The sequence below is a fragment of the Bradysia coprophila genome, unplaced genomic scaffold, assembly GCF_014529535.1.
Source record: "Bradysia coprophila strain Holo2 unplaced genomic scaffold, BU_Bcop_v1 contig_248, whole genome shotgun sequence".
Classification (NCBI taxonomy): Eukaryota; Metazoa; Arthropoda; class Insecta; order Diptera; family Sciaridae; genus Bradysia; species Bradysia coprophila.
The window spans coordinates 173,436-317,614 of record NW_023503509.1 but is presented as its reverse complement, the minus strand read 5'-3'; the positions used below and the strand labels follow the sequence as shown (position 1 = coordinate 317,614).

Below are 144,179 nucleotides of genomic sequence, written 5' to 3'. Positions count from 1 at the left end.
ACTTTTTGCATTAATATGCAGCTCAAAATATCATTTCTCATCAGGCCATGGCGTAGAGCACTATACCAATTTGCTCTCGATCAAGTCTAGCGAATGAAATTTCAACTCATCACCAAACTTGCTAACTCGTGGCTAGTCTGTGGTAAAGATCCAAATTCTAGACTAACATTTCCTTGCTAATACCAAATAAATAACGGTGTAAAGGGTAAAGGCAAAGCATGTATTGAAATGGGTTTTTATCGCATTACACACACAAGAAGATTTTCCAAAATACTTCACAAATTGTCGAGACGAAAGTTCAATAATAATTGGAGTATAGCAATAAAATCTATTACATCACTTGTTTAAACAATTTTCTGATGCAATCTTGTACTTCATTTTATCATACTTTTTGCTGCATAAAAGAACATACGACAGAGATAATCATGGTCATCATTATCGATAACAGATGAGTAACCGTTTTTATGATAATTTAATTCTGATGGCAATCTTAAACATTAAAAACTTCTTAGTTCTTACCATCAGTATCGTTCAGATATATTAGGTTCTTTAAACCATTCAATGTCTCAGATGACGCCTTTCTTCGTAATTAATTCTATTTTGATCGGGTCCGAAATATTCTATAAGCAAATTTAATGCTAATGCGAAAACCGATTTGAATAATTCTGAAAAGCTTGACGTCTAATTTGAAATAGAACAAAAATGTCGTTTTTGCTATTTTTTACAGAACTAACCGGTGTGATATGCGATGCATACAATCTAAATAATATGCAAATTAGAAAAGAGAAGAAAAAAAAATCGTAAAAATTTTTACTTGTCGAAACAACTCTTCACACGATGCAAAATTTATGACCGCTTTGAACTTGACTTTGGATAGCCTTTTTGTAAACAGCGATTGATGTCATGCCATAATAGATTGAAACACATGGAAAATGCCAGAGAGACTCATGGAGCGAAAAGAAATAGAATAAAATGGATTTTGATTTGAAACATTTTCTTGATTTATTTTTTTAATTTGGAATATTTGGATCAAGATCAACTGTGATCAAAACTTCAGGTCAGATGGTCTGATTTCGCAAATTTTTTAGGTAATTTGCCAGATAAGGTTTGGCTGATTATTTTATTCGAGTTTCAGGTCAAAACAGGCTCAAGTGAAAGCAGTTTCTGCTCAAAACAGGTTCAGCTAAAAACAGGTTCATGTCAAGACAGGGTCACGTCGAAACAGGTTCACGTCAAAACAGGTTCACGTCAAAACAGGTTCAAGGCAAAACAGCTTCAGATGAAGACAGGTTCAAATTTAAACTGGTTAAAGTCAAAACAGGTTTAGGTCAAAACAGGTTCAAGTCAAACCAGGTTCATATATTTTCAGAACAGATAATTTAACCCGACATGTTGCAAGAAAATAAAAAATAATTTTCGTATGAAGCGTTAAACCTATACCGTTCTGAGGGATGCATATTTCATGAATTACCAATAAAATCTTTTTCGAAATAGAAACTTCGTTGACAAAATAGGCTAAAAAATGAAAAAGAGAACCACTATGATTAACGATTTAAAAGATGAGAACTAAATGTTGCAAAGCTTTTTAAATTGTGCGATAACTTAACAACATTTCTCATAAAGGACAAGCAAAACTTTTCAAATAATTTATTCTTGAGTTATATTATACCCTGATCGATACCATATATCGTTTTCTCCGATAATTTATGTATGCAAATATATTTGCAACACCAGACAGCACATTTTGTGCCGTATCTAATTCGTTTTGCATGTCCTTATTTTACTAATGTGATTTTGCATATTGCGTATTTATACATTGGAGAAATAACGAAAAATTTAATTTGGTGGGAAAATAGATAATAATATCGGTAACACCTCAATTATTCATTTGTTAACCTTATTGGTCAAAACAAGAAATTTATTTTATGCATTAAAGGCAATATTTTATAATCGTAGTTGAGAGAGCATATTATAATACTTACCTCAAGTCTTTTTATATTTTGAGAAAAAAGATTGTTACCATAGAAATATATCCGTTACATGAATGTGAGTTATTGAAATATTAATATGAGTTTCTTTAACCATTTACAAAACCGCGTCGACGAAACACACGGAATATTTTCGTGATCCGTTTAATATAATTTTCATCGGCCGGACCATAATGAGTAATATGAGTGAAGAAAGTTAGGGAGACCGTAAATGAATGGTGTTGAGTTAAATGCGTGGTGTATCGATTACAATTTTGAGGAAAATTTGCAACATTTTTCTGGGAATGTTTTCCACTGTTCGTATTGACTACAACGAAGTTTTGGTAGGGCTACGGACTACAGATTAATTTGAAAAACGAATTACTGTTTTGGATCGGTTTTGGCAGGCTAATTGAAGAAAAAAAAAACAGGAGCTAAAATCGCTAAAAAGTTGAATTTTGTATACATATTTTCGCTCGGTACAGTGTCGTGATTGTATTTTGCAATCGTATTTTCGTTTGATTTTAATCAGAAAATGCGTGAATTTTGTCAATTTCCGTCTTATGTGAGCTATGATGGTTACTTCTATAAATAACGGTTGCATTATTCTATGTCGGTTCGTTAAGTGTTGCCATTTAGAATGATATGCCTGTTATCTCTTAGAAATTGTTCAGCTTTTACCAACCAAAAGAATCTGCTACTTAGTGAATCTTAGAATCTGCTACTTCACTTGTTCAAAGTATCTTCAAATGTTTTAAAAGCAAAATCTTGTACTTCACTGGCGCCTCTTAGGAAACAATCTGTCTATACCAGTCGAAAACATCATTACAATCATTAAATCTGCTACTTCACCGGTTCGAAATATCTTCAAGAATTTTGAGGAAATTTTAGAATTTAAAGGAATTTTCAATAAGCACAAAAGATTGATTTCGGTTGTCTGTTTTTCAATAGAAACTCTCTAGGTCATTAACCAGTGATCCTTAAATCTAGTACTTCTATTGTTTAAACTACCTACTTTTTAGTAGCTGATTGACAAACTTTTACAATTATTTTTGGATTTTCATCGGTTCATCAATAGAGTTCAATGAGTGGCGGTCGTTTGTTATAACAGATGACTAGTTGACTGGGAAGGCTATGATAAGAAGACAGTTTATTTGTCGATAACAGCAAGGTCGATATGAGTGAGGTCATTGACTTTTTAGGTTTGCATTTCTTTTCTCCTATCTTAAGATCGATTTAATTGTAACATCTTAATGAACTGGAACCGATAGTTCGGATGTACCTAACACCTATCACTGCATATTTATACAAGAAGAAAAAAAACTCAAACAATACCGTTCCCCAACGTGAAACATGCACAACATATACTCCGTAGAGCACAGTAACTTTGTCTTCATCATGAGCATAATTCTAGGAAAAACATGAAATTTTTGTAATTCCATTTAAATATTAAAACAGTGCTTGCAACACCTATTCCACATATTTCAACAGTACATTTTTCGCTACACCTATACGACGACGTAGAAGCGCATTTAATATTTGTTTACATTAGTGATTATAATAATGTCGAACTGAAACTGTGCGCGCTTCGGGCAAATACTGATCTAAAAGATTCTATTTTGCACTGGCTGCAAAAATACTTTCGGTATTAAATACATATATAAGTGTACATATGACCCTGATCTAAATCGTGATCGTATTCCACGACACCTCGTTTGAAAAAGCAGTTCTTTTTTTTCGTCATACAATATTGTATTGTATAACGTGAAATTCACAGAAAATCACACAAAAGGGCGGACTATTGGCAATCGGATCCGTTAATCTCTCATTGCTGAACTCTTTTCACCTACATTCCAAATAAAATTTCATAAAATTCAATTTTTCATCAAAATTGAATACTTTTCTCGTTCACTGTTCTATCTGGTGTTATAAATGCTGGCACATCAGTTGTTTTATGCCTTCAATTCAATAATAATGTTGGGAAGTTATGTTGCACCGCTAGAAAATTTTTGGAAGTTTTTTCTCAAAAATTTCATGTTTTTGATTTAAAATATTTCCTCAGCTTTCTGACTTCAAGATCACTGACAACAAGTAAAAATTTTAGATCAGCCTGTAGTTTCTTGTTTGGAACAAATCGAAGCTATTCAGAGAATTTTGTGTTTCCTTAGTTTCTTCAATCCTTAACAAAGTTCAAAGAAGAGTACAATTTTTGGCTGGAAGTAAATTTTTTTTATGAAGTTATACTAAAAGACATCACTCTTCTTATTTATAATTTTGAACTACATTTAACATACAAGCATGGATTTTAAAAGGGCAGTACGTTTTCGAAATCTAATTTTTTTTGTAGTCAATTCTTTGAGTCTTTCTTGAGGGGATGGACATTTCTTTAAGTTTTCAAAAATGAAAGGGCGTTGTTGCAATAGTGAAGTGGGCATCAAATGGCCATCCTGACTACTGATGTTATGTTCAAGAGAAATCAAATAAAAATTGAAATTGTCTCTATCATTATTACTGAAAAAATTTCGCTCGTACCGCTCGCGTTGTCACAACTAACTAATACTTTACACAATCTAGCTTTAGTAATCACAATCAAAAATAGTATAATAAATTACGACAATCGTTTTAACATCTACTTCTGCACAATAAACGTAAAGCTTTTTATAAAGTTTCAATCTAAGGGCTTGAGCCCGCCCTGAAAATCGTGTCTAGCTACGGCCCTGGAAAGTGTTGACAACTCAAATACTATGACTTATACTACATCGTCCGCAAGAAATCGACTCTCCAATAGTTGCCGGTAAAATCTGGTGGTCATGTTCACTAGTATTCACTTGTCCATTACTCAGTATTCCAAAGAAAGTTAAAGATTTCCTCAGCTAACTCTGTTTTATGGTATTATTGTTTCATATTCGGCCAAGATATTCTTCGAATTCCTCTTTCACCCTGATCGAATGGCCAACATATTGACGTGATTAACATGATTACCATGATGACAAATCAGTGATTAACCAGCATTTTATCAGGGGAATCGTCTCAAAACTACAATAAATCGTGAAATATGGTGGTTGATCATGGTTAATCACTGATTAACTGTGCGTATTCACCAAAATCATGTTGGTGATTAACTGATTAACTGATTAACCATGTTAATCACAAAAGAGATGTATTTCCCTCGCATGAGGTCATTGCAAAGAATCCTTTTACCGAATACGAAATAGTGCATTTGTGAACCTTTCTATAATTTCCTTAATTTTCTTTTGATTTTCCGACATTTCTGGGTTAGCAACCCTTTTACAAGTCTTTTTCGCGCGCAACTCTTTCAAGTACTTCAATTGTTTAAAGTATCGATGAGTGCTCGATACACAATCTTCTACTTCGTTTGTTTTACCATTAAAACATAGAACCACAATCACAGATGAAGCCGGTTCTAAAACTTCTAAATCGTTTCTAGGATTCCCCCGATTTCCCGTCACATATGCTAAGTTCTGATCCCGCCTAAGCCCGTTAGTAGCTGACACTTTCATAATGTTATCGACAATAACATGGTAAAATAATCAATCAGCCAAGGTTTGAATAACTTCTTTAGGATTAGGGATGTTCATACCAATGTAGTGAAAGATTTAAGACTTGAAACAAAATAAGTAGTAGTTTTAGTGATTATATCGCGAAGCACGCTTGCATCCGTTGTATAAACAATACTATCTCTAGCGAACAGACTCTTTAAAAAATCGAATTAGGGTGTAAAATAGGTTTGAGAAACTCTGCTTCTTCATAAGGCTTAAAGTGAACAGACTCACGAATCGTAAACAAGTAGCATAGTTCCGCAATCGTCTTTACCACCTAAATAAATGTAGTTTGTTTGCTAGAGAGAGTATTGGCATACACAATAAAATGATACATTTAAACATGAACCCACGACAAAACGAATATGGGTTTGTGAAACACATTTGTTCCTCCTTCAACATTGAACCTAACAGCAAAAAAATTTGTTAAAATTCTGATAATAAATTAATTGAAGTCATAAAGCTTTAATTTACACACAAGATTCTCTGCATCTCTCAAGACGGCAGGCAGGAAATCGGATAGTTGACATGATCTTTTGTACCTTTTCTCGTATAATAAGCTTGAAAATGTTCTGTTTCAAAAAAAAATATACGTGAGAGCATAACAGAAATATATAAATCTCGTGCAGATCTGGTCACGAAAATCGAAGCCCCCCATTAGGTATTTGATAAAATATTTCAAGTGTAACATTTTCAGCATCGATTTAAGCAGAGCAAAATGGTGCGACATCGAAAGGTGTTGAACAATCTTGATAATAAAAAAGAGTTTGCTGGTTTATTATACTCAACCAGTAGACTTTGAATGTGTCGTTGAGGTTTTTCTGTTTTGTTTGTTTTCTGTTTCCTTCAATTTTTTTTTTTCGTTCCTTTCGACATTTGGTGTGTTTGTCGTTTTGTATTAATTTACTCCGAGCAAGCCAGCGAAAAACATGAAGCGGTACAACTTACTGTAATTGTATTAATGCGATAATCATGATGGAAACGGATGACTTTAACAGACATTAAAAGGTTCGTCTAGTACCAGTGCACAAACATTTATTACAACTTTTATCGCATTAAGATTTGAGATTAGTTGTAAATTATTGATGGTAATTGTCATTTGTTATGTTAGCGTCGTTCAGTAAATAAAAGAAGAAAGAAAGAAAAAAAAGGTCGACGCTAGTCCATAAGACTGTACTACACCGGTAGATGTGGCTCTATGTTTTTGCTATTCAACGCTGGCAAATAATTCATCTTATAATTATTTCCATTGTGCATAATATTTAAATTCAGAAACGATTTGTTGTTTGCGCCGACTAAATATGAAGACTTAAAACAAGACTTTTCGTCTTTTATTTTTAAAACGTAGCGCCATATAATTCACCTAACTAATTCGAATAATCCGAGTTAAGGCAGTCAGTAGTGAAGTCATGAAATTGCCATTAAGAAGATAATAAATTCTAGCAATAACAATTAGACCTTTTAAACCTTTTGCCCATATAATCGGAGTATAGAACTCTGCATTATGCAATTCCGGAGAGGCATATAAAAGACACAAAATTAACTCAATTGTTTTTTAGCACGAAACAGAAGTCCTATGTGCCAGGTAATCATTACCATTAACATATGCGCACGTTACAGAAATATACATTTATTTCGTTCAATTTACATGTCGAAGAAATGAGCATGCATACATTCGGACGGGAAGATATGCAACATACCGTTTATGCAAATGTGCGTCATAGAGCTCGTTTTCACATTAAAATTTTCGCTTAATTTAATCGTTTCTGCAGGTACAATGTGCTATGTTCATTTTGGTGGAAAAAAACGCATCCTTTTTCTCACATAAATTTTTTCCCACTCCTTTCATCCGGTGACATCTCTAAGTTGTCCAATCCAAATATGCCTTGGCTTCAGATTTAGTTTTAGTATGCTTTGAGACGAAAGGTTCTGTTTAATCTAGTTTGCTGTAAATGGCATTCTGAATCAGTCGTTCATCACTGAATAAATACGTCTTTTTATTACTCGGAAATTCGGAAAACCTAAAACCAGTCAAACCAAGAACATCAAGATAAGAAAATGTGGGAGCGGCTAGACTAATCATCTGTTATCGACAACGACATCAACAGTAAATGGCCAGTTCTCCATTATATTGCAAAATGTATGTTAAAACAAATGAAGTAAAAGATTTGGATGTGAGCACAATGTAGTATTTAAAACAAATGAAGTAACAGATTTACTCACAATTAGATTCTCGAAGTTTCCATCAAAATGTGTTCACAGTAGCCTCTCCACCAGAATTCATTTTCAAAAATGTACGACCGCAATAACGACCACGAATGTGTTAGCCTAAATAGATTTGGTTGTAGCAGTTCGACCAGCTCTGAGAAGACTGAGCACGAGAGGGATTACGACATCAGTTCTCTTTTCTCTATTCAATCAAAACTCTACGATTCACTATATCATTGAAAGATGTCGCTGCAACAAAACCAATGTCATCAGAAAAATAATTAATTTTTTGCTCGACGGATTTTAGTCAAATAAAATGCCATCGTGTATAACACGATCTCAGGACTCCGCAACAGTACTCAGTTTTGCAATCGGCCCTACATCGGCTTGGGGATAAGGGTTTAAAAAAGTTTATGAAAATTTCGTTAAACTGCTCCCACAGCCGGTCAAACGACTACAACCAAAACTAATTTTTATTTCAAGCTAACACATCGAAAAGGATTCTGATGAAAAGATATCATCGAGAATGAGATACGAGACACGCAAATGTAGACTAAAGTTTTAGCTAAGTATCGATGCCTCTTAAACTATTTTTTTTGTGGAAAATAGAAAATCGATCTTCCTACATCTTCTACTAACAAGCGCTGCAGTCAGAGACAGGGAAATTCCAGCATGAATTTGCTTCAGCTGATTCAAATTCACACATATAATCAAAAAGATGTAATTCATCCATGAACGGCAGAGTAAAATAAACCAGGCAGTAGCGCTTGATTTGACTAAAGACCTCAATTATCCAGTAGCCTTAGATTTTGTGAATAAAATTAATTCAATTTATGTCAGTGTTCATTTGAGTTCATTTTCATTAGGTAGGTCCTTATTTGACGTTTCAAAAATGGACAGCTTCTGCCTGCTTTATTTTACCGTTACCCATGACTATTTTTGTTATCTCCATATCCCCATCTCGTTAGAGAAGATCTCCATTCTCCTTTGCATTACATTTTTCAGAAGCCCTTTCTTAATCAGTTTTTGTCTTTTATTACTTCAAGGTCAACGAAACTGATCAGTGATTATCGAGACAAAAAGTTGTCCCATTCGGCCTTCGGCAGCACAGCAAATTAGTTTGTCATCTAATTTATGGTACAAATGAATGCTGTTGTTGAAACCAGTAAGTATAACATGTTCATGCAAGTTATCTCCTTTTTTTTCTTTTAATTTTGTATTTTTGTATTCATGCGATCCATAATATAAACCCAATAATCAACGTTTGTCAGTGAACATAAAATATTTTCATTTGCCTTGCATTTCGCTCCGTATAACACCGCCGAACGAACGCAAACAAAATTGCAATATAATTTCCATCGTAATGCGCGTGACCAATTCAGATGTCCACCATAAATCTAAATTCAGCAATAATTAGATTGTGTGTTTACACAAAAGTGTCTTTTTTCGTTTCAGCAAAAATATCAGCGCAAAAATAATTGCGTGACGTCTCTTTAAAGTGAAATTATTCAAACCTAATGTGGACAGCATTATGTCGGTTTTGCAAAGACTCTTAATTTGAATTATATTTTAATGCCTGCTCTAAACAACAACTTATCGACTTTAAATTATTTTACATTTCGCATAACAAGTTGAGAATTTTATTTATTTATAAAATGAAATAAATAAAATCCAATAAATATATCGCTAAATAAAATGCGTTTTCGTACACAATTAGTGTTGGTGTCTTTGCTACGCAAGTCAGTGGCTGGAAGAATAGATTTAAATATTGTGAATTTATCTTTCAATTAATTCGAATGACATTCAGACGCCTTTTAGAATATTTGGTGATCCGGGGTTTTACAGTGGAATTGATTTCACCAAATTTCCTTTAACGCCCAGCTTTTTCTGATCAATTAGGGACCATTCATAAATTAAGTTGCGCTTTTTCAGTGCTGTCATTAAAATTAAATCTCAAATAACTCGAGAAATACGCGGCCTGCGAAGTTAAGAGCAATGTATACCTTGCAAAATTGTAGCCTATATTTAGGCAGAAAAATATTAGTTTTTTTTATACTTTCTCTGAACTAAAATCTGTTTTTTTAAGGCAAAACCATTAAAGCAAGCAAAAAGGAAAAATTGGTTTGTGGGTGATAAGTTGGAGAACCCTGTGCAGATTGTGTAAATTTATGTAATCTGCACAGGTTTCTCCAAGTGGGTTAAGTTTTGACTCACCAATTTTTCCTTTTCAAAAAAAGATTTTAGTTTAGAGAAATCATCAAAAAACGAATACTTTTTCCGACTAAACTAGGGTTGCCATTTTTGAAAATTCGAAAAGAGGACATTTTGTACGAAAAAAGAGGACAAAAAGAGGACTTATTTTAATTCAAAAAAGAGAACGAAAAGAGGACAAATATAGAGTCTTAGCTCTTTTATTATTTTATGTGGACCAATAGATATTTAAATAATTATTGAGAAAAGTTAAAATTAAAATTTCATTTGGTTTGAGGCGAATCCGAGGTTTCAGTACCTACCATTTGTAAACATGACCTCTTTTTCCTTTTTTTTATAAAAACCTTCATATTCTTCCTTATTTTCCAGAAAAGTGATTCTTTTACTTTTTTGCTAACTTTACTTGGAGTTCTTGAACTGTAAGCTACAAACATGCACTTATCTCAGAAGAAATTCATAAGTTTTTTTCGATTCTCCATTTTTGTTTCGCAGTAAAAATCTAAAAAATAAGAAACGTGTTTCTTAATAATTTACAAATCTAGGCCTGTTCTAGGCACATTTTCTGAAATCTGACTGTTTCTGACCAATGTAGGAAAATTTTCTAAAACCTTTCCGTTTCTCACGAATTTCCTACAATCTGCCTATTTCACACCAATATAGTTGCATTTTTAAATTGCTGCTAGAATATGACTCGATTTCAACTTAATTTCGTTTTTTTAATACTCCTGGTTTACTCCTTATTTTATGCATATAAAAACATAAAAATTCCCAATCATAATGCTAAAGCTTCCTTAATTCCTAAATATGGAGTCGAATTTTTGACTGCGAGGACTAGTCAACTATATCATTCGAATGTTGTAGAAACTATGTAGCTTTAGAAATAGCTGCGCAGCGAAATTTTTTCCGTAAAATTTGACCACATCTGTTAAGTTTTGCTAAAATTTAACAATATTTTAGAAAAAAGAGGACAAAAGAGGACGTTGTGTGAAAAAAGTGATGTTCTTAGAATCTTTACAAAAAAGAAGAATTAGACGAAAAAAGAGGACATGTCCTCTAAAAAGAGGACGAATGGCAACCTTACTAAACGTAGGCTACAAATTTGCAAAGGGTCCATTGCTCTTAAAACTTTGTTCTATGCTCCCAATATATCCCCCCCGTGTTTGAATAGATCATAGTCCTAACTTCCCAGAACGTGTATTTCTCTCGTTATTTAAGATTTAAAGAAATTTAAAAAGTCAGCCGCCGCCGGTCGAAATTGTAAATTGTTCAATATTTTGGAAATTCTATATCACCAATCAATAACGTCAGCAAGCGAAGCATATAGCTTTTGGCTCACATTTTACTGTCAGATTTTTCAACTTTCTTCTTTATTGATCATGGAAAAGTATGAAACTAGTGCAGATTTCGAAAAATCTGGCAAAATAAGTTTGAGTTTCGGCTGGTATGTAGCTGATTGGAAAATCGAGACTTTTTCGGATACTTTATGTACGTTTTGAATTTTGAGAACTTGAAATTAGTGGAACATTGGTGGTTTTTTTATATAAAGTTGAATAGAAAGTCTATTTTTTCGTTTGAATGTCCAATTTTTCTGGTAACAGCTATTTGCAATTTGAGTTACAGCAAGATGAATTAAAAAATGGTTTCTGAGGTATTAGTTTCACTGAGAATGTCTTGGACCGCTTTTTGTCAAAACAAGAGATTGAATATTTAGCAAAGGTCTTCAAATGAAATATTATAAATCTAGAGTGAAGCGAAAAAACTTTTCCGAAAAGTAATACCAATTCGCCATATAGCGCCGATTTTTGCGCCGAAATGCGCCGCCGCCGCCGGTTTAAAATTGTATTACGCCGAAGCGAGCCGCCGAAAAAAAAAATCAGTCGATTCACGCCGCCGCCGATACTCTGAAAAATGTTTACAGCCGCCGCCGAACAAAAGTTGACCAGCGCACACCCCTAGCACATTACCGCCCAGAAGTCGATGCAACTGGTAGTATCATCAAAATTTGATTAGGTCTCATGTAGAATTAGAATTCACTTTATTTCTCAGCGGCGGTTAAGAGCGCTCACCCCTTGTAAAAAATTTTAACCTACATTTGTGCTCAAAAATATTCTGTTTTTGATGATTTCTCTGAACCAAGATCTTTTTTGAAAAAGTAAAACCATTAAAGCATGCAAAAATGTGTTACGTTTAAAGAAAAAATTGGTTTGTGGTTGATAACTTATTTATTATAAATTACACATTTTGCAATGTTTTCTCCCAGTAGGTAAAGTTTCGAATCACAAACCAAATTTTCCCTTAGAAGTAACACATTTTTGCATGCTTTAATGGTTTTACTTTTTCAAAAAAAGATCTTGGTTCGCAGAAATCATCAAAAAACGAATATTTTTGCGCACAAATGTAGGCTAAAAATTTGCCAAGGGTTGAGCGCTCTTAAGCATCGACAGATGGCTGACATTTTTGTATGACAAGTATATCTGTTGGCATCTGTTTTCGATGTAGATGACCGAAATAACAGCTAGCTCCGACAAATATAAACTTAAATAGCAAAATTTATGTTCAAACAAATGAAGTAAAAGATTTTATCACGAATTTTCAGGTCAACTTAGATCAAATGAAGTAGTAGATTCAATACAATATGTTCACTGGTGAGATTCTTGTAGTCTGTAAAGGATTAAATTCTATCGAATGAATAAAGGAGCATCCGTGAATCTTCGATTCATCAAATGGGAAATACACAAATTTTTACGTATACCAAAATATGCAAAATACGGACGGTTTCGATACGAAAAATTGAGATTTGTACACTCAATTTGCCACCTTTTAATTCATAGTAGGAACAGTTGTTTCTGGCGGTGTTTTCTACCTAATAAGAGTATTACCTTTAGTCCATCCATGCAACATGTCTATTCAAATGACGCAGATATTGGGAGTTTGATTTTGATTCAACGAGTTCGGTATAGCGATTATGGTCCATATTTTTACACTGTGATCATAAATGAGTTGGAAATATCGAGAGAGCGAAAAACATCACTATAAGAAAACATCAAATTCATCGATTCTTCGATTTCACATCGAAAAATCGTTCAACAAAAATCGACAAGAAACCCCATGAATAACCTTTTTGCTATGCAATTTAAAAGTAAAAATTCTCAAGACCCATAACGTAAGCATACAAAAATAATCCACAAAATTATTAATTTTCCCCATATTACAATCGAAATAAGCTCACGATTCCACCGTATTACCAGACTGTGATGATGATCTTAAATAATACAAAGTAAAAAAAAGAGCAGAGGCTTGAAACGATAATATCGGTGGAACAATCATTTAGCTTAATTTGTTTTTTTGATTTAAAAGTAATTTAAATGCGATCATGTTCTCGCGCAGTTTCCACTTTTAACAAATGAACCGAAATTTCGTAGCAAGTATGATTAATGACTAAGCTTTGAATTACGGTTGTTAGTGTTCTGAGCATATATTGGATTGATGAGTGAGTTCGTGAAATTGATCATATCGTAGTGAGGTGCAGGCATATTATTGTTATTATATGATGGGCACCGAAATTCGGTGTATTCGTTAAAAAATAATTAATTTTAATTTTAATCCTTTAAGGTCAGACATGATTCATGGTCAGCGGTTTACTCGAGTGAATTTTACACTTTTTTTTCTCGGTCGTTTAGTCAATCAGTAGTTTTGGTTGGAACTTGGAAGTTGTACGAATACACAATTATTAATTACACTTTACACAGGAACTTATATTCAATCAAACACCACATCGACAACATGGGCATTAACAATGTAAATTAATTAATTTCTGAATTAAAATGGAATGAGGTAAGATGTACGGATCGTTCAGCCGTTCATTTCACTTACATGATTTTGATCAATGGTGAACATTCATTTTATCTTCAAATTAATCGTTTCTGAATGTTAAATTAGATTTGATAAATAAATTTTGTTGGCTAATTACCGCTGGCCGTTAAAATGTAATTTTTGTGCAATTTCGATATTTGCAAACTTTTGTTTCGTTGCAGCCTTCGGGAGTTGCACGAGAAATCGGAAATCTTGAGGTTCTGTGCCACAAAAAATATTGAATTGAATTAGGTTACTCTTTCATCGGAAATCGCATATGTAAATGACGATGTAATGATTAGATCTTTTACTTCGTTTGTTGAATGTATCACTTGGTACGAAATCTTTTACTTTATTAGTTTCATCAAAGATTCTGTTATATACGAGTGTAATAACCAAAGCCTATCGTTTAATTTTTTTCTTCAATGTCGATAACAGATGGTTCTATTACGTTTAGGTACTCTTCTGCTAGTAAAAGCCATGTGTTCCGGTCGCGACAACCTTTACAAATTGTGTGGAATGCATGTTCGTTTTTTAGCTATTTCCCTTCAATACAAAACAGTAGGTTCGTCCTATTTTTTATGTAATTGCACAGTTGTTTATGAGATCTGTGTCTGTAGTCCAGGTTCTCATGCCCTAAAAACCGTTCTACGCGCTCGTGGATTTCGTATACATTTGTCTAAGTTACGAAACTATTTTTTTTTGGGTTCTTGAGCGTGCACAATTTCATAAGAAACCGGACAGTGTGCCGACCTCAATTTGACCAAGGAAAAATTTAACCCCGAAAAAATGCGTCACAAGTGACTCATGATTCGTTTCTTCACTCTGTATTTTCCTCAACATTGAACGCATTTTCTTGTATCTTTGGCCAAATATTTGAGCTCGGACGCAGAATGCGCGCCTCTAGCAATAGCAGTTATTTTTTAAGTAAATATACACGGACTTGAGTCACCTTCACCCGTTTCCATTACTGCATTTTGTATGTCGAATACAAGGACTATTTTCTCAAACGGAAGGTGTAACCAGTAACCAGCTGAGATGTCACACTACAAGATATTGCGAAATTTCACGAATTATTTTTCCTGCGGCAGAGGATTAGTAGGTTACATTATATGCGCGAAATGTTTAAGACGAATGTTGAAGATCCTTTGGCCGAACGTCATGTCAAACGAAGATTTGTGGTCCATAACCGGTGTTGAGAACATGGCATTAATGATCAGGAGAAGAAAGTGGAATTGGATCGGACACACTCTACGAAGACCCAGTGAAGACATAGCGAAAACTACGCTACATTGAAATCCACAGGGAAACAGAAAGAGGGGTCGTCCAAAGATTACGTGGAAAAGGACAATCATCGAAGAAGTCAAGGACCAAGGAAAGATTTGAAGTAAAGTGAAAGCTTTGGTGCTGAACCGTCTGCGATGGAGGCAATTTGTTGGTGCCTTATGCTCCCCCACGGTGTAGGATAAGATGATGATGATATGCGCGAAAGTACTTTATTACAGGTAATAATTTTGTGATAAGGCCCGTCATTGGGAAATGACAGGACAGTTTCCCGAAAATGTATGGAAAATTTTATCACAAAAATTCACCGAAAAAATTCAAAGAAACTCACCTCTTATGCTTTCCATTGTATTCGGGCATAGTCTCTTTAGGTCGCCAAGGTTTATTTGAACACGAAAACACTTTTTACTCGATGAAAAACAAAAAGTTTTTTTTTTGTTTTGTCGCGACAAAAACACAGGAAATATTTCGACACAACTGTGACACTCCGCTATTACAAGTACTAGAATGAATGTTTGCTGTGTTCACTTCGGCTGTAAAATGTTTTCATTCAAAAAAGTGTCGGACATATTATAAAAATCATCAAACAGTTGACAAAAGGTAGCGTATACATTTAATAATGCTCATCGACCATTTTTTAAAGCTTTTAGAAAGCTCAGCGGACATTCTTTCAACGATGGGAGAGCATTTATTAAAAATTTAGCCTCTCGTAAGACTGCACTAAGCGTAAATAAATGTTCGTTCCTCTTTAGTAAGCTAAGAAGACTTCGCAAAGTCTAATTATGCCACCTCTTTGAATGAAAATATCGGCTGAGTTCTAATAATTCTCCGCTGAGCTCTTTTGATTCTTCGCTGAGCTTTAACAAACCTCCGCTGAGCTCTAATAATTCTCCGCTTGGCTTCAGAAAGTGTCCGTTAGGCCTAAGCAAGTTGCAGGAAGGCTTAATGGAGCAAATCGGACACTCAGCGGAGATCTGCCAAAACTAAGTGGAGTCTTATTAAATCATAGCAACAATTAATACGTATCCGTTGATGCTTATTGATTGTTCGCTTAGCTTCATTGCCATACTACAACGTGCTAAGGTCTGACGGACTCTTACTGAAGCCTAGCGGAGAATTATTAGAGCTCATTAGAGGTTTGTCAAAGCTCAGCGGAGAGTTATTAGAGCTCAGCGGAGGTTTGTTAAAGCTCAGCGGAGAATTATTCGACCTCGGCCGATATTTTTATTCAAAGAGTTGGCATAATTAGACTCAGCGAAGTCTTGTTATCTTACTAAAGAAGTGGGAGAGGTTACAATTTTAATAAATGTCTACCATCGATGAAGTGTCGGACACTTTTTTGAATGAAAATATTTTACAGCCGAAGTGAACACAGCAAACATTCATTCTAGTACTTATAATAGCGGAGTGTCACAGTTGTGTTAAAATATTTCCTGTGTTTTTGTCGCGACAAAACAAAAAAAAACTTTTTGTTTTTGCATCGAGTAAAAAGGGTTTAGTATTCAAATATGCCTTGGCGACCTAAAGAGACTATGTCCGAATACAATGGAAAGCATAAGAGGTGAGTTTCTTTAAATTTTTTCGGTGAATTTTTGTGATAAAATTTTCCATACATTTTCGGGAAACTGTCCTATCATTTCCCAATGACGGGCCATAAGAACAATGTTTAGAACTCGAGTACCCGGACTAATTCAGGACGTCATGATGTTCGCGCTCTCTTTTGTTTTAATATTTTTGAGAGAGTTATGTGTATTGTACGTACTCTAGTTTCATAAACTTTAAGATCATTCAATCAAACGCAACCGCACCGATAACAAGTGCATTCATATAAGACATTTTATTGTATCTAATTACGATCGAATAAATTTAATTTTTGTTAAATGTTAAATCCGCGTTTTATTTCGTAAATCTAATAAATACAGTCCGCGATACAAAAACGCAATCGAATCAAACAAACTCACTAGTGTGTTTTTGAGCAACATCCGAGCCGAAAGACAGGTATCCAACTACACCTGTCTAAAAACATTAGAAAATTGTTCAAAACACATGAGTGAGTTTGCTAGTATCACAAAGCTGTTTCCGAAGTAATGAAGTACGCAGCAGCATCCAATCTACCATACAACGCATAAAAACCGCAGAGAGGCGAATTTTCGAGAGAAAGTATATGAAATGTTCTCTAAGGTTTTTATGCGTTGTACGGTAGCCCAGGCAAAAGTTATTTCGAAATAGAAAAATGAAAAAAGAAAAGAAAATAGTCCACGTTTAACGGATGATTTTCGCAGAGAGCACATTACTGTGTAATGGTCAACTTTCGCATGGGGTAGGTAGTAAAGATACTAAGATTTTACTGAATGCCCTAGAGTCATCTTAGTTAGGTACACTTCTGTAAAACGTGTTTTTTTGTTGAGTATTTAGGGAGGTGGGCGGTCTGAATTGCTTATTGTAAAAACTCCTAGATTCAAGGATTTGCGCTTTTCACAAAAATTTCAGCATTTCTTTCAATTCGTAACCTCGTCAGAACATCTAAAAATTAAAAAGCAAAAATCAACGAGACAGAACCACAAATCATGTTGCAGAATATTTGAACGATAAGAGCTATATTAAGCTTTCTTTTTCGCATTATAACATCGAAATCATTATCAAGTCGTTACACAGCACTTCTGGCTAAAAAAAATAATGAATTTTTGACAGAAAAATCATAAATTTGTCTGAATATTTTCATTAAATGCCGAGATTTTTGTGCGTAATTTATGTCTTTCGAATGAGAGAAATTAATAATTAAAACGTTATTTATGCGCATTGCGAGAACAAGTTTATTTCTTCATTATTTTAAGGAAGATACGCGACACATGAGTATAATGTTTTCATCAAGCGGTGTAAAACGGTAATAACCACTGTCAGATTTACTGTGTTTATGAGCCAAAAAAAATGGTTTTCTCTTCTCTCACAGTCAACAACGCGTACTAAGTGAATCAATAAGTTGGTCTGTTTTGATGTTACTTTTAAGAATAAATTACAAGGCGGTGTGCATGCACGACGTTTATTTACTTTACTCAATTGCATGTCCGGATTCACATCAATGGTGAATACTGATTCAATTGTAAACAATGAATATTTGAGGTAAAGAGGACCAGCGTTCTGGTTATACGTATGATTCAAGTCAAACTGATAAGAAGATCGTACATACCATCTTCCACAGCTCATCTACAAAAATGTTAATTCACGGAAAGTTTTCCAATCTAACGCCATTTGGTGAAAGTGTCGCTTCACCAAATGTCTGCGGCAGTTAACGCTAACAAATTTAAATCTAAATCATTTGGATGTCGATGTGCCTACAAATGTTAAATATTTACATCAAAGAAACGTATAATGCTAAATCCACGAGAGAGATGAGAAAAGAAAAAAAAGTTGAATAAAATGCGGTGTAGCCATGCCCGTATCTAGAATGCAGCTTTATTCAGGTGCGATGTATTTTGTTCTTACCACGCATTGTTGCAAATATACATTTTTTGTTTGTCGTTTTACGAACGATAACCATCTATTTCTCAACACCTCTTATATCACGTTTGCAAGCATTTACATACGTTCAGCTAGTTTCGTTATCACCGCATCTCATGCAAATTTTCTATTTAGTTTATTTATTATCAGATTGCGCAAATTGTCTTTTTGCTCTCCATGTTATATCTGCAAATACCGAAACGTTCTTTTTTCGCTCTAAAGGCTTGAATGAACATGTATTTTGTATTAAAAATTGGAAGCAACTTTACTGGACGTATATGCAACACAATATTTATCGAGCTTGTTGCAGTTGGAATCGTTTGGAATCCGATACATAACATAATTTGTAGCCCTCGCGAAAATCAGAAGCAAAAACATTTTTTGTTGTTGTTGTAGAAATGAAACAGAGGAACGGTGTGGATGACTGTTATTCAATGTAAATTGATACATTCATTATTATGACGACTGACGGTTGTTCGTCACTGTACGAAACCTCTTTCAAAAAAGGAATCCAGTGAGAATTTCTATGGTCAGGTGTTGTATTCCCCAATGAACCTTTTTTCTGCGAAGGTAAATTTAATGGTAAGACTAAAAGAAATGTTAGCACTATGTGCTTCGCTAATCATTCAAGAGGTTGTGCTAATAGAAGAAAAGCTAGAAGGCAATGAAATGAAATTTTGATTACAATGTCGAGTGAATTGAAGCGGAGAGAAGAGAACCAAGAGAACGCGTTTGCTAGTAAAAAGGCTTAACCCGTTAGAATTGCCAAGCAAAATAATTAAATTTGTTACTTCATTTGTTGAAACTAAGTTTCATCTTTTACTTCATTATTATTAACACACATTTTGTTATAAATGGAAAACACTTGACGATGTTCTTCGCTTATCACTGTCGCCTTTGTCGATAACAGATGTGGTTTATTGGTCAGACAGTGTATTAGTGGAACAATCATTTCTGAATCATTTTGTGTTTCATTTTTCCATTTTGTCGCTAGACCACACGAAAACAGTTTAGAAACTTTTTTTTCATTTTTTCTTTTCTTCCCACACATAGAATCCACCCCAAACCTGACTATAGTGTTTGCTACAATAAATAAATTGTATTATGTTCTCTGTAGAAGGTGTATTGCTCCAATTATTAAGCTCTAAATTTTTGATTGACCGGAATTTGTTTAAAATATGGTTAACTATGTGTAGCTGGCACGATTAATTGGAATAAATTTTGGTGTTCGTTCTTCAGCTGAGGGTTAACAAATGCCAATGAAGGAAAACAATTAGTTTGGTTTTCTTGCCAACGTTTGGGCTTGTGGCCAAGCCATCATCAGGGCCTTTATTCAACCAGAAATATTCAAAAACTCTTTTCAACCATCTGTGAATTATAAGCTTTAGAGTCCAGAGTCTATTAAAACAAAAAACCAATCAATTTGAAATTGAACGGGCTGTAAATTGGCTGGTGTTACTCGATGGGTCTGAAATCTGAAAAGCAGGACTCCCACTCCTAAAATCTCCTAAAACTCTTTTTAATTGAGGTACGTTTGACACTGTGTCGATCTGTGAGAAACTTAAATATGTCTTTCGACAAGTTGCATTAATATGCAGTTCACAAATCACATTTCTCATCAGGCCATGGCGACAATGGTACTTGATACAATGCTCTAGCAATACTATATCGATTTACACACGAACAAGTATAGCGAATCATAAGTGAAATGAAGTTTCAATTCATCTCTATCCTTGCAGACTCGTGGCAGTCTGTGGTTGAGCCAGTACAAAAGCTAAAACTATTAAAATAGAAGGATTTTTAAAACGTGGGAATTACGTAAAAAAATGGTTTTTCCGTTTCAACTGTTACAGTATTACAGTTAGAATTACATTGACATCTGTTAAGTCTGGCAATACATGGTATCTATGTAGAGTTTCTAAGCCAACTTTGTTTACTGTAAAGACCACGCTGAATATATACCAACTGGTTCAATAAACCACCAGTACGAGTGGAAATATCCAACAAAACAAAGCCGAAAAATCCTTTGATGATGGTATAGACTAATTAGTTCAATTGATATTACTTAAAACAATTGAATCGAGTCAACTTTAAAGATGTTATATACCAACCATGAGTCCATTGTTTCCAGCCAATATGTTTCCTATCCGAATCAAACTACCATTATTCAACAAAGACTTGTTCAAATTACCATATTTTCCATACCATGTGAGTGTGTGTCTGTGTGTGCATTTATCGTTTATTTATTACACTAAATCATTTCGACAGATTGGGGATAAATATATTTATGTAATACGTGCGTGCTCAGAAACTCAGATGGTCTTTGTTCCGTAGAAGATGTGCAGAATAAACAATCATCTAAATAAGAAGAGTTTTTATTGAATAATTTAGAAAGATGATATTGCAAACTATTTAGGCAGAATAGTTCAATAAATTTCGAAAAAAACAAAACGAAAAATATAAATGAAAAATAGGAAGAAGAAAAGAAAACCAAAACGACGACACACTCATTTCTATCCACGATCGATTGGAATATATTACTATATCTTGGATATCATTGCACTATTGCACACAATATAATATAAAACAAAGCGAAAGGAGAAACATAATACAGCAAATCGCCATGTGAAGTGAACCCATAATATTATATACGCGGGTAAACAGACAACAACCAATTTGATATGTTATTTCATTGGACAGGAAAACTCAAAATGAATTGATTTAGCAAAAGTTGATAAATCCTTTTTTGGGTAATAATGTGGTTTGTGCTTCGGTCGACGTTGCCAATATATTACTGCACAAATAAATTTCAAACAAAAAAAGAATCTCTTGCATATGACCAAAGAACTGCATAAGAGATAAGATAAGAGATTTGCATCTATGTCCATTGAAATTGATTTATCATTGCGAGTTTTACGTTTCGTTTTGTAGATGGAACAGGCAATTGAATTAGAATTTTGTGACATTTGATATTTTCGTTATCTTTTTAGTGGAATACAAGTACCGAACCGTTTTATTATTTTTATTATTATTTTTTAGTGTACTGGGTATCGGTATATCACTGTGATCGTATGATCGTATATATATGGGAATTTGTAATTGTATGTCTAATTTCTCGGGATAGATTTTCCATTTAAATATTTATACAAAAGAGAGCCAATCACTTCTCGTTCATTACACACTCAATTTATAACTCAAAAATTGTCTAGGCTTAGGCTGTTGGTGAAATAATGCAACAGAATTCCCAATCGAACATCCAATTTTATGAATATTATAACCGCATCTTTCGATTCATAAAAAATCCATACACAAACGGATATATTCCATCAGTGCCGTAGACTTTGAACACAATATAAAAACGATAAAATTCTAACAAATTGGCATTACCAATATAACCGTTTTACCGATATTTACAACCACAACAATTCCCTATAAATAATAACAAAACGTTAAATTTATTCATCTTCGACTTTTCCCATAATTGTATTCTAAATAGATGACTTAAATGTTCTTGTGCATATATCGCTTCATCCATAATACAATTCTCTGTTACTGGGTATGCTATTCACAAAAATAAAAAATAAGAATACGACGACGACGACTTAACAGAAGGTAAATAAAATCATTTGAAATTTCTATACAATGTCGCTTCAATTCAAAATCGAAGCGGCAAGTAATTTCTAAAATTCCAGACTGTAAGGCTCAATTTTAGAGGTGGAAATTGAATGGAACAGACTGAGAGCTTGTGCGCGTATGAGTACCTCATAATAAACGGTTTCAAACCAATGTTTTATTACTACACTACAAGTTACAAAAAATGATATTTTTCGATAGAAAAAGTAAGTCAAATTTTCGATACGAGTGCGTCAAATAATTATAATTATTGTCGCCTCAGATTTCACACAAAAAAATATTCTAAAAAACTCCCTTATCGACATCCCTTCCAACATCACAATCTGTCCCAAGATTTTTTAGAAAAATGAGTGCTCTTATAAGGGTAGATTCACCTAGTGTACGTACATCTAAACTGTCACTTTTAAATTTAATCTGTTATGTCGCATCAATGCTTTCATTTTGACAACAAATTCCACCGATATGTTGAGATTATTGGCGTTGTATGCACTACTATCCTACAACTCACAGAAAACTTAGTGCAAAAGTGATGCAATATTTAGAAAGAGAGAGAGAGAGAGAGAGAGAGAGAGAGTGTAAACATATGAAATTCTCTCACAATATCCTGTATCCCTTTTGCGCTAAGTCTTTTTATGGGCAGATTAGGTCTAGTTGTCAGGGCTCTCCTACCTCCTACCGGTAAAAGAGAAATAGTCTTAGCACAAATATTGTTCTTATTAGGTACGACTCAGCTGCAGAGTCTGCATTGCAGACAGGCTCCCGATCTAGAAACATTCGACAGCAACAGTACATAACCGTTTTCGACTCATCAAGTCATTAAATGAGTAAAGTACCTAATATTGCAACAATACGTACTTGCGATTGAGTTGTTGTTTTTTCGGACTTATCAATCATCAAATCTATTTAATCAAATGTTTATCCTATCGGTACCTCGTTGGAATGTTTTCATTTTTCAACAATAAATTCATTAAACATTTTGTGATGATATGGCTCTTTCTGCTGTTGTTTTTCTTTTGCGTCTGCACAATAAAGAAATCGACCAATCTGATTAGGTGTGTAAAGCGTTTGCTTAAAAAAATTTTATCTGGAAAAATAATTGCTCCAATCAATTCGTAATTTAATAACCGAAATTCAACAACAATGGAAATTCTGTTGGGAAAAACGCGCTTTAAAAAATCAACAATCCGAATATATAAATCAACCGAACATATAATGCCATCACAGGTCGACGATGATATGTGATATTGCTCCGGTATAATAATAACATATAAAACCGAACGAGTTTCACGTCAAAAATAAATCTATTTTATTTTTACAATTTCATAAATGTGAAGCTTTCACAAAACGTAAGGGATTTACGATGACGACGACGAAAAAAAATGTGAAGAGAAGAAGACAACGCGAAAAAGAAGAAATTTTCGAGATGACAACGTTGATTGATTTATGATTGATATTAATATGTAGTGCACTTCCACCATAAAAATTTATTGACATTATTATTTAATGTCCGAGAATGTTTTGATTTTTATTGCCGGTTCGCAATTGCTATTTATTTCGAAATGGGTGACCGAAATGGGTCGGAGTGTCTGAGGTTTTTTTTGAAGTGAGCAAAAGATTTTTTTTGAAATCGAAAATTCGAATAAATTAAACCATTCAAATAGCTCAAAACGTAATTCATCAAAAGGATAGATATTGTTGCAATTCTAATTTATTCTTTCGAAGCAACAAAATTATTGTTTTTGTCAACAAATTTAATATTAGATCCCTTTATGAAATGCAACGATGAGAACGAGTTTCGTTCGTTCCTGGCGAGTTTATCCTTTTACTAAATGCAACGATAAGGCATTTCGTTCCCTGGGAAGTTTATCCTTTCACGTAATGCAACGATAAGATATTTCGTTCAATACAGGGAGCTTATCCTTTAATGAAAGGCAACGTTAAGGAGTTTCGTTCAATTCCAGCAAGTTTATCGTTTAACCTGTTACAGACGGAAAACATATGACCAGTATTACTATCCGGTCTTTTACTTCCATCGATCGAAGATTTTTTTTAATCGGCTAATTTAAAATCTTGTACTTCAGTTTTTTAACATGCATTTTATTATTAAAGGACCATATTACCCAGAGCTTGTCATTATTTTTGTCGTCAGTTATTGATAACAGTTGAATAGCCGTATGTGGCAGGTTAATGAAATGCAGCGTTGTTGATTTTCATACAATCGTAAGGAGTTTATCCTGTAAGGTGTTTCGTTCAATTCAAGGGAATAGCAATTCATGCGATTTCAATGATTTTAGAACGATTTTCAATCACTGTAATTATTGCATATGTATTTCATTTTTACAATGTTTAAAGATAAAACACCTCCTTCAAATCTTTCGATGGTGGAATTGTGCCCAAAATTGATGCTACGTTTCCTTTTTGAATGGCGATGCTTATGCGTTGAATTAAATAGGACGTCGCACGTTTTTCATTCGTAGCATCGGTGATTTTACTTCCGATTTTTTTGATTAAATCCAGGCCCATTTTTCCTATTACCCCTGACGTCTCCGTAGCAACCGGAATGAAAATGAACTGGTTAGCTAGTTGTGAATAATGGCTGATTTTAATCCTTTCCCCTACTTTTGCGACGTAACCGGCGTGCTTAGACGAAGAATTTAGATATGACGGTGCGAAAGTGTCCTTACAGGTAAAATCCCACAACAATGACCTTCCTCTCGCCCAAGGAACTAAGCTCATTCCGTCTGGTTTTTTTCCATCCGGTCTCGAACAGCCAGGTGGTTCGAGAATAGCTGGAACTAGACCACTCTTCAATGCTCGTTGGAGAATATTGTTTCCATTTGCATGACGTGGATTTGTACCATTCGCTTTAGAGCATGATAGACCATGATGTCCGTATTGATTAACTTTTTCCCCACATATACAAACATGAGGACGAACGATTGGAACACCAAGGCGTAGTGATAGTGCAACCCGGAATTCGTCATTGGATAGATGTGTTCCAAGTTGTGGTGACGGTAATGCTTGCAGCCAAGCACCGGATTCGTGTACAGAATTTGCTTTAAATCTTGCCATATCACTTTTCTCTTTCAAACAACTGCTGATGGAATCGACTTTATTCGTGATTTCATTTGACTCCCAAATTCTTTGGATATTCCTAACTTCCGGTAACTCCCCAAACTTTTCGTACCAAATTCTTTCTGCTTCCAACATCACTGGATCAATCTGTCGGTAAGGTTCGGATAACAGCTTGTCCACCAAATCGGAAACTTCATGAATTGATGACAAAAAGGAAGGCAGAGCAATGTCGGTGGCATGTCTAATTCCAATTCCTCCATGTTTTATTGGTAAAGATGATTCGGACCATGCACGGTTTGTCATTTGAATATTCAAAATCGATTCCAATGATTCTTTAAGCACAGCATCGTAACGTTCTAGACCAGGACTATTTCGCCACATTGGATTACCACGAAGAAAAAATATTATCAACGTTACACTGATGTGGTAACTGCATATTAATTCAGATTAAAACTGTTGGATCTTAGAATTCCTTTGCTGTAAAATAAAAGAATTTTTTAATTTATGATACTGCTGGCGCTGACTGCTCACATTCTTTTATTAGATTAATAATTCATAATATTGTCACATATCAATTTCTTCGTCCATAATTCAACCATAAATAATGGTAATGATGATAAATGAAGTAATCGATCAATATTTTACACCATGCATGGTTAATCCTAGGTGCATTTTGTGGAATAACGCCTTGTTGTGTTCGAAGACACAAGTCGCAAAACTAGAGACTTGAGAAAGTGTTGCAGTTGTGTGCTTTGGTACATATCCTGCCATTCAGATTTTCGGAAGATATAGTCAGTTGTTACTCCTTGATATAGAATAACATACTTCGCCTAAAGACCTTTACTAAATCATACTATAAACAGTTTCGTATTTCAAAGCCGAAACGACGTGTAGGAACAAGTTAAGACACTAAATAAAAACCGGGAATCATAATTGTCTGTACATTGTGTTTGCGATTTCTGCCCAAATTCATTCAGATGACAATAATTGAGTTTAACCGAGTTTAATTTACTTTTTTCAAACTGCAAAAATATCGCAACGACATCAGTAGATCTGTTAGTTCTTAGTTTAAAGTTATAGCTTTAGTGCTTCACGCAAAATCTTTTACTTCAATAGTTTTAACAAAAATTTTGCTATTTAAAAAAACGTTAGACGAAGTACAGTACTTACTTTTGCAGTTGTTGACGAGAACAGATGATCACAAAAAGTAAATGTAATGTAAAGATTTAGGTGTTCCTTCGACTTTCCCATCTTACTGTTATATGTATAGATTGTTGTTACTCTACAGTTCTACAGTTGAATTTTTGTTTGTTTGTTTGTTGAATTCCTCAAAATACTCTCCATAAATATCTCGCGATTCTCGAAATTAAGATTCTGACATTCAGTCAACCGAAACATCCGAAACAATGCCAACACCTTTTAGTGTAAATAATAAAAGAAAATATTTAAAAGATCGAATGAATACCATTTCGAGATGCCTTTCGAGATCTTTGTACGTTTTATACTGATCCGGTGCCTCTAATGCGTGCTGTTTTCCTATGTTGTAAAATGATGCTTTTATGTGCGGGTACCGTATTATAATATGGAGTTACACACATTCGCTTCAGATTTAGAATTTCTGTCTTCATTTCATTCTTGTGGTTTTAGTGTATGGAAAATAGATTTTTTTTAAATTTGACTGCACAATCAATTCCGCATCCATACAGTATGTATATGTACCAGTCGACGTTTAGTGTACCTTCATAAAGGCTTGTGTAAGATTATGCTCGTTTATATGCAAAATTATCGGTTTGTACATAATTTCCTTCTCAATACATATATTCGATCGTGAGAAATATGAACTTGTTTATTCAACAGTAGTCAATGTTAAATTTAAATTGTATTATATGTTTGAGATGTTTGTAATTCGTATTGTGATTCAAAATGAATTATTGCTTTATTTTGTTTTCATTTTTGCTCCGTTCTCTCTCTCTCTCTCTCTCTCTCTCTCTCTCTCTCTCTCTCGACTCTACTCTACTCTATACTATACCCAGTATATAATGATATGCACACGAATACATTAATAAGCGAGGCATTATTTTCATTTCCAGTGATGATATTGTGCATATATGGAATGTATATTGAAAAAATTAAGTTTCCATTCTGGCTCTAAATTTAGACTGTCGCCGGTGAGTTTATATATTTCGAAAAGTTAATCAACAGCTACAATGAGCTATGAACAACCCCATAACGTAATGGTTAACTCGTTTCCTTTCCACTACACGATTGAGTTGCCAGTGCAACGGTTCGAAACTCAACCGCAGTATCCACGTATTTCGAACTTTTGAGAACTACATTTTCACCCGATAAACGATAGAAGCCACTGATGTTTTTTTATATGAACGATATTTTGTTATTGTTTTTTGTACCCTGAGCACCGTCTTTTATTGCAAATTGACTGTTGCAAATTTAAACAAATGAAGTAATAGATTTTGTGTCAAACTGTGTTATGAAGTTTGAATATTTCGTTTTTTACTTGCTACCCGTGTTATGGTCTAAGAATACATTTTCTTTTGGCCATAAACACATAGGGAACAAGAACACTTATTCGAGAGTTGAAAACTTGATTTCACCACACGTGATTCAGATTCACGTGCCGTTGACAGTATCAGGATTTTGTTGACAGTATCTCGTTCTAAGTTTCGAATCATTGATTGAAGAATCCCGTGTAGATTCAAGTCGTTGCGTTCTTAACCAGAACGTTTTTGCAAAGTGGATCACAATGGTTGCCCAATACTCATGGATTAACCTATTAGAAACCCACTACCAACTAACGAGGTGGCGAAGGCAAGGGTGCCAGAGCACCGCATGACTTTTCAGTCAGTCAATAAACATTCAATATTCCGAAGGTACAAAACTTTATTTTACCTGGAAAACATGCTAATTCCAGGGATGGTGTTATTTAATACGCAGAAAAAATTAAGTTCAAACGAATACACCAAAACAAACAGAGCATAATTACTCTTCACTTTCCCGTGAATCGCGGTGAAGCGAAAGTGGAGATAAAATGCTGTTTCGACCTCCGGATACCATCTTCAGTCGTTTCCACTGGTCCGTTACACGGTCACTAACCCAAAATGAAGAAAACCCGACACAACGAAAAACCAAAAAAGGAAAACGAAAACAGAAATAGAAACGAAAAATGCCTTTTGTCAACGTACTGATCCTGTCAGAATACTGATTCAGTTAGTGTAGTGACCCAAACTTGGATAGTGTTGAATCAGAAAAGCGTTTTACCCATCTATCACATGGAACAGGGTATGTGGTGTTGCCCATACTTCATTTAGAACAAGGTACTTTAACTATGGAGGTAACAGATTCAGGTTGTGTGTATTGATTCACTTGTCATTTGTAAAATGTTAATAAATAGAGTGTTCGTCTATATGTTGATTGTAAATGGCACCGGGTTTCCGATGTGTTAAATTTAGTTCGATAGAAAATATTGTCTGAGATAAGATGCTTCGTTGTGGGTTTTGACACTTAAAATCGCTTAACAATAAAATATTTTATCTCCAATCTCAAATCTGTTCTTTAAAATAAACTTACCAAAACTAACGTCTTTCACCGTTAGAATTTGAGGCGAGTTGTTGAGTTGTTGAGAAAATCGTTGATTGATTCAAGTGAGTGCCGTTCCAAAAAACGCTGAAAGATTGAAAATTTTAAGGAATTCAGGAAATTGACAGAAACATTCGACCATCATATAATACAATTCGGAAAATTCTAATATTACGAAAGAAATTTAATTGGAAAAATGGACATTAAATGGTACGTAATACCCATGTTGCTGTTAGCTGAATTTAATATAAAAAAATGCTCGGAATCTACCTTGTTTTAATAATTGACTTCGACTCAACCATTTTAAAGTTGTTGAGGTATGTCGGACGACTGTATGCATTAAGAGTGTCTTCAATTAATTAAATTTTAATTAATTATCAACATTTGAGTGCAAATAACAGTGCAGAAAATAGCACTGTCATGCTGCACTTTAAAATGTCTGACAATATCTTAGATATCAGCCCATCAGACTCATGTCAATATTTATGGATTCCACAAACTGATCCAATAATTACATAGCTATGGTCACAATTTTCTGACATTTTTATGGTTAAATGTTACAATTACCTGCTGCAATGGGTTGAACGGGTGTGATTGTTCACGAATGAATGCGTTTGGATGTTGGCATGGTTTTTTTCGGTAAATATGATACAGAGCCACTAATAAGTAGCTCTATTCAGTAAGTATAGTATTCACGTTTAAAAAAAATCGTTTCAGAACTTCCAATGTCGATTTAGTTTCTCTATTTGATACGAAACAGCACTCTCTCTAGAAAATGTATGAGTATCCTTGTGTTTCCATATGTTACATTGTGTTTGTATACGTTACCATGTGTTTTTATGTGTTACCATGTGTTTGGATACGTTACCATGTGTTTGGACGCGTTACTATGTGTTTGGACGTGTTACCATGTGTACTTTTTTGTATGAGATAACATGTGTTTAGATGGGTTACCATATGTTTGCATGCGTTACCATATGTTTGTATGTTCTACCATGTGTTTGTATGTGTTGTCATGTGTTTGAATACGTTACCATGTGTTTATATGCGTTACCATGAGTTACTATACGTTAACCATGCGTTTATAATTGTCACCATGTTTTCGGATGCGTTACCATGTATTTGGAACGGTTACCATGTGCTTCCTTACGCTACCAAGTGTTTTTATGCGCTACCAAGTGTTTCTAGCGGTTTTCATGTAAACTTTAATTGCGTTGCGCGACTTAGAATCAATTTTTTTTAGTGTTTTGTTTAGCATCAGATAGAGAAACGAATTCGACATTCCTCTGGAATTTCTGAAACATTTTTTTTAACGTGAGTAGGGCTATAAGGGTTATAAGTACATGTTAGTTTTACCATATCTTGCATTGAATTTCTATTCGGATTCAGCCTAGGTATAATGAGAATTCAATCATAAGACAAACAACTTCAATTCAATTTGATACCAATCTAAATAACAAAAAATTTGCAAGAAATTCAACACAAGTAACATTTCCTTACATTCAATAGAGGATTCGTACAAACGAATCGAATGCTCCTCAAACATAGAAACGATGCAAACAATCAACTTAACAATTCTGTTTGGAATTGCATTTTTGCACAGCACACACAGTAGTTCTATTAAACTATTTCGTCTCGATAAGCATTACCGTCGCAATTCTGTGCCGTCCGAACAGATTGTAAATATATGAGAATATGCCGATCTGTTCTTCTACTTCTTATAATAAGCGCTGCAACTCTGACTTTTAAATTGAAAATGACATGATTTTGTATACCAGAAAATTGTTATTGCTACTTTTGTTATGTCAATATATTTATATCGCGGAACTGGAGTAAGCTTCTTGGCTGTATACATCGTCGATATATCATTCCAATATAAATATACAGATTGCCAACAAAAGTACATCACAATCAAATATCTTTTGCCATATATTCCGATTTTTGCTTCTTCGTTTTTTTCATTGAATATTCACATTGCAAATAGAGTTGGTGATGCGGCGCTGCACTTTGATTCTATTATCGTTTATATGATTATTTGTGTATTTATATCTTATATTGAATTGGCTCTATGGCTCTATATCTCGGCTTTACCATATACGAATTTGTTAATATGATCTTATGAGGGACAATTTACGACAATCACAATACGGTTGGCGCTAAGATCAATGTAAAATTTTGAAGATATTTTCGATATGATATAGAACATAATATTTAAAATTAATTGGAAAAGGATTGTTGTGGAAATCTATAGTTTTATTGTCAATGTTAACCATACAATTTTACATTGTTCGAATGGTTGGAACAGTGTGTTGTGCACACAGGAATGGTATTATTATTTGGCATGCATCCGAGATCATATTTTTTTAAATGTCTTTTATGCATAATATGGGCAATTAAATAAAGAGAAAAAAGAAGAAGATTTTTTCAAATGATAAGCTTTGAGGCTTGCTGCCGTACAGTGTACTGGTACCCTCTCTAATTTGAATAGTGCAATTAACGAAAAATTTGTTTGTTCTCGTATCCCTCTCACTAAATGTAGATTCATGCATAAAATGTTACTCTTTCATTGGTTTTGAGTAATTGAGAACATTTTGTTGTGGTAACTGATAATAATCGATGATATGGGGGTGTTAAACTTGGTAACGAGCTTTGCTACTAAAAACAGGTGAGATCAGGCTTGAGATAATGATTTTTCATATATTTTGCTTAGAATGCCAATAGCATATTTGTACCTGTAAAGGTTGAATTGACAGTCGTCAATATACCTTCTAAAACAGTAACATAGGGTGGGCCGATTCTGTATAATAATTGAAAACGTTGAAAACTTAAGTGCTTAACGATTCTTCGATTTCTTGTCGGATCCTGAACTAAAGCCTAGAACAGCATATACAGCAAGAAAATTAAATTTAGATCTTTCGCAACGAAGTACGGCCATTTCAATATCCGAATCTAGATCCAAAAAATATATTGAGTGCCTGATGTTTCAAATGTTAACGATATCGATGATCGATGACTAAGCTTTGCACTCTGGATAATATCACGCTTTATAGCTAAATAAATTGGCATGAAGCTAAAGAAGTAAATGATTTTCTACCAATCTGACTTGTGAAAACACTTACATCAAATGAGATAACAGATTCAATGGTAGACTTCACCCAACTTTCGACCTTTGTAACATATGTACGACTTTAACTTGTTGTATGGTTGTGAAACTACTTATAGTTAATGAGGGATTCTTTTGAAAAACATAATCTTGAAATCGGATGCATTTTCCATTGGACTTTTTTATATGTGCCTGAATTGGTATTGGTCCCTAGAACCTAAAGCCACTTTCAAAAAAATTCTTTGAAACTTGTGTGGCTGGTGGTAGGTGATCGAAAACTGAAAACATGCACTTTTCTTACAAAAATTTCTCCAGTTACACGAGCCGGACAGGGTCGTGTGGGGTGTTTGCATGTACTTTTAGGAAAAATAGAGCTTACAGAAGTTTGGTAGCATCTTCGATGCAATATAAGCACCTAAACATTTCAACTTCACATAACTCATTATTCTACTTCATTATTTTCAACATACCTATATGGCCTCATTGATCAGTGCTCTACAAAGTCTGGAACGCATTAAAGACCTACACCTATCCTTCACGACGAATGTATTTTAATCGAACATCTCCTTAGCCTCACTTACCTTCAATCGTTGCCATTTACATTCAATAAAATGCAAACTTGACATCATTCACCACTTGCAAATGTCCATTTCACCGGTAAGAACTGAAACAACATCAAGATTGGTAATTTGCTACTTGATAATGACACAAAATGACAACTTTAATAGCGCCCATCAATTATTTTCCAACATCTCTCAAACTAATGAACAATAATCAATTACGCGAAAATTAATCCAATTGAAATTCACATTAAGATGGCATATTAATTCCGTTTTATCCATTCAACCAACCACCGTTTTGTTGTCAATGCCAATTGGTTTGCTTTCTATCTGCTTTGCCTACGAATCGGAAAAATTCACGTGAGTTTGAATGCTAGAAAATTTAGCCGCACACAAAATCGATTGCAATATGATAAAAAGCTCTCCCATTGAATCGCTAGCGTTGAAGATATTTAAAATTGTTTAGCTCATTACAATGACGATTCCTCTTAATGCCTCTCTCGTCACAAATAATTATTTGTATTTAAAGTCGTACGTTAAGTGCGACGCGGCTATCGAAATTCTCCATCTAATTCCGATTCAAGAATTGAAAATTACAGCGAAATAAATGGTAATATTGGAATGGATCACTATGCAAAGTCCGCACGATGGGTTTGCTTCAAAATTGTTTTTCTTTTCGTTTATGAAACAACAACGTGAATTTACTATTTAGCAGGCGCATTGGAAAATCTGTTACATTTTTTGTTTACAATATCGCCTTGTGTTTGATTTCAAGATCTTTTACTTCATTGGTTTTTCTATAGACTTTACTATATAAAAGAACATCTGACAGGGCTCATCGTTTTTTTGTCGTTTCTATCGATAACAGATAGTAAAACCATAATCGTTCACTGCAATACGAGTATTGTTCACAGTTGTCATCCAAATTTTAATTTTTCGATTGACACATCATTTATTACAGGATGGTCCGTTTGGGGTATCTACTGGCCGTTAGGAAAGACAGGTATCGCTTCAATTTCTGTTTCGATTGGTTTTGATGAGTATTTTAAGATATGTCTCGGAATAAGGCAGGTCGACCTGAGACCTGAAGCTCAGATTATCTCAATCTGAATAACACTAAACCTGAACTGAATCTCACTGAAATCGGTAGATCGTATCAGGAATACCTGACCTGATCTACCTGAACTTTTACTGATTTTCAGATTTAAGGTCAGATCAGTTCAGATTCAAATATTGTCAGGCCACCTGAAATTCAGGTCCAGGTCAAGAGATACCTGAGCTGCTCCGTATTTTAAATTTAAATTTCGGAAGCGTTTTCATCCGTAAACTGACTGATGGACCATCCAAATTGGAAAGATGTTACAAATGGAAAGCCAAACTCTTCAGATCGTTGATTTCATTCGCATTAAAAATCCACTTTTTATATAAATAAAAATGTTCAATGGTCTTATGAAAACGGCGATTGGTTCTACCTCCGCTCTTCTTTTTTTTCGTTTATTCTGTATTTTGTATTCTATTCTATTCCACATTTAAGTATAACAGTCACATTTAATTTATATCAAAGACACCGCCAGTGTCTCTTGAGAGGGTAGCGGCTATTTCTTTCTCGTCCGAAACGTTTATTATATTTTAATGTTTGCTAATAGTCAAGTGCGAGTTGTCCAAAAAAGCCGTTTCGCTCATATTGAATGTAAAAAGCTATTTTATGGTTCATTATCGTAGATGGATCGACCAGTAACTCGAATCGCGATGTTGCCAAGCTGGGATCGGCCTGGTTTGGTCTAGGGGCCGACGTTGCCTAACACTCCTTTTCGCTCTACGAAATTTTGATTTTTGAAAATTTATTTAAAAATATAAAATGAAATATTTTTGACATGGTTCCATGGGCGAAATTATTCCGAATGGTGTCTATTTTATGTTATAAATAAAAAAACATAAATTACTTAAAAAAAACATTTACCGGATTTTCCAGATTTGCACATTTTTTGTATTGATGGGCGCCATCTTGAATTACAGCGCCACCTGCATATTTTTTTCAATCACTTATATTTTTCTCGTATGCAGAAAGGTTCAAGGAACACAAGATTTTTTTCCCACTCACTTCGGATCAAAATTCAATTTTATAGAGCCGAAAGAAGTTTTAGCTGACGGCGGCTCCCTGGCCCAAACCAGGTCGATTCCAGCTTGGCAACATTGCGATTTGAGTTCGTGGCCGACGCACCTACGATAATCAACCATAAAATCGCTTTTCACATTCAATATGACCGAAAGGACAACTCGCACCAGACTATAACTTAAATAGACGAATTCCTTGTGGTGTAGACAAAAACGTTCGGCGTAATAATATTCGTGTTTGTTTGTACGGTTTGGCTATGTAATGACTATGAATCTGCTTAGAAATTGTATTTGAATATGCAATTGATATTTTGATTGAATGTGTTATGCAAGTCTCGTATTAGTTGAATATCAAATTCAAATGTAATAAAAAATTAAAATTACACCGAGATATGCTAAGTGTGCTCGAAAGATGCAGCACGTCTAAAATAAGCTGTCGCTAGTCGACAATTACATGATCAGAAACACAGTGTGGGATATTTAATGGATAAAATCCCTGAGTACAATAAAACGCCATGAAATGTCATTGTTAATCGACATTTAATTGTTAACTCAGGGATTTTATCCATCAAATATTCAGGGGCTCAACCGAGATGTACCCCATGTGTGATATTTAATGGATAAAATCACTGAGTTCCTCATTAAAGGTTGAACGAACAATTACATTTCATGGCGTTTTATTATGCTCATAAATTTTATCTAATGAATATCACACATGGGGGCTCCACTGGGATCTAAACATCCCAATGTATATATGGTGCATAACTCTCGGAACTCTCGAAGATTAGAGCTATTCGTGATGATTTGTAGCACTCGAGCATTCATTAGTCTTTAGAATGCCCTTTCTCTGGAAGTTGTGCGCCTGATTCTGCGATTGATTCGGATCTCTAAAGAATCTGTTACTCTCACAGTCACAAACTCATGATGAGGTCTTTCTCGAGAAATTGTGACCCTCGGGGTTTTCGATATGGTTGCAATTTATTTATTTGTATTTGTACAGAGTTACAGTCGTCGAGGTGACGTAAAACAACGAAGACCATATCGACTTGAACAGGTAATAATAATCTCAGTCAGAATGGCAGAGTCTGAGAATGTCAGTGAATCTATTACATCTTTCATGCAAAGAATCGCTTATCTGTCACGTCTTTTACTTCACTATTGTTAACTATAGGCTTTGCAATTTAAATGAAAACTAGGTATAGCTTTCAACATAAATCGTTGTAATCAGATGATGTTTATGTACTAAAAGCAGTGCATTGAGTTATTTTGTTCGCGTAGTGACGCGTAGGAAATAATCGTTCCAAAGAATCATTTACTAGAGCCACAGCAACGTAAACGAAATATTATTGTCTTGCTGGGATGTGTGGTATGCATTTCTTCAGCTCAAAATACAACCTCCCCACATGCCTCAACCGAAAATGTCCCAGCAAAACAGTAATGTACTGCGCTACAGAACTCGGAGAGTAAACTCAACTAAAATAACGTTTTTACGTGCTTATCGTTCCACATCGTTTTCTGTTCATTCAGCCGGGATCATGGAAGAAATGAAAACAGAGACGCTGATTTTATGCGATGGAATACCATGTGGAACGAATAAAACGATGGAAACAAAAAATAAAAACTTATCTTGAATCAAGTTTCAGCTGTACTATATACTCATCCTTTGAAAGGCATAGCTTTTTGGAATACGTTTTTGGGCCGCTAGATTCCTTGTCAACAAATTGACCGATCTCCTTAATTCTTTGTTTTTTTTGAAACTTAAATTTCGGGATTTACTAGAATTCTGTTTAAATTTTAGGGCTTGAACCAATACTACACTCTCTTCTTCTCTCTCGCAATTGGTTAAACACTACTTTTCAAAAAGTTTATTTGACTTATTTCGTGATGACTAACTTCGTACTCATATACGAGCCTAATGTTGCGGCGGTCTGCTACATTCCAATGTACCGATGATGACTATTAATAGAATAATGCAAATTTCAAACAAAATATATTATTTATTGCGAACAAAAATCATTTATAATATTAAAAACACTGGCAAAATTAAGTTTAAAATATAAAAAAGTACTACAACGACAATAACAATATTTACACTGGTCCTTACTGATCTATGAAGAATAAATACGTTCCACATTTCGACTCTTATCATCGAAAATTAACTCTAAAATTCTAAATTCTATAAAATCGATTTCGAATTATAAATTGTTCGTAAACTGGTCCATGTTTTCGAGTAGACATTCAACTTAAAACATTAGGCAAAATAAATTATATTTCTAGATTCGGAATTACTGCTGGCACCGGTTAGAATTTAATTTAATTTTTTATTTTTAGATTTTATGTACAATTCAACTAATCCAATCGTTAGGAGAAAACGATCCTTAAAAAATAGTGAACTTCATGCTTCTGAGAAGTATTCTGAAGGGACATTGCTGTAGTCATCCATAATCACAAGCTTAACATGTCACAGACGGCAAGCATTTAAACCTGTTACTGACGGCAAGCAAATGATCAGTATTATTATCGGGTCTATTACTTCCATCGATCAAAGGGTTTTTAATCTTGTACTTCATTTTTTTAACATGAATTTTACTTTATAAATTTCCATATTACCCAGATCTTGTCGTTATTTTTGTCGTCATTATCGATAACACACACCCCCCCTGAACCAAAATAAAGTTTTACCGAAAATGCACCCAAAAATTGATTGCTGTTCTAAATAGAGGGACCCTAGGGGAGTTCAAAACGATGGTCCGTTAAGCTGGACCAGATGCTTCCTCATCCCATACATTTTTTTTCTTAGTTGTATGGGGTTGGGGTAGCATCTGGTCCAGCCTAACGGACCATCGTTTTGAACTCCCCTAGGGTCCCTCTATTTAGAACAGCAATCAATTTTTGGGTGCATTTTCGGTAAAACTTTATTTTGGTTCAGGGGGGGTGTGAACAGATGTATAGCCGTATGTGATCAAAGATTTTCAGATATTAATTTCAGAAAACTTTTACTTGATTTTTTTTTGCTGTCGTTGTCGATAACAGATGACAGCCGTTATGTAACAGGTTAACTTCAATTTATCTAATGCAGTGCTCAATCAATTTATTTTGTCTTTGAATTCTGTAAATTTTTCTATTCAATTAAATGCCGACAGAGTGTGTACACTGAACCTTCGAGACATGAAATGTTAGAAGAACCTTCCACAGACAGATAGCTTGAACCACCATATCGAATCTTTTACTACAGTTGATCGAAGAATGCTCGACATATTGATGCAAAATCAATTACTTCATCGGTTTTAGCATACATTTTGCTACATTGGCTAGAATTATGTCAATCATGTCAATTTCGTCTCGGTACAAGTGCGAAAATTTGAGTTTTCCTGTTCGAAATGTTCATGAAAAACACTGATTAGATATGTATGGTTGTTGGTGTATATCATCATCTTCACCACTAGACCCGCATGTGCCATCAAATCGGTTTACTTTCATTTCATTTATGATTCACTAGACTTGTACAAAGGACGTATGAGGTTCATAGAGATTGGACATTTCCTTGCCGCTGTCGACATGACCTGATGAGATATGCTTTATTTTTAAACATCATTAGTTAATGCAAAACAGTGGCAGAAACAGTTTTCAATTGAATTATATTTACTTCAAACAATACTGAACGATGCTTCACTCATCGGCATAAATTTACTACTTACATCTAAATGATTCTTTATTCCAACAACGTACAAAATCACTGGCTTGAATCTGTCCCAATGTACTGTTTCGTCGGCTGTGCCGCTTAATTATCTACTCCATGAATAAAGAACGTCGAATGGTTTTACCCGGATAATGGTTTCGATCGCACTAGAGTCAGGTCCAATGGAGCTGGCTTAATATCGAACGAAGCTGCAATCGGTGACGGTGTTCTTCGCCGCTTTTTCGACTTAAACGAAAGGTCAATGGGTTGATCTTGTTCTTTCGCTTCCGCCGATGTTTCGGGATAGATGATCGATGAAATAGGAACGTGCCGGAAAGCCGAAACTCTGCCATTTGTCAACGGTGACGACAGATATGGAGCGAGAAAGTGTTCGAAATTCGGTGGACTTGCTACGGACGAAATTTCCGTTTTTGACTCAACGCTGAAACCTTCCATCGATCCGTCTTTGTTGCTTTCGTCCGGATCGGCTGATGATGCGCCGGAATCACTCGGCGATCGTACGGAACGTTGATCCTGCTTTGTGTTGTTACAGAAATTTGTGAGGAAATGTGATGGCATGAATGTGTTTGGCATCATTGATGGACTAGTCGGCATTCCGTTGGAATTCTTTTGTTGTTGCTCCTGGAGTAGACAGTGGATTTTGAACCAGTTCGAGCGACGACCGTATCGGGATCCACTCTTCGACATACCGACTAACAGGCACTTACGAAGTCGGCACGCTTTGCATGCCGTCCGATTCTTTTTGTTGATGATGCATTCGCCATTGTTTTTGCATTCGGATATCGATGATAGGTTGTTGTACGTCCTTCCGAAGAATGACTGAAATGGAAAGGAGACGATGGTTAATTAACAGCCTCAAATCAGTAAAAGGGGGAAAAAATGTTAAGTTGACATCAGAGAGCTATCCAGTCCAAAAGAGTATGTAAAACCATTCGTTTTGTCAAGCTTGTAGTTTTTGCGTTGGCCTTGCGCCTTGTAGGTTCGCAACAAGGAAGACTATACCTTAACCGTGCACGCAATCGAAGAATAAACAACAAAAATGTATGTTCGAACTAATCGAGCTAATTAAGCCCATTTTCTTTCTTGTCACATGCTCAATTAATATTATATAAAAGTACTAATTCAGTGCAACCAGCAACAGCACTTAATTAAACGTATTTTCTTAAGAAACAAGATTTTTTTTTTGCTGTGCTGTCCGCTCGGAATAAATAAATAAATTAATCACAAACGCGCTCTTATTTTATTGTATGAACGTGAAAAAAGCAAAAATATTTACGAACCGATCAAAGTCTCTTGCATTGCAATAATGTTTGTTCGTTCGTTCGCTTTTTTATTTCCTGCGTCAGTCAGACATATATAAAATGTATCTCACCTCCATCAACGAGTACTTAAGAAGCCAGTATTTTTCAAAATTATCCCTAAACATGGACAAACCATAAATGACGGAGCAGAGAGACAAAAAAAGCACACAAAGCATAAGAAATAGAAACGATTTACACCATCAATCTATATATCAATGTTGATCTACACCAGTCAATAAATATCCATTTAGAGCACATAAACATAAAGCATAGATCAAAGTTTTTCCAGCATATAAAATCCATGAACAATATGAAAATACAAATATATAAAATCGGGTAAGCAAAAAAAAACGAATGCAATGCCATGTCCATATATCGTATGGGTATACATTATTTACCACCATACCACAACGTTTTGAAAATGATATTATTTATAGTGACACGAGTGGTATAGGAAAGAAAAACATAGCAGGAAAAAAAACAAAAAAATTGTTTTATATTTAAACTGCATAAATAAGTGCACCATAATTGAACGTATTTGCGCTTGTGATTTGTCCTGTGACATGTTGAATGACTTTTTTGTAGTGAGCGAGAAATCAAAAACAAATTTTCAATGCTTTTTATGGTCGCTGGTTAAATGTCTTTGATAAAACGTTTTTTTCTTCTCTCATTTCAATTTTTTTTCTGCTGCTGCATAGGATTTTTATGTAATGTGTGTCTGTTACGGTTTTACTTTTATGGATGGATTTATGAGATTTTGTAACGAAAATATGTGTACCACTCTGGTAACATATACAATGTCATACAGTTTAATTGATACAATTATTATATATTTATGACGGGCAATGTCGACGTTTTCAGCGAATATAAAAGACTCTGAGCCTCTGAGCTCTCAATTATCTTCAAGATAAGTTTGAGAGTAGTGATTCATTTACCGACATCGGTAAATTTTCGGTAAACAGCTCCTATAGGTCAGACCATGTAAATTGAAGCACTATTGCTTTAGTAATTGTAATATCTTTCGTTAAAGTCGTTTTCGTGAAATATACCAATTCTTGGAGAAATTTGCTGAAAAATTGACCGAAAAATTTTCGGTACATTTTGCAGTAATTTTGATTACTAAAACGTATTTCATTTGGACTAGTGCGATTTAATGCCCACGACAATTACTCCACCGAAAGATATTACCAAGACGAAAATTGTATTAACAATAGTTCGATCATTTAGATGATCTTACCTGCAGGGGCTATTTACCCTTACCGAAGTCGGCAAGTGCAAATTTGTAGGTCTTGATTTCCACTTACCAAAAATGTACTCTGTGAAACAACATTGAATTTTTTCAATTTTTGCTTTGTTTACTTAACAGCTCGCTCTCTCACAAGTAGTACTTTTTGTTGAAAGGAAACCATACTTAGTATTGATTTCCACTTACGAAAAAGCGCTCCGTTTACTCTCCATTTACACTTTAAACAATAAAAGATTGGCGTGGTTTAGCTAAACGGAAGCAAAACGGTGAGGTTTTTATGTTAGTAGAAATCAAGACTTAATTGAATATTTCCATTCTCATTCGACAACGAAATTAACGTTGTGTAAACAGAAAACATATTTTGATATTTAATCAATCGGTAGTAATCTGGTACTTCTTTTGTTTAACGTATAACCCAATGTTGGATATACGAAGTCTTTTACTTATTTTGATTTAGGAAACATTTTGCTATAATAACTGAATATCAACTAGCTGTATTCATTTACTATTGTTGTCGTCGATGGTCGATAACAGATGGATAAGAGTGTCTATAGAGAAAATGTTGTCATTTGCTTCATTTCTGGTATACTGTTGAAACTTTTAATAGAATGTTTTTCACTTGTAAGTGCAGTGTTAGGGTATAAATAAGCGAAAATTGTAAGAAGAAAATCAGAATAAACTCGTATTTTGCTAGGTCAACTAATTGGCGAGGGATTCTCAACAAAATGGCTCAACACTGTTTGAAAATAAAAACAATGAGATCCTTAACATTAACCATAGATTAAATTTAGTGTAGATTGGCACAAATGAAGCGAAAGGACGTTAAAAAGTCCACTCAAAAAAGGAAATAGACATTCAGATTTGACATATTTTCAAATATTTGTTTGGCTTTATTCCGTGCGCTTTCTTAGAACGTAAGTTACATTCATAGATTCTTTCCGCATAAAAGTTCTTTCTCTTCTATCTACACGAAGTTGTATACCCCAGGCAACGTTAACGTTCATTTATATATTTTTTCAGAAATCGTAAAGTGTATTCTGTATTCTCAGAATAAAAGCGATACAATTCCACAAACAGAAATTGAATTAAATTCTTAAATCCCTGGCAGAGCCTGTAATCATGAAAACATTTTCATGACGGTTAAGTTAGCCCAAAAGTTTTCTCAAAGTGTTGGCGATATCGCTAACCTCGGACGACAAAAATAATGATAAGCTCTAGGAAATATGGTGACCATAATGCTCCTTTATTTAGTAAAATGCATGTTAAAAAAATTGAAGTACTAGATTTAAAATCAACTGATTAAAACTACTTTACGTGTTACGGCATGTTTCATTTCATTTACATTGCCTAATCACGTAAAGCATTGTACTTACGAGGTTCCAAGTTGTTATTTGACAAGTGGGGATACAGCCCTCCCCTTCGGGTCGGGCTGTAACACCCCACTTATCAAATACACAACTTAGAACCTCGTAAGTAATATACTATTAATCGATGGAAGTAATAACACTGGTCATATGCTTGCCGTCTGTAACAGGTTAATGTTAAAAAGTGAGATTATGGCAGTAATTACTCGTGTTAGCACAAGGTGCTGTTTCAGCCTTGGGAAGCAACGGCGACGATCGACAGTCGATGTCATTGTACCCATCAGGATTTTTTGAGAATTTACAAGCACTTCAGAAGTTTACGAGAATTTTAAAGAATTTCAGGGAGTTAAATTCTTGATATTCTAGAAAATTCTCGAAATTCTTAATTCCAGAAATTTCAAGAATTTTTTCAAATTGCCAAGAATTTTCAAGAACCAATTTCACGAAAATAGGCCCTGCTTCACAAGACAGTGAGGTTGGGTCAACTTAATCATGTAATGAGAAATGAACGACACAAAATTGGTGAAAAGAAAAGGTCATATGCGTATGGATGTATGTGATAAATACCACACTCTGCAAATGTAAACCATTTATTTAATTTTACACTCCCATCGTTCATCCATAGACAACAATTTTACTTTTTCTAAAATGATAATAATTTGCTCGCATTTATCCGTTGGCCGAAGTTTATTATATTTCCAGTGAATTTATATTTTTCGAAAATATAATTTTAAATCAATCAACCTGTCACCACATAAATAACAACAACTTAGTTTTCCAATCGCAAAACGCACTCAGATCGAACCTTTCGCAATAATAAACATTTTAGCGAAATATACCGTGGAATCAACGTACACGATATTGAGCAAGTTTTGAATGGAAGGAAAATAAAATTATTTGAAATGGCAAACAGGTCCGATTGTTTTTGGAAAATTAATTTTACTGCGCCTTTTCTATCCCTTCAAGTGGTCGCATGCGAAATGTGCTATTGAAATACCATCAACATCAATCTTGTACATTTTGCAGAATTAATTTTTCTATTCATTCGTGTTGTATATATACCATCCAATGACAAGCAATTTGTATAAATTGAGTAAAATATTTCTCTTACGTCCATGTTGGGCGTTATAAGTTATATTGGCTTGACACAGCTCTGCCGATAAAATTGAAAATTTAAAGCATTCAGTATTTTAGGATTAACGCTTCAATTGCGGATGTATTCGTTTCGGTGAGCGCAGTACATACTGGCTATACCAAAACTCTTTAGTCGACCAACATTTGAGATTCCCTTAAATTGATTAATGGCATGTTGCTCATTGAAACGTCGAGAATGGAAGACAGAATGCGTATCCAGTTAGGTAACGCCGAAAACACACGAACTATTGTGCATTGATGGGATCGACAATTATGCTGCGTTTTCATTGTAATCTGATATTCACCACAGGCTAAACAATAGAATCCAACATAATTGTCCGTCCCATCAACGCAAAATTGTTCATGTGTTTTCGGCTTAAGTCTCACGACAAACCGATAAGTCTCTAAAAAAATTTGGGCTGGCAGTTTTGTCGACGCTACAATTCCTTCTCCTATTTTTACGCTAAAGTTGTTAACATGTTCTTCTTTGAGCATCACACTTAATTGTTAACAAAGATATTCCTTTGTAATCTGGTACTTCTTTCCTTTAAATGATCGCCTCTGGTTCGAAAAATCTTTTACTTCGTTAGTTCAAACGAACGTTTTTCTATAAATGAGTGCTTTGCAGAGTTTATCGTAGGCTTTTGTCGTCGTTGTCGATAGCAGATGAACGGGTAATATTCATATGTATTAATGAGTTGACCTTGTATGTACCTTGAATGGAATATTATTCCATTCAGTGAAACACTGAATAGGTCAAAACTAATAGTCGCAGGTATAGAAAAAACAAAATTTTGTTAGGACCAGATGACTACATCGTTGTGCTGTAGTTGTGTTACCTATGCATTAAATGTATAATTTGACACCTGTTTCATGACTTCATTCTCTGATCTCATCACCAAGAATTGTCTCTGAAATTACAATGTTACGGGCGAGGTTACAGGCCTGAAACATTTAACACTTTCGTTGATTTTGTGGTAGCATTTTGTGTAATGCATCGGATGAAGAAATCGTCTCACGGTTTACTGACTTGGTTTTATTAACACTTTACTATACATGAAACGATTGATATTAAAACTGTGTGATGAGCGTGAGCGGCGCCACTCGCACAATGCGAGTCACACTCTGGCCTCCAATAGCTCCGATTTGCATTTCGTTTTTCATTCACAAAATTAACACTTGTACACCACCGATGCAACTCTGTACGTTAATCGATTCCACAAAACGTTTTTTTTTTTCATTTATGGCTCTCGAAATTGCGCTTTGTAAATAAGAAAATTTCAAAATGGTTTCTGATTGCTTATCCGAAAAGAGAATCTGTCATAATTTTCCATAAGATAAATACACCAGCTCATATCGATGTGCCATTAAATACCCCTTTAACCACAATAAAAATTTAAATTTATTATTGCAACACATTAAACCGTAAGAAAATTTATAAAAATTTATTGCCGTCAAAGAGACCCTAAAGATACACACGAAACACAATTATCCAACAATCGAAAACTGCAAAAGTAAAAAAAAAAAAATTGAATGAAATATCAGCACAAGAACTGATACAGATAATGCAGTGAAATCTTTTGCGCAGAAAAAAAGAAGACAAAAATGATTTATCTGATCGAAATTTGCAATAATAACTGAAATGATTAATGAAAATTATTTAGTTCATATCTCTTTGCGCAAACGTATGCGGTCCGTAGGGTCCGCAATACATTCCGTAATGAGAATCAGATTTTTTTTAGTTTGTGAGGCAGCACATTCCAGAGAAGAATTGGGCCAGAGCTTTTGTCATTTAAATTGAAAATAAATTGTGGGGTTCACACTGTAGCTCTTTCTTGAAGTTCTTGATTTAAAATTGGTTCAATTGGATATTTTTGTAGCCGACAACAGTCGTAATTAGGATTGCTTTAGTGAAACCAAGGTAACTCGTTCCTGTGCATTGAACTCTGTTTATACACAAATAGGTTCATTGTCATTGTTGACCAAATCATAATAAAGCCAAGCTCAATTTCTGGAAAGTTACAGCAAACGAACCTTCAATGACTTCAACTCTCGTGTTTGTATCTCATGTGGTGAAACTTTTCTATGATATTTCGAAAAAAATAAAATCAAAAGCTTCGAGTAAAATCACCTTCTTCCTCAGCGTACTTTATGAATTATTGTAATATGACAACGCACCTAGTATAGTAGTGCAATATTGCTTATGTCAAAATAGAGAAGTACTTACACTGTACTAGGTAATTGATCATTGTTACACTGTTTCAAGGACATGTCATTAGTGTAAACATTACTCTATATCTATTTGACATAAGCAATACTCTACTATACTATGCTAGGTGCTTTGATAATGTCCTTCATTTACGATTGATCGACAAGCTGATCGATTATATACATTTTAAGGAGTGCTATTCAAACTATGATGAAAGCATCCGAATTGGTTACGTATGCCCTCTAATTCACAAACCGAATCCAAGTTTTGTGTGAAAATTTCTACACAAACTTTACTTGGACTGAACCAACCAACCGAAAACCTTTAACCAATCCGACAAAATGCTGCGAGAAAAAGATTACACGAAAGATCAAAATTTGAGATCCATTTATTACGTTCACCGGTGATGACACTCTATTTAAACAACAACGAAAAAAACAACCGTAATCCCCATCTGCTACCATTTATCCCACAATAAATAACGAGATTAATCGAAACGGATTAGCCGTAAAGAAAATATAGAAATTAATTGATGTGAACGGTTGTCGACTAATTCCTCTCACGCTTTTTGTGTGCAATTACCTTGCTTCCATTCAATTTATTTTGAAAATGTTAAACGATGTGGTCAAGTTCACTTATCAATCATCGAAATTTTCGGTAACATATTATCTTACCGAACACACAGGCGAGAGATGATTTCATGCCTGGAAATTGTGTATTCAATTGATTTTGCCTCCAAAAACAAACACGCTACAAATCAAACACGAACAATTAATATTGTGGCAAAACTCTTTTTTAAATTTCAATAAAGAAGTGTATGAGAGGCGATGAGGAAAATCAGAGAGAATAGGAATGGAAAAAAAAATATTACAACAAAACATGACAATCAAATTAATCCATTCTCTTAACCCGTTCTGTCTATTAAAATATAGTTTGAAACAATTCGTGCACGATCAATTATCTACAATTAAAATGATATCAAAATTGTTTATGAACAATATAACAGAGAAGAAGATCTGTTTTTAATATTTTTTTTTGTTCGTTTCGTTTTTTTTCTTTCTTTTCTTCAATGTTGTTTGTTCGTTGTTGCTTTTAAAAATTTTCTACATGGTTTTATCGTTTTATGTTTTTTTTTATTTTCTGTTTCGTTTTTTTTTTAGGTTTCAAAAGAGGAGAACGAGTAAATCTTTGATTCTCACGTTTAAGACAATCATGATTTGTAATACTTTTAATTAGGCGGATTACTATCGTTTCGAGATGTTTTAATATTTTGTTATTTTTGTTTGCTTTTGGTTATTATTATGGTTATTATCATTAATATCATTTAGGTTTCATTATGGTGGATTCGATATTATCGCATTGATCGCCGGTGGAATGGGTTTTAATATCATTTCGATCTTTTTCGAAAGGGCTGGACGTACAATGAGTTTTGCAATAGGATTTTAGGCGGTAACAGGTTGAGTTATTAGTCGTAAGCTAGTCCGAAATTCAGCTATGAAATCATGGATAGCGAAAAAAGGGACATTGTGATTGAAAATCTATTTTTTAAATTAATTTTCGGAACAGAACCTGCAATTGTGAGAAATTTGTTGCAAATTTACGCGATTTTAATTTTTTAAGTGTCACAAAAATCGCGAAAATTCGAGAAAATTTGTGAAAATTCGAGAAATTTTTTTCATTAAATTTGTTACTTCTCTTGTTAGCATAAAAATTTCATACAAATTCTATTCCTTCATAAGTTTTAGCATCAACATTTCTACATAAAAGAACGCTAGCGACAGCTTTCGCCCTTTATTTTTCTCCAGAACGTTGATAGCAGATGAATAACTCAATTGTTCGAAGTTGTTTCGCTTGTTTACCAGAAATTGAAAATCGCTACGTCATACACTTCACATTGTTGTATTGCTCATTCCTTGCATTCGATCTTGCCATAGATCATATTCATGCCTACAAGCAATAATTGGAAAGTATAAGAACAAAAACGATTCACAAATGAAAAAAATTAAATAATTTCTGTTCCTTTGCCGTAGATTATACCTTGGCTGCAGATTGCGACTTGCGTTATTTACACCCAATTATTGCTTGTAGCCATGAATATGATCTGTGGCAAGATCGAATGCAAGGAATGAGCAATAAAACAATGTGAAATGTAATGTAAGACGTAGCGATTTTCAATTTTTGGTAAACAAACAAGCAAAACAACTTCGAGCTAGTTTGTCTCCACTACCAGCAAAACAACATTTCAGTATAAAAAACACTCAAGGTCTCAAGTATGACGCGCATCGAAACGATGACGTCTGACTAGCAAGCATTACAACAATTTCCAGAGCAATTGTCCATTGCGAAGGAATCCTCTAGATCTCTAGAATAATGAATCGAAAGGTCAGCAAGAGTATCTTCAATGAAGATTTACCCATAATGTCAATAATCTTCATATTATCAGCAAATCTGATACTTCTCTTGTTGAAAGTATCGTATCGGAATTTAATACAAATTCTATTACTTCATACGTTTTATCACCCTTCATTTTTCTCCATAATGTCAACAGCAGATGACTAAGGTTACAGGCTCTTTTTTAGTGTCGATTTGCAACCATTACAATTATTTTCAAGGTAATTGTCCATTTCGTAGACTTTCTCTAGAATATTGAATCTAAAGTTACAAATTTTGAAGACAGTCTCTAATCATCTCGCTATTCTGCCGACATATATTTATTTATTTATTTAACACTTTCATCTAGTTCAAATTGATTCATGAATCCTCGGCCCTAAGTGTATTTTGCATATAACTCGAGTAAATTTGATCCGATTTTCCTAATTTTTGTTTCATTCGAAAAGTAATCGAACGAGGAATAGAATGTTGCTGAAAAAAAATTAAATTTGGGTCCTTGGACTAAGGCCGCTACTCGGCCCTAAGTGTATTTTGCATATAACTCGAGTAAATTTCATCCGTTTTTCCTAATTTTTGTTTCATTTAAAAGGTAATTGAACATCGAATAGAATGTTGTTGGAAAAAAAATTTAAAATTTGGGTCCTTGGACTAAGGCCTCTCCACGGCCCTAAGTGTGTTTTGCATATAACTCGAGTAAATTTCGTCCGATTTTCCTAATTTTTGTTTCATTTGGAAGGTAATCGAAGGCCGAATATAATGATGTTGAAAAAAAAATTAAATTTGGGTCCTTGGACTAAGCCCGCTACACGGCCCTAAGTGTATTTTGCATATATCTCGAGTAAATTTCGTCCGATTTTCCTAATTTTTGTTTCATTTGGAAGGTAATCGAAGGCCGAATATAATGATGTTGAAAAAAAATTAAATTTGGGTCGTTGGACTAAGGCCGTAACTAGGCCTTAGGCCTCTCAATAAATTAAAATTTTAGGTCAACTTGAAATTTGTGTTACATTTGAAAGGAACCTCGTACGGGGCTTCGTAATTGCGCTATGCGCAATTTGTAAGATGTACACATTTCATAATAATTTGACTGCAACTAGGGTGACAGACGCACTAGGGTCACGTGCGCAATAGATGTACGGGTTCGTACGGGGCTCAGTCGCAGCAAACGCTCCGACTGTTCTGACGGCTCGTTTTTTCTGTGATTTATGCTTTGTACTCTATTTTCAGGTGACATCACTTTACGCTGGTAAAATATCCATAAAATATCATAGCTGTGAAGTTAGTTCAGCGCTGCAGCAGTAATTTTATGACGAAATGTACTAAGATTAATCGAAAATCTATTACATTTGAGCTTTAGTTTCCAAGCGGCATTTCCCTATTATGAAACGCACTTACAAGATTTCTCTGATGTATCTCGAACTGTTTTCATACTGACTACATTGTATTGATTTTGCTGATTTTATGGCATCATTATGAGAGTATAATCCAATTTTTATTTAATTTTTTTTGTGTAAGTAACATACCGATACCGGTAAAATATTACTCATCCGCTATTATTACGACATGAAGCTCAACGGCAGCGTATTTTACGTACAGACCAATCAAATGCAATTAAATAATTTTGTCCTTAGCGAAAAAAAATATTTATTATTATTATAAATAATCCGAGTGTCCTAAGGGTACGATATTCGGTTTTGTTTTTTTTCTTCGTTGGTTCAACTGACACAGAATGTAAAACAACACTGTTTTTTTTGGCTCTTACATACCACACCGTCGGTTTTAAATCAATTTCGCTCCGATATAAATATATCTGATAAAAGCGATAACATTTTGATAAAAAAAAGTTTAAAACAATTTCGTTTATAAGTTAACTGTCGTCTTCATGTGTTTCGCTTTACAAGTTTTGAATGGTCTCTCTTACATGCACCGCACACACCCAACATTTTATGTTATACATCGCAATTTTTGAATTCTGCGACGCGGTGAAAACAAGTTAAGATGATGATGTGTGACTTTGATGTAGTGCTAAAAACGAATGAATCATTTTAATGCAAATTATTATTTTTGCAACAAGTAAAAAAGGAAAAATTCAAATTCTTTTTTTTTTATATATAGATACGGTGGGTATGCATCTAGATATACAATATACATGAGCAGTGCATGTGTTACATTGCATAGATTTTACGTATGAAAATTGTTTTGTTTAATAGTATGTTATGAATAATAAGGTACAACAAAACTCTCATTGAAAAAGGTAAATATAAAATGGAAAAGAAAATACAAGAAACATGATTGATGACAGAAAATATGTTTTTAAATCTTTGGATCTTTTATAATGTTACTGTTGCCTAGAGATTAAACAAAATGTGCATCTTCATGCTAATTCATTTAATTTCTTATTTGAAAGATGGAAAATGAATGAACGAACGAACGGATAGGAAAAAAAAACACGTCCAACTCTTTTTACCATTTTGTCTTCGTTTTAGCTTTTAATGCACAAAGAGTGACGGTATGCACAATATCTTATACATGTGGCAAGTACATAATACCTTTTCCAGTATATTTTATGTTCACTTTTTGTCAAAGTTCATTGTGTGTTGCTAAACTAAATTGCAACTATATGGATGCAGCAACTATATATGAGAGTATGCAGCCCGTCTCTATATAACATACACATTACGACAATACATATTATTAATATCATAAAAAGCCTAATGTTTTATAATTGCAAATTAGTTTTTGTCATAATAAACCATTGTGCGATGGATGACCCACAACGTAGCATTTCACGAATGGTGGTCTAGGCGATGGGAAGAAAATCGTATACTTAAAAATGGTGCTAAGCGTTAGTTAGCCCATAAAAATCACCATCGGGGGTTTTTTTCCTCTGCTATATTTTCGCGTCGGTTTTTTTTCTCTCTCTCGTCTACAAATGAATTGATAATTTAAAGAGGATTTTATTGCGATTTCGAGTATTTATTGAAATTTTATTGTGCAATTTTGAGTGGTTTATGTGTGTTAATTTTTCCCAATGGGATCTATGCATACATTCGGTGTGTAGTGCGGTCCGGGTGGGTGTGTCTTGTTTTCTCGATCAAAACTCATAAAATTTGTGAAGTACATAAAGTAATTACAACCGAATCGTGTCAATAAAATGTTGTTACTCCTATATACATAAACATTGGCTCGGCGATATATCGAATTTGAGTGCTTTATAATGATTTGAAATTAATGTTGGGAGTTTATCATCGCAACATTTATGACCGTTGTATGCCTTATTGGCTTTGTGAATTGAATGTTTTTTTTTCGTCATTCATTTCGGATTTGGTATAACTCATGTTTTTACGAAGATATTCAATTTTTATGCGAGGTCATAAGTGCTTTCGATTAGAAATTTTTGTATATCTGATATTATACTAGCGAGATATCACGGAAAGGCTGTTCTGAATTATGGTATTCGAACGAATAATTTGGATGAACAAAATTCCTTGATTGGCATTTTTCTTTGTAATGGGAAAATCTGTGGTTAAGTGACACGCCTGTAAACACTTCGTAATTAAAAACTTGTATTTGTTGCAATATTAATCTAAGGGGCTGTTCACATATGATGTCCCGCTATTTTACGGAATTTTCGGCACACCCAAATTTGTTAGAACCGTTTTGCTGTACCCCCTTCCCCATTCGAGTGTGACGTCATATGTAAACAGCCCCTTAGAGTCTAGAGAATTTAAACGAAAACGATGTAATTTGGCGCAGGTTACGAAGAAGGGTCTAGTATTTGCAATGGTTAGTATTCGTCTAATCATTTTCCTCAATAGGTCGACCTTCAAATAGTCTCCCATTAGGAAGGAACGTCGATTTAAACTTAAGTCATAAACAACATCGTTTTCTTTTTGTTGAAATTTTGAGGTCTATCTTCTAAGGGACACTTGAAACAAACGAAGTAATAGATTCATCGTTTATTAACGGTAAGTCACGAAAGACGATGAGGTTAAGTTGGATTTTCTGCTTTTGAAATTATACTTCACCACGAAGAAAGAGTACAAGGCAGAGTTAAATAACAAAAAATCATCTGTTATCGACAGCAACGCAAAATAATAAACTATTGTGCTTTCCATTAAACGTGGTCTTATATAGTATTTATTGGTAAGGTTGTAGGTATGAAGTAATAGATTTGGTATCAATCTGCTGAATATTCAAACAACAAAGGAAATATCAGATTCTTTAATTGTGTATTGATTCTGAAATTATCTTTTCAAATTAAAATGGATTTACCTTACTAGCGAGATAATAGGACTCTTTCACTTAACTTAGAACCAAAAAAACTTAACTTTGAGCTTAAAAGCATGTAAAATCCATTACAGAATTGGGTCGTGTGCTGAAAAAATCTCATTACAATACGTGTAACACATCATGCTTTGTGTCAACCGAGAATTGAAATAGACAAGAGCCAAAAAATCATAATTTTCATTGTAAACAATCACTATTCAAATTTGATCGATCACATTGCTTTGCATTTTCTCAAACGAATGCTGTAACAACTCATACAAATTCCATATCAACACTGCTTTGAGTGTTGTAATATCACATCAAGCGGTTGCTGAAATAAGTCACTTTACAACACTAAAATTAGTGCTGAAAAGAGTCGTATTTCAATTCTCGGTGGCACAAAATCCATTACATAACTCGGGATAAAAATGAAAAGTCTCGTTTCGTGTGTTTACTGACATCGGCTTCGCCTCGGATCAACACAATTCACACGAAAACTCTACTTTTCAACTTTGTATCCCTAGTTATGTAATAGTTATTTATGCCACTCAGCATTATAATCTGTGCAAAATTTGCAAACTTTAGATGCCTCTGTGGCATAAAACGTTGTATGCAACTCGCTGCGGCCTTGTGTCATAATTACTCATCTAGTGTCTAATAAAGTGTTTGCACCTCGATTGCATAAATAACTATTACATAACAAGGGATAAAAAGTTGAAAAGTAGAGTTTCCGTCGGAATTTGGTTGATCCGAGGCGTAGCCGAAGTCAAGAGACACACGAAAATGAGATTTTTCATTTTTATCCCGAGTTATGTAATGGATTTTACATGCTGAGGGCGTCAACAGTAGTGCTTGAAACATGAAAAGTATGGTTTTCGACACATGTAGCATGTAAATGACTATTGAAATAATCTATGGGCTAAAATAAACTGAATATATTACCAAAATACAAGCAAATTATTTTCCGGGAGCGGTTACTAACTGAATCAACTCAGTTGAAAATGGAAAAAAATCTTTATTGGACATATCCATTTTCAAATACTTCAAACTGTTACATTCAAACTGTAAATTTTAAATTAGACTTCCATGTCCAACTTGTAAATGATGTTGTTATATATATGAAATATCCAATGATTCGACAGTCGTAGACTATTTTTTTTGTCGGATCGAACTGAAGTAGTTTGTCGATTAGATCACTTTTATTGTCTATATTAAATTTCTGTTTTCACCATATCGGTAAAAGTCATCGCTCAACATTTTTAATATTCACAAATTACTAGCAATTTGTAAACGAAATTACCATCAATTTATTCCAATAAAAAAAATTAATAAATTCAATGGCCCATATTCATGCATAAAATATGAAGAAAATAAACTTTTTTACATAAATTTCGAGAAAAAAAAAAGAGTTTAACTATAACATCATTCATAAGACGAACCACGAAAAAAAAACTTAAGTTTTATGGACAAAATGGCATGGTAAAAGCGTGAAAATGGTTTATAAATGATCTACACACAGTGTCCAAAATTATGATATTTTTTCTCTCCTTGATATTGTTTTTGTGTGGTCTGTTTGCTAAGTACTGAATTTACATGAATACTTGGACTTAATATTAATCAAATTTATTGTTTTCAATTAATCATTGTCAATCTGTACCACAAAGTGGACAATTAATTGCTGTCATGTATGGAGGAGGCTTCACTACACGCATTTTTTTCTACCTAAAATTGTAGATTTTTCGAGGTAGTGCACAAATTGTTGAAATAATTAACTTATTTTGACCGAATGCGAGCTAAAGTTCATTATATCATCGTCAGTGATCTTCTTTATGAATTTGTTTAAATAGGGGCGCGGCCGAATGAAAACTAGTAGCATGAAAAATTTAGGTAGCTTTCAACCATGTGAGCTAACGTGAATAGCCTTTCCCAGGCAGAAATCATAAATCATCATCGAATCTATCACTTCTTTTGATCTACATATTTTCAACGGATTGAACAAAATCTCTTACATCATTTGTTAAATCATGGATCTGCGTATATACAAGATCATATTAGTCAGGGTTCATTGTTTATGTTTGTCGCCGTTGTCGATAACAGATGTAATGATCCTCTAATTTTATTTGCTTGAATTTGATAGAATGTATTTAGTGACAAGTTTTATGGAAAGCGTCTGTGATCTAACTGTTTTCTATTTGGAAGTGAAAATCTTTTACTTCAATTACTTTAACATACATTTTCCTAAAAGATCGCACTATTCCCAGTTTTTCAATTATATGTTTGTCATCGATGTCGTGTCAAACGTGTCTTCGCCTCAGGCTGAAAACCTGACATCTAACTTCTTGTTAGTTGATCATCATCCCTAAAGATATAATCTTAATGCACGCACAATCTGCTCCTGCGATTGGATATACCGTAAAATTAAATTACAAATGTTGCTGAATGTAATGCGGCTATAATAGCGAACGCATTAAAATTTTCGCTCAAGAAAACAATTACGTTACAGCATTCATGAATATGTAAGATTGACGAACGGCCAGTAATTAACTAACCAGTCTTTGACTTCAGCTCAAAACCTAATTGCTCCATATAAAACTTCGCATTAATAACGACAGTATAAAACCATTTGCGATAACTTTTATGCTGCAACACACTAATTACAGCTTAATCTTCTCGCAACAAAAATATTTATTTCGCATTGGTGTAAACGTGATTGTTACAGACGTGTTGCAGTTATAATGCTTCCAGTATGTAACTAGTAGAAATAAAACCTTAAAATAAATTGAACTAATTAACCGAAAGCATTAAATATCTTGTCGAATAACCAAGAAAAACAAAGACTAAATCAAACATATTGTGGTGCCAGCGCGAATGTATATCAGTACCAATCGCTACACATCGGCCGTAATCATTAGTCAAAGTCTTGCATAGCTAATTAAGTCATTATATGATGTGTGAGTGGTTCGTATTTTTGTGATTAACCAGGTTGAAAAAACAACAACCAACACAATTTCTTTCATCACCCATGATCACTCTTTATTAAAACACTTCCACTCCACCATATTCGGTCATTTTTTCGTAAAAGATTCAATTAAATAATTTCGTTTGTCAGTCAAACTATGGCCTCGATGCCTTTTCTGAATGCTTTTTCGATATATAGAGACATTAATTTTAGGGCTGCTATAACTCATTGGTATAATGCTGTTTCTTATAATGGAAACCAATTTACGTGATCATCAAGTTTTATGCTATGCAATTTGGACCGTATAATGCCCAAAAATTATGACTTTTTCTGATGATAACATAAATTCATTCGGCCCGGGAATTAATCATTTTATGCTCGGATTTTATGCGCGTTCATGGGCCAATGAACCAGCGAAGATAATAATTAGTTTGATGTTTTTTTGTTGTTGATAATATTATGCACCGGGAACGATTCAATATTCAAATCAGTTTTTGGTGGAATGGAATTGGATGCGGCCTGTTGTTGGAGCCCTTGTCTTGTGTGTACGAAAACATTATTTTAAATTAAAAAATTTTGAAAATTTTAAATTGAAAAAAAAAAGTTCTCGTCGAGTCTTTGATTCACTTTTCACGCGCGTCATTGTAACGAGAGAAAAAAAACGATGAAAATTTCCTTTTGTTCCACCATCATTTCTTTTTCGTATTCGAATATTTATGACCGCGACACCAGAAATCATGCCCATTAAACGATCCCTGATCGCTTCCGATAAAATTAAGAATTGTCCGCTTCAACGAAAACCAATCATTTAAATTGCAAACCATCACATAAAATGTAATGTGTATTTTTCCAGCTTTAATCTCATTATTTACAACGTTTTATACAACGTGAAGTTTCTCACTTAGTTTTTAAAAAGGAAAAAAAAACGTTTTGAAAAACATAAAAATAAATTTGAGTGGCACACAGAGAAGAGGAGGATTCATCTTTGTATTATATCGCCAATTTAAACATTCATTTGGAATATATATCGAATATATCGAAGCACCAATATTCACATCGAAATACTATCATTAGCGGAATGGAGATTAAGCCATTTCATACAACCATTCATTATACTATAAGGCAACTATTTTTCGTTGGCCACCATAAATTCAATGGACACCACTAATGGACTCATCTTCGCATACATTTAGCTTAAATTATAAAATAAAATTTCACACAACAACAACGACGACGATGTAGAAAAAGACTTTTTGCCAATAATGTGAAATAATTGCAGAACCCATTTTCTGTATATTATCGCTTCGCTTAATAAATAATGACATTCTACACCACTTTGTACACATGAAAGTCATTTTAAAGTGTCAATAATGGACCTCATAAACTTTTGATATATCTGGGTGTATAATAAGATAAAATACGAAAATGGGCTCAAACATGCTACTTTAAATAAATGTAATCGGCATCTTTTATCGCCTATGTGGTGCAATTTAATAGACTCGGAAAATCGAGAAACTGGAAATTGGTTTGCTTTTTATCCTCCACAAATCAGGGTTGGTTATATGCATGTATAATTGCATGAGATGTTTAGGAGAGATGGTTGAATTAAAGTCTACAAACTGTTTTTTGTTGAAATATACTTTGTATTGTGTGTAGCTTGAAAGTTCGAAAGGAATTTTTAATTTATTATGATTGCACACAGGCGAAATTTATCGCGCAGCGAAAGAAGAAGAAGAAGCCAGCAAAAAAAAAACCTTATAATCCTCGACTCACATACGTACAGTATACGTACACGAATATTCAATTTTCTCACCGATTAATTCATAAAATTGTTGTCTTTAAAACATGCGTGCAATCAAAAATCTGATGAAATTTTCTGCAGATGTAATTGCCTCTCTTTAACGTAACCATTAATTTAAAATCAATTTAATATCCAACTGAATTGCGTTCCACTCTTCCACATAGGCTGATGGAGAGGGTCCGATCTTTATTTTTATTTTTAAATTATAGTATCGTATAAAGTGATGTTACGTTCAAAGCCCCATTTACACCTTGATCTTGAACCACCATTTAAAACGAAAAAAAAGACATGCACTTGTTTCGGACACAAGCATCGACGACTTTATGCTTTCTGTCCTATATAAAGCACTCGTCATTATAAATTCATAATTTATGTATGATCTCTAAAAATATAATAAAAATTACAGACGATGAGTCGTTAATTAAAATAAAATTATATAAATGACATCAATTTTAAATATTACGATTTTACAGCTCTGTGTGTGTACGGTTGTGCGCGCGGATATTTATGTGTAGCGGAATTTTCTGGCTCTTGTTTATATAATAATGTGATCGGTCGCCCCAAAAGCCAAAAGCTTTAATGCATAATTAATGAGCCACCGTCAGTAAACGATAAAAAAGTATGTAATTGCTGTTTTGTCGGCAATTTCATTTTTATGTTTCATTTCGATAAGATTTTTTTTTTCGTTTTTGATTTAATTTTGGCGACTTTATAATACGAACGTGTTGAGAAGTATTTTGGAAAATTATTTATGAACTTGTTCGATATTGGGGTATGATGTACGATGGGGTCATATTAAATACAATGTTTATGGACTACGTATGCCCTCGCTTATGTCAGAGTCCAATGCATACTTTGCATTTTGAAGGGAAATGGGAGAGTAGATATCGGTTCGATGAAATTGTATAAAACGAAAAGATCTTCAATATTTAATATGTCAGAACCTGTCGCTGCCGTCTGCCTTTCAGCAATTTTTTTTTCTTCAACATTAGAGTTATTAACCTGTCACAGACGGCAAAGATATTACCGTTTTATTATCTGAACTATTTAATCGAAGATTTTCAGAGATTGATTTCAGAAATCTTTTACTTCATTCGTTTTGAGCATGCTTTTTGCTATAATAATACCTCATTAGTCAGAGCTTTTTGTTTGTTATTGCTGTCGTTGTGGTAACAGATGACAGCCGTCTGTAACATGTTAAATTACAATCAAAAACAACATGAACAGTAACGGTTGAGTGGAAAAAAAAAACCTGATGATTTTTGGTGATAGTCACAATCACAGTTCCAAACTGTTCACTAAAAAAATGTAGGGACCAATGGTCCCTGGGACCATTATCATCATAACATACACATTTGCCTTTCATCATTTCAGTTCAGACTCATTAATATATTTAATTGCGGTGCAATATTCATGTATGAAAAGTACATACGACAAAAAACCTGTTTTGGTAACACTCATTTGTCAAAATAGTATGAACGGCGCTGCAGCGTTGCACAGTAGCGCTTTGTCGTCTCATAAAATTTGACATCTAACTAGCTCAAAATCAGTGTCGTATGTACACGTCGGTCGTACATATCTCTCATTCATATTTATGATCTAGTTTAGTTGAAACCAATGATCGCTTTGCTGGGAATAGAAACCAGAGAGTTACACAAAAATGTGGGTCACGAGATTTGTTTACGGTACAGTCGAATGTTGAATTTCTCAAAGTTGAAGGTGACGGAAATTCGTGAGGCACTAGTAGAAAATCGGATATTATCGCAATACTTACTTACATTAACGCCAAACACATAGAATGTGCTAAAAAATGACCCAGGCACAGAGAACAAATACAACGTCAATTTACTTCCAACGGATATAAAATCTATTACTTCATTAGATTTAACAAATTTTTTTCTCACATATTTTGCTATATAAGGCCCCATTAGGCAGAGATTTTTGTTTTGTTTTTGTCGTCGTTGCAGTTGACGACAGATGAGTTAGATGTCTGCAGAAACGTTCCCTTTGCAACACTAGCTTAGGCCGCTATTCAGAAGAAAATTGTTCTAAAATATTTTTTTCAAGAAAATTGATAAAATATGATTTTTAGTGGAGCAAGCCAGCTGATATTTTATTTTAAAAACAAAAACCGACTTAAGTTGCGCTGCTTACTGTCACTTTTTTTTTCTACATAAATGGCGGGAGCAAAATCTGCATCCACGTTCGCTAAATCATTACAAACACACAAAGATCACGTCGAGTTTGTGTCAACGTGTTGATACAAAATCTTGTACTTCATTAACTTTAACATATACTTTCCCATAAAAAATTCGATTAATCAGAGTTCATCACTGCTTTTCATTGACGTTGACAATGTCAGCCTGACACTAAGAGATGAAATAGTCGTGCCAAATATTTCGCTTTTCTAGTCTCATATCAGTTTTACGAAGACTTCCGACTCAAAACCAACAAATATAAGTCACAACTCTATATATATTGAACCATAAAACTATGCATTATGTGGTGCATTGTCTCAAAACAGACGATAAAATGTCCACCTCGATGAGAAAGAAAATGTTTTCAACATTTACCGTTTTACGGTGCTCAGGAACGATGTTGGAATATAACAAACCGAAGGCACACAATTTTATCGTCCATATATTACAAAACTAAACTTTTATAATACTCAAATGACCATTAAACCCAAATGACCGAAGGAAAAAACTTATTTATTTGCGCGAATGATGCATCATTAAATGTTATTGCGTGTGGTAATAAATCACCGGGCATTAGATAAGATGAGAACGAACTATCTTCTTCGTACCGGAGTCCGGTGCTTTGTTATTTTTTAATATAGCATTACGAGCTACCAGTGTTTCAGGTAGAGAACTATAATATCGTTAAAAGGTCAAATGAATGATGGAACGGAAAAAAACCCACTTGCTAATTTAAAGTGTTCGGAATGGTATCGAAATGTCGAAATTTTAATTTTTAAATTCTTGTTTGTTTATTCGCCCAAAAATGTTAACATCAAATTATCACTTGAAGGCACGTGTTGTAGCCGGATGACTAAGGCGCCGAATGTTCTCTCTTTGGTCGTTTAAGGCAATTTTCTTACGAAGCCTTCGGTCACAACCAGTCAACCAAAACTTAATGGTGAGTGAAAATGTGAATAAGAAAAAGTTAATTGAAGGAAAGTGAACTTCGCTCTCAAAATGTTAAATTTATTGACTTAATCAAAATGCTGCATGAAAGCATTTTACACGAGCTCTCATTGCTCGTGACTCATCTCTAATTGGACTAATTCAACAAACTGACTCAATTTTAATTACAAACGTAATCGCATCGAGATAGATGTAGCAGAATTGGACCTCCTATTTTTATTATTTATTGATGTCGAATACACTTCAAATATTTTGAACATTTTAAATTACAATTTCTATTCTACACCGACTGTACATCCATACACATACATACATTAATAAAATTCAGTTGCCTCACATACCAATCACTCCTATATGTGCTCATATAAAAGGTCGTGATTAAAATAATCAATCCGCGCTTCCCCCGCAGTTTAGCACGATCGAATATGTATTCCACATTCTATTACCATGATGTATTAGACGATTTTTCGCCTGGATTTTATGAAATTCACACGAAAATTTGACCGAGTTATTGCACTTTGTATTTTAAACGAAATGAACAGAAAAAAAAAGAAACTTAAAATTTCGTGCAATTTATGTGATGCTATGCTGGAGAGCGAAAATCTCAAAATCGATATGCCTCGCTACGGTTATTGTATTTTGTATGTATTATTGCATAGTATGCTCACTCGAAGTGTAATATCGCATAAAAATAAGAAAAGTTTTTTTTTGTTTCAGATTATACCTTTTTTCGTTCACAATATTTTCCATCTATTCTTTTCAATGCCTTTATTTATTGCTGTGGTGTTGATGGTAAAGTTAAAGCTCACGATGAAGTGAGAAATAGTAGTCAATTAGATTGGTTATTGAATAATTTAATCAATAGTCGCTCTTTGAACTTTCGTTATATTATTATATAGCGCTGGGTGCATGGTGTACCCATAGAGAGAGATAGATAAGTATACGGCACAAAGAACAAATATTTTTACATTGTTGCACATTGAATAAATTTAATTTTATATATTGCACATCAATATATAAAAAAAGAAGGAAAATTTTTGTAGAGTTAACATATGGATGCAATTCGATTATTCAAGGTATGGTTGAGTAAACACGAATATAGGGCATTTACGTTGAAATAAACAGCAATTATTCAAATTAACTCTATTTTGTTTTAGATTTGTTTTTTTATCTTCTGAAAAGGCCTTTCACAGCAGTAGCTGCATTTGATGGTACATTTGGAATGTGTATGCATGGATGAATGCAAAATTGAGATTTAATTTCCCAGATTATTCTTCCATTAATTTTTTTTGTTGCTTTGCAAATATTGTGCCATGACCATCATCATAGTACTTAACAAAAGAAGTAAAAGATTCGATGTCTTTATAATAGACTGATACACTAGCCGTTTGTAAACGGATAAAGATTAAGTTCGTTGCGCAATGAATTAGTATTTGTAGATGTAAGAGCAGGTCTGTGAACCAGTTGTCCGAAGAGCGAAGGAAAAAAATCGAGAGTTCAAACAACCGAGTACTATTTTGGAAACCAGATGAAAAATAGGATTGGTTTCGGGTTGGATTCGGGTTGGAAATGGACAATTTCAATTTAATTACTAAAAGTATAGTCAAAAAGTGCGAAGTGAAAAAGGATGCTTTTTAACTGATCTAAGATGAGCAAACAGGACCGATTTTGGTTAAATTTTTGGAAAATGGTTGTATTGCTGAGGGTTAGTTAAATTTATTTCGAAAAATTTCCCAAAGTTCCTACCAAAAAACTACCAAGAAGAGACCTTGCATATGGTTGAAATAGATACAAGCTTAGGATAGTGGTAAAACCTTTGAAAGATGAGTACTAGCTGTAAAACATCTGAAGCAAATTCATATTTAAATTTTACTGTACATTCTACATCGAACTATTATGATCACTTAACGTGGTAATGAACTTAAGGGTAATGAAAGGGCAAATGAACATATTTTAGTGCAAATTTCAGTTCTAGATGTTGTGTATGATTTGGTGTCGAGGAGTCCTTAACTAAAACGCAACGTAAAAAATACAATGAGGAAATGCATGACTGGAATGAAACAATGACCCGGAACCAGCTATATCCGATTCTTCTATATAATCTGATTTGGACTCCGAAGATTCCCAAGTTGAACGATTCCACAAATCATCCTTATAAGGGGGGAATTATGTGGCATCACTGATCATCGCACAGACATCTGTTATCGAGAAGAAAGACAACAATCAACAATGTATCATAGCTATAGTGTTGTCGTATATAGCACACAAAGTATAGTAAAACTAAAGAAGTAAAAGATTTTGCATCACACATTAGATGACACTTTAACCAAAGAAGTAATAGATTATAGTAATAGATTAGAAACGAATTTTAGTTTAATTATACATACATCTAGTGCTGCAATTGTAAGATAGTCGATGCATCTTCCGTTCAGAAAATGATTTTAGTACAAAGTCAAGACGAGCATTAAATACTCTCATTACAGACAGCTCTTTTCGTTCTACTATAAAGCGTTCACAAAATCCAATAAATTAAACAATTTATTAAAATCACTCACTTTTTCCCAGCAAATAATTCATCAATTTTACGCTAAACGATCACATGAAAGAGAGAGAGAAAAAAAACCGGCAAAATCTCAACACTCCTGCGAGTTGAAACCATGTATTATTTTCTCCGCGATACATTCATAAAATATATGGCCGGATAATAAATTTCTTATTAGATCAAGTTCACATGGGAAATATATTATAATATGAACCGATTGCGAATATTTTATTCTAGAAAGGAGAGAGAGATGAACAAAAAAAACAACCAACAACACCAAGAACAACCATCAAGCCATCCATATGAAATGATTCAAAACTATTAAATTGTGTGAGTACATTTATTTTAAAGAAAAATTATTAAGTTTAATACTTAGTAAAATATATAATGGTTAACTAACCGGCTTTAAAAAAAATCATATGCTGGGTCTTCCTATATTACACGGAGTCTTATATAATCAGACGTCATAATAAAAATTTCCAACTGTTTATTCGAAATTGTTTATTTTATGGGTGTTGTTGTAGATTTTCATTTTGAACGAACGTCGTGTATACATTATTGTGATATTATTCTTGGTGGATTATTATGAACAAAATTTTTTTTTCTCTGCCCAACCGTCTCAGTCAAAAAAGTAAATTCACTTTACAATAATGTTGATTTATGAATGAATTTAAAATTAATGTTTCATTTAAAATCGTACGGAATTTATGAAATGAGATTGGATGTGGTGTGAGACCTTATATTATTTGGTTTGGTCGGGTTACCGAACTAAAATTTCAGAACACTTTTCTTGCAGTGCTGTCACAGTTTCGTAAAAATTAGATTGGTGTGTTATTTGGTTAAACTGATTTCTATTTTCTTAATTTTCTCTAATTCTATAAAGGTTAAGAAAATCTCAAAAATGGAAAAAACTGAGAAACTTACACAAAAACCAAGAAAATTTCAAGAAATTTTTCTCGAATTAATTTCCATTTTCTTGATTTTCGTGAATTCAATATAAGCTCTGGAGATCTAGAAATTGTAGGAAAATTGAAAAAATCAAGAAAGTTTTGGGAAAATCCGAGGGAAAATCAAGAAATCGAAGTTTGTAAGAAAATTTTCTTGAATTAATTTCCATTTTCACGAATTGAAGAAAGAATTTCTGTAGTTTCTATAATTTCAGAATGGTCAAGAAAATTTCTTTAAAAAATGAGAAATTGGGTAAATTAAGAAAATTATGGGAAAATCGAGAAAATTTCACAAAACTGAAGAAAAGTTTCTCGAATTGATTTCCATTTTCTTGATTTCAATAAAGGCCAAAAAAATCTAGGAAATGAAAAAAATTTGATAAAATTTCACGAAAATCAAGAAACTTTTCTATTTTCTTTAGATTTTCATGAATTTCTGAATTTTCTCGATCTCAAAAAACATGAAACTTAAAAAATTTTGGGAGAATACGAGAAAATTAAGAAAAATTGTCCTAAAATCAGCCAGCATAAAATTACCGTAATTTTACCGTTGTGTGAAAAACAAATTGATTCCTTCAGTAAGCAAAATCGAACAACAAATCGGTTAAACTGCATTTCATCGGCTGTATTTTATAGATCGAACGAACGAACACAGACAGTCAGATAAATATAAATTTTTGCTGCTCTTCATTTGACATTAATTTAAAACAATTTTCCCACACAACACCAACACAACACAGTGCCTCTACACTGCATATTTCCATCGGCGATAATCTATTATCTATTATATGCAAAAATCTTTGAAGTCAAATAAACTCTCGACGAAGGCAAATCCCCCATTATCACCATCTGTACTGACATTACACCGATCACATATCGCCATAATGGCTTTAAAACCATCACATTGCTTGACATTGCAACAAAACAGAAAATAAAACGAGGAAAAAAACAGCTCGGCAGAAAAAACAAATATTGGAAGAAAAAAAGCCAACGATCTAAATATCTGATCGGAACTAACTGATACAATAAATACTTCGTTAACAGATTGTGAAATTTTTTAACGTACAGCCAGACAGTCATGATTGAATTGAAGCCATTTAACTTCGTCGTTTTTTATTATTAAATTTTATATAGTAAATTGATTTACAGCTCTGATTTTTTCTGCATTTTCGAAATTCTTACCGATTTTGTTTGGTTTTTTTATTTCTCCATGTCGACTGTAAAAACAATGACGAAGTCAAGTTGTGATTAGTCTACGTCTTTCGATACGTGTAGCCAGTTAATCAAAACCGATTGCGAACGGACTATTGAACAGTAATTAATAAATTATAGAAAAATGTCGTTGGCAATTATTCAGAAATGTTTTTTTCAAAGTTTCTTTTTTGTTTTGCTATGACTAGCTGAGTGATTTGTGGTTTCATCAAACTGGAGCAGTTTCATTAAATGAGTGGTGAAATTTAGAATAATTTATATCGTTGACATTGTGACAAATTATCGGTGAGTTGTCCACGTCTCCGTTTTCATTAGTTTGATAGTTGATGGGTTAATTGGTGGCACATTTTTAAATATCAATACGAAATTGGAAAAATTAAAAAATATTTGCCTTTGGATGAGCTTTCTCTTCAGGCACTTTAACACACAATAAACGTGTCGTTGTATAATCACCTGTTACTTCTACTGTTTTAACTATTGACGCAGTGCACCTGATAATTCAAAACGTAACGTGAGAAGGTCTTTTCAACGCAGCGTTAAATCGTCCCATTCTCATTATTATAAGGAAGCGTTTAAATTGACTGTTTCGTTCATCTGTTCAGCATTCGTTCATTTAAAATTCAAATTCTGAAGCGCAGTTAGTGAATTTCTTTAGAGTTTGAACCAAGATCTTGTACTTCATTACTTTTAACATTTCGTCTATAAAAGACAAGCCCAGCCAAAGCTTGTCACTTATTTCTATTGCTATCGATAAAAGATAAGTGGCGGTTTCTGATAGGTGTAAACGAATGACAATAAGTCGTCGACAACAGCTCTTGTTGGAAACAATGCATGTCACAAGAGCAAGAACTCTAAAAGGCTGAGTTTTGCTGTGTATGACGACCGTAATAGATTAGATCTAAGTTAGTTGGTATATCTCTAGAAGGTTTCAATAAGAGCGTCGGATCAGTTCGGAACCTTTTCAAGCTCCATCTGAAGCGATAAATTTTTCAGAAACGGCAGCCGTTAATCATCTGTGAATCTGATACTCTTTTTGTTCATAATATCGGTTAGTTTTTGATACGAAATCTAGTACTTCATTACTGTTAGCAAACATTTTACTATATATAAAAGACCGCTAACTTGCCCATTGGTTATTTTTGACGTTGTTGTATATAGCAGCTGATGATGTTGCAGCAAACGATTACGATCCCGTCGTTTATGTGGTAATTGAATGCACAACTTGCATTCAAGTATCATTCCAATCTACTTAGTACACAAATATTTTGAGGAGAAGAAAGCATATAAAATGTAAAGATTGTCTAAATTGACTTAAACTTAAGCTCGAAATAAGTTACCACATTTTCATGGGTTTTCTTCGTCCTGTTCTTTCCAAACATTCCACTCGTCTCCATATTCCCAGTGTGGAACGAACAAAACTATTGATACATGAATGTGTACAAACTCATTTCGAGCTAAGTTTATTCCGTGATGTCATTTTGCTTTCATTTTATAATGAGATCTGCAAACTAATTATACAGAAAAAATATCATTTTAATTAAAAGAACAATTTTGTTTTCCCATTTAATGGCCAACATCTTAAACTAGTCAATTCAAAAAATTGTTTTAACTGACATTATATTACTTGTTTATACAATTAAATGCAATTCAATCCCATAAAATACCATAAACGAATCGCATTATAAAGTTGCAAGCAGAGTTGAAGAGAAGAAGAATATGAAAAAAATAAACCAACAACACCAAGTGGATCCGTCTCATCCAACGATATGCAGATGATAATGATACACGAGTGCTGTGCACCTCTATTTTGAATAAAATTCACATTTTAAAATTATTAACAAACATAAAATCCATTATCGGTCACGTGTCTTGGCATACATTGCATATCCATAACGAAATGTAAAATACGGATCATAACATCATCAATGTTAAACAACAACAATATAACAATCAAGTGATGCACTTGTGTTCTCAAGAACATTCTCCTCATAAAGTATAAATCTGTGCAAAATGGTATTTTAGACGAATGATCTAAACTTCTAGCACACCAAATGGATCGTAATAAACGATCGTTAGTAAATGATTCCACAAATGCTGTCGTGAATATATTATATTATACCGGAGAGTATATTACCATTACATTGATTCGATATTTTGCAAATCCTTGGCATTACAAAAATGCATCATAAAAAAAAGTACATCGCAAATAATTCTGTACGTTCATTTCAAAGGCTAAATTGGATGTTCAGTTTGATTATGAGGTTTCAGATCCAACTTTATCTCAAATTAATAATTATTCGTCTGAAATGATTGTACGTTCTGTGAAAAAGAAAAAAAAATCGAAATAAGAATTCGATCAGTTTCCGTGTGCATTTTATGCGATAATAATCATCTGTTTTAATGGTCATTTCATCGATGCACTAAAAAGTCGTTGTATAAATTGTTTTATGCATCGTCACTTCTCCAGACCATCACTGCTACACTAATGTTAAATGTTTTACAATATCCTATGTATACAATAAAAATGGCAATTCAATTCCATAAACATAATAAAATTGTTGCAATATTACCGAGATTGTGAGCACAAAAAAGAAAGAATTATGAACAGAATATCATTTCTGGTTAGAATATCTCTTTTCTCGTTCGACTTATAATATTCCCATCATCACTACGGCGATGTTCTTGCTTGTAATTTTATTCAAGGTTTAATTTACAAACTTGTTGTATTATGAGTAATCCGTTTGAATTAATACGTAAACTAGAATAAACGGATTTGGTTAATCAGTTCAGCCAAATACTTGTGTGACTGGCTAATGTGGCTAATGGAAATGATTCTTCAAATTATGTCGGGTGAGGTAAATTGATTTTTCATTGACTTTGAACTCAGTTTTCGCTTCATATAACAAAAATTTACAAACCTGAATACGGGGCCTGATTTTTAGTAAGTTTGTGTAAAACCAAGAAAATTCGAGAAATTTTAAAAGCTTCAAGAAGTATCGCGAATTTTTTCTTGATTTTTTCTAACTTCGTTAATTTCAAGAAGAAATCCAGTAAAATTTAAGAATTTTCTAGAAATTTATTTGAATATATTGACAAAACTTCAGGTGAAATAGATAAACTTCCAGAAAATTTGCGAAACTGATTTCTCAAAAGTCGTTCCTGCTGGATTAACATATCTAATAATATATTACAAACCTCAAAAGCTGCATCGCAATTCAATTAACCTTTAATAAAAGACAACCGTATATAGCGATTAAAATCTATTACTTCTTTTGTTCGAAGTATCGCTCAGTTTTTGGTACAAAATCTTTTACTTCATTAGTTTTAACATTTATTTTGCTATATATGATCACGTAAAATAGGGGTCATAGCTCATATTTGTCTATTCTGTAGATAACAGATGAAGAGCCTGCTGAAATTTTTACAATTTAGTCGAATTTTATGAAATGAAATGTACATGCCCTTGAAGTAATGGTAACACTTTCTCGTAACAACCAGTGCAGGCCCGTAACTATATAGACCTATTAGGTACCGTAGTCCTATTAAAAACATAGCTAACGCCGACCCGTACGAAACACCTATTCGTATCAAAAGCCTTTAATGTGAAACTCTTCATTTCTCTTACTTCATTTTCTTCTCTCCTGAAAAACTATTCTCCCTTTAAAATCACTTACACTATCCACTCTTTGCCTTGTTATCATATACAACTAAATTGCCGGAGGCAATATAGACAGCCCCGTACGAAGACAAATTTCATAAATTCCTATTTAAACAGCTATATACCGCTATATTTACCTATATTTCACTGTAAATAAACATTTCACAGATAAATATATGCTATTATATAGCTCTATATGTCTGTATATAGCTCAATATAGCTGTATATAGGTATATATAGATGTCCGTATATGGAATCCCTGAAACCCCCCACACATAACAAATTATTTCTAAGTATCATTTTTCCCAAGATATTTCTATTTTACTAAAATCCAATATGGCCGCCGGCAGCCATTTTGTTAGGAGACCGGAAATAGTACCGACGCTTTACATTCGTTAATACCTTTCAAACAAAAAAAAATTCATGAAATTCGGTCAAAATTTACTCGAGATATTGTCAAAATACACCACGTTCACTGTACTTCCGAGTAGCCAGATAAGAGCTCACTCCAAGAGACCTAGCTCACGCTCCGGAGAACATAATTTCATAAACTTTTTTTTCCCTGATTGGTACGGTCAATACCTATCTAATAAAGCTAAAACAGACGAAATATGTTCAAATGTGGTCGACCTACAAGCAAAAACTGCTTGCCGCCCTGTGCCTGTTCCACACCAAGGGGTCTAACTCACGAGTCGGTCATCCGATTTCCATAAACTTTTTTTTTGTCGATCGGTATTGTAAATACCTTTTTTTTGACGTATCACTTACAAGTTTAACGTTTAAATGTCCGGAGATATCTTCGAAAAACCGTAAAGCACTTATTGGGCCACAGCTCGGGAGGGGTCGATCCAAAATCACTCATCTTCGAACTTAGCCTGTCTTTTGACATTACCAAACGGAAAAAAAAAGAATTTTCAAAATCGGATGCGTTTTACTCAAGTTATCGTGCAGACAGACAGACGGACGGACGGACAGACGGACATTTTTTTTTTCGCGGATTTGGCATATCTAGACAACCACAATAGGTTTCCCCTTACTCAGGGAGTCCAATTCGACGTGTTACAAACGTATGCGTAAACCTATAAGACCCCAGTACTTCGTACGGGTCTAAAAAACGTTTCAGATGCGTTACAATGAGTTTTTATGCGTTGCATTTCTATGCGTTTCTATGCGTTTCCATGTAAACTTTGATTAGATTGCGCGACACAGAAATGAAATCGGCATTACCCTGGAAGTTCTGGGCTACTATTAAGGCTAGTCAAATTAACAATTTACACACAAAACTGCAATCGAAAGCTTCATCTACTACAAACTACCTAAACACACATATCTGATGTTACAAGAACGTCCTCCTGGACGGTAATTAGAAGTCCAACAAATATTTCGAATATTTTTTTCTTTATTAAATAAAACTGAAAATGGCCATAAATTAGTGCATCCCGATCATCCCATTACAAATAAAAGATCGTGAATTATGATAATAAATATTTACCACATGCAAAGAGCTATTTAACGACTCAAATAAGCGCAAATGTTCAGAGAGTGTGTTGTTCCGTCTACTCTACAATTTAATTATTAATTTTCCATTATACACGTTACATTTAATAATAATATACAATTTTCTTTAATATTCCTATCACGGACATTATACTATCTTTAGCACACTGTGTACTTGTATAATACACATAAAACTCGGCATATCCATAGATCGTAGTGTAATATAAACGTAATATGCAGTTTTGCATTGGCTTAACTTAATATATTGTCAGCCTTGCTCTTATATATATAGATAGATATATAGATAGATGCATGCGCTCACTTATATTCCGAACATAGATTACAAAATGATAGTGTTAAAAGATATTAATTTATTATTCAATTATTGATGGTAAATATATAAAGGAAATTTATGATATTTTGTGCGGATCGATGGATGGGGAGTATTAGAAATTATTTTTGCATTTGTTAATATTCGAATTGACTTTGTGCTCCTCGGCTATTATAATGGGAATCGAATGTTCGGTATAGGTTTTACTCGGGTATGGCATTGAATGATAACTTTATAATAAACAACAACCATCGTGTGAGATGGTAAGAAAACGTTTGCCGGCTACACCTATTAGTCTTATATTTCAGATATTAATTACAAATTGTTTTTTTTTCTGTTGTTAAATCATTAGATATTGCCTTGAAACTTGAGAAATATATTTTTTGGTTGCATCATTGGCGAGTGACCGGTATAAGACAGACGATGAGAAAAAATAACATTTGAAACGTTTGAGTGCTTTCAGGTATGGGTGAAGCTCAAGTTTTGATTGTTATTTTAGAGCGGCATTTCCTATTCCAATAGAGACAATACTACTGGTTCTGACAAAAAAGCCGAAACCTTTCACAATAAGAAGTAGACACATTTGAACAAACCGGATCGGTATCAGTTTACGATATTATAACTGCGTTTGGACGCATAGAATCCTTATAGCCAGCATAACAATTATCATATCTCCATCCAATTCATAATGCGGTTCGTTTGGTAGACTTCTTGATCTGTGTGTACAGACTTTTAAAAACTTCATACTTCTGTGCATTTTTCATTGGATAGTGACTTGACGACAAGCAGGTACAATATCTCGCATACCATATCGTCGTATAATTGAATTAATACACAATTTAATAAAACAAGATTTGAAATAAACTATAACATAATCCATTTCGATGCGCAACATTCAAAAGAAATGTCATTTTGTATGGGACATTAATCTTTATAAGGCAAACGCAATTGAATTACAATTTTCAATATTATAACGTTTGCGTACATTATATTTATACCATTCATGATTACATCGCAAAATATTTATAATATTAAATGCAGCAACACACAGAGAGTCTGAGGGACGTGTGTACAGTGCCGATTTATACTGACGGGCTGTGGGGGCTAAGTTTCTGGCGCAATGAACCATGTGAAACGGTAGTGATACTTCTCAAATCTTCTGCTTTCAATGAACTTGTTTCACTGAAATTTAAGAAAAAAAATCCGACTGTGGTGCATCGGGGTCTACTGTTTCTTAAAAGGATTATGCATCATAGTTTCCCAGGTTTGCTCTACCATATCTTAGACATGACATACGACTTACAAATGTTAAGTTGCTTAGAGTTGCGCTGAACCCTTAAATTAGCTCAACTTGTCTAATAACCCTGCTAATAACATGGTAAATATAAAAGTTGTAAGGTTGGACCGAGCTAGTCCATAGCCGACAATTTTCACTATCTATAGAGATTGACAAGTGAAATTCGACATGTTTTCCGATTTCAAAGTTGTTGTGGCTTGTAATTGATTCTACAAGAATTTCGTTGAACAAATGAAAATCTAGATTTTTATTTTCAGTATTTTAGTTAGGCACGCACAATAAGGTTTCACAATAAGATCGAAATAAAAAAATAAAAAATCTAGGTTTTCATTTGTTAAACAAATTTTGCGTGTAATCATTTACACGCCACACACAGCTTCCAAAACAGAAAACATGTGGAACTTTACTTTTCTCCCTCTGTAATTGACCAAATCTTTTATGTGAAAAGTTGATTCACAATCATCAATCTTAACAGTAAATTTTCAAGGATTAAGAATTTCCTAAGTCGTAACTAAGAATTTACAAATTTTCCGCTCGCTTCGCTCGCGCCAACTTCCCACTCTTCATTTTACTCGTGTATCAGCGAAATTAATTATTTACAGCAAAAGTTAAAGTCAGCCGAACTACAGATTGTTTACTATTGGCGCTGAAAAGAAATCATCCCCGTGGCGCTGAATACCCTGAGCCGGCGCTGCATGTACATATATACGATTCGGAATGAAAGCGCAAACGATATAAATATTGTAGAAAGAGCCCACCATAGCAGTATTTAGTGCATTTTATAGCCAAACCAACAAACCACAATTTTTTTTCTGATACCAAAGAAGCGAAAAAAAAGCTTGAAATTGAATAAAGTCATTGAATTGGCGACATATTTTATGTTGTGTTTGGAAGAAAAATGGTAATTTGTCAAATTAAAGTTTATGCAAGTTTTGTGTGCGCGCACACACAAAGACCAATATACTTCTTCAGCGGATTCATCCATACATTTTAATTCAATGGGTTCATCTATTATGGTTTGTACAAATTGCATTGAATTCAGATTGAAAAACCACCGTTTCGAACACATAACATATTTATATTCGTCTTCGGTTGCCTCGTTCGCGAAACATTAATCGTTTAAATAGTGTACATAATTGCAGGCCGCGATGATCAATTTATACAATCTGCGAACAGATTAATTCAAACGCACTCGGAGGTCGTCGAGATGTGTGTGTACGGTGCACAATAAATTTGAGAGAATGCTAAATCATTCAAGATTGGCTGGAGGATTGATGCTTTTATAAATATGGGCTTTGCGGAAGTATAGAATTCGAAACAAAAAAAAGTACTTTTATGGATCGTCAATTGTTATCATATCATCGGATTCTGGGACTAAATTTATTTCTATCTCTAAAAGGAAATGTCAAATTCAATCGAATGAAATTTTGCCATAAAAATGGTTTCATCAACTGTATCCCTACAACATGATTCCCCAGAAACGAATCTAAAACAAATGGTTTTGTCTCACCACAAATCGTATCATTCATCAAATTCAACCAACTGTAAAACCGGACACAAAAACCAATTATTTTAAAAGGTGATTCGTGTCCTCACCTTAATAGCACAAATTATATGGGCACACTGGTGTCTGTTTACTGTAACACATCAACTACATTACAATATGATTGTTATTTCCAATGTTATTTCGTTTTGTTTGTCTTTCTATCCCTTTTAAATGCAATGCACTAACTCAATTAATTTCTATAAATTACAGTCAAAGATGAATAAATTATTGTTCGAGCAAATGGTAGCGGTTACATTTGTTCACATTACATTAAAATCGTATCGACAGTCATTTTGCATTAAGGCTAAATGATCTATCCGACATATATACGTATATATATATATATACGGCTGTACGGTAATCTATCGCATCTGTTCTGCAACGCTTTAATGAATCCATGCCCCAGAGTAAGTGCACTTTTTATGTTACACAAATAATGTACACACTGATTGTGTTAGGAAATTGCTTCAGTTTTTTTTCTTCGTATTTTTTACTTTTTCATTTCGTATTTTATTTCCATAGGTTCGGTGTGTGTTTATTCTGATCGCGTATTTTGTTTTATAAAACTCAACATCAAACTACAAAGTGCTGGGAGTTAAAATGTATGACAGAAAATTATACTCTTTTGCGGCAGAAATGGCTTTCAAAAGGTTTTTTGTGTGTCTGCTAGTTGATCTGGTTAATTATGATGGCTACTGGATTTTTGTGTTTATTGATTCATAATTGCGGACAGTGGATGGAATAGACTTTTTTATTTGGATGAAAAAGTTTGTTTTTGCTGAGTATAAGTCCCAGAAAACAGAAATTAGTATTGAACTGCATGCATGCTTTTGCCGACTAATTGGACAAATGTTGAAAATGGCACCTTTTGTGTGAAAGTTGCCGATCGAGGCGTAGTTGAGGTCACACAATCTATTTCCTACCCAAGTAAGGTATTTCACTACAAAAAACTGGAGGTAAAGTTAGGCACGATTTTGAGTAAAAAATTAACACCAACGGATACTCAAGAACGGGGGACGTCACGATCATTTTCTACGTAGAAAAAAATATTCTATGTTCTGCTTGATAGATTCATACATACCATGCGAGAATTTCGCCTTGTTTTACCCTGTAACTGACGGCAAGGTATCACCCAAATAGACACTGAATCTACTACTTTACTCCATTAAATGATGATACAAAATTTCTTGGAATTGTTTACATTACTGGAGCTACACTGTTCATTTGTTGAAGGATTTTTTTTATAAATGACATGAAATGAAATCTACTACTTCATAAATTTAAACACACATTGCGATATACAAGACAATAAGACATTCGACTACAGTTTCGATCTGAGAGACAAAACATGTTTCGGCGTTGTGCATTAATATGCAGTTCAAAACTACCAATCATAGTTGGAATGTAAACAAAATTTCCTAACTCGTGGCCAATCCTGTGGAGCATATCTAACTGAAATTTAGCATTCGAGTTGACCACGTATAATGATGACCTAGTCATCCGTGGTTGCCACTTCAACAAGTTTAGAAACCTCGGTAGGACTTCGTATCTGTGTAAGAATCAAAATCGCATGGGTATATGGCTTAACAGGTTTGAAAAACTTTCATAGGTTCGTGTACGTATGTGCAAACCCCTTGCTCTTGCTCTGCTAGACAAATGTTATCACTTATTCTGGCTGTAGCTGTTATAAGCAGATTACAATCAGACCAATATGCACAGAGTTCTCTATTAGTCGATCTCTAGATTAATACGGTCTGTATGTCAATTTTAGTCAGTTACCCTACTGGGTAGAGGCAATGACGAAATACATTTTGATCAGGGAAAGCGGTTTCTAATTGCACAACATTTATTAGTCTGAGCATTAGCTGCTATCCGGGATTGGCTTTAATTTTTTTTTTGTAACGACTTTAATCTACAGAATTACTCTTATTGAATTGAAATTCATGCTAACTGAACTTTCATTTCAAACTTAGACGATATATCAATGATGGTTATTAATGTTTGAAATCTATCAAATTAATTTGTCTTCATTTTGTGTCGATTTTTTCTTTTAAATTTTATATATTTTTTGTGGTGTTGTTATGCGCGTTATAAGTGACGATATTCACACAAAAATCATCGAGTCGGATTAAGATCTTCTTCGCACTAATTATAATTCTTCATGTATTAACCTTAATACGGTGAATTACATTCATCTTTTCATAATAATACGTTTGATTGGTGGCGGCAGTGGTATAATTAAATAACTTTTTTTTTATATCAACAGCAAAATCCGTTCAAGTACGCCACAAATTCTAGTGTTTATGTTGGTGCGGTAGATTTGTTTGTTGGTCAGTTCCGTTTTGTATTTAGTACTCGTTTTTGCTATTTATTCAGAATATTAAAAGAGCCAATTTATTGTTCGTTTCGAAGAATTTCAATTTAAATTCAATTTTGAAAGTGGAATGGCAAATTATCTGGATCCGTAGACAAAAGATTTCCACATTGATAGAGAGTTTGATGAGGGGAATAGGGGATAAAAGACACACGTCATACCAAAAGTTTAATTAGTTACACCTGTCGAACTGCCTATCAAAAAGTGCATAGAGTCTTCAAGGCTTCAACGAAAAGAACGCCAATGTAGGAATTTCAATCAAAAAAGTGTAGGCACATTTGGACTTGCCCAGTTTCAACATATAGACAGTCCGGCCCTGCCAGTCAATTCAAAATTATTTCATTTAGATTTCCTGGAGAGGGTGAAGCCTGCTCCTAGGCCTACGATGGTTCTTTCAAGCTAAGCTTACCCAAATCGCAAACTCGGTATTCACATGATTTTACAGTTTTCGATATGAATTCTCAAAATTCTTAAATGAAAACATGTTTTGTTCACTTAAAATTAAATGTTTGATCTCATACCAAGTACTGAAGGCACACCATCCGGTGACATTAAGCGTAACAGATATACAAACGGTAATCGTTGTGTGTCAAGTAATTTTTGAAAAATCTTTTACTTCATTTGTTTAAACAATCAATTTGCTATATTTAACCGCATTGTGAGAGCTTATAACTTATTACTGTCGCTGTTGCCGATAGCAGATGTAACTGTTTCTAAAAGGCTTGACGAGTCACCCTCTTCGATTTCATTTTTTAACATGCAATATTAAATCAAAGTAACACAAAAACCTATCCACGCAAAATGTTCTTTTTAAATCTGATTTTTAATTTAAATACAAAAAAAATGTTTTTACCTCCCAGGTGAAGCAATGTATTCAATCCAACCCAACAAATTAAAAACATCGCGCCCAACAGCTAAATTGAATTCGAATTCGTATGAAAGCGATTAATCACAAAGAAATTAATTTTCCAAATATTAAACCCCTAAAAAAACTTTCATTTCCGTATACTAACAAACATTCGCAAAGGAATTTCGCGTACGTTGTTGTTGTTGTTGTGCAAATGCTTTAATTTTAGTCGGTCGATTTATCAATCGGTACACACAATTTAATATTAACCATCCGAATTGTGTTATTATTTCCATTTGGTGAATCTCTTCGATATATATATGGGAAGTGTGTGCAACCCATTTAATGTGTATCGAAAACGATGTTCACCAACAGAAAAATAAACCTGATCGAATAAATCATCTTTATATGGATGAAAATAAAATAAAACCTTCAAGAATGAGTTATATTGTTGAACTTTTGGGTAAAAATGAAAAAAGGAAAAAAAAAATTGCACGTGAAATCAGATCGCGTAATTGCAGTTATATCGACATATAAGTATCATCTGCATGGTAATGGAAGGTGATGTTGCAAAGTACAATATATACAGCCCAACGAACTGTAACTGCTTTAGGGTACTTGTTAATGGGATTTAAATATGATTAAAAAAAATATATTTTTCGGGACGTAATAACATATAATTTGTTTAAATAATTCACCAACAATTTCGGGAATTTTTTTTCGTTCTTCATAAGCAAATTTAGCTTCACAACGAATAAAAACGTAACGAATCACTTACTTACTTACTCGTTCAAAAATGCTTTACAGGTTCATCATCACTCAACACGCAGGGCATATTATTCGGAATTTCAATTCTTAAATTCTTGTAAATTCTAAAAAAATTCTTAAAATTGTTAAAATAACCTAAAATTTCTTTAAAATTCCTCAAAATAGTACATTACTTAACAATGTGACAAATGATGGAAATGGTACTTCTTGTGTGAAATATGCCGATCGAGGCTTAGCCGAGGTCGGTAAACACACAACAAGTACCATTTCCATCATTTACCCCATTGCCAAATAAGGTATTTTATTCAAAAACTTGAGGTAAAGTTTTGGATCTGTGGAGTAAAGTTAACTTTACCTCACGTTTTTGAATAAAAATTCTAAAAATTATTAACAATCCCAGCAAAAAATTCTAACAATAAGCCCTGCTCAACAGACAATATGCAGAATTTCGTTAACGATCCTGAGAATAATAATAACGGCCTCAGATGTTACACCTCATTTTTTGATCCATATTTGGCGTTAAATATTACAAAAGAAAAAGAAATTCTCACCTTGCATCCTTCGCATGTGAATGCACCAAAGTGGAAGCCTGCTGCGGGCTCACCGCAAACCTTGCACGTTTGATTCATCTAAAAAGATAAAAAAAGGTTTATTGGATTTTATGTAACATTATAGTAGTTTTTCAATTGTCATCATATCCAAACAATTCAATTATGAATTTCGACACTTGAACGAGAACGAAGATTTTTTTTATTTATCAGTCCTTTTTTAGTGTAAACATTTTTGCAAAAAGCATGTTCAAAACAAATGAAGTAAAAGATTTCTGAAATCAATTTATGAAAATATTCGATCAAATGAAGTAATAGATCAGATAATATGCTTGCCGTCTGTGACAGGTTAACATTTAATGGCTAAATACTTCTTCTGTATTATTTTCTAGTTTTAGTTGCAAAATCTTTTACTTCACTTGAACTAGAACATACATTTTGCTATATAAAGGACTACATACAAGATTTTGATATCATCGACAATGTCAATAACAGATGTTTAATCGTTTTAATCATCTCATTTTTTTGGGAACCAGTCCAACCTGTGCTATGCGGGACATAACATTTTTCCAATGGATTACAGCCTTTTGTGTTGCGAAATCAGTTCAATGTGTGTGCAAAAATGTAAAGTTCGCGGTAAGATATATCCAACTGTTCATTTGAGTTCGAATTTATTGCAATTATGCAAAATTGATAATTCGGTCAATAAAACTATGACGGGCTTTTATTCAGTCTGACTTTAGCACTCGATGGAGTCAGTCTCCTTAAGAGACGAATAGAACAGGTATTGTTGGTACAGTAATTTGATTGAAAGTGATTGTTTGATAGTTCATTTGTATATCGTTTGAAATAAAATTTTTGGTAAGTTTCCAGATAATCCGTAGAATTCCGAAATCTTACACTCACGGAACGGAATCTTTTTAATAATATATTTGAAAAAAGTTTTACGTTGCAATTATTAGCTGTTAGAGGTCTAACCACTTTTACAAAAAGTAATCAATAGATCTGCTACATCTTTTGTTCAAATTATTGTCAAGTGTTTAATACTTCATTTATTTAAAGTAAATTTTGAAATATATAAGAGAACACTGTAAAGAGCGCAACGCTCATCGTTGTCGTCATTGTTGATAACAGATGCAACAGATTCTTGAGAAATTTGATAAGCCATCTTGTGATGTTTTCTGATTTCAAAGGCTTTTTTGGTCAAGTCGAGAGTCAAGTGAAGTCCTGACTACAAGTAGATAAATGAACGAAAAAAATATTTCGGTTGAAGTTCTGTAATACGAAACAGTTTACGGTATTTCCTCGTAAATAAGAATACAAATAAGGTCACGGTAACTTAAGTAAATCGTTCCTTAATGCACGTACAAACCGAAACTGTTACGGATTTAAATGTTCAAACATTAAACAATCAAGTTTATAGGTTTTATTGCAGCAAAGCAAAACAAAAATTAATTTTTGCATTACTTCTCGCACAATCCCGGCTGCACCCAATTTAATAGCACAATATAAAACCGAGATGAGGTAAAAGAAACACCATTCAGTGTGACGTTTTACGGCGATAACAACACTAAAAAAAAATGTTTTTGGCCGAAAAATTCCTCTCTGCCTTTAAACAAATAAAATATCGCCAATAATATCAAAGTTCAATCGAAAGTGGCAAATTTACGATCTATATAATCGACATCCGAATCCCAAAATAAGCATGCAACGAAACAATAAAACAGTCAAATTAATTCTACCCGAGAAGTGGAGAAAAAAAAAACGATTAACATTTTTGACCTTATAGATTGAAATTTATTCAAATTTCGAAATCAATTTATGATTATAAAGAGGTTATGTACATTATTATTAATAATAACAACCATTAAACATTCCGAAAATATTCTTTCTCATATGTTTGGAATATTTATATGTGGATTATATACACATGTGTGTAACGTACGCAGCGCCGCTTTTACGATATACAATTTTTAATTTCATTTAAATTGCATCCAGCTGCGAACACACATTACAAGAAATCAAGAAAATTGTAAGAGTTTTTTTTCACCTCCACTTTAAAAACCATTTCTTTCGTCCATAATATGAAACTGAAGCGAATTCGGGAGAGAGCAAACCACCAAAAAAAAAAATCATTTTACAAATACAAAGTTTTCATTTTGGTGATTTGTCAAATATATTACTCTAATTAAATGTGCAAAAATGGACATCAATTTTGAGTTTCGCAAGAAGTTGGTTCGAAAAAAAATTTCTCGTTCTGCCTCGGAACCGCTGCGTTTTTATGCCTGTGTCATCGCACAAGAATATAACAATAATTTATTTAATTAAAATTGGCGTATCATGTTGCGAGTGCATTTTATTTTAAATGGTTTAAAATACGTCTGAATGGATGTTAACCTACAACAGACACTATACACGAATAGGTCACTTTTTCATAATGCGAGGAGTTACGACAGAACCGAGCATCTTTTTATCGATGCTTTTCGTAAGCCTGTAACACAATTGTGTTTAAAATGGCAGAGACTATTTAACATTTTCTCACATTCTCCTAAAGTTTTCTTAAGTTTTCCCACATTTAAAGAAAATTGTGAAAATATCCGAAAAGGTTCTACAAAAAATATTCGACGAAATATGAAAATATCGGCTGCTACTTAAGAGCAATTATCCTTTACAATTTGGTAGTCTACATTTAGGTGGAAAAATATTCGTTTTTTGATGATTTCTCTGAACCAAAAAATCTTTTTTTCGAAGAAGCAAAAAAATGTGTAACTTTGAAAGAAAAAATTGGTTTGTGCGTGATAACTTATCCTACTTGAAGAAACCTTTGCAGATTGTGTAAATTTATGTAATCTGCCCAGGCTTCTCCAAGTGGGGTAAGTTATGCTTCACAAACCAATTTTTCCTTTCAAAGTGACACAATTCTGCCTGCTTTATTGCTTCTTCAAAAAAATATATTTTGGTTCAGAGAAATCATCAAAAAACGAATATTTTTCCAAGGGGAAAACCACTCTTTTGTGATTAACATGGTTAATCAGTTAATCAGAAACATGAATAATATAAATACGCTCCGTTAATAAGTGATTAACCACTATATTTCACGAGTAATTGTAGTGATGATTCGTCTGATTCGACATCATGTTAATCACTAGTTAATCATATTAATCACGTTAAGAAAATAGAGTGGTTTTCCCTCATATTTTTCCACCTAAATGTAGACTACCAAATTGCAAAGGGTGATTGGACTTAAGTAGCGCCGATATTATCATCAAAAACCGAATAATTTTCCGCCTAAATGCGGCTAGGGAACATTCAAAAAGAACGTTCGCTTTTCTCATAAAATTAACAGCTTGAAAATGCTATTTAGATGCACTTTCTTGCAAAAATAATATGCTCCACCCCCACTAAATGGGTGGTAACTTAGTGGGGGTAGAGCACATTAGTTTTGCAAAAAAATGCCCCTAAATAGCATTTTCAATCTGTTAATTTTATGAAAAAAGCGGACGTCCTTTTTGAATACACCCCTACAAATTTGCAAAAGGTACATTGTTCTTAAACTCACAGATGTTCTCTTCTTGTAACTGAATCCAATTATTGGGAAATTTATATATCAAAGTCTGACAAAACAACTGCATAGCGTCAGCGTACCCAATAATCTGGTTACGTTCCTTTTTAATATGTATGTGAGTAAAACGCTATGAAAAAAGTCCGAAAAGGAGCAAAAATTCTGACTTGTCATATGTTATCGACAACGACGATAAAATTAGAGAGAAGACCTCTATCTAATGACTTCATATATAGAAAAATAAATGTTAAAACAAGTGAAGTAAAAGATTTTTATCGAAAACTATATCGACTAGCGTTAAACAAACTAAGTGACAGATTTAATGATAATTACTTCATTTTTCACTTCAACGACTGTTGTCCCGTCTAGAGACAGGTCAATCCGAGGTTCAATCTTGGAACGCGAACAATTCAAGTCAACCTGATGAGCTGGCAGCTCCGTTTGCTTCTTCTTTGATTGGATTGGGTATGAATAGAAAAACGATATTTATAACGGTGACCACAGAACTACTACTTCCAGATTCTGTACTCTCGTGTAGAATGATTTTTTATAAAAAAAGCCAACATTTCAACGTATAGTATAGACATTATAAGTCTTCACTAATAATCTGCTGATCAAATTTTTATCAAGATAGATAACAACGTACGTCAACGTCTTTACTTCCACTTTTTCGTACCGTATTTCTCTAAAAGACATCTACCAAAAACGCACCTATCAAAAAGCGTCGGATAATCATTCAATGTTAACCACGAATTGATTAAATCATTAAAAAAAAATTTGCAAACCGTCAATTACAAAGTCAAAATAAAATTTAAAATTTGACGTGAATCGAAATTTCAATTGATTTCCTTTAGCATGAGAGACTAAAAAAAATGATCTCGTACGCTTATTGCATGGTACGATATAGCCCTGAGCTGATCTCTGTTTGCCTTTTTTTTGATTGAATTCAATTCAAAATTCAAAACATTTATACCACACATGTTCACATGGAACAAATCGTTTGACTTGATTAATCCAATTTGATTCAATGAAATTTTGAAATGTAAATTTTCGGAATCATTCGCAACAGAAGTTGAAGCCGTATCATTTGCGGTGTGATTAGTGGAATGATATGTCATTTTACCAATGCGTAACGCCTTTGCATTATTAAAATCGAAAAGAAATGTCTTCTTGCGAAGCAGCTATTAAGAGGATGGTCACACACAAATGGAGCAAATGAGGTCGATGGCGACGTTTTGTGTCCAACGGCAATCAGAAAGAGTTCATTATGAATTGAGGACTCGGAAAAATTTTTCGTCTCATCTTCCATCTCGTTTTAGAAACCGAGAGTTTCAATGTTGTAGAACTGAAGTTTCTTCTTTTCCATCTTTCGTCTTAAATTGTTCTTAAATTGTAAATAATTTATTTATGTGCACAATAAACTTTCTACCGTCTCCGTAAGTCGCCACAAACATAACGAGCATCAAAACAACGCAAATTATGTATGATACCGACCTACCTAATATAAAGCTTGAAGTGACGGTTCTATTTAAATTATGAATTCACTGAACCAACAAAATATACTGTAGACTCCACTCTTTACACCAAAAGCAATAAAATCGCTGAAACTTTAATTTTTTTTTTTTTTGTTCAACAATCTCGGCCTCAACAGATACACGCTACCAATAAACTATAAAATAAACAAAAATTCAACTGAATTAAACGCTTGAACCCATCAATTTCATAATTCATTGCTAAAATGTTGAATTTTAAAATTTATAGGACCAGGAAGCCCGACAGCATTTTTGTATATGTCCATTTTTGAATCGATTTTTGATATAAAACCAAAAAAAAATTCAGGAAATGTATATAAATTTGCCGTATGAACAACAGCAACAACAAAAATTATATCAAACAAATGTGTGGTTACTCGTTCCTCTGCGCTCTCATAAAATGCTATGCCAAACAGATGTATAGCTCATAAACATTTTAAAATTCCGTTGCACTTTTTATTGAATTTTTATATTTTAAAGCCAATTCAAGTAGTGAAATATACGCAGAACGCACATAATGTTGCACACACAAAATGAAAACGGTCGATGGGCACGAAACAATGCGAACAAATCTTTAATATGTTATGCGTTTTATATGTATAATATCCGTGGTGCACCAGCATAATAAATTTGAAGACGAAGCAGCAAACGCAAAAAAAAGTACCAAGAATAATATATGGAAAGGATTCTAAAAATAATGTATTGAGAGAATGGGATAGGAGATTCATGTTTTGAAGAAAAAAAAAGCCGAGAGAAAGAATGGATTCATATATTAGTCGTAATAAACAGAATTGATTGATGTGACACGCGTTATACGTGCTTTCAAATTATAGATTATAAATGCTGTTGTGTAGCAGCATAAGATGATCGTCGTCTCAATAGATATTAATTATTTATGATTTGATAGATATTATGTCTTCAGGTTATAGTAGCTGGCGATCCATGTGCGTTGTAATGCGAAATTACATTCATGATTTCTTTAACAACTCTGATTAAATTACCTATTTTTCTATTCCTTTTTTTCTGATTCTTTTTTAAGTGGAAAAACCATCAAGCTAATTGGTGATGTATTTTGTTACAGCTCAGACAGGTGAATCAAGTAATCGACAAGAAATTAAAGCTCATTTGATGGTGAGTTAGCGTTGATTGTAGTTAATGTAAATTTACATGAAAGTTTAAAACTGCCACAACATTGTCACATTTATTTACTGTAGACGTATTGCATACAATTGGTTTAAATTTCGCAGCAATTATAGGCTATTTGGTACCTTTTGCCAAAGCAAATTTTTTCATTTGTTTCCTTCATCTTTTATAGACAATAAACATATAGTCATTATCGAATCTACTACTTCGTTTAATAAATTTTTACAGACAGCAAATTAGATTATTATCGAATCTACTACTTTGATTTGCCTAAGAATTTAGAATAGTTATATTCCAAATCTATTACTTCATTAGTTTTAACACAATTTTTATATAAGACGTACGACTACAACAGTCGATAAGAGATATCACCAAAGCGCTAATAGAACTAGTGACTTGCCCTCAAGTTCTTGAATAAAATTACTTGATAGGATGGAACGATTTGCATCAGTTGTAGCTGAACCTGTTTCTTACACGACTCTGGTTGATGTGGCGTCTGTGATCCTCTATTCAATTTAGAAAAATGCGATGACCTAGATTCAATCAACTTTAACCTGACCTGAATTTACCTGAAACCTGAATTTAGTGAACAGGTCACACTTGCCCTGCAACCTGACTAACCTAAAAAAAATTAATGACAAATTCAGTTAACCTGACACTTGAACTGACAATTTTGATTGAAATTTCAGATAATACTGATTTTTACCCGCTGTCGACCTGTTACAAGCTTTAGTCCTATTATCAAGTAATATAATACTACAGATTAATTGCACTGCCACAAGGATACACAGTCATCGACACGAATATGACAATGTTTCTTACAGAAATTTTACACAAAAAATATTGTTCTGTGAGTGTCTCTCTCCTGGCTTCTGCAAAATTCAGCGTTCAGCCCTCATGGACCGGCTTGAAAAAAAAATGAATTTGTTCTATGAATAGGGAGATGAGCAAATGAAACGAAAGATGGACATTACGCGTTAATGTGACTCTTCTAATTATCATTTTGCACACTTACGGCGTGAATTTTTGTTACCGCTACTTTTAATATCATGACAGTCGGCTATTCCAAAAGTACACCTGATGGAACCAAATTACTCATCCTCATTATATCAAAAGTGGGTGTAGGATAAAATGTCTAACTTCTAATTTAAATGGTGATGTTGCAGTCCTTATATAATCATCATAAAAATTTAATTGCAGTCGAATTTATTGAATTCAGTTGAAGTAGAGATACACGTGCCATCGTTTCAACTAAAATACAAAATTTGTTGAGTCCTCTTCACAAAATCGGTTGTGAATGACGGAACAGTTTTTTACTCATACCAAACAAAAAAAACGAATTAATTGATTCAATTCCAGCAAATGTGTGTGGATGAGTCAAATTGAGTTTGCCTTTATGCCGTCAAACGAAAATCTAACTCTATACTCGAATCATCAAGAGAACCAAGAAATAAAAAAAATTCAAATTAAATCCGTAAAAATGACAATTATAAATTTTATCGAATTTCATAAATCATAGATCATCCAGTGCTGAAAGAAGATCGTTATAGGTATACACATGTCTTCAAGCGTCATTTCACCTTATTTTGAATAGAGTGTAGGCATTGACATTGACTGACAGCTACTTCACCAAAAATAATTAACGAAAAAGAAATCGAATGATGCTGATAAATTATACAAGAAAGACGAGTAAAAAAAACCAACTCTCAAAACTCAAAAGTATAATTGTCGACCAAACAATCGCACTACTGTTGTCAAATAAGTATCTTGTCTTTCGGGACTGGGTTTGGTACACTTAATTATATATATTTTGTCTTAATATTTTGATTTGAACAAGATTATAAAAAAAATAAAATATTAAAGCTACCATATCGTTAATGTAAAGTATAATTACTATAACCATGCACCAGCAGCGGTCCCATTTAACTTTATTTACTTTTCGGTTAACTTTTTTTTGTACCTCTCTGCGTATATGAAAGACTAATATACATTCACGTCTATAATACTCCGGTGAACAAATAATATCTCCTCTTGATCAGGTTGACCAGTAACAAGAAAAAATTTAATTTTTTTTAAAGGAAAAAAAATCTCGATCAAATATTGTTTAAGAGTTGAATGTATTTGCTTAAGCATAAAACCACATCACTCAACTGCGAACCAAATTATTTAAATTGAACCTTATTATAAAACACACACACAATATTGACCAACTGAAAAACTGTATGTTGCGATGGGAAAGAAGATATATTTTTTAAAAGTTAATTTAAATATTTGTTGTATTATTTTCGATCCTCCTTTTGTTGAAAGATGATTATTACTGTCTCTCCGGTAGCCGGGCACTTTTAGTCCACAGGCTGATAATGTTAACAGTTTCCTCGTATCACAAAAATCATACACCATTATTGAATCTATTACTTCCTTTGTTGATCTAGGTAGTTTTTAAATGTGAAACAATAATCTTGTACTTCACTAGCTTTAACATACATCTTCCTACATAATACCCAATTGATCGCAGCCCATCTATTATTTTGTCGTAGTGGTCGATAAAAGATGCGATAGGCTTCCGTAAAAATTTTGTAATTTGAGCTAATAAATATCATCAGTCAATGATAAAATTACGAAATATCGATTATATTCTCAACAACCGATACATTTATAAAACATTCGATTGATATTGATTTGTTGATAATAAACTGTTGTCGCCGAATAATCGATATTTTATCAAACAATTTATCGAACATGCCTATTTTGAGGTGATTATAAAATTTTAAAGGAAATCATTTTGCGAGTAGACGCAATGACGCAGGCAAATGAACTTAATATCATTAATTAAATTAAAAAGATTTTGAGTTCGGCGTAAACATATCTTTCTCTGAGCTTATCAACATTTCTCATCATCTCATCTTCATCTTTCCGAGTCAGTAAAAACGTAGAATTTATGATAAAGTGTGGGACAGTTAAACATTTTAATGTGTTTGCTCAGAGGTGTAATGTAAAAAATTTATAATTTTCTTTCCGTCTTCTTATTTTTTTTCTTGAAATTTATTCATCGTGGGCACAATACATGATCACAATAAATTCTTCTTCTTTTTTTCGTAAAATTAATAAATATGAGCTCTGGCTGAAGATAAAAATGTAGAGCAGCAGAACGACATTTTTGGATGTCATTTTTTTTGTGTTTGTGCGAGTTTATGAATCATAAAATATTTCCTGACACAATTTATAAGTTAAATTCAGAGTCCGAAAATAATTGAAAGTTGTTGCACCAATGTAGACACAGAGGCTACTCAAGAATATCAGTCACTTGTAAGACTATACAGCTTGAAACCAATGCCATATTGTTGAACTGCTGAAGATAAAAAATACTTTACAACTTCCTAAAGAAGCGGTGAGTTCCTGAAGAAGCTTTGACCACTCGACTTCTCGTTTCTTCAGAAAGTCGAAGATACTCATGTTGTCGAATTTTCGGGACAATTTACATAACTCGGCATAAAAATGAATTCTTTTGTGAGTTTGTTGACCTCGGCATCGCCTCATTCACCTTACCATCAGTTTGATACCAATTTGATTCTCAACAATTGTAAACAATTTGTGATGTATATGAATCGCTCTTGTAGATCTATTCTCGTCAGGAACTTCCTCGTAAATTGTTAGAAACTGTTTTCAACTGTAGCCTTATGTAGGACACACTTTACGCGCTCTCAATCTACCACCACCCATCAAGTAAAAAGACAAGATTAATGGTCGAAAATTGCGAATAAGATATATCTCCGGAGACAATGGCAGCCGTTTTTGGAAAAGAATTAAACTTTCATTGAAAACAATAGCAGAGTTAAATTAATAACTAACCATCTACCAGCAATAACCACGCAGTAACATTTTTTAGAAAATGAAAAGTAACGTAGAGCTGAAGCTGCACGTTTTATGAAAGACAAACTGAGTAGAGAGAGATTGTCAGCGCTTTAATAAAATGACTTGACTGCATGCGTTGTAATTTATTTGGATTGGTGCTATAATGTTTTCTAATGAAATCTTATCGATTAAAATTTATACGCACATAAAACGTTGATTCCAAGAGGTGTGAAAGATAAAATAAATCGTCGTCCAGCCTCGGTGCATTAATAAACAGTCGGTTGAAGAAATTTTCAAAAGAAAAATTATGGGAATTCAGTGAAAATAGTTTCAATTGAAAAATAATAATAATAAAACAGAAGCTAGCCACAGAGAGTAACGTTGCTGCTGCTGCTGCAGAATGCGGTAGTGTAATAAAATTCAAAATTATTTTTTCACAATAAACTAGTGAGGCAATATCTGTCCGAGGGAAATGTGTGGCAAAAAGAGGCAAAGCACGAGAAATATCGTTAACAGTTGACTTTATGTGCCACTTTAAGCAACTGGCTACTGTCGATGGATCGGTGGCCAGTTCAATAAATTAATCGAAATCGTAGAGTCTCTGTATTTCGAGCATAGATGTGAGAAGGTTTTCAATGGATTGGAAATAAGCGTTTCACTGTTTAATCTTGCAATCTGTTACTTCATTTGTTATCGAATAGGGTTTGGTACAAAATCTTCGTTTGAACATTTCACTGTAAAGAATGCATTAACAGTTGGTCGTTCCTTGTTTCGTTGCTGTCGTTCGGTTGCAAGGAAAAATCTATTTCGGCAATGAAGCACCGAAGCTAACTGTGATGTATGTCAAACAAAGGCAATACAGAAGAAAGGGAGCATTCAGTAATGCTCCACTCGCCGTTAATATGCTTAAACAAACAATGGTCCAATCTATTTAAATGTATTCGAGCATTCAGAGGATTGAATACGCCGTAATTGGATCAAAATTCACATCGACGTAACAACGTCATAAATTAATTTCATCCAAAAATTCTTCAGTCAGTACAAAAGTAATACAAAAGGAGTGAAAAACGTATTCGCGCTGGTTCTTTAATTTCCAATTATTTCCGTGAAACACGTATAGATATACACAACATCAATCAGAATTACTTCCAACTACTCTCATGCTCATCTGTTCATAATCCACTCTTGTAACGACTGCATGTTATACCGATTTTAAGGTAAATATTTCACATTCAAAAGATAATGAATTGCAACTGTAACCTTCTGTATATCAACTGTTACATTTATCTTGTACACAACTTAATTACAAACGCAGCACCATTCTGCACAAAATGTTGTATACGGTATGTTGCAGTTAGCATTGCATGCATCTGGGTCTTGGATTTGTATGCAAATATATCTTTTAACTTTTTCAATGGAATTGAACGATTTATCATCATTTAAAAACTTCTCTGATTTTTGATGGATTAAGGTGAGTTATGTTCGATTTATTTTGATCTGACTGGTTCGTTTTGCATGTTGTGTTTTATTTAAGGCGTATATAATCATTCGGAATGAGTATTAAGAAGATGTTTCATTAAAAAATTTTAATGAAGACTACCCGAATAACTTAATTTTAAATTGATGTCTATCTGCCCACAATAAATTATTTTACAAAATGGAATGAAGTGGAAAATAGCGAAAATTCTTGCAAGACTGTAACGCAAAACATTCTTCTAATATTTTACTCGCTATATCCCTGGGAAACTCGTTTTCCTTCACGGACACTAACGTGACTAAAACTCGTTTCCCGGGGCGTTCGCGAGTAAAACATTTTACATGCTAGTTGGGAAATTTTCATTTTGACTTGTAGGATTATAGCCCTTGCCTTCGGCTCGGGCTACAAACCTTTCACTCGTCAAAATTAAAATTTCCCAACTAGCATGTAATGTACTATACTCGACAGTTGTCGCGCGTAAGTCTAATTTTTTTGCTTTACTTACAGTCGAGGAAATTTAGATTTCGGGTTTTCCAAAGGTATTAATCTTATTTAACCCACACTTTATCCCACAACAATGGAATCCACAAATTTAAATTTAGTTAACACAACGGTCACAATGACGGCGCTGCAGTCACGATTTCAAAATGTGATATAGGGTGGCTAATTAAATTTTGGTTTTAGCTACATTTTCTCTTGGTTTTTAATTATTATATTAGGCTTCTAAATTAAGAGTAAATTTATGCAATATAAACCGTTTGAGTTTGAAAAAAGATGTTTTGTATCAGTGAACGATATAGGAAAGCGTTCAGTACGTCTCAACATACAAAAGAACGTAAAATATAATTGTACATTTAGCCACCCTACGTCCGTCATCGCTTCTATTGTCTTCAAAAACATATTGTGTGCTTGTCATGATATGTATCAGACGTTTGTTTATTTATGTGTCTCATCTAAAATGCTGGCCAGCAAAATTTTGATCATTAAATTCAACGGCCAAATTGATCTAAATGTTAAAATAATTGTGAATAATAGTGAAGTTAATGTGGTTTTGTTTTCTCTTCATAAAGGAATTTGCATCAGTTCGATGTAAAGTGCGGAGCACCATTAGAAAAAAAAACTTGTCGCTGAAGAATGATCAAAAAGTTGCTGGACGCAATAGCTTCAACTAATGCTTTGCAGGATATAGAATCAAAATTAGAGAAACACCAAGAGCCGTCCATTTGAAATCTTCGTCATCATCATTTCAACTAAAGGTTTTTTTTAACGAAACGGAAGTTCGCTCGCAGATTCGGATCGGAACATCTCATTCGTTTTCGCTAAAGCTCGTAGCCGTCATTAATCATGATTCCCATGAAGAATCGCCAAAAATAAAAAATTGGCAAGGGATGAAGAAACGCCGGCAAAAACAAAGAATGATAAATTTGTCTTTGTTGCGTTTCTTCACACTTTGGCGATTCTTCGTGGTGATTAAACAAATCCTTGGAAATTTATCCTTTTACGAAATTTATCTAAAAGGCGTTATTTGTTCGAAGCTAGTGAATCTATCCTTTTATAAAAGTTACGAAATGCTGCCTGGTTCGATCCTAAGGAAACTCTTATTTTACGTCAGGTAACGGCATCTTGTTCGATCCTAGGGAATTCATACTTTAACGAAAGATCCCGAGGACACTATCATTTTACGAAAGATAATGTAGAGACATTTCAAAAACGTATTTTTACACTTTAGCGTTTCCTCACACTCTGGCGATTTTTCTCTTCTTCTCTTCACACTCTATCGATTTTTCTTGGCAATTCATCATTATGGTTGATTTGTTAAATCAACAAGAAAAATCGCCATAATGTGAAGAAAAACCAAGAAATATCGCCAAAGAGTAAAGAAACTCCAAGGATCATAGAGAATTGAAAATTTGTCTTTATGACGTTTCTTCACACTTCTGAGACTTTTCTTGATGATTTAACAAATCAACTAAATATGATGAATTGTCAAGAAAAATCGCCAAAGTGTGAAGAAACTCCAAAATATGACAAATACAATATTGTCGATTTGACTATAACTTTTATTTAGAAGAAGATTGTACGGGACAGTATGCACTGCATATCATATAATTCCTCTCTCCAAACCGTCTCGACTGTCCAGTAGTTATTTTCCTAAGTTTATAATGAGTGCAAAAAGGCTATTTCAACATTAGTTAGGAAAGCATAATTTTTATGTGAATGTTTCTGAGGTTTTCCATCTAATATTTTCATGAAGTTACAAATAATCCACAGAAAATTTTATTACCCTAGAACGAGGTCGGAAATACATCAAATAAATCAAATAGAAAACAGACTTGGAAATTGTTATTTTGTCTAAAAGTTGATATTAAAATTCTTTGGAAATCGTAAATCGCATAATTGCATGAGCAGGCATCTCAGGATTATAAATCAGGAACTTTGAAGTTCGTCATATATTCATATTCTTATCTTATTCCTGACCAGATTCTGTTTTCATGATTGAGCTCAATCATGAGCGTCACTTATACAAAGAGTTGAATTTATGTCCTATGCCAAATTGTAATTTGGCGAAAAAGAATGTTCCGAATCTGCGAGCGAACTTCCGTTTCGTTAAAAAAAAAACCTTTAGTTGAAATGATGATGATGAAGATTTCAAATGGACGGCTCTTGGTGTTTCTCTAATTTTGATTCTATATCCTGCAAAGCATTAATTGTAGCTACTGCGTCCAGCAACTTTTTGATCATTCTTCAGCGACAAGTTTTTTTTTTCTAATGGTGCTCCGCACTTTACATCGAACTGATGCAAATTCCTTTATGAAGAGAAAACAAAACCACATTAACTTCACTATTATTCACAATTATTTTAACATTTAGATCAATTTTTCCGTTGAATTTAATGATCAAAATTTTGCTGGCCAGCATTTTAGATGAGACACATAAATAAACAAACGTCTGATACATATTGTTAAGAATAGTTACATCTAGACACTCTACGATGTAATTCACTCTAAAGTTGTATAGAAATTATATTAAAGAAAGAAGGCCAATTGAATGAAATGTGATCGCAGAAACCAGGATTTGGCCCTTAAATACAGAAGAAAGTGTACAAAACAGCGCATTCAATAAAAGTAATTTGTACGGGACACAAGTCCCAAAGTAAGATCTTTTATTTCAAGTAGAAATTCGGAACAAGTGGCGCAGCCTGAAAAAGCAACGGTTTAATCAGTTCAAACGAAGTGTTCGAGTAAAAAATTTAAGTTGATTGGAAGTGGTTGACTGGCACTGCGTGTTGGAGTGCGAAACTCTCCAGTCTGCCATTTCTAATTCGCTTTTATTGATCGGCACAAACAAATTGGCTTGGCAATCATTGGCAACAATACAACAGTGGCTTGTTTGGTGGCCTGGCATTTTTTCGATCGTTGGCAATAACAAAGAAATTCCGTTCGCTGGTGGGCGTGTGGTGTGGAATTTATTGGTTGGATTGTTACAGTTCAACCGTTGGTCAGTTTCTACAGTCTAATAAAATCGCTGTTGGACGTTACAAGTAATTCCGTTCATTGGTTGGATTGGTACAGTTCAATCGTTGGTCAGTAGTTCAAATCTACTGTCCAATAATTCGGCGAAAAATTCATTGGGGTCGTTGGACGTTAACGTTAATTTCGTTCGTCGGTTGGCTGGGCAATCATTGTCCATTCAAAAACAAATCAGATCATTAGTAGGATTGGTACAGTTCAATCGTCACAAGTAATTCCGTTTGTTGATCGGCACAAACGAATTGGCTTGGCAATCAAGGGCTTGTTTGGTGGCCTGACATTTTTCGTTCGTTGACAATAACCGCTGGTTGGCGTGTGGTGTGGAATTCATTGGTTGGATTGGTACAGTTCAACTGTTGGTTGGCAATCACTGTCCATCACGATTCCAATCATTGGTTGGTCGTACAAGCCTTTATTTGGTATGCCAAAACAAAGAATATCTCATTTCGTTACAAAGAACATTCAAGTCACGAAGTATAATTCAACAACGGTAACGGATGAGATTAGTTCTGCACCAGAGCATCATACATCAAGTTCATTGCCACAAAAGTTGAACAAGTCATCAGCAACCGGAAGTAAAAGAGACGCATCATTGTACAAACAAGAATCGGCGTACGCAGAAAGGCCAATAGCGAAACGATCAGCAATAATTGAGGCCGAAATATTCAAAGAAGCAAAAAGATTCAGAAAAGTGGGAAAGGAAAATGGCGCAGTTACGGAATCAGCGAGGTTCGATTCGCCGTTCATTTACGAGAACATACAACGAATTGAAAGAGGAGATGGAAAAAGACGATAATAAAGCGGCAATTAAAATTTTGTGGAAACGACTGGAAGATCGTTTTGAACAGCTGAATAAAATCGATGAAGAAATTCTTCAGGACTTACGAGATCATGAAGTGTCGCAAGAAGAAATGGACGAGGAGTATGATGCAATTCAAGAATATCGGGATAAGTGGAACGATTTGAATCCGGTAGATATTCCAGCAATGTTGCAAGACGATAGGCAATCACCCAGCTCGCGCACTCATCGGTCAACATCCAGCTCTCGTACTACTCAGTCAAAGTATAAATTACCAAAACTCAAATTAGTCGAGTTCAGTGGCAGTCCAAAAGAATGGTTGAATTTTTGGAGCCAGTTCAAGAGTATTCATGAGGATGAGAATATATCGGAAGAAATCAAATTTCAATACTTGATTCAGTCGACAGTAAGCGAATCAGTAGCTCGTCGAGTGGTTTGTAGTTTTCCTCCAACGTCGGAAAACTATGCCAAGGCAATCGAGCATTTAAAATCTCGATTTGGAAAAGAAAAGGTCCTGATCGAATTCTATGTTCGAGAATTGTTAAAATTGGTCTTAACAAACAAGGATGGACAACAGAAATCATCATTGGCATCACTTTACGATCAATTAGAGACTCAGTTACGAGCTCTCGAATCCTTGGGGGTGACATCGGACAAATATGCATCCATGCTGTATCCTTTGGTCGAATCGGCAATATCGGAAGAAGTATTGGTCACTTGGGAGAGAATCAGAAATCAAAGAGAATTAAACGTCGCAGGGGACGACGATCAGTTAAAGGAATTGATGAAATTTCTCCGAAGTGAAGTCGAAAGCAATATCCGCATAACAATGGCAAAAGAGGGAGTAACTGAAGAAGAAGAATTTTATGAACCAGCCAAAAAACAAAGAAAACTGATCTTCGACGCGGTAACTACTACAGACCTATTCACCAAGTCTTCATCAAAATGTATCTTTTGTGGAAAATTCCATCAAAGTCATGTGTGTAGCAATGCTGCAAAATTAACAGTAAAAGAACGATTTGCAAAGGCTCGTGAGGCATCCCAGTGCTATAAGTGCTTGAATGGTAGTCATCTGGCTAGGAACTGTAAGACGTTTGTAAAATGCGTTTTGTGTAATGGAAATCATTACAAGATTTTATGTACAAGAGAAGAGAAAAAACCTCTTCGTGAAATAAACGTTTGTTCATCTTATACCGACGAAGTCATTATGCAGACACTTGTAGTTAAAATAAACGGACCACAAAAACAACAGGCAGTCCGAGCAATGTTAGACGGTGGATCAGGTCGATCGTATATTTCAAGTCCAGCAGTAAAAAATTTTGGTCTACAATCTGTCGGTACGATAGGGTTAGCACACTCTCTGTTCGGTGGACACACGACAAAACTCCAAAATCACTCTGTTTACGAGGTAAATATATCCAGTATGAACGATTCTTTCCGAAAAAATTGTCAACTAGTAGAAGTTGACAAAATCTGTGGAACGATTTACCCTACTCCAAGAGGTCCATGGTTGAGTGAATTACAAGAACGAGGTATTCAGATATCGGATGAATTGGTTGAACAATGCCCAATCAACATATTATTCGGAGCCAACATTGCCAGCAAATTGTACACAGGAAAAGTGGTTGAAACAGTAAGTGGACCAGTAGCATTTCAAACGAAGTTCGGGTGGACCCTGACTGGTACAACCTCCGATGAAATTAAAATGACTTCAGAAGACACAGTTTTGTTAGTGCACGCAATGTTTGTCAGTGAAGCGAGTATTCACGATCTATGGAATCTGGACATCATCGGCATTCATGACCCTGTGGAAGAAAAGAGCAAAGAAGAACTAGCAAGATCGGCGATTATTCACTTTAATAAACAAACGAAAAGATTACAAGACTGTCGATATGAGGTAGCGTTACCTTGGATTGAAGGACATCAAAAGGTATCAGTAAACAGGGAAGTAGCAGAAAAGCGACTTTATTCGTCATTATCTAAATTGGAAAGTCTGGGAAAACTAGAACAGTACCAAACGGTGTTTGATCAATGGCGATCGTTGGGTATTATTGAAGAGGTAATGGAGAAAGATGCACGAAATATGGACGTTAGTTATCTACCACATCATCCAGTATTTAATGAAAAGAGTTTAACAACTCCAATACGACCAGTGTTTGACGCTTCAGCAAAGTCAAAGGGATCACCGTCATTAAATGATTGTCTCGAAAAAGGGCAAAATCTATTAATGGAAATACCGGCGTTGCTCATAATGTTTCGAATGAAGTTATACGCAGCAATATCAGACATAGCTAAGGCATTCTTACAAATTAGTGTAACACCGAACGATAGAGATTATCTGCGATTTTTGTGGATTAAAGATGGAAAGATAACAGTCTTAAGACATTGTCGAGTAGTATTTGGAATATCGGCAAGTCCTTTCCTCTTAGCGGCTACGTTAAATCATCATCTGGACAATGTGAAGGATGAATTTCAAGAAACAGCAAGCTTGTTAAAAAGGTCACTGTATGTCGACAATTGTGTCATGTCTGTTGATACGAAAGAAGAACGAGACAAATTTATTAAGGAATCAACAAGAATTTGTGCAGAAGCAAAGTTCGACTTAAGAGGTTGGGTATGGAATGAAGGTGAGGTGTATGCTGGGGATGTTCCCGGAGTCGGCTCCACCGAGTGCGGATTGGGAACAGGCAGCAGAACCTCTCAAGAAGCTTTCACTTCTGTACTTGGCCTCTTATGGAACAAGTCTGATGACACCTTATCGTTGGACATGCGAAAAATAGCACATTTTGGAAACAATCTTGTGACAAAGAGAACTATTTTAGCAGCTACGCACCAAGTTTTTGATCCAATAGGATTTACGACGCCAGTTATACTAATGCCGAAAATGTTATTACAAGAAGTATGCAAAAAGAAATTTAAATGGGATGTGGAGGTTCCTGATGACATAAAACGAAGATTTTTGTTCTGGCGCAACAACTTGAACAATTTGTCATCACTAAAAATCCCAAGATGGATGGGTAGCATGGATGGAAGTAAGAAATCACTTCACATATTCACTGATGCAAGCAAGAGGGCATACGCAGCAGTCGCCTTTCTGAGATGTGAGTTAGAAGGTGAAATGAAGATACAACTGTTATTGGCAAAATCAAGGGTCACGACAATAAAACCAATAACAACACCAAGGTTGGAGTTAGTAGCCTGTGAATGTGGAGCAAAAATAGCAAACTACCTTCAAAACATTATGGGAACAACAGAGATAAAGCTATATCTTTGGTCAGACTCGGATAACGCACTGAGTTGGATAAAGAGAAAGGAAAATTGGCAAGTTTTCGTCTTTAACCGCGTAAAAACCATAAAACAGTTTACCGATGCCAATGACTGGAGACACATTCCTGGACATTTAAATCCGGCTGACCTTCCATCAAGGGGATGTACAAGTAGGCAACTAGTGGAAAATAGATGGTGGGAGGGTCCAGATTGGTTGAAAAGAGAAGAAGAATTTTGGCCGAAATCTGTAATTAATTGTGATGAAAAAGTGGTTATGTCTGAAAAGAAGAAGATTGTTGTGTCACATTTAACGCAAGAGCTCGAATCCGTACGATATTTTCGTAAGTTCAGCAATTTGAGGAAGACTATTCGAATGATTGCTTGGATGAGGCGATGGATAGCGTACAAACGGAATCAACCACGTCTTGGGGACTTATCGATGTTGGAAGAAAACGAAGCAGAAACATGTCTTTGGCGAATGGTACAGAAAGATGCTTTTATGGAATCAGACAAAGTGCTAACTCAACTAAACGCGAAAAAGGATCAATCGGGCATATGGCGAGTAGAAACAAAGTTGTTATTTAGAAAAGACACAGAAGGCTTCCGACGTCCAATATTGTTGCCAAAAGATCATCCTGCAGTAGAACGACTAGTTCAAAAAGAACATCTCGACATGAGACATTGTGGTACACAAATACTAAGAAGTACTCTTCGGGAAAAATTTTGGATTATTAATGCACGAGTAATCACTAGACGAGTAATACACCAGTGTAAAAGGTGTATTCGGTACACTGCAAAGAAGATGACAGCTCCAGAACCATCATTACCAGAAAACAGAGTGAGAGAGGCAGTACCATTTGAAGTGACGGGTGTAGACCTTGGAGGACCATTAACATTGGTCAATGGCAAAAAAGCTTGGTTCGTTGTGTTTACGTGTGCCGTTTATCGGGCTATACATTTGGAACTAATAACGTCATTGTCAACAATCGGGTTCATCCAAGCGTTACGACGATTCATAGCACGGAGAGGCAGACCGGAAGTCATTTACACGGACAATGGTACAAATTTCACGGGTACAGAAAGCTTAATGGATAAATTGGACTGGGAAGAAATCGCTGCCCAATCAGAAGCTAGAAGAATCCGATGGATTTTCAATCCACCAAGTGCACCATGGTGGGGAGGATGGTGGGAGAAAATTGTTGGCATGGTAAAACAACTTGTGAGGAAAAGCTTAGACAGAGCATTATTGGATTACGAAGAGATGTCAACGGCCTTATGTGATTTCGAGCAGCTAATCAATTTGCGACCTTTAACATATTTATCCGAAGACCCCAAAGAACTTATTCCGATTACACCAATGATGTTCCTCAATGAAGCAAAGAGTTGTGATGTCATCGATCTAGATAAAATAGAATCGAGTTCATTCGGCGAAAAATTCAAACAGCGTCAAGTAATTAGAGAAGAACTACGTGAAAGATTTAGAAAAGAATATTTAAGTCTTCTGGTGCACAGGAACATTCGGTTAAGTGAATACAAAGAAATAAAAACGGGAGATGTTGTGATTGTAGAAGAGGAAAACAAAAAACGAGTACATTGGCCTGTTGCGCGAGTCATTGAAACCTTTCCCGGTCAAGACAAATTAATTCGAAGTGTAAAGATTAGGCTGATAAGAAATGGTAAAATTGTGGAAATTGATCGGCCAATTCAACGGTTATATATGTTGGAGTCGTCTACTGACAATGTCAAAGATTTGGTGGAAGATGACGGACAAATCAAGAAACCAATGACAAAGCATATGGAAGGTAACGAACCATCGTCATCAGAAGGTAACGAACCATCGTCATTGTCAGGAGGAAACGAACCATCGTCATTGGCAGAAGGTAACGAACCATCATCATTGGCAGAAGGTAACGAACCATCGTCATCAGAGACAAAGAAACAATTAACGTTGGGAAACAGTGAACCATCATCATCATCATTAGAACTTAGACAAAGTAATAAGACTGACATGAAGGTACAAGAAGTTAAGGTGACACGAAGTGGCCGGATAGTGAACAAACCGAATAGATTTGGATGTTAATAATGAGATTATTAAGGTGGGAGGATGTTAAGAATAGTTACATCTAGACACTCTACGATGTAATTCACTCTAAAGTTGTATAGAAATTATATTAAAGAAAGAAGGCCAATTGAATGAAATGTGATCGCAGAAACCAGGATTTGGCCCTTAAATACAGAAGAAAGTGTACAAAACAGCGCATTCAATAAAAGTAATTTGTACGGGACACAAGTCCCAAAGTAAGATCTTTTATTTCAAGTAGAAATTCGGAACACATATCATGAAAAGCACACAATATGTTTTTGAAGACAATAGAAGCGATGACGGACGTAGGGTGGCTAAATGTACAATTATATTTTACGTTCTTTTGTATGTTGAGACGTACTGAACGCTTTCCTATATCGTTCACTGATACAAAACATCTTTTTTCAAACTCAAACGGTTTATATTGCATAAATTTACTCTTAATTTAGAAGCCTAATATAATAATTAAAAACCAAGTGAAAATGTAACCAAAACCAAAATTTAGTTTATCCACCCTATATCACATTTTGAAATCGTGACTGCAGCGCCGTCATTGCGACCGCTGAGTTAACTAAATTTAAATTTGTGGATTCCAATGTTGTGGGATAAAGTGTGGGTTAAATAAGATTAATACCTTTGGAAAACCCGAAAACTAAATTTCTTCGACTGTACGACCAATTTTTTTTATCGCATACGGTGTGTGTATTGTGCCCTATATAACCTTTTTGCATGCAAAATTAAATCACTAGATTTTGAGATGTTTGCCTACTGCGATAAAATACCTCACTGCTATAAGGCTGTATATAAGAGACGTGTACGTATACGAGAGCTTGCGCGAGCAGTAATGTACTATTAATCTCCAGAAGAGTTTGTAAGCAGTACCACTTCTATAAGTTTTCAGGACAGCTGGTCGGTCATCTGATATTGACAATGTAACGATAATCAAAGTGAGCGATAAGCGTTACTTTGTGTTCACTTATATTGCAAAGCGAGTGTTAAAACAAATGAATTAAAAGACGATAGTTTCAACGAAAGAAGTAACAGATTTGATGACCATTTTCACGATATGTTTGCCATTTGAGAAGCGGTAACATCGACAAGATCAAGATACCCAACCCGTTAAGACAAAAGATCCGTTCCGTAGGCTTAAAATCAGACAGAAAAGTGTTGTTGCATTCCAAAATTTGGAATCCAAATCTTTTACTTCATTAGTTTTACCACAAAGTTGATTGAAAGTCTTTCCCAACTGGCGACATGGCCATTATATTAACCATGATTTGGGACCATCTTTCCTACTCTAGATATGTCTTGTGGACATCGCTTCTATATTCACACCTAAACTAAAACTCACTTACAGTATCACACAGGCTACGAACAACGTAAATTTCATAACAATTTAAATCCACCGAGACTAATGATTTGAAAATCTAAAGAAGAAAAAAATGAGATTAGCGAAAATCATTTATGGAACTTGTAAATTAAATCAACATGGTACCCAATATTACCATCACAATTTCAACACGCCTTTACAAAATTACACTAAATCAATAATCATTTGTTTGAACAGCACAATTGACACTCTGTTATTAATCAACAAGTTTTTTTTTCTTTTAATACTTTGTGTTCGAAAATTGTATTCTTCAAATCTATTTCATCTATAACCCTCCTACGCTGACTGCAACACTGAGCCGCGCTGGATCAAATAGTTTTAATGGGTTTAATATAGCTTGTGCAAATACTCAATTTGTTAATGTAAAACGATATAGAAAAACAGTGGACGAAGTTATGACTGTTGAGTAAGCTACAGACAAAAGCTGGCACGAAGCACTTCGAGATCCAGTCTATCTCATTTGTTATCCGCAACGACGAAAAAAAAACATGCGACGATCATAGACCTATTTCGATTTATATAGCAAAATCTATGCCATAACAAATGAAGTAAAAGACTTTGTATCAATTGGATCAAAAGAAAGAATAGACTCGATGGTGGACTAGCTAGTCTGCAAAACGTTTAACGTTTTCTTAGGTCCTAATGCATTTTGCTTGTACGTATATGTTGTCGGTGAATAAGCAACAGCCTCGAGGATACTATTGTAGCGTTAGGATTCGCTCTAAATATGAATGAGACAAAATGATGACCAACGACTATTCGATAAGTTCATACAATTACGTACCGAACCGCCTACAAGCCTAGCATCATGTGTATGATATTTCGTTTACAAATGTAAACAGAAAAATGTGATACCATTCGCACCAGTCCAATTTAATTGTGTTGTTTTCGATGAGTGGCGCTTGTGTGTATCCAAGAAATTTCAAATACGGATCGTTACACATTTTTCACGTCATATATCTATGTTTGGTGTGATGAGTAATAGAGGTGTAGATTTAGATAATAAATTTAAAAAAAAGAAATGAAAGAAACACGCAGACCGTGTTGTATTTCATCAAAGATCTTTAACTTGATCTGATTTGTTTTTTTGGAAGAACAAAATTTTTTATTATTGATTGTTACTTTCGGTTCGTTTTTCTTTTCTTTCTCTTCAATATCATGTTTCAAGATGAGCCACAACATCATTTTTTTGTTAAACAAACAAATGGACTGTAAGAACAAACCATAAAACATACTCCCACACGCGTAAAAAATATAGAGCTCCTGATTTAATGGATAATAAAGCGGGAAACTTAACATCACTTGAAAATCTAAAAAACAATTTGAGTCGCCCGGTTTCAAACGCTCAGTACTTTTTCCACTTATATATATTGAAATTGAGATTTATGTTTTATAGTCGGAATAATTTCTTTTTTATGTTACGGATTTATAACAGTTGGTCATATTGTTTGAAGAACATTTTTAACGATTTACTCGTTTATATAATATGTAGGTGGTCACACTCGTTGTTATTCGAGTGTTCCATGTATACATAGGTTAGTTTTTACAAAACAACACAATATACGTCTTTCCAGGTGATTTTGTTTTTGGTAGCCAGAAGAAGGTGGAAACGGCTTAAGTGTTATTCAAATGAGTTTGTTTTTATTAGAAACCTTAACACTCCGTTCTTATAATTATTAAATGGAAGCTTGTGTATACAATGTATGTATAACAACAACGGTGTACACCGATTTCTTCTAATTAAAATATTGAATTCAATCCGAACAACAGATGACAATAGTTCCAGGTATCATATTTGCACTCACCCTTAGTCACGCTCTCTTTATATTATTCTATTATTTGAAATGTTCATAAAATCCAATAAATCTTCACAACGCAGCTGATACAGTTCCATACATAATTCGCGAAGAAGTCATGGTTAATTTGAACTTCGACTTGCTGACTTTCTCAATCTAAAATTCCGTTAGATGATCTCCAATTTTGAATGTCATGTTGCAGTATGGTAAGCCCGGGCTTCGGGGGCTTCTATACCATTAAATAAAGTGATTGTGTATGCTCTATGGATAATGTGCACAAAAGCGATTAACTGCCGTGTCGATTTACTTTAACAATAAGGTCAAAACAACACTTTACCTGACAAAAAAACATGGAAAACATTTAGTCACACAGTGGCGATTTATACCTTTTATGTTGGGCATAACCCCTTCGGACACATTTTTATAATGTAATATTATAACAGCTCCAGTTCACATTCCATGTATCTTACACACCGCATTATATAGATTTTGTGTTCTGAAAAAAACATTTTTTTTTATCTTTATTTATTCAACGAGACTGCACTCAAAGCCTGTTGAAATAGCAGAACTGAAAAATTATTTACAGAAGAAAAAAGAGATCGTCGAGAAGCAAATGAATAAATTATCCCATATGCAAACGGGAAAAGTCTATTTTATAGAGTCATTTTATTATTAACCCTATCTCATACACCCAGGTCGAACTTAAGTAGGGCTATTATATTCATCGTGTCAAGCGGCTAATAAAAACAATGTCATAAATCACTTAAGTCAATTCGATGCGCTTGAGCAATTTTTAGTGTTTTCATACCATCGGTAACCAGTTCGTGGTCTTCTCTATGCATAAAATGATGTCTGAAGTTGTGTTTTACTTGTTATGGGTATTTGTTAAACAAAAATTTAGTTACAGTCCTGAGAGATAGACGGGTAACGAGTTTTGTTGATGATGATTTTTTTGTGTTGTGTTGTTCCTTCTATACCTTCTTGAGGTACTTAAATTTAGATGAGCAGATATTACATTTTGTGTTATTAATCAACATATTTCTTTTTATGACATGTTTGAAATAATTCTCATTCATAGTAACACAGAACATGGATATGAACTGACAACGGAAAAATCAACAACTGACACAGCAATTTGGTACGCAATCAGTTTAACGGCTGAGGCAAGAAAGTTATGGTTTCAGTCAAGAAATCATTTCTATTCTCACAACTCAATCTCGACATTTTATTGAGCATAAATCCACACATCCTTCCATGCCCCAATTTGCCTATTTAATGACTTATTTCCCGTACTTAAATCACGGCCAATCTAAATCAGGCGATTCCTCTCACCCTTGAAAGTGGATGTCATCATCCTTTCTTGTTTCATTTAGGTTAACGCCGAAAATCCGCCGAAATTTTAAAATTTAAAATGTCAAAGACAAACTAAACAAACTGGTGTATGTTCACGGTACTCTCATAGTAGGACGTTTGACAATGGTTTGGATCTGAGAGAAAATCAAATTCGTTTTTCGACGTTTTGCAGTAATAAGCAGTTCAAAAATACCAATTCTCATCAGGCCATGGTGACTTGATGCAATGCTCTAGGAACACTATATCAATTTGCACACGAAAAAGTCTAGCGAATCATAGTCGATATGAAATTCCAATTCATCACTATCGTTGCAGACTCTTGGCGGTCCAATTTAAATATAAATTCATTGCACTTCGTATCAATAGAAGAATTTAAAACCGTCGTCACATGCATGTGTGGCTTGTGTGTTCTCGTATCAGACTGCGTTGAGATTTATTTATCGATTAATTTGTTCATCCCCTGATTCACCCAAAATTTAAATTTTGAAGCGCTCTTACGGCGTGAATTCCTTCTGAATTATTCCTGAATCTGTTTTCACGTATTGTGACTTTACAACTTGTTGAGCCTCTTTCAATTCCAGTAGTAAGCGTTCACATACTCCACATTTTTACAACAAGTTGCACCGGACCGAAGTCACATTTTCACTCACACAAATTTTATTTCGAATAATTAAAATAAATGATGCGAACGGAAATGAATGCAACGCAACACGTAATGCAACGCAACGAAATAAAAAATGAGTTTCTACGATTTTCCATTTTGCTTAGAATAAATTTCGAATAAAATTCCGTCCAAGATATCAAATTCTGCATTTTCCTTCAAGTCGATAAATAAAAAGTGTTTGTTTTACCATATTGGGTGTTCAATGAAATCCACCGCGTGCACCAGTGAGACACCGTCACACGTCGAAGATTGCATAAATTTCGAGTTATAAAGAGTCTCAAGCGTCATCATCAAAACACAGAGTGGTACACACACACTCACACACTTTGGCATTTTCATGTATAATTTTTCCAGCTAAACAACACGTTCCACTCGTATAAAATAAATTTTTCGTTTTTTTCATCATCAATAAAACAGTTTTACTTAAATTATACATTAGTTAGATATGTAACGTGGTGGATTCTTTGCTTATTACACTGCTTGTATTTGATATAAATATTTCTCATGTTTGTTGCGCTTATTATAATGCGACCGAGTGTTGTTGTTGTTTTTTTTTTCATTTCTTTTCTACTTCAAGTACATTACATACAACTGCATTTGAGTACACAAATATTTCTTGTAGAAGCGCAGCATGAATAGTTTTTAATGAGTATGTTTTGGGCTGGTTTGGCATTACGGTTGTACAGACTCATAAACACTGTTGTTGACGATAAAGAATGAAAAATGGCAAGGATCAATGAGAATTTTAATGATCAAATTTAAATTCTTGAGTCTTCTAGATGCCGTTCTCGTTTTGTGTATGAGACAAAATATTTTATTAATGTTTACAGTAGCCTCGCACAGAGCATTTGTATTGAATTCCCCTGAAAATATGGATGAATAAATAAAAGATTGAGTGGTAAGTAATTAAATTCCACACAAACGGCAACCGTACACCGTGTATTATCATTAATTCTGATTGAAGTACCGCTCAGTATTTGATGGCAATTCTTGTACTTCATTTGTTTTAACATAAGTTTTGGCCTTTTTATAAGTGAATCATTTTTCGAAAGACTCATGCTTTACTTCAGGACGTTCATGACCCATCTGGTCACTCAATAGGCTACATAGAAAATATGTACAGTGGTTTTAAGAGTTATTGCGGCTAACTGATTCCACACAAAGTCTGTTTAACAAATGAAAATCTAGATTTTTTGTTTTAGTATTTCATTCTTGTTGCGAGTGAGTGTCCAACCAATCAAAAAACAAAAATCTAGATTTTCATTTGTTCAATGAAAACGTTGTGGATCAATTACAGAATTGTAGAGTTTTTAAAGTATCGATTAGAGGCACGATGATTTTTTTAGATTTTAGAATATTCAGAGGAGGAGACATCCTGCGGGCTCTCCTGACTTCACGAATAATCGAATTTTCATCAATTCTTAATGGAACATGTGTAGGATCTGTACTGATGATTATACCAAAAACGAAATCTTTCTCATTCAACAATAGAAAATCCAACATAACTGTCGATCTCATCACCGGAAAATTGCACGGCATCATGGTCGTAACTCGACAGTTAAGAAAGAAAAATATTACAATTAATAAATGGAATCGATTTATAATGGGAACATTAAAATTTATTAAGTCCCGACCATGCCGAAATCTATCTCTAAAATGATGAATTTTAATCTAGCGTAAATAATGTGCGGCTCAAAATTTTTTTCGATTTTATTTTCGTTTTTTTTTTACCTAATGTGCGAACTAGATATCTTAAGTTATGATGTGTACATGAAGATTCCAGGCATGTGTAGTGTGTATCTCTGTGTAATCTTAGAAAGTGAAAAGCAATAAAATTTAGATGAAATTAGAAGAAACCTTACGAAAAACAACAAAGAAACGATTCAATAAAAATATCATTTGTCGGATGGTGCAACCATCTCAACAATCATTACTAAAATTGCCCATTAAATTCCTTAATAGCTTTATGTTAAATCACTGCTGGTGTATTAATATACAAATTTTTATTTAAAAAAAGAAGACGAAACAATATTTTTTGCAATTCTGTGACGGAAATCAACACTTACTAGCCTGTTTTAAGTGTTGCATAAGGTCACCTTTTTTACGACAAAAAGGAGTTTTTCGCACCAAAAACAGGGCGAGAAAAGTTTTTTTGGCACCGAAAACAGAGCGATATTTGTATATTATGTCACTAGGACAAAAAGGTGTATTTTTGACCCGGGTCAGAGGATGTAGCGGAGTAAAAAAACCTAGTTCGAACAAAAATTGACGCAACTGGGACGAAAAAATCGGAAAAAGTGTTTTCGTTTTCGCGCTCTCTGGTGAGAGAAAGTGACATTTTTGATCTGCCTGAATATAAAAGATTTTCACATCGAAAACAGGTCATGAACCGTTTTGACACTGATACTATTGCGAGAATATGCCCCCAGTGCCAAAAAGGTGTATTTTTGACCCTGAAGGTTTATAACACCAAAAACAGCGCGAGAAAAAATTTGTCGCACTGTTTACTGTATCGGTGATGGACATTTCTTTGTGTTAGGGACATTTCCTGCTCCAATATATATCTGGTGTGATCACTTTAAACTAAAATTCTTGTTCTGCATAGGAGTAGTTGATTTCCGTCATGAATTTCAAACAAGAAACGATTCCTATGCCGGCATTTTCTCAACCATCTAGTGTGAGAAAATACCTTCACATGAACCTTGGTAGATAAATAACTATTTTTTTATTCTTTTACCTTACATAGCAATTTCATAAATTCTATTTTGACACGTTACTATTATTTAAAATTATTTTTATTTAAAAAAAAGCACATCTCTTTCTCGGCCTATGTTGCGATGATATATTTATAAATAATATTAAGTAAATGAAAACATCTCTTTCATTCATAACTCTTTTTTTCTAAACGTTTCTTTAAGTGTGTTAAATATTTTGAAAAAATATTTTTTTAATTTTATTTCGTTTTCGTTCTTCACTTTTCATCATAGCATTTTATTGTTGTGAATACCATTTTCATTGTACTATTTTATTGTATTTAATATCGTCTATATGATACAGATGATTCGATTGTAATCATGAAATCTTGATTTTGTTTTTATTAGACCGATATTTTTGTTATGAAGTTAATTTGATTTCTCTGTTTGGTAAATTAACAATAATTGTGGTTTAATTTGACAAGGGCAACAGTTCTCTGTATACTATAACTATCGATACTTTATATTTAAATTCGATTCTTATGCTTTTGTGCGATGTTGTGTGGTGTACATTGAGAGTTTTGTTATATATTTCTATAAACGTTTAACATGAGAAAAAAAATCACATTCATTGCACAAGCGCACAATTAAATCCGAAAGGCAATTAAGCTATCTGCAGCATTTGATCTTGGTCATGAAGAGTGGAAAATCATTTTTTTATCCGTTCGTTCAAGCGATTTTTGTTTTCATGAATATTTTCGTAATTTTAGATTTTTCGTATCGAAAATGTGATGACACGGTTTCCGAATGCTCTCTGAAATTGTATGGATAATTTGTGTATAATGTCACGGAAATCAGGGAGCTTTAACGTAATTTATTTCTGATGATTTTTTGGATAACCCCCGACGTTTAATTACGATTAAATTAATTAGGAGGCATAAATGAACGTTTAAGGTGATTAGGCAATGGATCGACAATTTAAAGTTTGTGTAATTGATATAAGCTTATAGCAACGTGTCGTCATATGTCGAATAACCGAGAACATTGTTATTTGTCAATACACGGTCTTGTTCATATAATATGAAAACACCTGTCAACGGTATATATCCTCGACGCTGACTGTACTAAATCATATTTATGTGCAATTACGATGTTTGCGCACGATTCTGCTGAAGGTTATATTACAAGTATTTCGATCTTCAGCGATGAAGAAGAGTATTGAACATTTTTTTATAAGCTGAAAACTCACTGGCAAATTTAAATTGTCGATTTTAGCCATTCTCTCAGCTAATTCATACCGTTAGTTAGTCGCTTTCATTGTTCTCTTAGTATAGCGATTCAACAGCAGAGAAATAATATAGTATCCTCGCAGATTCGGAGCGTGAGCTACCGTTGCCATTTCTCTGTTCAACATCAAACATTCTACACTTTCATTTTATTTATGATTAGACTTTGTCATACAACAAATTATGATCTACTTCGAAGATGTTGGTCAACTCTTTGCCACTTTTGCCATGAGGTATTTTGAACAGCAATATGAAATGCAAAGCATTGTAAGATGCTGATATCATCTCACAGATCGAAAAAGTGCAGTGGTAGAAACCGTTCGCTATACATTCTATATACAATTACACGAATAACTACTGAACGTTGGGAATTACGTTGATTGATAACTTGTTATTCAACACTGATTTCAATTTGATGAGAACTCATATGCCAAACAATAAAACTCTTCATCCCAGTAAATAACTGATGACAATTTTAATCCGAAATCTTAATTAGACCGAAAAACACACGACCAATTTTTGCGTTGAGAATTATGCTGCGTTTCCGACTTTTATCCGATATTCACTACAGGCTAAACAATGCAGCCTAATTTTCGATCCAATCAACGGAAAATCAACCATTTCTGAATCTGTTACTTCATTTGATGCAAGATCTATCACTTCAATATTTTTACAATATATAAGGGCACACAAGCCAGAACGCATCACATATTCTTGTCGTCGTTATCAATAACAGATGATCTATAAGTTGTATGACTAGAAGGAACATTTGCGTTTCTGGGCCATATGATCCGAAGGATTCGAACGCCAATGAGGTAAACGCGTACTGTTTTATCTGGGTGTAAGACGTGACCATCTAAGATTATGTTAAAGTAAAATCAGCTGTTTGGAAGTTATAATGAAAAGTCTCTCTTAGTATGTGATCGAGATGTTTGTTGCTTTGAATATTTTGTTATTCTGAACCTGTTCTACTACTTTCGTACCACCTGGCATAGTTTCACGCAGTCTTACCGAGTCACTAGCATACGGTGTGTTTTCAGCTTTATCGACCGAATTATTAAACATCGTTCATTGACGGTCTGTTTCAGAAATACATTTCGTTTAAATGCTGAAAGCGAATTACATCAAGCCATCAAGGACACAATTATGGTCCGATCTTTAATATCAATATTGTAAAATCGTGATTATTAATTATTTAGTTCGATTGTCATTGTCGATTCGTTGAAAGGAAAAATTTTGATATTTAAGACTCAACATGACGGTCCATTTGGTTATGCATATAAATATCCCGCTGGTATTAATAAATTTCCCATCAATTTATTGTTGCAGACGACAATTCAAAAAATAAAATAATGAAAAACAAAATGTAAAACCTAAGAGAACCATAACACAATATCGAAATGCCAAAGCTTCGTCAATATGAATATATTCAACGATTTAGATGCTTTTCACATTTCATTCTGTTTTATATTAAAGAACATCATTAACGTTAACACTTTGCCGTTTATAAAGCAGTTTAATATTCGAAATGCCCAGCTACATATTATATTCTGTATGCACAAACAAAAAGCAACAACCATCAACCCAACCAATATTCTCATCTCTTTACACTTTTTAAACGATACACATAATAACAAACACGATGGTAAAACATCACTGTGTATAATAAGACTTCACATAAATTTCCCTCTTTGATCAAATTATTTATGTTAAGAGCAAACATCAATTCAATTCATATATTTATTGTGTATGGATGTGTTTGGGTTTAAGATGTCAGTCAATTTGATATGCCCAGAAATGGAATGCATCATTATTTGAAAAATCACATCGGTGAATATTGGCAAATGATAAATGGTGTCTAGTTAAGGTGCGATTTGTGTTATATTCTTAAATTAATCATTTTTATGGATGAATGGGTATATCAACTAATGTTTTATGTATAATAATTTATGGAATAATTTTGTTTATATGAAGTTTTGGGTTATAGATTGAATATATGTGTACGCAATCGGATGAATATGTTCTTGTCCGAGAGAGAACATATTTTTATGAAATACTACGAAAGGCACTTAAGACGTTTTAGTAGCGAAAAAGCATGAACGATTAATGATCGAATGGTTGGTTGAGTGTGTTCGTCGGGGCGTAGTCTTTATCTTTCAGTTTAATAACATTTATGAAACGTAGGGTTTATTATTCGGAGCATCAAAACTTAAATTCTAAAAAAATCTGAAAATTCTAAAATTAGAAACTTTTAAGAGATTTAAGAATTTTCAAAAACTAATTCTCAAAAGTTAAAAAAAAAATTCTAAGAATCTTTAAAAATTCTCAAAAGCTCCTTTGAGTTCTTAAAAACTCCTAAGAATTCTTAAAAATTGCCAAAAGTTTCTAAGAATTTGGTTTTGGCACTGTTGTCTTGCTAGCATATGCAGATAATGAAATCAAGAGAACGTTGTGTTGCTGAGGGTCATCATGTTAAGTGAAAGGTTTTGCCTCTTACCTTGCCTCTTTTATACGACATGAAAAAGATTTTTTTTTACAAATGTCCTACAGATCATTATCATAATTTATGCTCGATCGTTTTCCAGTAAACTTTTATCCCTTGACGAGGAAATCGTCTTGAAATGAAAATGATTTAAACCATGCAAAGTGCAAGATGGTTACGATGGTCAAGTGCTCATTGGTGTCTAAGAATTCTTTAAAACTCCCCAAAAATTTCTAAGAAATCTTAAAATTTCCCAAAAATTCATACAATTTTAAAAAAGTTTGGATGTGCTGAATATCACCAGCTGATCTGCTAACACACACTTCTTGTATGATAAACATAGATGACGTTAACATAGAAATGCACTACCTGTACGTTGTCTTTGAATTGTTTACAAAGTGTTTTTGTTTGCACACCAGCTGGTGCTTATTCTGCACAGCTTAAGCTTTCAATAATTGTAAAAATTCTAAAACATTTCTATAAATTCTTAAAAATTCATAAAAGTTCTTCAACTTGTAAGTTTAAAGAACTTTTAATAATTCCTAATATTCTTAAAACTCCTAAAAAAAATTTGAAGAATTCCCGAAAAAAAATCCGAATAATAAGCCCTGTAATACAGAGGTCTTATAAATTCACTTTGACCAATTCTATCAGCAGATATTACGGATCCACAAACATTTTTGTCTGCTTCAAATTAGGATTTAAAGAAAACGAGAGGTTTAAAAAGAATACAAAATGCACAGCCAGTTCTCGTCATGATTTCTATCGAAAACATTTATTTTGGCCGACTAATAAACAACATAAAAATCAACATAAAATTCGCGAGAGCGTTAAGAAACCATTTAAAAGGAGATACATTAGTGTTTTAAAACGCCTGTAAGGCTTTTATTTTTTTAAAGTCCAGTGAAAAATTAATATTATAAATGCCGTTGACAATGTAATAACAATTTATGGCACATTTTTTCACATTAACTTCTTTTGCTACCAGGTTAGCCCATCCGACTTAAAAAAAAACATTTTTTTTTTAAATAAAATTAATCTCAAAATTAACTGGAATGGAGCGCGAGAGTAAGAAAGAAAAAAAAAATAATTCTGACCGGGTCTCCGGGGTAGGGTATCCACATCCGTACACACATACATTTTTCACTTATGCAAAAAATAAAAATTATTTATACCAAAATGATATCATAACAGCGAAAGCTCAAACTGAGCGAATAATTCATATGAAATATGTATTATACGGTGCATTTAATGCGACTCGTAAATGATCTACTCTGCATACGTTCTGCTTGAATTTGCACATATTGAAATAATTATGAAACGCTGAAAAATGGCTACAATAACCATATAAATACGAATACAATATGCACGAGAGGACATATACACCAGAGAGAAAATAATAAACATGACACCCGAGGATGAACAGCATTTTTATGGTAAACGTTTTATAAGAATGACAAATCGTAAAACAGAAACACCAAATTCGTAAGTTTTGTGTCAATTGGCGCGTTATATATATGCGTACGAATTATTATAAATATTTACAACAACGGATTGCCATACGACAATCAGATTGAATAAATAACTTTTTTAAGATATGGTTGATATGAGAACAGTTTCGTGTGTCACAGTAACTTAAATGTAAAGTTTAAATTTTTGTTTGTTTGTTTCTCTTTTTTTAATTCTTCAGAAATTTAAGATTTGATGCTTCATTGCTAAGGATATTTAAACCTTTATTCGTTGGAACACATTCAGCGAAATTATTTTAATTCTTTGCAATCGAATTGCGAATTGGAATTAATTTATTTTTTACAAGAAAGGGAAAGGGCAATCAAATTTCAGCCTTATTTTACTACAGCTGATTTTCAGCTGGTTTACTCATGTAAACAAAACTGCTTATGAGTGTTACGCATTTAACAGAGCTAGTGCTTAACAGTGCGCGGGCTAGTGGTAGAGAATTTGGCAAGAAACTGTTACACTTCGAATATACACAGTCATGACATCAGATCCTAAACCAATTCTCTAGTTTTCCCTTTCGAACCTACTAGGTTCAACCTAGGGCACTCAAAATCATGTAAATTTAATTTTGATGGGACCGTTGGAATGGTTAGAAACAACTGATCATTTGTTATCAACAGCTAAAACAAGTCAAAAGTAATAAAATCTGTCTAGTGCTGGTGCTGGAAGTAATAGACCTTGTATGAATGTGTTGATAGTGTTCTCAGTTGAATTGAAGTAGTAGATTTAACTATGAAAGTATGAATTATGTAAGTAATTTGCTTATTTTGTGTTGGATGTTTTTATGTTGTCTTACACTCGCGGAATTTTGAAAACCGACACATTTTCTGTTTCTGTGTTTTACTTGAGTTTCTGATTTCTCCATATAAAAATACATACAAAATTCACAAAAAACCAGTAAAACACAGAACAGAAAATGTGTCGGTTTTCAAAATTCCGTGAGTGTATAACTATATTGATTGTGTTGCATAATGCCGGTAAGTAACCATGTTGGCATCTATCAATCCCGTCTAGGTTCGTGACTATTTTTCACTCCTTTCCATTGACTGATCGTTATGTCTTCTGTGTTAAATGAAGTCTTCTACAGCCTCAAATGTTACGAATTTTGAAAGGAACAAAAACTGAGAACTCCTCAGTGAGAAGAGAATATATGTAGCTCACGGAACCACTATTTGGCAACAGCAAGTGATTTGTTATCGACATCAACGTCAAAAATAAACGATGAACAGTGGCAAGTGGTCTATTATATAACAAAACATATAGTTAAACTAAAGAAGTCCAAGATTTGATATTTTCCACTCAACTGCTAACTTTGAACAAACAAAGTAGTAGATTTATTCTCCTAATGTAATTTTAAGTAGCATCTGACTGATAGACCGACAGAGAAAAGAATCGAATCCAGTTTGTAGAACAAGTTTCTTCTTCAAATAATAGCATTAGAGATGGCATAGCTACAACAATGACTTCCATCCATGATGGAAAACAGTGGTGTCTGCATATTAGACATTAACGACGAACCTGTATTCGAAATGGATATATTATGTGAATAAAAAAAGATAACAAATGAACTTAATCTCCTCCAGATATTTGGGCTACTAATAATATAAAATACAGAAATACCCAAGACCATAAAGAGAATATTGCACAAAAGCCAGATTTTTCGGATGTGTCATCTTGATCATTAGTCAATGTCAAATATTTATCGTATAATATACGAAACGGCATGCACAATGTTTAAATCCTCCAAACAAAACTGCTCAACACGTTCGACAAAAGTAAAGAAGAAAAAAATTGAGATTTTTTTTTTATATTCTGTTTTCTTTATGGACAAGAGGTATAGATGTTATATATTATATCGCATCGCTACGTTTGTATGTACACAAAAATAACGAAGTTCGCGTTTTTTTTTTTTTTGCTTCTCTTCGCTCGTCTTAAGAACGATCATTTATATATCACATAACATACCTTGCGATTATGTCAACGATTTGTAAATGTCATTTAAAATTAATATATTTTTTTTAATCTCTTGATATGTGCTGTCTGTACGTTGGTATGCTATTTTCGGAGAGTTTTTTTTTATGACAAATTAAAGTGCGAATCCTAGATCATTTTTTTTGTTGCTGATGTTGTTGTTGTTGCTTCAATAAAATAAAAGAAATTAAAAAAATACTCGAGTTACACATTATTGTGTAGATGGTTGGTTGGGTGGTCAACGGTAATATAGACTTCAACATAAAACTGATTTTTTTCGCGCAATTTTTTATGTGTTTTGTATATTGCCATAAATTGAGAGATAGATTTTTGTAGCAATCATGTCAAGCTACTGAGGAAGATAGTTACAATGTAACTGTTACATATCTTAAGTTTTCAAAAATGTTATATCATCTGTTATCAAAAACGACGACATAATTAACGACGAGCGCTGTTCTCTTTACCTTATATTGTAAAGTGTACGTTAAAACAAGCGAAGTAATAGATTCTGTTTGAAAGACTCAGCGATATTTTAAACAATGGATGTAGCAGATTTGATGATTATATCGAAACCCTTTAAACTACTTAGTTGCATGCTGAAATATGCCTATACACCACTAAGCTATCAGTTGATACTAGCTTCCTTTACAGGATAACGTAGCGATGAAGTTTCGGAATACCGACGGAGTATTTGTTCCGGTCTTAAAAGCGCTCATTAATTTCTGATCGAACTTTGAATAAGTCCCAAAGCTTCGATGCAAATGTATTCAGTCACAATCAAACCATCAAGCAATTGTTTCTAATAAAATAAAATCGAATTTAGAACGCAAAGATTTGTAAACTCTTCAGGGAGCTGTTATACTACTCAGCGAACGACAAAACTGAATACGTGATACAACTTGTGCAACACAAAAATGTAATGTTTATGCAATAGGCGCCCACAAGGGATATTTCCTTTGTTGTTTCTAAATCAATTTTTTTTTGTTCGTCGTCTTTAATCGACGATAAAACATTCGCATTCTTACTCGCACCAAATCTGATTTATCATGTTACTATATCTCATGCAAAAAAAAAAAGAAAAATTATTTGATCCGAGAACTGGTTAAATTGTCTTGCCTTTTCAATTACTTGAGTCGATTCAAATGCCCATAAAAACAATGAACTGCTGATGATCGAAACGTAAAATCGAAATAAAAGTAAAATCTTGTTGTTATTTTATGTAACACAGCGAATGGTTTAGTTATGATTGATAGTTCTACGTGCAGTTTCGTCTACGTGCCATAGCGCCCTCGACACAGTGATGCGTTAATTGATTGAATTTTCGATCTGGTAGGTAAGTGTAACAAACAAAATCGTCCGAAATCTCTACTGAATTAGAAGTTTTGTTATCAGCTGTCTACGCTAAAGTTTCGTTTTCGTTGATTGTTCAGATGCTTTAAGGTGACGCAACTATGTCAATGCAAGGCCTAAGTTTACCAAAATTTGCCGAAGTTTACCGGAATTTACCCAAAGATTGCGAATATTTACCGAATTTATAGAAACTTCAATTTCGATAAATTTTAGTAAATTTTAGTAAATTTACTAAATAAATTTACCAATAATAGGCCCTGATGTCAAACGTTGTATGTATGCCAATCCATATTTCGTATGCGATAAACACTGGAACCTATAAAAACTGTACGACCATTTATTACAATATAATCCGATTTCTGCACAAAATGTGAATTTGTGCCTACTCACAGTGCTTTATGCTGTGATTTGTTACAGCCACACCTTACACTGAATCTTGGAAGTTTTAATAAAATCCACTTGAAATGGATTCAAGACATGAACAGAGGAGAGAAACAAAAAGAAATACAAAAAAAATAATCCGAAAACGTTTCGTTTATTGAGTTGATATGATTGTAACGCATTGCGTGCCTACCAACTCATATTCGTTAAAACAAAAGTTTATTCTTCGTAAAACATTTAACAAAAAGACTTAATAACTCATTGTTGTTTGCATTTACAAAAGAAAATTATTTATGAGAATTTCGAATGAATCACGGTAGACGATAAAAAAAGAGCACATCACCTTACCACCAACAAGAAAACTAAGAAAAAATCGTCTTACAAATAATCAAACTACCAAAATATTGAATTTATAATTAATGAGAGTAGCTCATCTCGTGTAAAGATATATAAATGGTAAAAACAATTATGAATAAATTTGAATATTTTATTGTTTTGTAAGAGATGGATCACGTTTCGGGTTGTTGTTGTTATATATTTTATGTTTGAATTCGAACGAACGAACGAAAAAAAATGGAATCAAATGTTTAGCGTGATTTGGAAGCTGAAAATGATTAATTGGTGTTGACACTCACTGTTTGTAATATACATTGTTCACTTGAATTTGATTTTCGATTTTTGCTCAATCTACAAATCGTAATAGGTGAAGGAGACGAACTACTGGACCTTGTGTGTTTAACATCGTTTTGGTTTTAATTTTTGTTCATTGGAAAGTGAATTGTAAATTCAGGGTATAATGATGATGACGTTATTCCTTCAAGATAGATTATCCTAATCAAGTAAAACGTTCATGTGATTGAGAGTGTTAAGCAAGTTTACTTAAAAGACTGTTAACTGTACTCCTTCAAACGACAAACGTACAGTTAAATCTAGTACTTCTTTTGTTCAAATTATTGCTTTATAACCTATTTCTTCGTTAGTTTGTTTTTATGTCTTGCTTAAGAAATGAACAATGTTCATTGAACATTAGCAAGAGAACGGGTCTTATTTTTGTCGTCGTTGTTGATGGTCTACCAGGACTTATTATTGGTAAATGTATTTACCAAATTTACTGAATTTATCTTCGATGTATAATCGGTAAATAATTGATTCATTTCCGGTAGAATTCGGTAAATTTTCGGTAAGTGTTCGGTAAATTTTCTGTAAAATTAGGTAAATTTTCGATATTTTTCGGTAAATTTGGTTAAAAAAATCCACCAACAATAGGCCCTGCATTCTGCAAGTAAGTGGTTGTCGATGACTATTATTTCCGTAATTTGAAGGAGTACTATTTTTGATGACGCAAATAACAGCCAAAAATGGTAAATTTTTCAACATGGAACATAGAAGACGTCTAGGTAAAAAATGGTATGTGTAAACTTTACACTGTAAAGTAGCCAGTTTTTTACATAAAACTTCTTCTATTCGTTGGATTCGCAGTTTAGACACTGTGGTTTCGACACTACTACACTCGGACTATTGGCATTGCTGTCAATAGAGTGTGCGTTCCTCAGTTAACCTGTTACAGACGACATGCATATGACCAGTATTATTATCGCGTCTATTACTTCCATCGATCAAAATATTTTTAGTCTGTTGATTTCAAATCTTGTACTTCAATTTTTTTGGAATGCATTTTTCTATTTAAAGAACAACACTATCCAGAGCTTGTCATCATTTTTGTCGTCGTTATCGATAACAGATGAATAGCCATATGTGACAGGTTAAGGGTATGTAATCGTCGGCCTTCCTAAGTAGACTAACAAGCCGTCGAACTTAACTTAATTAGAGGAACTTGCATTTTCGTACACACCTGTTTATTCAATTAATAACTGTACGAAAATAATGAAAAGGGATAACAAGTGGGATAGTGCAGTGTGATCGCTTATTTTGATTACAGAAACTTGTCACCGTGTCAAAACATGTCAATTGTACATGTTCGAGATTATCTGGTTTTATTAAATGATTTTTTTTCACATACTTTTGTAACATTTCATTAAATATTCAAAGCAGCACTCGATTACACATTCTATAATTTAATATGCCTTCGTTTATTAATACGACGTATATTAAGAGTAGGAAGAATGGCGGAACATAATGCGCTGTGAAGTAAAACGATCACCAGCAATAATCAGCCAGCTTAAATCAATGAGGACTATCATCAAGTTAGTGGGTAAAAAAGATTAAAATATTAAAATTTATGTTTTGGTATCTAGAGAAGCGATATTTTTACCTGACGCGAGAGACAGAGAAGAAACGAAAAACGGCAGACAGAACGACCAGAAGATTAATAATTGTGTTCGTCAGTATCATGTCAAATCAATATCGTTTTGTGACTGTGATGATATGAAAAGAGGTTTTTTTTGCCTCGTATATTATATTTTATGTAGACTGAGTATAGAGAGTGAGAGGTGTATTTATTAGTTGTATGTAAATGATCTTGCGGCATTTCATGATTGATCAATTTCGTTTAATCGTTGTAAGCCTATTAGGAAAAATTATAGCTTGTGGAACTGTTAAATCGATCAATTAACATTTTTAGTGGGTGCTTATCAGTTCAAAATCTATAGTTTATGTGTCTCTTCAATAATTTTCACCTTCTTCTTGAAATAAGTTCATAATTTACGAGGTTTTGGAGGCAATTAGCCAAAAACGTTTTGGTTGAAATTCGAACAAAATTACCTACAAAAGCTACTTTAGTCAAAGCTACTTTGGTCGTATGAACATTAAGAATATAATCTGAAATAAAGGATCTTCGTGTTGAGTCGCTTATAGCTAACACATACATACTTATTCAGAATGTAGAGATGGGTTTCAATTTTTACCCTTTCAGTACATTTTCCATTCAAAATATTTTGTTAGCAAATGTAGTACTAGAGTAAGATAAGGCCCGGACTGACTACTAATCTAATATTTTATGTAAGTAGAACATTCAACCACTGATCTGAGAGAAAATAACAAAAAGTCATAACTCTGCTAGATTCGCCCCTTGGGGTGAATCTGGCACACGATCAATTTGTATGGTGTGCCAGATTACCCCACGCTTTATTGCATTAATATGCAATGCAATTCAAAAAATCGATCTCTCTCCAGTCGTGGTACTTGATAAAATACTCTAAGAACACTATAAACACTATACCATTTTGCTCACGAACAAATCTAGCGAGTCATAATTGAAATGAAATTTAAACTCATCGACAAACTTGCTAGCTCGTGACCAGTCCGTGACGAACAAAGCAAGGGGTCTTCACATACGTATTGCGACATATGAAAGGTTTTTTTTTTTCAAACCTTTATCAGCCAAACATAACGATGCGGCTTAATTTTGTGATTCTTCTGACTTGTAAGAGTTGACATTTCTGTCTAAAAACGTAATTTCTCAGCATTTTACCCAAATGACTGAATTGATGACTGGAAGTTGTTCCATTATTTCCTCAGAGTATCTTCGACACAAACAAGAAACAACTTGGACATCTGAGAACCGACATCTTTCGATTGGTAGACAATTTCGCCAATTGCTCTCTTAAAGTGAAATAAATTTTAACGAACTTTTAATCGGTTCCGATAAGCCGAAATGTGATTAAATGCTGAAATAGTTAAATGCAGCTGATAATATTAAAATACCGAACGAATTTGATAAACGTTGACCAGCCGAGCGACATCTCAGGAAAATCTATAAAATAAAGTGTTGAAAAATTTGTTCGGCAAAATGTACTCCTCAAGGCATCATTTTTATATGTTTCTCGGGATCGTAAAATTATCTGCGATGTGCAGATACGACGAGACCAACGTAATATATAATGTAAAAAACATAACAACTTGTTAGCCTTGCAAAATATTATATTGATCGATATAAAAAGATGACTGAGATAAAATGTTTATTATTCAAGCTGCTCGCTACACTTTGCTACTGTTATCTTTGCATATATTGCTACTGTTCCTTAATATTCGTCGTGGAGATTATTTTTCGTATCTCAAAATGAAAAAAAATATATTTTATTATGTGCAGATTATAACAGCAAATGGTGTGTGTATATTTTAGGAATTTAATTAAAATATTAATTACCTCGTTCGACCGACAACACTATATACCATATCAAAAAGAAGGAGAATTATTCGAGATGATTGATAAAAACTAAATGAAAATATTTTACGTCGCATAAAATATCGATCGAAATCATATTTTTCCGGCGAACAGTCCAAGAGAGATTGCCGATGCGCCTCATTTCAATTAAATTTTATGTGAAAACCAATCATAATGTAATTACAAAATCGGTTATTTTGGACTAATTACTATCGAAATTAAAATGTGGGTCCACTGCACAAACACCAATTTGTCGGCTGTATTTATATGCACATGTACACACGGAGTACAGGGAGATATGAAAAGAACTATATTATTGAGTTCATCAAGATGCACCAGCAAAAATAAAATCGACTAAGGATTGTCGCTCAAAGTAAAAAAAAAATATTTTTTTATGAACTGAAAAACGTATGCGATGTGCCACCTTCGGAATGCACACATGAGCTGGTTTATCGTATACTGCGGTTGCAGTACACAAATAAATCGGAACGAATTACTTAGCATACAATCTACTACTTCATTTGTTCTTTATATTTTTAGAAGATCTTTTACTTCATACTAAATAGCCTCAATACGAACAACACACACTCTACGGATAATAGCGGCAGAGTCAAAATGACCCAAAATTATATCGGCTAAATTTGAAGTTTTTGGACAAAATGATGTATGGACGACTTGTACATTATCAAAAATAAGGGGCACCTTCCATACATCACTTTTCGATTGGAACAGAGGTACCACCCGGAACCACCTGGAACCACTTGCAAAAATCAAGCAAAATTTCGACTCTGCCGCTATTATCCGTAGAGTGTGTGTTGTCTGTATTGAGGCTATTTACTTCATACGATATGACGCTAATTTTGCTATACAAGTATCACTAACCAGAGTCTACGCTTATTTTGGTTCACGCTAAGTCGACTACAGATGGCTACCGTTTTCTTCGTCATAAAAGATAGGGTTTAACCTGACACTTCTGTCGTCATGCATTATCGATAACTACGACAAAAACAATAACACGCTCTGGGTTAAAAAAATTGAAGTGCAAGATTTGAAATCAACTGATTAAAAATATTTTGATCGATGGAAGCAATAGACCCGATAATAATACTGATCATATGCTTGCCGTCTGTAACAGGTTAATGCTTAACGCTAAAGTGCACTTAAGTTTCATGATTTGCGTAGTTGCATTGTGTTTGGGGGCGGCATTCACATTGAATGCCTCGTCGAATTTCTGTGCATATGTCTAGCCTACATTAAACCTAGATCTCTATTCAACTTTCAGGCACTTAGCTTTCAGAAAGTATTTGAATACTTTGAGGCATGGTTCGGGTCACGTTAGGGCCAGGTTAAGGCGTTATGCATGGCTGAATGCTTGCATTGTCATGTAAATCGCATTAACCCGACCCTAAGACGATGGTTCAGACTGCACTTGTTGTTAACCGTAAAAGATGGTAGTGAGGTCTCTCAACAAATCAAATCAAATATTCCACCTCTTTCGGACATAGCCAATCCAATCAGCCCAAGGCCCATTTTGTGTGATTTCGCTACACTACCAACTGAGCTTAGTCCTTTTCTATTTCTAATGGTTATAACCAAAAATTATTAATTGATGCGCTCGGTACTAGCAGCCCGGAACTTATTAAGTTTCGATCAAACAGTGACACTTCACACAGTGACACAGTTGACGAATGGTTCGATTTTTCCTGCAGTGCGTTTCGGCCGAATTTAAACTATCCTTTAAAGGCCATGGTCATTAGGGTATCGTTGCGATGTGTGGTTCCATCGTCGATATGCGCATATAATAAACATTTTTACCAAAATCCATTGAGTAATCGAACTTATCGATTGCATACGTTACCGTACGCTCATAACGTTGTAAGATAATTGGTTTACGCCTTCCAGATGAACATCTCGACGAACAGACCAACATTTAAATTTATGTGGTCGTGGCTACATGTATACAATTCAAATGTTTTTGTTGTTGTTGTTGTTGTTGGTGTTTCAGTTGTTTTTTATGACGAAATTAATATTTTTAAGTTCTTTTTTTATGCTGAGAAGAGGGATATTATTACATATACAAAGTTGAAATACTTTGATTTAAATATAATTCATACTTGTGGTATAATTAATGGCAATATGGTGTGTGGTGATGTTGGATTTTGTTGGATGTCACCAAGTGATATACACAAATATCCATCGCCATCGGAAGGAAACATCGTCATGTATGTAGTTAATTTAAATGGACTATTTTTTCGTCGTTTGTAATATGCTAATTTTATTATAGCTTCAGCATTTTAACCATAAAAAAAGTTATTCAAAAAAAATGTTGAACGCTTTGACTAAATTATGTGCCACTGATGATGGTATGGCATAATTAATTTATGTTAACTAAATGGACGGGTCGCTATAAATTATAATTGTTTTTTTTTTTACTTCTCTCATATACTAGTTAACGATTCAATTTTTTTCCTCAAATTTCTCAGAATTCCGAGAATTTGTGGAAAAAAAATTGAATTTAATTTGTCCTAAATTGCATTGGAATTCACTGGTAAACAAAACATTCAGAAACGTAAATCCATTTGTACCGGTCAGATGAGTCAGCTACGTTGACAGTGTGGTATATGAGAAGAAATTAAATTAAGCTTGAAGCTTTGCGGGCGATGGAGGTAATAATTGCGTCGATACAGCAAAGTCGTATCGAAAACTTGTATGTTCGTTCACTCTATCATATCAGACCTGAACGAAATTCGTCTTTAACCTGAAATTATCAGGTCATTGTTGAGATTGATCTGTACTGTAATTTGTTTCGGGTCAAATGGTTCATTTTTTGTCAACCTGGCTGCTTGGCCAATTTTCTTTCCGGCCTAATAAAGCTAACGAAATTTTGAAATTCTCTAAATAAATGCGGAACTTCCAAAAACCATTAACAACATACCGTTTTTTACTGGTTGCAGCCTTTTTTTCGCTATTAAATAAACAATTGAAATATTAACAACGAATACGTCGTATATTCAATTATTATTACACATTGAATCTATTACTTCTTTAAAAAAATCGTCTAAATTGATTAGAAATCTATTACTTCATTAATTTTTAACATTAATTTTTACACCCATTTTACTGTATAAGTGAGCACTAGCTGGAGCTTGTCGCAAATTTCATTCGTCGTTGTTGATAACAGATGTTTAGCGGATGTTTGTGGTAAGGATCGGACCAGCACAAAAGTGACATGTTTTTTAATTTGGGAGTTGTTGTGGTGTGTAAATGATTCCACACAAAATCTAGATTTTTTATTTTAGTATTTCATTCTTGTTGCGAACGCGTGCTTAACTAAAATTTACACAATCAAAATCTAGATTTTCTTTTGTTTAACAAAATTCTTGTGGAACCAATTACAAACCACAACAATTCATAAATTAGAAAACAGGTTGAAGTTCACTTCTCACTCAGCACTTCGTGAAAGATTTACGTCGTCATCTTTATTCCAATATTTTCCTAAACGATCTAATAACCATTCTTGCGCTCTATTGAGCCGATACATCCATTCCATCGGAACCAATGGATTTATTTTTCTTTTACATCCATGAACACTTAAAAGTTCCACCGTGTTTGCCATCTCTTATTTATTTAGTCCATTTTGTTCCACACATACATATGCTGCGACTCATACACATGGGAATGTGTGGACTAATGACAAGATGAGATAGGAAACACGGTGGTACTTTTAGATGTTCATAACTAAATGAATATTGTTGGCATTGGTGGTTAACGTTAAATGTGGCACATAAACATCTGAAATGACTTCATTTTTGCTCGTCTCGTTGGTCGAGTTGGATAGGCGCTGGATTTATAAACCAGAGGTTGCTAGTTCAAGCCCAGCTGTAGACAACATGAGCAAAAATGCTTTCACTTCAGATTTTGATGTCTAGTATGTTTCACTTAATAAAAATTAAAATTTGTTGGTTTCACACCAGAGTTCATAGGAACTCATAATTCTGTATGTTCATAACTGTATGAAAAGAATATGCATAATATGGCAGGAATAACACAGTGGACCAACAATTTTATTTTTGGCATTTTATTAAAGTTTTCCTGTAGATATCTTAACTAACTGGTCTCCTTAATGAATATAATTAACAGAAAGTGGAAAATATTTCAATTAACATAATGTATGGCGAGGGTAATTGCTACAGTATACATTCCATAGCCAATTAAATAATTACGCTGAATTGCAGAAGCTATATACCGAAATTACCAACGCTTGAAATTTGATTAATTGCCAACTTAGAGGTTTCCCATTAGAGTATGACTAATAACCGTGTCTGGATGGATCGATACTGCAACAAAATAGTTTAAACAAATTTGATGTTATTAATCTATTAACGTGAAGAAAAAAACAGAAGAAATGAATGCAAATCTATCGACAGTGTGTTACCGGGGAATATACTTCCATCGATTGACCATGGAATATTTTATTGTAATAAATTTCCTATAATGAATGGTAAATCAAATTAAATTTCTGCTTGGACTATTTATGAAAATGGTAAATTATTTCGATCTACTAGTCGATTATAAATGTTGTTTTATTCGTGTACGAGAGCCAAAAAAAAATAATCTCAAGAAATTATGTACGGACTAAATTTTATGCGGGCAAAGCCTAGAAATGTTTCAAACGTTTATAAACAAGTTGAAAAAAGTGACTGGGAAACGAAATTCAATTCGATTTATTGGATATTTATGATAATTAAGTTTTTTTTTGTTTTCGATTTATTTATTTTTTAAATGTAAACCAGATTGACCATATTTAAAGGAAATTGAATTTATTTCGACTGAGCGAGATGAAGTGTTTACTCTATTCCCATTATAAACATTTATATTACGTTACGCATAACGGTTATTAACATTTAAGATTTATATATTCGAATATCAAATCGAGTTCGTATACGAAATTATATTGAGCCCAAAATTAAGATATTATTGTCAGACCTTGAACTTAAACTGAGAAAAAAAACGAAGAGTTGAAAGCAACACCACATCTCGTTCAGAAATCATTTAATTTTCAAAGCGATGTGTAATATCGATCGTGTTTTAAATTAAATTCAGAACAACACCGATAGACGAAAAAGAAACCTCAATCAGTAATCGTTTTATGTTATTTACAAGCGATCTTAATAATCGTTAACTTAATATTTTATCTCTCTCTCTCTATCCAATTCAATTCTATCAATTACATTGCTATAAATCATATATGGATCATCTAGATCAACATCGAATCAATACCATCAGAATTTGAGTGTTTGTACATTGGTTAATTTGAAAGTCTCAGAGAAGAAGTAAAATTATGATTTCCTTCATCACACGACACGGAATGTAATAAATGTCTTCCGAACGTAATTTATGATCGGCTCATATATATTTGTGAAGTATACACACACAAAAATCAAAACATAATGATTATTTTTTCACTGCGCCTTTTATTAATCGCTCATGTTTATGGAGTAAACGTGCGTAAATTAAGGCAATATTTTTTTCCCCCGATAAATGCATAATGATATGGTGCTGGAATTGGGTCAAATTGGCATTAGTCCGATGGATGGACGTTGGATAAACTGGAATTATTCGCATTATATGATCCACTGGGAAAGTTTATTGAAGTCATATTTTCCGAAAATGATGTAACTTCAGAGTTATTCCAAAGGTTCAGTCGATGATTTCGATTGAATCAACATGTTCACTTACTGAATGGCAAGTTTAAGTTCACTTTTGTAACAGAAGTTATTTGTTGCAATGTCTGCATTGACATGACATAATTTAATATCGGTTTATTTCTCACGATTCCTTGTATTTAAATGTGTAGTAAGGCTATGCAACCACGAATTGCTGTTTATAAAGCAATAGTGAAGAAAATCGAAAAAGTAATTCATTACTACGTACATTGTGTTACTAGAATTAAAATCGGATTTGTGATCCGAGTACAGGGGATGTCAGTGAAGCTTAGAGATGAATTTAGTTCATCTGTTTTGTGGCTGACCCATTCATACAAACAAGAGTCCTTATAAGGGACAAATAGTTAAACAAATGCGCGAAGTAGTAGTAAAACCAAACAAAGACGACAGCTGAAGTAAATTTGTCTAAATTTCATTGACGTCCCCTGTATCTGTACTTTTATGTTATAGTCCATACTTTTTTGGAAAAGTATAAGGCGAGTGCAGAGAGCAAAAGAGATAAGCAATCCAATTAAACAAAACCATTTGCTCAAAAGGGGACATAGTTTAAGTCAATCACATGATAGCATTTGCCTTAATGGAGCGAGATTTCCTCTTATTTGCACTTGCCTTATAGAATTGTTTCATTTATTTTATGCGATCCAGTGATGCTATTTGTAACTTACGCCGCCTGTGATGTAATGTTGTATAAATGTGTTTTATCGCACTAGTGCGATAAAAGCCACGTGTTACTGAAGTCACACTAAGATTATCTTTGGTATTTATTCGATTTTCTTCATTGCATAAAACGTTGTATGCAACACGAATCGTATGCTAGTATATCATCGCACAATATGTCTTGCCAACCTCGGCTTCGCCTCGGATTGATAATCTGACATTTAGTGCGATGATATACCTTCATACGATTCTTGTTACATAAATAACTAGTGTATGCGTCACGTTGTGACGCCACTATTATTGTACTACTAGTCAGATAAATTAAAATTTATTTTGAATTATGAGGGAAATTTAACATTTCGTTCTCATTGCTTACATAATAAAACAGAAAGAATTGAATTATATTTTGTAGGGCTATATTGTATACCCTCTGTTGTCGACAATGTCGTCAAAATAAGTAATGAGCATTGGCCTAATATCTGGACTTATATAACCAAATGTGTGGTAAAGCTTAAAGAAGTGTACAAGATTTCATTATCAAAGGGAGTAATAGACCCGATAATTTGGCTGCTGGTCATATGGCTGCCGAATGTCAAATTTCATGCAAGGGAAGTCCACCTCCAAAAAATCGTGATACCTGTTGCCACATTGTCGAGTCGAAAATCCATTGAGTAGTTGTATGGCGCTTGTTATATTTATACCCATTAACGAAGTGTGTCAAAAGGAAACCGAAAAATCTTCTTTTTTTTAATCTTTTTCAATTGAATTGCTACGCTCTATTTTTTATTCAAGAACACAAAAAAAACAACAGACTCAATACCATCAAATCTCCGATTAATAATATTAAAGTCGAAAAATATCAAACCGCCAATATCAATTGATCGTTTGATTTGATCGCATGATCGGGTTTTTCCCATAATAATACGATCAGCACGATCCCCAGTTTATTTTATGTGCGCTCTAATGTGTATAATGTAGAATAAAATTGTATAAAATTTTCTCTATAAAACCACGCCTTCGAAATAGCGGCATTAGCCAATCATATCGGGCCGGTATGTAACTTTCCAACCGTTAAAATAAATTGTTGCAATTAATTTCAAGAGAAATTTTTGCACTCTTTTATTTGTATGGGTCGTATGTGCAGGTATCGAGGGTCTTTTACATTGGTTTTGATTGATCACTTCGTTGATAGCGTGTGATTGATAAAGTGATAGCATCGAATCAAAAGTCGTCTTAAGGAAATTGGATTAATATTTGGTTTGGTTATTAGAGACAGATAAGCCCCTCAGCACGTAAACGTTAATGTTGAACGTTTAACGTTTGAAGTAACTCAATCGAGTGGTAGTGGTAGATATATTTATTCTTTAAAAATAGAGATTGTTTTTCCGACAGAAACATATATTGTCTTCAATGATGATTAGAACTCAGAGGTGCTTTGTAAATAATTCGATTGAACGGCTTTGACTATATGGTTCTGAGGAGTATAGTTTCTTATAAAATGGTTGTGGTTCAAAGTGTTTCAAAAGCCTAAACCTGCCTACCTCTGGTTCGGACTAATTGATGCAGAAAGCAGTGTAGGAAACGCTGCACCGCGATCTGTAGGTCATTTCGGGGTCTGTTTATCCCGAGAAACATTAAATGAGAAAGAGATCCAAGGAAAACGTTCTACTACAAACCAGAATGCCGATTTCATTTTTCTATCTTTCTATATCACCATTAGTTTCTATGCATTACCATGCGTTTCTATGCATTACCATGCGTTTCTATGCGTTACCATGCGCTTCTATGCGGTACCATGCTATTCTTTGCGTCACCATGCGTTTCAATGCGATTTCAGGTAAACATTGATTGTTTTGCGACTCAGAAGCAACTCTATGTCATTATGATGTTCTAGAGTATTGTTTAGTATCACATGGAGAAACGTAACCGACTTTTTTAAAGCGAAATTGACTACTTTTGATAATGAAGAATCAAATCGATTCAACTGTTTTTAAATCTACAGACGACAAAACTACGCTCGAAACGTTTCTGCCTTTTAACAAATTCTAAAAATTTTCACAATCCATTTCTTAGATTTTGAAGAACTAGATTTGGCGATTATCTAATTCAGTGCACATATTGTGTCCCATACTCGAGGCCTTTACACGTTAAGTGGAGAATCATTGTAGATTGTAATGGTTGTAACGAAAAATAAAGTTTTAAATCGATTAACTTGGAAGTACTTGCTAATGTAGGCCTTTATGACGTTCTCAGTGCAGGTCAAAATTATACATCCGGACCCATAAGTATCAATATTCAATGCGCCGTAAATTTCGTAGATGAAAATAATTTAGAAATTTTATCGAATATGCACGTCTGCAGAGCGATAGATTGCCTAGAGAGTATCGCGAAACTTTGAAAATTAAATTTTTAATATTCTGAAAATAGGTTTTATGAGCGTCATAAAGCTTAACTTTTGCGACACAGCCTCAGGAACATCCATTGCACTGAATTGATTTATATGATCCATTATTGTCGATACTCCCAACTGGTTTAATATTTTAGCGTTTGGCTTATTTTTTTGCCAATTAATTTTGTTTCTGTTGCATATTATGTGGTGCTCATGAATTTTGTCAAAAGTATTTGTCCGTCATATTAAATGGGCTTACGTTATCATATTCGTCCATTACCTTAATGTCCTGCAATAAAATCTGAATATACGATATGCTGTTAAACGTAAAATGGGCACTTCGCGGCATGAATAGGAATAGTGGTACAGTATTCATGATCGTCCAAAGTAAAATAATTTATTTGAAGACGTTACACAACACTAATTATTACACATCAACTCTCTCCTCTGGCTTGATGTGCACAATTGAATATTTTCATATTCAAAATGAAAACGGACGATGAACAAAATAAAAAACGAACGAACGAACATCCATAAATAATAAATGTACAGCTCACATTCTCAACGAAAAAAAATCCCATAAATGTCAATATGTAGAAAAATTAATTTTAATTTAATTACACTTATAAGTATCTAAATGGTAAGTTCAATATTTCCCATGAACCATCCAGCATTATACGAGGTGTATACCAAAGTTTATTTATTAAGATATTTTAATGGGCATTATATTTAGATATACATGTCTACCTACGCAGGTTAAATAGAAAAAAAACACACACGGCCTACATCCTATGCAATTAATAAAACGTGCCATAAGTTTCATTTGTTTCGCGGCAGTAAAAATTCCACATTTCCTCCGTTTTAAATGGGATCAATTGTTTGTAAATTATAACATTTTTGTCAGACTCTCGATGATGTGAAAAGAGGCTACATTTTTTTGTTTAGTATTATTCGGGGTCTCTCTCTAGATCTTTTCTGTCGACAAACCTCAAAAGTCCTCTCTCTCTCTCTCTCTCTCTCTCTCTCTCTCTCTCTCTCTCTCTCTCTCTCTCTCTCTCTCTCTCTCTCTCTCTCTCTCTCTCTCTCTCTCTCTCTCTCTCTCTCTTCTCTCTCTCTCTCTCTCTCTCTCTCTCTCTCTCTCTCTCTCTCTCTCTCTCTCTCTCTCTCTCTCTCTCTCTCTGTCTCTCTCTCTCTCTCTCTCTCTCTCTCTCTCTCTCTCTCTCTCTCTCTCTCTCTCCTAGATCTTTTCTATCGACAAACTTTAGAAGTCCTAAATTTATTCTAATTATATCTTAGTACTGTCGATCGGACTTGTAAGCGCAGTGTTCTTGTTTTAATCTTTTTAAAATGGTATACATAATGTTATTCCTTCAATTTACAGACATTTTGGATCAATTTCGATATAATTCAATGACCGACTAATATAATCATTTTAGTACGCAAATTCAAATTCTACGCGCTAATTTTGGTGGGCAAATTAGTAGGAAAAAACTCACACTATCAAATATTTCGTACCTTTTTTACGTAATTTTGTTCGTATTTTCCAGTCTATGTTCGATACAGAATCTATAACTTCATTTGTTTAAACATAATTTCTGTTATAAAAGGAACATTTATTGCAAGAGTTTATTGCTTATTGTTCAATGTTATTAATTTTATTGCCTACCTAATGCGAAAGTTGACCATTACATGGCAATTTGCCCCTTCGGAATTGATCCATTACATGAAAAATATTGTCGATTCGATTTTCATGAATTCCTTTACTTTAATCTTACTTAAACTTTACTTAAACTATAATCAACTTTTGCGTGTGACGGGCAATAAACAACAATACATTGGATGCTGATACTTAATTCATTAATTCTGAAATGATTTTGTGTACTCGCAAACTCACTCGTATGTTTTTCATTTCGGTCACTTTTTTTCGTCAACTTTGCCATTGTCTGACAGTTACCGAAGCAAGTTGCTCAAAAACGAATGAGTTTGCTTTTATCACAAAATTGTTACCTCCCTCAAGTAATGAATTACTTTCGCAGCATCTGATGTATTGTTGCATTGTCATGCGTTAAGATACTCGTCTTATTTCTTTTATAACAAGGATAAAGACTAATATAAATACGAAGCTGCAGAGTACAACTAATCCTCGATCTTTTGACACCAGGGCCTATTTTTATGAAATTGATTTCCTAAATTTGCTAAAATGTTCCGAAATTTGCAAAAAATTTCCAATATTTGCTAAAATTTACTAGAATTTGCCATTTGACAAATTTCGGAAAATTTTGGAAAATCTTAGCAAATGTTGGCAAATTGTGGAAAATCGATTTCCCAAAAATAGGTCCTGTTTGACACTGGCCTCAAAAAAGTTTGCAAATCACAGTTATTCAAACACTGAAATCCTTTCATCACAGCACTGCTCCTAGCATTAACGTAGAAAATATCCGGATGCTGATGAAATCACAGTTTTCATTGTATGAGTTCATACAATAGAAGCTCTTATCACTGCAACCTCCAAATTTAACACTTGTAAATTCAGTGTTCATGCTAGGAGCAGTGCTGTGTTTCATCTATTTCTGGAGTCGACAAAATGTTTCGATAAAATTGAGTTTTGTGTCGACAAGTACTACAAGTACTTAGGCGCCATTTTCTTCTGCTCCACTTCGGGCGCCGCGGGCATTTGCCCATTTGGCCCATATGGAAAAGGCGGTACTGACTGGTGGTTGTGGTTATGGAATCTAAGCTTTGAATTGTCAATCAATATTACGAGAAAGTTTTGAAGCACTACTATGGCAGAGCCGCACTGGCTCGATGTGGCGTTTTCTTTTTTAGTACCAGGCTCGTGGGTATATTTTTTGTAAGATGTTTCATAGTGTGTGATGGTTAGATGGTTCTAGCTTGTGCAGATCGAATGGTATATCAATGATATAGTGAGAGTCACGACGATTTTTATTCGAAAGTCTCACAGCTCGAAGAATTTGTGTGCTGGTCAACCGGCTATAAAAGTGTCCAATAAATTTCGTATCACTATTTTTGGGGTCAATATTCATAATATTTTATATGAAACACATTTTCTAAATTAATAGCCCAATAAAATGTAATACGGTACAACCGTCTGAAGTTGTTTTTTTTTGTTACTTTTATCGAACAAAGCAAAACATTGATGGATATTTACCGGAGTGGAGGCGTTCTAATTGAATTTGAAAATGTTTTGTGTGTGTAAAGCTTCGTTTCTTCCTCATTAATGTTTGTTGGTTTGAAGTTTTTTTTTTGTTTCTTTTTTTTCATTTCTATAAAACTATTCTCCGAACATGCTGGTAGTTTTACAATTGTATAATTTGATCGCGTGAGAGTCTGATTTTCAAAATAATCATAAAAAAAGAACTCGTTCGGATATTGCACACATTACAATCAAAAGAGCAACAATAATAAAATAATATTATCGAATGGAAGTTTGTTTTTAATGTTAACTCGTGAGACTCGTAGTATATATAAGTGAATATAAAACATATGAATTTCCATAATAATTTTTTCTCTTCTTCTGTGCTTCATTCATTCCATTTCCTTGTGTTATCCCATTTTCACTAAACCAACAAATTATCATAAACACACAGGAGTCATGTTCGTCGAGTTCGACGCGGACAGACATATTAAAAAAAAAGAGCGAACGACGACGATAAAAAGAATTTTATACAAAAAAAAGAGAATAAAAATGTATTGACTGTCCCGTTTTTCAAATTGTAATTCGAAAATAACATTTGCATTTTACTAGTGTCACGATCAAGCACAATGCGAATGCATTAAGCATTATGTAAGAAATGGTATCCTTTGGTGGCGCTTAATGTTGAGCGTTTTATTTTCATTGGAAATGTATTCTAGTTTAAACGATCAATTATCTGCATTAACTTCTAAATATTCTTGAAAACAATTTCAAAATTATTTCGAAGTTGATCTCGATCCATTTTATTGAATCTTTACAGTCTTTCAATTTCTAGAAAATAGGAAATTCAAAAAAATTTGAAAGACACTCCAATAAGTTGACACTTAAGTAGCAGGCTGGCAACATCAATTAACAAAGGTCATGAAACGTCGAAAATGTATGGAAAAATGTGAGATATGACAACTCGTGACCTTTGCTTATACTCACTTTTTCATGGAAAAGTGACGCTTTCTTGGCCAATAGTTGAAATAATGATACCATCCTTGAAGGAACGACTAGTCATCTGTTATTAGCAACAACGACAACAGAAATATAATATCTAGTTTGTGTTGTCTTTTATAACAAAATCCACGTTATAACAAATGAAGTAAAAGATTTTGAATCCAACATTACCAGATGATTTAAACAATAAAAGTAATAGATTCAAAACTCTACGGCAATACGATTGGCTTTTCTGAAGGGTTTAAGTCAAAGTTAGAGGTGTGCGCCGACCATTGTTTCTTCGATCGGTGTGACACCCTAGACCAATGCACTCTCCAGAAAGACTTTTTGATGATAAATTAACATTTTTTTCAACAAATCAATTTTTTTGTTTAAATGAATCGACGTGATGCAAAGGTAAAAGTTATAACAGTCATCCCGACATATCGAATGAATTTTCTTAAAAAGTCAAAAAGTTGTCTTTGAACTTTGTGTCTAAAAGTCTTCTCGAGAGTGCATTGGTCTAGGGTATCATTAAGACCCGACGCCGAGGGTTACGCCGATCAAAGAAAAAGTGGCCGACGCACACCTTTAGTCAAAGTCGCTTCTTCCTAGCCAGTAAAAGACCTTCATTTCATTTCATTTATTTTCATAAAAAAAGAAATCTTGAACAAATGATCCGCGTAGCTCCAGTATGTATACAATTCTAAGGAGCTACATTTCTTCTTTAAGATGTAGACCGTAAAAAAAATGTCTGTACGAACTGCAACTCAAAACGATTAGTGTAGGTAAATTGATACCAGGTGTCTTCACTCATCAATCGAATGTTTTATCTATAATCGATAATTATCGACAATCAATTGTTGATAATCTTTTATCGGGAAATAGTCGATATTTTATCAATCTAATGAATTATCGAACATGCCTAATTGGTACTCCAAAACGATACTATTGCTTCATATATTTACGTAACTATCAAGAACAATTCATACAATCAATTCCATAATAACGTTGACGTCAGTGAAATTTCGACGTGAATTTGCTTCAGATGTTTTGCGCCTGGTTCACCCATAAAAACAAAAATGATCCTACGACTTCGGCTGAAATAGTTATACCCACACGCGCGGTAGTGGTAAAACCCTATAAAGACGTATGGATCAGGTTTGTTTGGATATCTGGACCAACTGCAGAACAGCTGAAGTAAATTCACGTTTAAATTTCACTGACGTCCAATGTAGTTCTCTTCTATTTATTTCTTCAGAGGTGGAGAATTTCGATGACAGTACATGCAATAAATTCAAGAAAAAATTCCCAACATGAACCACAAACGAATCTTTCAGAATTTGTAATATTCTCCAACCTAGGCACCTTCAAGCCAAAATGCAATAACTTCGTTCCTACAAACAGCATTATGTGAATCGACGCCACTATATCTGCTTCTTCTACATACAATGTTTTATCACTGTGAGATATAAAATAGCTATATGCGACCTCTTGACACGGCTCGTAGTGGGTCAAGATATTAGGAAAACCTCAAACTATGTGAACATAGTCAATGAACTTGATTGCAAAAAGAGATCAAAAGATAATTCGTTTTAAACATTCTTGCGGTATACCGGTCTGAATTTTAATTGCAATTGGATTTAATCGATTTTTGTGTTGTGTGAGTGTTTTTTGAGATATGTCTCCATCAAAAGATTTTATCGAAATAAATGGAGGTCTGAACAAAGCTTGGTTTTGCTTTGGATAACACCAGTGATTTATTAATTAATTCCCTGGCAGTCGTTATTCAACTATGGTTTTTGAAACAACAAAAGTGAAATTTAAACAAATGCTTTCAATAGCTGAATGATTTAGTTCTTCCCTTGTACAAAAGTAAAAGCAAAGTTGTTCCAAGGTAACAGATGCCACTAAATAAATCGATTGATTTGCATTCTGTTATTGAGCGCTTTTATCAATGCATTTCCGAAACCGCATAGTTACCTATTATAACCCAAAATGAAGTAACAGAAATTTGTATGCCAACCAAACCTTTCAATGTCAGATTCGAATAAATTAAAAACTGTGACTGGGTAATTATGCGGTAGATATTTTAATAGCGTTTGTTCTCGGCACACAACATATATATAGTGCGGTCTAGTACAAATTGAATTTTCTATTCGGTTTTTTTAATTATCTTGAGAGCATGGTTTGAACTAATTTTATTTCGCATGTACAAGGTGTGTGTTAGCAGTGCAACACATTTTGCACCATTTAATATTTTGTATTGGTTTCAGGTCGTTTAAATTATTTGGATTTACGATCCCATTGTAGCGCGACAGATTGCTTACGAGGGAAAATAAAATAAAAAATTGTCAGCACAAGCATGTCTAAGTAAAAGTATAAAAAATTGCTTTAAATGACTTCACCCAGTTGTACAGTTGTACTCAGTCATATACGAAGGTTCGCGCGAATCGATGTCTTTCGATTCGAAAAACGTTTTTAAGTTTTTCCTGTGTTTTTGCGATGCTATGTTATGGTGATATATTAACTTCTTATACGTATATGACTTACCTTTTTTGTTCGATGATATCGTTGTCGGTTGAAGCGAAGAATAAATTAAATTTCATAAACCATCAACTCGAGCAACCAAAGTCAATCACAGCCACGCTATTATCCATTACATCACCACATTCATACGAATATATTGTACGCAAATAAAACAATTTTTATGTGGTTCTAAGATTAAAATAAAACCAAAATAACAATAAAAGCACGAGAAAACGTTCAAACCAAAAAAGTTTTAATCTTAAAAAACGATCGAGCCATAAAAATCATAACACATTCAACACACAGATAATGGCTAAGCGACTGGACATCAACAGAGTTAAAATGATTTTCATGTTCGGTCATTTATTTTAATTCTATTTCCAAATCATATATCACTTTTTTGGATCAATATATATTCACGAAAATGTAATATGAATCACTAATGCACTCTGTAGCCGTTTTATATCGTACACGAACAGTATGTTTGAATGGTGATTGCTAACGAAACTTTTTTTTTTTGTAATAAAAATGCCTAGCCGAATTTAAAGTACTTCGATTGACGTACGATCATTACTCATTTTATAGTTCAGAAGAAATCAAATTTGTTTTTATTGTTCACACAAACAGCGTCTTCGTAATTTGCACTTGCATATTGACAATCCTTTCAGCGTTTCCCACAAACACAACGACTATATCCAATGTTACGATCAGTATCTATCTATCGTAAACTCGGCGCTCTATCAGTATAACAACCAAACCAAAATACGATCACTATACGTAAGACGAAAATATTTCCTTCATTGCCCCGTTTATAGTAAATGTGTCTCAAACTCACAATAATAATATGAAAACAAAGTTTTTTTTTTAAATAATCAAAAGTATAAACGTTTCGATGTTACACACAGCAGAGTCAATTCACGACTGAAGACCATAACACTGCAAAGAAAACCGTCGAAGAGTAGTGTATTCGCTGTTTGCACTGTGAGATCAGGTAAACAGCGGCTGAGAAGAACGATCAAATGGAAAATATGGATGTGCAACTTTGTTCGAATTGATTTCTTTTTTTTTCTCTTATAATGTGATGATATTGCTGGTATAGATGTGTGTATGAGCGGTGTGGTTGCTGTTTTTTTTTATTCGTTGGAATTGTTAGCATATGATTTTCGTGTTGTGTGGATGTAAGTAATTCTAATTAGTCTTCGGAGAAAAATATTTAACTTCATTTAATTGTTAAATAATATTCAATTTGATGAAAGTTTTGGGCTTTAAATATTTCATAAAATAGCTTGATTGTACACATGATGCAATACGGAGACATCGTTTGCCTTGTGGGAATCTAAACTGATATTTTGGAGAGCAAAGAGTGAATGATTCTTAGTTCCCACATTGGTGACCACCGGCAAACGAACAACACTTTCTTGTCAAATTAAAGTATAAGCAATGAGCTTACGACGACGAAAGCCTTACATCGTCAAAACCATAAAATGTTTGCTAAAAATTCTAAGATAACGAAGAACTAAATGTTCATCAATGATGAATCATCATTCTGCATCCGGAGCTCGGCAAAACGCACAACAAGATACGATTCAATTCAAGATACAACAAGTTATGTCTGATGCTCAGCAAAATAACACAGGTTCGTAGCCAGACTTCAAAATCCGAGTGCGCTTGAGGGGGAAAGGTCCAAAAAAATGACTTCCCGATAGGTAGATACCGCAGTAACCACCGCAGTAAATCGTATTCAAGTTAGAGTGCCACCATTCTGGAAGGAAACCATCGTATTCTTACAATCTGTTATTGACATCAACGATAAAAATGAGCTATGACATAAGGTTAAACAGTCATATATAGTAAAATATGCGCCAAAACAACTGAAGTAAAAGATTTTGTATCAAACACATTTAGCTATACGTTCAACAAATGGAGAAACAGATTTAATAGTAACGATACTCCTATCAAATACATCATTTTCATGACCTTGTAAACGTCAGACACGATCCCAACTGTCAGACCAGTAAATTGAACGCAGTTAACGTCAATTAATTGAGGTTAAGGATTACTTGACGAAAAATTAAGTGGGGTTACGTTGTGGATTACTGTATAATGAAAATGATCTAAAAAGTTTTTCCAGGTTAAGCTATTTTGGCACAAAATTTGAAAATCCCTTAGCGAACTCAAATGTTATGCCATAATATCATAATAAGGTATATACCCAAAAATCAATGTTGAGTTGACCGTGTGTATGAAGGAAAAATGAACACACGATATGATATGATATGATATTTGTATACATATGGGACAACTTACGGTTCACATGGGTCATCTCTGAATTTTTAATAATTTATGAACTTTGTTAGACGAAATCGTCAATAATTAATAAAATTTATGTTAATTAAGTAAACAAAAGATAAATCCTTAAAAGAAAGTGGTTTCTTATAATATTTAGGAAGTTGTACGAGCAGTTGTAGATTTAATTATTTGATGCGTACTTCTAGGGCTTACTTGTTGCCGGACAGTCTTCAATATGTTGAAGAACCAAGCGTCCCTTCCTTTGTCATTCAAGGGTATGGGCATTAGAAAAATTGACGATTTGGCAATGCCGGCCTATGTTTCATCGGTTTATTCATTGTCAGATTTAAGTGAGGTTATACTCCGAAGTCCGAAAGTTTAATTTAAAGATTAGGGATCATTCAAGTCGTGCGCACGCTAAAATCTACGATTTTTAGACCCCCTCTGCACGCTGTTTTTCATACATTGAAATGTATGGCAGCACGCTTTTGTCAGACCCCCCCTCCCGCCAAAAAAGAGTGTGCACTATTTGAATGGCCACTTATTTATAAACATGTTTTACGATTAATCGATGAAAATCCACGTAATAGATCAGTGTCAAATAGCGGTACATCTCTCTAAAATAGTGTCAAATAAGTTGTCAATTTCACAAAGCTAACCTCAAACAATGACAGCTTCATATAAATTTTTTTAATATTGTGGTTAGCTTTGTGAAAATGACAGCTTATTTGACGTCTCAAACGACATTGACAATGATCTATTTTGTTCCAGAAACTGACGTACTTAAAAAAGAACAAAGGAATTAGGATCTTCCGAAGATCAAACCTAAATTCAATGAATTGTTTGAATCTGGTGATCTTACGACTCGTCCACGATTACTTGCGTGTCATCAGCTAAAGAATCTTCAAAGTGGCTGCAGGTAATACCATCGAGTCAATTAGGATTATTATTGGATAACAATTCTGCTATAATTGCTGTTGGACTTCGAATGGGTTCACAATTAAGTGAGGAACACAAATGTGTTTGCGTTAAAATAGTAGAAAAAGATGGTTTACATGGTCTATCCTGCGCTAAATGCCCAGAAGGAAAATTAGCCAGATATGATAAAATGAATAACATCTTCTCTCACGCTTTCGTGCAGGTATCACGAATATTATACAAACCCCAGGTACTTGAAGAAATGATGGTAAACGACCAGATGGCATAACTTTAAGAGCGCTCACTCCTTGGCAAATTTGTAGCCTACATTTGTGCGCAAAAAATATTCGTTTTGGATGATTTCTCTGAACCAAAATCGTTTTTTGAAAAATTGAAACCATTAAAGCACGCAAAAATGTGGTACTTTTAAGTGAAAAATTGGTTTGTGGTCGATAACTTATTCCACTTGGAGAATGCTTTGCAAAATGTGTAAATTACACATTCTGCAAAAAGGTTTCTTCAAGTGGGTAAAATTATGACATACAAATAAGTTTTTCCTTTTAAAGTTACACATTTTTGCATGCTTTAATGGTTTTACTTTTTCAAAAAAATATTTTGGTTCAAAGAAATCATCAAAAAACGAATATTTTGCGCACAAATGTAGTCTACAAATTTGCCAAGGGATGAGTGCTCTTAATACCGTGGAGTTATGGAAGATCTCTTTTGTGGGATGTGACTGTAAGGGATACCATGATCAATTCATTTATTAATGTTTCATCATAGAAAGCGCGCTCAATTGCATACAAAGCTGGGAGACATAAGCATTATATTTCTTTGAAACGGAATTATTTGCTAACTCCTATTGCGTTTGAGACTTTAGGCTTTATGGGCCCAGACCCAGAGACAAAGAAATTTATTAAATCAAAGTATTATCTTTTACAAAGAATTTCAATCGCAATGAAACGTGGAAACGCAGCTTGTATTTTGGGAAAATTGGGAAAACGGAAGATTGATGATTTTTATGAAAAGATCGATTTTTACTGGCTACGCCATTATTGTGAGCAGTCGTTTTTGTCACAATTCATTGAAAATAAACATATTTTAATCGCGTAATTTTTTTAGTTCAAAATGGAGATTTGTCAAATTAGGACAACTCTCCATTATTTACTTTACTGGTAATAACATAATTGACTCTGCTAAATATTGTGTTTTCTACAGGTGAACAAATTGTAATTTCTCCAATCCATGCTCTTACTTCTTGAATTTAGTGATTTTTAGTGATTTTGCTGTGTGTTTTTACAGTTGTTACCCCCTCGATATCATCTGTTATCGATATCGACGTCAGGAATGAACGACGTGGTTTGACTAATGTGGTTTTTATAGCCAAAAAAATGTTGAAACAAATAAAGGAAAATATTCAAAATCAATCTACAAAAAATTCTTCGATCAAATGAAGTAGTAGATCTTACTGATTATATTCTCGCCGACTGGGAAAAATCATTGATTTCCTTTTTTTTTAAATGGCAGCTACCGCTATGCCATAAGCATAGGGTTGAAAGTTAAAGAGATCGAAATCATTGGGATCTAGGTATCAAATATTGATTTTCCTTCTACTTCTTCTTCTTTTCAAAACTCATAAAGGCACAGTTAATAAATTATCCTAAATGTAATTCATTCCAGCAACAATACGATCCAATATTTTATCGCCCCACATTTGTTTTTGTTATATAAGCAAATATTGTGTTACAAACAACCTATTAAATCACTTCGTATGCTGTAACGTTTCGTTTTTTTCTTATTTTCTTTCAAAAAATGTGTCACCTATATTCTCAGGTAACAAAAAAGATCGTGCTAAAGGTATACGCTGCATAATATACTCCAGAATGAACCTAAACACTCAATGAATTTTGAAGAATATTTTAACTTGAAATGACTTCTGAGTTCTGAAGTATATTATTAAATCGTTTCATTGTGTATCCGAGTGTTAAGATAGAGAATATATATATGAACTATGAAGTACACGGTTACATACGAAATAAATATCAACCGCATCGTAGTCCTTGGTTTTGTACAGTTGGTTATAATGTATAGACATAACGTATTCACACTACACTTCGTTTCAGTTTATTTATACTTTTATATCAGAAAGGCAGTATTGTTTAGGGGCTGCAAAAGGTCGTTGCGGATTGTTGAAACAGAATAAAAGCCAATCTGTTAGTTGGTCAACAGTTTATTGTGATGTACGTCAAACATCATAAATTATCGAGTAAATGGTTCGGTTATGCGTATATCCCTTTCTTATACATACAGTTTAAAAACGAAATTTCTATTTCATAGCAAACAATCGATTTGAAATCAAAGAAAATTGAATCAGGATTCACATGAATCGAAGTTTGTTTAGGTCTCGGCGATTCCACTGAGGTATTTACAGATCGGAAAATTTTGGAGTTCATCGTCTACGTTTATAATCATTTTGTCAGTAACAGATGAGCCGTTTATGAGCTCTTCATTTTCAATAGTCTCTCTCTATAGATGATCTACAACATTCATCTTAACTAAAGGAGATTATGTTCCGATGAGCAACTAAGCACAAGTGGAAATCGCAACAGTGAAAGACGTCAATACAGTCTGCAATTGCAATTGCGTTTGAATATATCTGTTTGGGTAGTGAATTCATAAAATATCTATGTCATCTGTTATCGACAATATAAATGAGTGCAAAAGTGCAAAATGTACGTTGAAAATAATGCAGCTTCTGTTGATCTGTTAAAAATACTGAGATTAAATGAAGTACAAGATTCGTCAATTATAGTGATAATATGCCTAAAATCACGGTTTGATGTAGTTTCAGAAACTATTATTACTCTTTCACTACCAACGAGGTTCCTTGTTATATGTTATCAAAAGTCAAAAGATATTGAAACATTCTTTTCTCTAACTTCAAAAATCCATTCTCTAAATCAAGACTATAATTGAAAGGGAACAAAAATTTCAAAAATCGTTTCAGAGCCACTCAAGTTATTGTCGCATCAAGAAAAAAGAAATAAAATTGGAAGTAACTCCAGGATCATTAGGTTGATATTTCAAATATACTTGAACTTGATCTGTGGAATGGTATTCCTGGTCGATTGAAATTTTTGAAAATCGGCTTCGAATCACTTATCGTACACTCAAGCTTTACAGACATTTCAGTATTTTCCGTTACTTAACAACACATCATAAATACCTACCTCATAAAATCGATCACAGTGAACTTATTCGAGACGTATTTTCTGTTGATTTAACAGTCAAGGGAATCAAACTGAGCCAAACCTAAAAGTAGAAACTACTTCCCTAATTTCACTAAAAAAATCTTCAAAATTATTGGAATTTCTAATGAAATTTAGTCGACAGTTGCAAAATACAGTGGAATTTTGTGTGAAATTGTTTTTTACACGGTTTTGATTGACTGTCCAGTCCAGTTTCAGTACCCTATTGAGAGTACTACTCAGCGTTGAAGTGTGTTGATGATTTTATTGACTGGGAACATCGACAACTGTTAAAACTCTAAATAATCTCAAATATGTTCCGAACTAAAAAAAAACCATTGTAGTTCAGTCGTTTAGTAGAAAAGAAATGATCAAAATTGAACCAATTTTGGGAAAATTGGAAAATTGTCGTGTTAATGGTATATGAGGTTCACCTTCTCACAACAAAAAAAAACTAAAGAACATAGAACTAAAGAGTTCATCAAACACTGGAACTCGGTTTCGGGTTGTAGACAAGCTAAACTCTGTTTAATAATTAACGATAAAAATTCCAAATATGTAATTAACGTAAGTAGAACAAGACTGAAAACATATACAGGAGCCATGACAGGACACTACGGATTCAACAAACACCTACAATTGGTAAACGATCAGACCCTAACTGTGACCTATGTGGACATGAAGTAGAGACAGCAGAGCACTTCCTCTGCAGGTGCCCGGCTTTCATAAAAAACAGAAGGAAATATCTGGCAAACTATACCAGATAAAGGATTTTGACCCACAAAATATCCTGAACTACATCTTTAGTATAGGGAGATTCACCACAGATAGAAACGCATAAACTAGCAAATTATAGCGGGAACAATGGGCCAAACGGTGGCCTCCGTGCGTGCCCCTGCTAGCAAGCAGAGTGCAGCTAGCAAGCAGAGAGCAACTATTTTAATAAAAAATGACGTTCATAAGTTGAAGTTGAACAAATTTTTAATGCTTTTAACGGATGAACTTTGTAGATTAGTGGCATTGGACTGATGATCATTGAGTAACTCGAAATGAATTTAAGGGCATTATTGTTGAATTTGAACTTTAGAGCCTCGTCAATTCTCCGCTATCAAAATTTTTTCTCCGCCAATAACGGATTTGTTCCACAGTTTTTCCGGCTCTTTCCATCCCCTAAAGTTTTGGTTGTCCTCCCACATAACTCGGCGGTTCGCTGATGGTAAATTTTCAGAATCTGTAAAATCGTCTATCAGCGGACGCCTGAGTTTTTATGGTAAACGAATAAAACTTGGTGGAGACGATAGAGCGTAAAAAACCATGTAAAAAACCATGGAACAAATCCGTTATTGGCGGAGAAAAAATTTTGATAGCGGAGATCGCCGTAGAACATGGGTTTGAAAATGCAGACCTCCGCCAATTGCAATAATTTTGTATGACCAGTTACCTCAGATCAAATTTTTAACACTTTGAGGCAATAGAGGAAGGATCAGTCTAATGCCTGAAACTACGATTTTTTCTTGAAACTAGAGTTTTCAGTCTTAAAAATTGTAACGCAACAGACCGTTATTGGCAAAATCTGCCCTTAAGGGTGTTTTTGACATAATGAAAACGTTGTTACACGTTTTCCCTATTTGACGAGAAACAAATTTACCACCTGCAAAGATTGGACTCTTTGTATTGATCTGTGAGTCCTTCCTAAAAGAAATCTCGTCCCGTCACATCATAATGGTTTGTATTACATAGCGGTAGTTGCTATTCCAAACAGAAAATCAATCCACTATCTATTACTTCATTTGATGTAAAGTATTTTACGAAATTGATTTCAAATCTTTTACTTCAATTTTTTAAACATGTTTTTCAATATATATATATAAGACCGCATTAGTCAGACCATGTCGTTCATTCCTGAAGTCGATTTCGATAACAGATGATAGCAGTTTGAGGTTGTCATTTACTATGCTGATTCTTTGAAATACTTTGTTTTAACGTAAATGTTGATTTGAAGAACCAATAAACACTACGTTAAGTCGAGCAACATCCGTCAGGATCATCCAATTTGGAATAAATTCATCGAGTTCTCTATGAATTTAATCCAAATCTTTGAAATAGTTCAATTTTAAGGACTTTCAGACTTAAGACAAATGATCAAACTGATGTCTCAAACTTCTATACTTTCTCGAATCTCAAGGCTGAACTTACATCTTCCGACTGGCTACACATAACGTTCCCTCATTGTTACCTGAAATGTTGTTGGAAATTACTTGGATTCTGGCAGCGTTAGCCAGTATGAAA

At 33.9% G+C, this 144,179-nt stretch overlaps 3 protein-coding genes across 4 annotated transcripts; 1 reads left to right on the top strand and 2 right to left on the bottom strand.

Annotated features, from left to right (window-relative positions):
* Positions 1-24,559: 24,559 nt before the first annotated feature.
* On the bottom strand, positions 24,560-25,669 carry LOC119078334. Its single transcript, XM_037185838.1, has 2 exons — positions 25,392-25,669; positions 24,560-25,310 (listed from the first exon to the last, which is right to left on the bottom strand). The coding sequence occupies exons 1-2, from the start codon at positions 25,667-25,669 to the stop codon at positions 24,560-24,562; spliced, it is 1,029 nt and encodes a 342-aa protein (XP_037041733.1).
* Positions 25,670-37,619: 11,950 nt separating this feature from the next.
* LOC119078216 (zygotic gap protein knirps-like) lies at positions 37,620-136,388 on the bottom strand. 2 transcript variants are annotated; one of them, XM_037185675.1, is made up of 3 exons: positions 135,460-136,388; positions 77,751-77,828; positions 37,620-39,179 (listed from the first exon to the last, which is right to left on the bottom strand). In XM_037185675.1, the coding sequence occupies exons 2-3, from the start codon at positions 77,826-77,828 to the stop codon at positions 38,481-38,483; spliced, it is 777 nt and encodes a 258-aa protein (XP_037041570.1). In that variant the 5' UTR covers positions 135,460-136,388; the 3' UTR covers positions 37,620-38,480. The 2 variants fall into 2 exon arrangements, with proteins under 2 accessions (XP_037041570.1, XP_037041569.1); XM_037185674.1 differs by having other exon boundaries at positions 77,751-77,830; positions 135,465-136,388.
* LOC119078333 lies at positions 93,548-98,989 on the top strand. Its single transcript, XM_037185837.1, has one exon. It carries the CDS (start codon positions 93,548-93,550, stop codon positions 98,987-98,989), a length of 5,442 nt encoding a protein of 1,813 aa, XP_037041732.1.
* Positions 136,389-144,179: the final 7,791 nt, after the last annotated feature.

Coding starts and splice junctions, on each gene's coding strand:
- LOC119078334 (XM_037185838.1), bottom strand. CDS start 25,669: ATGTGGCGAAATAGTCCTGGTCTAGAACGTTACGATGCTGTGCTTAAA. Junction 25,311..25,391: donor GAAAGAATTTGGTACGAAAA/GTTTGGGGAGTT, acceptor CGATTCCATCAG/CAGTTGTTTGAAAGAGAAAA.
- LOC119078216 (XM_037185675.1), bottom strand. CDS start 77,828: ATGAATCAAACGTGCAAGGTTTGCGGTGAGCCCGCAGCAGGCTTCCAC. Junction 39,180..77,750: donor TCACATGCGAAGGATGCAAG/GTGAGAATTTCT, acceptor TTTCCATTTCAG/TCATTCTTCGGAAGGACGTA.
- LOC119078333 (XM_037185837.1), top strand. CDS start 93,548: ATGGCGCAGTTACGGAATCAGCGAGGTTCGATTCGCCGTTCATTTACG.